Here is a 133,900-nt window from a genome sequence, read left to right as displayed (position 1 = left end):
CTTCATCGTCATGTGGTCGGGGAGGGCCTCGCTGTTGAACAGGATCTGCACCTAACGCAGGGGGAGGCTGCATCAGAGGGGGGCTGCGACACCCTCCCCTCTCCCCCCCCCCGCCCCCAGGGTCCGTGACACTATTCCCCTTCCCCCCCCAGCCCCCCGCCCCACTCACGTGCTGAAGGGGCAGCTCCAGGCGGTGGCACAGGACCCTCCGCAGGTGCCGGATCTGCGCCCGCACGGAGCATCTCACGTACTTCTGCTGCAAAGGGCAGAGCGGGGCGGGGGGGGGGGGGGCGGTGCGGGTACCCCCCAGCCCGGCGGCATCAGCGCCGATGCTTGGCGAGGCCCCAGCTCCGCTCCGCCCGCCCCGCCGGGGACCCCCGGCCCCAAGCCGAGCCCGGAGCGAGGGTCGTGGGGCCAGGGCTGGGCAGAACTTGGGGGGGTCGGGGCCCGGCGCATCGGCAGAGCGGGCACACGACCCCCCCCCCCCCCTCACCTGCAGCACGGCCTTGCTCTTGTCCTTGCTGGAGCTGCGGAGAGAAGGGAAGGGGCAGCCGGGCAGCCGCAGCGCGGGGAGGGACACGACGGGGGGTACGGGGACGCGCCTGCCGTACCCACCGCCGCTTCCCTAGGCACAGCCCGGTGCAGAGATGGGCGCTGCTCGGGGATGGGTAACCCCCCCACCCGCCCGGCATTGCCCCCACCAGCCCGCCACACGCACACGGAGCCGGGAAGGGCCGGGCGGCGCGGGGCCGGCAGCTGAGCTGCAGCCATCGATCCCCTTACAGCCCCCGAGCTGCCGCTTATTGACTTTGCTGTCAGAGCCGGCTGGCAGCTGCGCAGCGCCCGCCCCGCAGATATTAACTCCGGCAGCCGAGGCGGAGGGGGATGGGGGGGGAGACACGATACACACACACACACATGGAGCAGGGGGGCACGCAGGGCTGGGACAGCTACAGAGAGCACACCCCCCCCCCCCCAAGCCAGCCCCTGGCCAGGTCCCCAGGGCACAGGACACTGCATGGCCCTGTGCCCCCCCCACAGCCCCCTCCCCACGGTGCCAAGGGGCAGCGGCTCCTCTGGTACTCCGCGGCCCTGCCTGGGCTGCTGGGACACTCACCTCTGCTTCTCCAGGCAGAGCGAGACGTGCTCGTCGTAGCGGAAGTAGTGGGCGCGGGAATGGTCGAAGGTGCTGTAGGGGAGCCCCATGGGGTCACCCCCAACCGTGTCTGGGGAGATGCGGGGAGGGGGCAGGAGTCAGCCCACCTGCGCGCTGTCCGACCGCTCCCAGAGACAGCCACAGCAGGACACACCCCCCCAAACCCCACTCCGCCCCTGGACGATCACCCCCAGACCCCTCTGATCGTGCCCACCCTCGCTGCTGGGCTGCGTCACCCGGTCGAGTCCGCGGGACTGGTAGAACTCCCGGATCCTCTTCTCTTCACCTGCGGGAAGAGAGGGCAGCGCTGCTCAGGGACACCCCCTCACCTGCCCCAGTCCCCCCACCAGCACCCAGACATGGGGGTCCTCAGACTGCCCTTGGCCCATCTGCTGCTCTGACCACACAGCCATCGTACCACCAGAAGCCCAGACCCTCTTTTCCTGGCAGCCATCTCCGTGCGCCCTGGGGGTCTCCATCAGGCCCCCGCTGCAGGCCAGGGAGCCCTGTCCCCATCCCTGCTCACGCAGTCACATCCCTGCTCTTGCCATGATGTCCCTGCTCTTGCTGCCCCTCACGCCTTTCCCCCTTTCTGGTGCAGGGCAGGGGGTGAGGGCGCATGCTTCATGTTTGCTGTGCCCCCCCCCCACCCGTCCCTGTGCAGGGGCTCCCAGCTGACATTTCCAGAGGTGTCCCCATCGCCATCCTGAGTGACAGCAGCTAATCTCGAGCCCACCGCTGCGCCAGCGGCGCGGGGGGCTGCCCTCCCCGCTCGCTGCTTTGCATTCAGCACCAGGCACCGCCGGTTCATCGCGCCGTCACTCAGAGCCTGGCCCCAGGGACGCTGCTCGCCGAGGCGGCCCCAGCTCACACAGCTCCTGTCCCCACAGCCCAGCCCCGATGTGCTGAGCGTGGCTGGCTGACAGAGCCCGAGCACGGGGCGCTGAGCTGGTTAAACGCACCCCGATAAAGCACCGGCCCTGGGGACTCATGGCTGCTCCCCTACCCACAGGCACAGATGAGGAGGAGGTGCAGAGCTCTGGCACTGGCACAGACAGAGCTTCCTGCAGATCTCTGCACCTGAACCTCCCAAACTGTGTGGTGCCAGTGCCAGACCCCCACACTGCTCCCCACTCCCAGCAGTCCTATGGCTTTCCTGGGCACTGTCCCCACAGCCACCTCTGCAAGTGGGGGCCGTTGGTCCTGCCTTTCCCCTCACTCTCAGACCACTTTTACCTGCCAAGAATTGGCCCCCAGCCCCGCCTCCCCAGCCAGGCTCTAGCACCTGTCTCCAGCATTTTGAAGACCCCAACCCACAGACAGAGCCTCTCACACCCAGTGAGGGGATGCTTCCTGAAAATGCCTGGTTCCTCCCACTGCCCTAGGCCCTTCCCCTCAGAGCTCCCCCCCCCCTCAGCCTTCATGGGACACTGGAGCCTGGGATGCCAGAGCCAGGGATGCTCACTCTCCTGCAGGCCGGGCACCAGTTTGTAGACGATGTCCTGCATGACACGGTCCAGCTTGAGGTTGAGCAGCGGCTGCGTCTCGTGGATCTTGGTGTTGCACATGGGACAGTACTTGCTGGTCTGCAGGTACTTGACGATGCAGCTCTTGCAGACTGTGGCCAGAGGGAGGGGGTGTCGCGGGGGGGGGGCAGGGGCAGAGCCCCACACCCTCATCCCCCCACCACTGTCCAGCAGGACAGGTCCCCCTCAGATCTCTGGGCAGGAGCCATGGTCCCAGGGCAGTGCTGGACCCATGAGCAGGCCGGGGAGGCTCTGCCAGCAGGGGGGTGGGGGAGTAGCAGGAGGACCCCAGGGGCCCCTGCACCACCAGAGCCGCGCAGGCAGCTGCCGGCACTGCACAGGGACTCACACGTGTGCAGGCACTCAGTGATGGTGGTGGCGTCAATGAAGTACCCAGCACACAGGCAGCAGACGATGTGCTCGTTCAGCTCCTTCATCTTCACCTTCACCTCCTCCTGTGGAGATTCGCCACCGTCACCCGGCCCGTGACCCCTGCCCGCTGGATGACAGCACCCAGCACTGCTCGGCCCCACCTCCCCAGCCCCCCTGCAGCAGCCCCATCACACCCCACCATCAGCGGGAACCCCTCAGGCACCAGGGGAGGTCCCCAACAGACAGTGCAGCAGGGGGATCACGGGGCTGCGTGCAGCACCCACCCAGCACAGGTAGAGGGACCCCGCAGGGTGACACAGGGGATCCTATCCCTACAGGAGCAGCCCTAAAAAGCCACCCCACAGCCTGGCTCACCCATGGCCTCGCCCCACAGCCAGGTCTTGGGGCATGGAAAGGAGCTGCCACTGTGATGGGGAGGGGCATGGAGCGGGTAGGGGGATGGAGCTGGCCCCTCTGTGGCAGGGAGGGGCAGGGAGTAACGGGGCTGCCCAGCACCAGCCGTCGGCCCTGCCCTGCGTTTAACTCCCCCGTGCCCCCCTCCTCCGCCTGACCCCGCCCCCAGCCCCGTGGCCCCGCCCCTCCCCTCCCGGCCCCGCCCCTCACCTGCGCCTCGCCCCTCACACCTGCCCCCCGCCCCTCCGCGCATGCCCCGCCCCGAGCCTCGGCCCCACCCCCGCGGCGTGGGCGGTCCGGCGCATGCGCGGGGAGGTCTCACGGCGCCTGCGCGGCCCCGGCGCCCCCCGAGCGGCGGCGCGGCGCCCTCTTCCCGCCCACGCATGCGCCGGACCGGTGCCACCGCCCGCCGCCGCTCCCCCCCCCCAACCCCCCGTCCCCGCCGCCCGCCGCCGCTCGCCTCGTTCCGGAGCGGGTCCATCTTGTAGACGGCCTGGAGCTGGTTCCGCAGCCGCATGGCGATCGCCATCGGGTCCCCCTGAGGAGGCGACGCCATCTTAGAACCTCCTCCGACTCCCCGCTCACTTCCGGGTTCGGGGCGGGGCCGCCGCCGCCGCCGCCCGCGCCGTGACTACGGCTCCCGCCGCGCCCCGCGCGCCGCCGGGCATGCCGGGAACGGCCGGGCCGGCGCCGAGCGCGGCCGCCCCCTGCCGGGCGCGGCGGGGAGCGCGGCCTCGCGGCGCTGGCCCCGGTGCTGACCTTGACCCCCGTGCTGGCCCCGGCGCTGACTCCTGACCCCGGCCCGCAGGGAGACCTCGGGATCCCAGGGCCAGGCGGGGCGCTCGGCGGGAAGGGACCCCCCGCCCCGGCCGGCCTGGCCTTGACCGAGCGGCCCCCGCTGCCACCGTACCGGCACCGCGCGCGCAGGCCCCGGCCGCGGACTCCCGGTCCCGCCTGGGGGGTGTGGGTGTGTGTGTGTGTCCCGACGGTGGCCAATAGCGGGACGCGTTCTGTTGATAGACAGCCGCGCCTGCCAATCAGGGGCGGCAGCGTATGCGCGTCGTGCCGCGGGACGCCGCCAGAGGGCAGCGGAGCACCGCGGGGGAGCGGAGGGCGGGGGGGGTGGGGAGGCGGCGGGAGGCTCCGGGGACGCCTCTGTGTCCCGGGGTCCCTTTCCGCCGGGCCTCGATGTGCCGGGAGGGGGAGCTGCCTTGCGGGGGTGGGTCGCGGGTCTGCAGTCGGGGTCACGCAGGCCGTGGGCAGGGGCCGGCCGCACCCAGGCCGGCCCCGCCGTGCCCCCCACTAGCGCTGTGCCGGTCCCGAAGCCCCCCCTGGACTTGCTGTCCGGGACCCGGCGAGGAACGGGGGTGCGGGGGTGTCCGGCCCTGCTCCGGGGCGGGGGCTGGAAAGTGCCGCGGCCGGTCCCGGAATGGGAGGCCCCCCCCGAGCAGCGACCCCGGAGCTCGGGACCCACACGGACCCCGCTGGCCGCCCCCTGCCCAGAGGGGCAGGACCGCTGGCAAGCCCGGGGCACGGCCGGGCCGAGGCGGAGGAGGGTGCAGGGGGCTGGGGCGGGTGGGGGCAAGCAGGGCCCCGAGCTGCGGGACGTTGGGCAGGGGCCGTGCCGGGGCGGGGGGTGCGGTGTGAGGGGTGGGAGAGGGGAGGGGGTGCGGGGGGCTGTGCTGGGGTGTGCAGGCGTCCAGGCGAGGGCGAGGGGAGAGTGCTGGCGGGGGGCGGGGGAGGGGGGGTGGAGTGCCGGGGTGCTGGCGGGGCGGCCGGGCGGCCTCCTCGGCGCAGCCCGCCGGAGCCTGGAGCCGCGCTAATGGGGGGTGATTGGATCAGGGCTCTGGAGGGGAAGGAGCGGCCCCGCTAATGCAAAGCAGAAGCCGTTAAAGGCCGTAATGGCTCGTTATGGTTACGATTATTGCTCCAATCCCGAGCAACAAGTGCCGTCTGGGGAGACGGCGGGGGCAGCCGGCGCGGGCGAGACTGCGCGGCCCGCCCCCCACCCCCCCCCGGGACCCCGGACGGGGCGGGCACGGAGGGCGGCTGCTGCCCGCAGTGGGGAGGGGAGCGGGTGGGGGCGATGTGGCGGGACCCCCGGGCAGTATTCTCGGCCCCCCTCCCCTCCTCTCCCCGTGTCCTCATCACCCGTATTAGCCGAGTGGCCGCGCACCCGGGGGGAGGGTCCCGGGAAGTGATTAAATGCCGCCGAAAATTAAACGACGCCGTCCCACCGGCACGGCCCGGGCAAGGCACCGGCTCCGGCTCCGCGCTGGGTGCCGCGTCCGGGGCGCAGCTGGGCAGGGGCAGCGCTGACGGGGGTCCGGCCCAGCAGCTCCCGCAGGAGCAGCCCGGGGATGAGCCTCCGCTCCCGCCAGCCGACTGTGCGAGCGGGTATCGTTCCCGGCGGCACACCGACCACCCGGCTGCGGGATCGGATGCTCACAGGTGGGACCCGGTCCTGGTCTGGTCCCCCGTCATTGCACCTGCGCCCCAGCCCTCGTCACTTCAGCTTCTCCGGGTTCCCAGTCAGTCCAGTAAGGCTCAGTCGAGCTGGCTGCGCTGGTTTGGTCCCCCATGACGGACCGGAGTGGTTCAGCTTGGCCTCATGCTGTGCAGACAGCACCGGCCGAGCCCCGGGGTCCCCCCGCGGTCCCAACCCTCTTCCTTCCATCCCCTCCCCGCCTCCTGCCCTGGGCCGAGCACGGTGCGGGGCCGGGCTCCAGCGCTCTCAGCTCTGCAGCGTGGGAAAGGACCGGCCGGCAGCTGCGTGGGCCCCCTCCCCGGTGCTGACCCCCCCCGGGCAGAGGCCACCCAACCCCCGAGGTGACCGCGGCTCCCGGGCTCTCCCACCCTCTGCCGGCCGGAGCCTGCCCGCCCCCCGGCCCGTCCTCGCCGGGAGGTGAGAAATGGGGCCGGGCTCGGAGTGACCCCCGCGTCTGGGGAGGGCCCGGTCCCATTTGTACCTGCCAGGAGCAGTTCCTGGGAGGGACGGCCGGGCTGGGGGGCTGCGGGGGTCACAGCCGGGACAGGGCAGCCCTGGGGCACGGCAGCATCGCTCACTGCCAGCGCCTCACCGAGCACCGGCACCGTATCAGCACCGCGTCGAGCATCCCCCGGGAGGGGTGCGGTGTGGGGTCTGCGGGGCGGCTCCCGGCACCGCCCGGGCACGGAAACCTCGGGGCACGAGGGTCTGCGGAGGGGCTGGGGTCCCACAGCGCCGGGGCAGGGTGCCCACCCGTGCTCCCTGACGGTGCCTGGCACGCGTGAGGCCGCGCAGCTCCCTGTCCCCATACATAATTAATGCCTGGGCGGCAGCCGGCGCTTCTCCCAGCCTCAGAGAGGCTCCGGGGCCGGGCAGGCCGGTGCTTTTAGCAGAGACCTGCTCAAATATTCAGCTCCATTTCCGCTGCGGAGCTGCGCGGGGCCTGGGCGGCTCCTTCTGGTAAGCGCCTGCCGGGGGCTTTCCCGGCTGGGCACTGTGTCGGGGCCGGGGCTGAGGCCGGACGCACTCGTGACCGCAGTGGGTGCAGGGCAGCAGCGCTCCGGGTCCGTATCCCCCCCTACCCGTTCCCCAGCTGCCCAGGTCAGGCGAGGTGGGGGCCGCGGGGAGCCGGGTGGGCAGAGCAGGGTCGGGCAGGGACCCGTCGGGCAGCAGCGGGGCCACTCACGGTCCCCAGCCCGCACCCAGGGGTGCCCCTGCCGCGGCTGCCGGTTGTGCCTCTCCGCCCCGGCACGGTCCCGCCGCCCCGCAGCCAGAGACGGGACCGTGCCCCAGCTTGCCTGCGGGGGAGTCCCCACGGCCGGGGCTGCTGTGCCAACCCCGCGCCGGCCCCGCACGCCGGCCCCTGGCCCCGCGGAGGCTCCGGGGCGGGCGGGACCACGGCAACACCGGTGCCAGTGGGTACCGGGGCCAGGCAGGGCCGGGGGCGGGGGGGGGCGGCCGGGGGGCTGGGCGGTTATGGACTGAACTCCTGCCTAATGCACCTGATTGGATTTGCAGAATGCAATTACCTGCCCTCGGCCTTTGATAACGAGGTTCTGAGCGACGGCTCCTGTCAACGGCCCCGCGGCAGCCAGAGCCGCGGCCGCCGGCACCCGCAGGCAGCCCCGGCCCACCCGGACGGGCAGCACCGGCACCCGCCGGCACTCGCCGCCCCACACCAGGCAGGTTCCCCCGGGGCTGGGGGCGGGGTGCGGGCGCCCCAAGGACAACCCGGCCCGCCCGAGGAGGTCGCCGGGCCCGGGATGGAGCCGCCCCGGCCTGGCCCGGCTCGCCATGCCTGCCCGTGGGTCCCGTACACCGGCTGCACAAGCGGGGCGGAGGAGCCGAGCCAGGCGGCGGGGCCGGAGCTGCCCCTACCCGTTCCCGTGCTTGTCTGCAGCCGTAGGGGCTCAGGGGCCGGGCATGTCCCCCGCTCCTGCACGACCTCCCCCCGCTTCCCGCTTCCCCTCCACCCCCCTCCCAGCGCAACACACCCCTCCCCATCGCCCTGCTGAAGTCCCGAGGGCTTGACGGCCGCCCCAGCCTCAGCAACTGGCCATGGTGAGTGCCCCCCACTACCCCTCCCGGAGGGCTCCCCACGACCTCCCCCCAGCCAAAAGCAGCCGCAGCGCCAGGAGCTGCCGGGACCGCGGATGGGTTTGCAGGGGGCGGCTCACACCGACCCCCCGGCTCCGCTGCTCCCCAGCTCTGGGGGGTACAGCCCCGGGGCACCGGGCGGGGAGCAACCCCCTCCTCCCGGCAGCTCGGGGCCGGCGTCACCCCGCAGCGTCCCGGCCGCACCCGGCTCCTCCCTGAGGACGCCGCGCAGACGCCGACGGTCACCGTGACGTCCGGCCGGGGCGGCTCCGGCCGTCGGGGCGCCCCGGGAACCCGCGGACCGGCAGCGGGGTCGCCTCTCGCCGTGCGCGGTGCTGCCCACGCTGCCCCGGCAGCCGCGGCGGCCCCGTCCCGGGCCCGTCCCGGCAACCTCGGCGGGTCGGGGCGGGGAGCGCGCCCGCCGGCTGCCACCCGCGTCACCCCACGCACCCCGGCCGGGTGCCGGCGCCCACCCCGGGGCGGGCGGCGGGGGGCACCGGGAGTGTTTCATGCGGTTAAGAAGTGTCTGATTGAGGCAGGAGGCGCCAGCAGCTCCCCCGGGAGCCGCAAGCCAAGGACTGGAGGACCAAATGCAGGCTAAAGTAATCCAATCTGGGCTGGCTTCATCTAATTAGCCCAGAATTAACCCAGCAGCCAGAGAGGAGCTGACTGTCCCTACAGTTTGCCAGCGGGTTTGGGGGGGAAGCGGGAGGAAGAAGGGGACGTCCAGCGGTAATGAGATTACGAGGAGGGGGGGGGAGCGGGCGGGAGCGAGCGGCTTGGCAGCATCTTGCCGGTGGTAACGTGGGGCCCTTCCAGGCCTCCGCCGTTTAATTGCCGCGTGCTGCCCATCGTGCAGGGAACGGGCTGTCAGTGGCGAGGGGCGGGCAGGGACCCTTTGCAGCAACTCCGGCCCCGGCGGCAACACCTGACCCCGGCGGGAGTCCCCGCGAGGGGCCGGGACACCCGCACCGTCCTGCAACCGGCAGCCCCGAGGGCCGCAGGAGCCCGCGGGCACCGAGTAGGGGGGCTGCAACGAAGGGGAAGGGGCGCTGCAGGAGATCCCAGGGTCGCCGCAGGGACTGAGACCCCGTGGTGCCACTGACGAGACCCCAGTCGTGGAGCAGGGCAGGGGGTCAGCCCCCGAAATGCCTACCCTCCTGTCTCCTAGGTTGGCTGCACCAAGGTCCGGGGGGGGTCCCGGGGTGGCGTGAGGGGCGCGGGGCGATGAGACACAGCTCGGCTCCGGCACTCAGCCTTTGCGGGAGCCGGTGCAGCTCCGCTCCGGCAGCGCCCGGTGCCGTGGTCATCACGGGCTGAGCCTCCGGCCGCTCTGCCGCCCGGGAGCCAGGTCACGCGTGAGGACCCCCAGAACCACCCCGCAAAGCAGGAGGGGGGCATGCTCCGGGGTGCGGGGGTGCGCACCGTGGCCGAGGAATAAGAAGCGGGTCTGTACTGCTGCGCGGGGGGTGGTGTCCCCAGCCATCCTGGTGCCGCTGCGGGGCGGGGGAGTGCCCCTGCCAGGCGGGAGGCAGAGCTGGGGGCAGGGATGCTGCCTTTACACCCCCTCCCCATCTCCTGCCGCCCCGGGCTGCACAGCAGCTCCGGGTACCCCGGGGGCAGGGATGGGGGATGGCCCTGTCCCTGCTGCTGCTGGCCTAGGAGCCACTGGACAGACAGGGCCAGGGGCATGCTGAGGTGACAGTGGGGGGTCCTGGGGCCAATGGGGGCCCTGAAAGGGTGACACCCCTGCTCACACAGCTGGCGTGGCACGGTGCCACCGGGATGTCCGACTCTCCCGTGGGACAGACCATCCCCGTGAGCCCTGAGCCATCCTGGCAGGGCTGGAGGTAGTCGGGCAGGGGCTCTGCCTCTGCCAAAGGGCTTGTGAGTACTGCCAGTCATCCTCCTACCCCCCCCCGCGCCTCTCCCGGCCAGTGGTGCTGGCCCTAGCCCCCGGCTGCACAGACACCCCGTCCTTCCTGGACGAGCGCCCGGCGCTGAGGTCTCCCACCCTTAGTGGGGCTGGGGGCGAGCCCTCACCCCACGAGGCCTTGGCGGTGGGCGCCGCCCGGCAGACCCCCGTGGGCGCAGGGCGGGCCGCGGTGCAGGCAGGCGCCGCGTGAGCCCGAGCCGCCCCCGGCCCCGTCACCTGCCCCCCAATCCATCTCCCGAGACCGGCAGCATTCCAGCCCCTGGGCACCGGCAAACATCTGCCTCCTGCTCCAGGTTCAATTAACCTGCTGCCGCCGCCCTCCCCCCGCACCAGGCATTTCCTCCCCGACACCGCTCGGGGCCGGGGCAGGCACCCACGGGGCCCGGGCCAGCGCCAGTACCAAGGCCAGTACCAGCGCCAAGGCCAGCACGAGTGCCACCGCCAGTGTCAATGACATCACCAGTGCCAGTGCCAGCGCCAACTCCAGTACCAAGGCCAGTACCAGTCCCAGTGCCCACCGCTCCGCGGGGCCACAACCACCCCTCGGGCCCGGAGCGAGTCGCTCTCTCCCGGTAGGAAAGCCTCAGCCGTACCGGGCAGGTTTGTCCCGGCACCGGCCGAGCCGCCGCCAAGAGATGCCGGGAAACTCCCAAGGGCTCAGCCCGGCACGGCCCCGGTGCTGCGGGTCGGAGTGCAGCATCCCCTTCCCCTGCGGAGGCACACGGGGACCCCCACCCGCGGCACGGGGGTTCATCGGGAAGCACCCCCGGCGTGGGCAGGGGCAGCCCCGCGCTGTGGGGTTGCGGACACGGCATGAGGGGTCGGGCAGGGCAGCGTGTTTACGTGTGAGTGTGTTTGAGTGTGTGTGCAGCGTGTGCTTATATGTGTGTGCCTGTGCCCGTGTGCGTGTGCAGCTCTGCTCTAGGCTCTGCACACACACACGCGTGTGCCGGCAGCTGCATCCCGCAGCTCGTGTTTGTGCATCACCACCCCACGCAGCCCCGGGTGCCCGTGGCCCCACGCCCCGAGGAGCTGCAGGGACGGCCGGGCCAGGCCGCCCTGCAGCAGGTCCGTGTGTGCCCGGGTCCACCTGGTGCCCCCGGGGCGTGCGGTCCCCTCGGGGTGCGGCAGCTGCGGCTCCCGGTGCCGCCGTGATTTACAGGCGCAGGCCCCGGTAATGTCATTTACCCCAGACCGGTGGCGCCAGGGTGGCCGGGTGGCTGCCCTCCCCCGCCGGCCCCTGCCCCGGAGCCGTGACCCGCCGCCCTGAACCGCCGCCCGCCCGGGAACCGGGACCCCCGGCCCGTGAGCCGCAGGGACCGACCCACGGGATCGGTCCCACAGCCCCACAGCCGCACCCCACGGGCTGGACACACCGCTTGTGGCCCGACAGTCGCGATAATCGCGGGGAGGCCCGGCCAGGCCGGTGCTGCGCTCCGGTGGCCGTTACCTCCCGTCGGCGGAGCTGGGCCGGTCCGCCGGCCGGGGTCGAGCCCGCCCCGAGCAGCACAGCCGCACTCCGCACCCGAGCACTCGGTGGGGCCGCAGTCGGGCCTGCTCCTGCGAGCCAGGAACGAGCGACCCGACGGGGCCGGTCGGGGCTCTGTGCCTGCGAACGGCGGCTCGGGGGGACCGGAGTCGGTCCCCCGGGAATGGCTGGTAAATAGGAACCGCGGGGCCGCGCTACCGGGAACGGCGGGTCCGTAGGAACCGGCGTCTGGGACTCGGAATGGCGGGTCGGGGGATTCCGGATCCATCACCCGGTAACGGCGGGCTCGGTAGGAACGGGATCCGTGACCAGAGAACGGCGGGGCCGTGGAAAATGGGGTCCGTGCTACCGGGAACGGCGGGTCCCGGTGAAAAAGGGTGCATCACCCGGGAACGGCGGGTCGGCGCAACTGGGGTAGGTGTCCTGGGAACGGCGGGTTCCTGGGAACCGGGGTCCCTGCTACCGGCAACGGCGGGTCGGGGGAAAGCGGGGTTCGTTCCACTGGGAACGGCGAATGGGTCCGTGCCCCGGGACCGGCGGGTCGGGGGAACCGGAATCCGTGTCCCGGGGACGGTGGGTCCGCGCTACAGAGAAGGGCGGATCGGTCCGTGTCGCAGGAGCGGGCTCCGTACCCCCGGGAACGGCGGACGGTGTCGGGGGAACCGCGGTCCGTCTGGGAGCGGCGGGTCGGGGCGAGTCCCTGGTCCGTGTCCCACGAGCGGCGGCTACGGGGGGGTGAGAGGTCCGGTGGACGGGCTCGGTGGGACCGGGTCGGTGCACCCGGACAGCGGCGGCTTGGGAGAACGAAGCTTGCGTTCCCCGGGCGTGGCGGGCGCGGTGCGGGTCCGTGCGCCCCGGGATCAGGGATAACAGCGCCGGGACCGGGGCGCACTCTGTGCGGCCCGAACGCGCAGCCCTTGACTCCCGGGAGGACGGGGGAGGTCGGAGCTGTTTGCTACCGGGAGGACCGGGGAGTGAGGGGGGGTGTTGCCGGGGATCCGCCTCGGGCGGGCGGGCGAGCGAGCGGCGTCTCCGGCGCCTTTCCGCACTGGGAGCCCCGACGCCGGCGGGGCGCGGAGCGGCGCCGGTATCTCGGCGGCGGCGGCTCCGGTGGGCCCTTCGTTGCTGCGAGCAGGACGACGTCCCGCAGCTGCCCCGGTGGCGGGGAACCGGGCCGGAGCGCAGCGGGGCTTGGGGCCGTCCCAGATCCGGGCTGAGCGCCGTGCGCTCGGGACTCGACGGGCCCGGCCGACGGCCCCGGGGCCGCGGCGTAGCCCGTACGGGAGCCTCGGCGGGCGAGGGCCCGGTGCTGCGGCGGAGGAGGTGGTGGGGGGGAGGTGGCGGTGGGGGAGCCGGTGGCGGGGCGTGGCCCCGGGATGCGCGAGCCCCCGCCCCCGGGGGCGCGGTGCTGTCAATCACGGGGCGCGACCGCCAATCAGGGAGCGGGCGGACGGGATTTTGGCAGGTCCAGATGGAGCGGGGCAGAAAAGCGCGCGCCGCCGGGGCCCGCCGCGCACCCGCGCTCCCGCGCCGGGGCCGCCAGCAGCCGCGGGCCATGCCCCGGACCCGGCCATTGCCCCGGAGCCTGCCCCGGACGCGGCCAGTGCCCCGGCTCCAGCCCCGGACCAGGACCCGGTCCCAGCCCCGCCGGGAGCGCAGAGGGAGCCCCGAGCCCCCCGCCCCCGCTCCCGCCCCCGCGCGGGGCCGCCCGCCGCCTCCCGCCGCCGCCCCCCGCCGTCCCCCGGCCGCAGGCGGCCCGGCCATGCCCGCGCCCCGCCGGCTCTGAGCGCGGCCGGGCGATGGAGGCGGCGGCGCTGGCGCGGGAGGGCGGCGGCCAGGGCCCTCCGCCCCACGAGCCCATCAGCTTCGGCATCGACCAGATCCTCGGCGGCCCCGAGCCCGCGGGCGGCGGCGCGGGACCGGCCCGGGCAGCGGGGGAGCCCGACTACGGGCTGTACGGCGGCGGCTACGGCCCCGCCTGCTCGCTCGGCTCCTACAACCTCAACATGAGCATGAACGTGAGCGTCAACGTGACCCCCGCGCCCGCCGCGCCACCCGCCGGGGTCATCCGCGTCCCGGCACACCGGCCCGCGCCCGCCGCGCCGCCCGCCGCACCGCCGCCGGTGCCCGGGCTCTCGGGGCTCACCTTCCCCTGGATGGAGACGACGCGCCGCATCGCCAAGGATCGGCTCTCAGGTGAGCGCGGCCGACCGCCTACCGACGGCTCCCGACGGCTCCCGACGGCTCTTGTGGCTCCGGCGGCGCCGCGTGGAGCGGAGCGGGGCCGGGGCGGGCGCAGACCGGGGACGCGTCGCCCGCGGGGACCGGCCGGGGGTTGGCCAGGGGCCGTGCGCTCCGCTGCTTCCCGCAGCGCCGGCTCCTCGTCCGCCGCCGCCGCCCTCCGCCGCTCCGCCGTGCCCCAGGCAGGGCTCTCGCCGCCGCGGGAAGCGGCCGCCGTCGGGGCCCGCGGAGAGCGGCTTGGGGCTGGCGCAGCTATCGCAGCTCCTCCGCGGTCCTGCTCCGGTTGCCGGCGAGTCCGGGCAGGGGCCGGGCTGGTGTTCGGCTCTGAGCAGCGCCCAAAGCTCGGCTGAAAGCAGCGCTGTGCTTGGCCTTGGGCTCCACTCGGTGTCCGGTCCCTTCCCGGGGCACCGGGCACCAGCTCTGTCCCAGCATAACGGGTAATGGGGAGGCTGCTGGGGGCTGCAGGTTGGGGCCAGGGGCTGTGTTGGGAGCAGGGTGCAGAGACCTGCCACGGGTCTGCAGCACAAAAAACCTCCAGCATGTGGGGCTGGGCATGGAGAGCAGGTCCCCTTGTTCCGTGTGTCCCTAGGGATGAGGCAAGCGGTGAGGGGTGCCTGTGGGGTCCAGCTGTGGGGTGCCCGGGGATGAGACCCCTTCTTGTGCGGGGGCTGTGGGAGAGGTGGGGGCTGGTGCGTGATGGGGCTGAGAAGGGCGTGAGAAGTGACAATGCAGGTGTCGGGGCGGCGGTGCGGGGTCCTGGTGCTGCTGGTGGGGCTGGGGGATAGGTGCTGCTGGTGAGGGCTGGAGCGCCCAGTGCTGGGGTGCCTGTTGCTGCACCCCAGAAGGGAAGATTTGGGGTGCTGTGGTTGGGGTGCTGGGCTCCAGGGCTGCATGCCAGGCGGATGCGGGTGTCAGGGAGCCCTGGCCTGGCTCGGCTCGGCTCAGCTCCTTCCCAAGATGGCGGCGCTGCCACGTCCGCAGCGCGCGGCTCCATGCAGGGACGAGGCTGGGGGCCGCACAGGGCTGGGGGCTGCGTGATGGCCCCAGGGAAGTTGGGGCCATGTGGGGCGGGAGGCCAAGGGCTGCGGGGGCCCAGCCTGGGTGCCGGCAGAACCAGGTTTGCCTCCTGGCCCATCCCACCATCCCAGCGGTGACGAAGCATCGTCCCCATGCAGGGGCGGCGGGTGACGTCCCTGTCTCCTGCCTGGCGCCAGCGGTGGGTGGATGGGGTGGCCCCTCCCTGGCACGGGGTCTCCCAGCCACAGCCATCACTCAGCACCACCGGCCTTGGGGTGGTCTGCGGGCTGTCAGCATCTGTTCCCAGCGAGGGGCCGCCCCGCGTGGGGAGGGGGCGCGGGGGCCTCCGTCCCCCCGACTGCGCGGCTCCACCTGCGTCAACTGCGTCCGCCCCCGCCGGCGGGCAGGCTGGCCTCCTGCCCGGGCTGCCTGCCTGGGTGCTGGTGGAGGGAGGGTCCGGCCTTGTGGGGAGGGTCTGCTGGGCGCCCAGCTGTCCCTGGGGCTGCTTCAGGGTCTGCCTCATGTCCCTGTGGTATGGGGGGCCGGGGCCCCATGGCGGCCCCATGGGCTTGGCCATGTGCACGCTTGCCTGCTCAGAGCCAGCACCAGCAGGGATCACGGTGCCGTGGGGACATGGCTTGGCTGTGAGCCGCTGATCGAGCAGGAGGGGAGCGGTAGCTGGGTGCTGCACCCCACCAACCTCTCACCTTCCTCCAGACCGCTTCTCTGCCCTGACCCTCCCCATGGTTCTGGGTTGCAGCACACCGGCCTTGCCATGCTTGTGCCTCACTGCTGCCTCACTTCTCTGCTCTGGGCAGCTGGTGGCCGCCAGCCTAGACGCTACCGGCACACACAGGGAGATACTGTCCATGTCAGGGGTCTGGGCCCCTCCCCAGGGGAGCTGGGAAGCCCCAGCAGCTCTGGGTGGCCCCTCTGGAGCAGCGGCAGGGTTTGGTGTCTGCCATAGGCTGGGCTTTTGCTGCCAGGCCCCTCACTGCCCCTGCACCGGTCCTAGGACCGGGCTGCCCAGCCTCCCTGCTGGCCACATTCCCCACCCGCCAGGCTGGTGGAGTGATCGGGCCATGGCCGTGGGGGTGGATGGGCCCTCCCACCATGTCTCAAGCTGCCCCATTTCTCCCTGGGTGCTGGGAGCCAGTGGGGGTGGATCAGGGTCTCCCTTTCCTCTCTACCACATGATGCTGGCAGCACCCCCCCAGCTCCCTGTCCCCCTGACCCTGAGCATCCCCCTGGGGCTCCCGTGCCGAACCCACTCCTGCCCTGCCCCCTGCCCAGCCCCCTCCCGCGTGGCGGCAGCGGCGACGGGCCGGCTCCCCTGCCCATGGCTCCCCTGAGCCACCCTTCACCTCCCCCTCTGCCCGCAGCTGCGCTGTCGCCCTTCGCGGCAACCCGGCGCATCGGGCACCCCTACCAGAACCGCACGCCGCCCAAGCGGAAGAAGCCGCGCACCTCCTTCAGCCGGGTGCAGATCTGCGAGCTGGAGAAGCGCTTCCACCGGCAGAAGTACCTGGCCTCGGCCGAGCGCGCCACGCTGGCCAAGGCCCTCAAGATGACGGACGCCCAGGTCAAGACCTGGTTCCAGAACCGCCGCACCAAGTGGAGGTAACGGGTGGTGCAGCGCGGCCGCCACAGCCCCCGCGGCTCCAAACTGCTGCCCCTCTGCCTGCAGCTGCCGACCCCCGGCAGAGGCTGGGCTGGGGTGAGATGGCATCCCCCCCCGGCCCCGTGCCCGGCTGGGTGAGGCACAGCAGTGCCGAGGGAGGGATAGGATTGCATGGCACAGCCATACCGGCGCCGTGCGGGACCTGGGTGGACAGCGGGTGGAGGCTGCGGGGCATCGCCGCGCTGGCGCACAGCGGTGCCGGCAGCTGGCTGGCTGGTGGGCAGCGGCTGGGGAGCGTCACCGCGTGCGGGGCAGGCACGGGCAGCGGGGCAGTGCCGGATGGTCCGTGTGTGCTGGCAGGAGGCAGACGGCGGAGGAGCGCGAGGCGGAGCGGCAGCAGGCCAACCGCCTGATGCTGCACCTGCAGCAGGAAGCCTTCCAGAAGAGCCTGAGCCAGCCGCTGCCCCAGGACCCGCTCTGCATGCACAACTCCTCCCTCTACGCCCTGCAGAACCTGCAGCCCTGGGCTGAGGACAACAAGGTGACGTCCGTCTCAGGGGTGGCCTCCGTGGTATGACCTCCCGTGGACGTGCTGGGAGGCGGCGGTGGGCGGCAGGCTCTGAGCCCAGCACCCCCGGCCTGTGGTAGGGAGGGGGCTGCCGCTTTCTGGGAGTGCCCGTCCTTCGGCAGCCCCCTCCCCAGCATGGGCCAGACCCCCTCCCCAGGCCCCCCTCGTTGCCCCCCTTGGGCCCACAGCTGCTCCAGGTGGGCAGACAGACGTCGCCTGGGGTTGGACTGAAAATCTCTGTGGCCCCCTGCCTGGACCCCTGTCTGGAGTGCTGCTGCAGGCAGCCCCTTGCCCGGAATCCCCAGGGAACCCAGCCCTGGTCACCTGCACCCTGTGGAGCCTCTGCAAGTCCAGCCCTACCCTCCCTCTCCCCAGAGCCCCCTGCTCCAGGGGCAGCTCACTGGGTGGTCCCCGCTCAGGACCTGCTGCCCACCCACCAGCGGCTCTCCCTGCCAGGCCAGACCCTGGTCCCCCAGTGCAGCCTCAGCCCCTGTCCCACCCGGGGTGGGCTGAGTGGGTGCTGGGTGGACACCCCCTTTTACCCTTGCTGGTGGCCGCCATGGAGTCTGCACCACCTGCACACACTTGCCTTATCCTGGTTGGAGTTTGCCAGCTCTGGATTCCAGCTGCTTCTCTGGGCTGTATGAGGAACCTGTCCCCGTGGCCCCCGGTGCCTCAGCAGTGGGACAGACTGACAGACTGGGATCATCTGCTCTGCAGGCTGGGCTCCCTGGTGCTTCTGTTGCTGGCTCCCAGCCTTGGGCCTGGACATGCCCCCACAGCACCCTGTGACAGACTTGGGGTGCCCCTGTGTGTCGAAGAACTCCACCAGCCCCCCTGAGAAGGGCTGTCCCCCCTCCCCCAGGAACCCCTTCACTTTCTCCAGTGCTGCCCGCGGTCTGGCTGCCCCTGTGTGACACACAGCACATTCAGGGGGAAGCAGGGGGGTCTGCTGGGGGCTGAACCTCTCCTCCCTCCAGCCAAGATCTGGCCCCTCCCCTTCCCCAGTGCCCCCCTGAGTGTCCCCAGCTGTGGCTGGGGATCCCCTGACCTATGCCCCCTGGGGATTGACACCCTCAGCCCCTCTCCAGCCCATTGCCCCCATCCCCAGCTCTGCCCACGTGCTGCCCAGCCACTGGGACCCCCGAGCGAGCCAGCCCTGCCTGGGGTCGCCGCCTGACGATGGAAAAGGGGGGAGGGGGCTCATAGCAAAGACCCTGACCCTAAACTTGACCTTGACACCCCCCCTCCCGCTGCTGTCCATGGTGCTGCAGCCTCTGCACGGGGGGTCGGCGGGAGTTTGGCACTGCCTGCAACCCCCTCACTGGGATGCGGGCGGGGGCCAGCTCCTACCCCCTCCCCCCGTTGCTGCCGGGAGGAGGCGGGCGGCCGTTGCCGGTTCCCCGGCGGTGGGATTGGCTGCTGTTCCGTGACGCGGCCCCGTTTTACCGGAGGGGGGGGGAAGGAGGAGCCGGGGGGGTGGGGGGGAGGTAACCGCTGCGGCGCCGCCGCAGAAGCCGCCGGGATGAGCGCGGCCGAGAGCTGGCCCCCGTCCCGGTGCCGGTGGGGCGGGGGCGAGGGGGAGGCGGTGCTCCGTGCCCGCGCCGAGGCCGCCGGTTACCGGAGGCTGCTGCGCGCCCGCGCTGCCGAGGTGGAAGCGCTGCGCGGGGCCGTGGGCGCGTTGCACCGGCAGCTCGAGGGGCTGCGGGACCGGCGCAGCGGGGAGCTCGCCAAGTACCAGGTGCGGGGGCGGGGGGCAAGGGGGGGGGGTCACACTGGATGGGGGGAACGGGCGGATCCTAAGTGGTTTGGGAGGAGGCAGATGGCTGGGCTGTGGGGAAAAGGGGGGACCCCAGGCATCGGGTGAGGGGCCTGGAGGGCCGGAGAAGTGGGGAGGAGGGGGCGGGATGGGGGTGGGGATGGGGAGGGGGACGGGGGGACAGGGTCCGGGTGCGGCGGAGGAAGGGGGTGAGGGTGGGCTGGGGAGGAGGGTCCGAGTGGGGTTACGGGACGGAGCTGGGGAGGGGCGGGGGTCCTGATGGAACTGGGGAGGGGGGTACAAGTGGGGCAGGGTCCGGAGGTCCGGGCGGGGCAGCGGGCCGGGGATCGGGATGGGGCTGGAGGGTGGGTATCCGTGTGGGGCAGAGGTCGGGCCGGGCGGGGCAGGGGTCGGGACGGGGGTCCCGGGCGTTGCTGACGGCCCGTCCGGCAGGAGCGGGTGGCGGAGCTGGAGCGGGAGATCGGCGAGGCGGAGGCGGAGATGGCCCGGTGCCTGCGGGAGTACCCGGCGCTGCTGCGGCTGCGGATGGCGCTGGAGGCGGAGATCGCCGCGTACCGGTACGCGGGGCGGGCGGAGGAGGTGGGGGAGCGCGGACGGGGCGGGGGCGGGGGGGGGGCGCGGGGCTCAGCCCGGGGCCGTCTCTTGCAGGGAGATGCTGGAGAGCGAAGAGTTGCGCCTGGGCTGCCTGGCGCCGCCGTGACGGGACCCCGCGCTGCTGGGACCCGCCGGACCTCCGCCCGGGCTCCCAAACCCCGGACTTCATTCCTCGGTGTCCCCCGAGCTCCTGCTCGCCCGCGCCTCGGGATCTCCGCCCCTGGACACCCGGGCTATGGGACCCCCGGACCCTCTGGAACCCTCTGGACTCCTTGAGCCCTGGTCCTGTACCCCTGTGCCATGGGCCCCACCCCTCCGGACTCCTGGGACCCCCGGTTCCCCAGACCCCCACCCCGGGAGGCCCTGCCCCCCCCCAGGAGAGCAGCGCCCACGGGGCTGCACTCTCTCACCAGCCTCTCCGGAGCAGCAGTGGGGCTGGGGTACTGGCCCCAGCCCGTGTGGAAGCACCTCAATAAAGCCCCGTGGAGTTACCTGCACCTGGCCTGTCTGGGGTGGGGGGGAGATGGGGGAGTAGAGACCCGTGGATGGGCCCTGTGCTGGCAGCACCCCGCTGCTCTTTCTGCATCTGTGGCTGCAGCCCCTCACACTTGGGCTGGCACCCCACAGGGATGCTGAATGGGGTTCATCATTGGGACCTGGCCACGGACACATGGTACATGGGATTGTGCCCCAGCAGTAGCTGCATCCCCCTTCCCCAGTGCTGGTGAGTGGTCCCTGACCACCTCCCCACCCATCCAGTGTAGCCCTGTTCTGCCCAGGGGTCTTGTGTCCTGGGACATGGGGAGGGGCTGCTGCCCCCAGGGACACACCCCTTTGGTGTGGGGCAGCAAATCCCTGCTGGGTGCTGCCCCTGGGGCTGGGGACATTGCTCCACCACAGCCCCCAGAGAGGAGGCAGATCTGGTAGGGCTGTTGAGCAACAGGGAGGACCAGGGTGCCTGTGTGCCCTGGCAGGCAGTTGGGCAATGTGTGGACCCCTGCCTGGGCCAGGCCTGGGTACAGCCACTGAGCTGGGCTGTCCGGGGCTGTGCTGGAGTGTGTGTACACATCTGGTCTCAGCCATCCAGAAGGACCCCACGGGCTGAGCCTGGCAGCCCAGTGCCAGCAGGGAGCAGGGACCCCTCTGGGATCTGTGGGAGCAGAAGGGGCTTGTGACCTCCCGCGGGGCCAGGGCCAGTCTGGGCACCTTGAGCCGGATGGTGACACAGGCAGGAGCCCAGTTGGAGCCGCGGGGTCCCAGCAGCCCCCATCTCACACAATGACCAGTGGAGGTTTGTCATGGTAAAGCCAAGCCTGGCTCTTCAACAGCAGCAAAAAGCCTCTTCCAAACCGTACAAGAGAACGGGAGGGTCAGTGCTGGGTGCCTACAGCCACCACAGCCGGGGGTGCAGTGGGGAAGGGGATGAGGGGGAAGGAGCTGTCTGTGCACAGGGTCAGTGAGCTCGGAGCCGGCTCTGCTGGGCTGCATCCACGTTCTGCCAGGTGCTCCAGGGGCTCCAGGATAGGTTGGTGTAGGGGTCCTGGCAGCTGATGCGCACCCGGCTCGCACGCTCCTGCAGCTGCATCTCCTCCGCACCCTCCACGTACTTGTCAACCTACAGAACGGGGCAGGTCGTGTCCTGCCAGTCCCCAGCACCCTCCGGAGAAGGTGGGGGGACAAGGCAGGAGCTGTGCCAGGGGTTTGGGGGCGGACACACACTGGCACCTCCCCGACCCAGGCAGTGATGGTGCCTTGTGTGGGCAGCGCTGGGGTGGGAGGAGCAGAGGTGGCAGCCAAGAGTGACAATTCACTGTAGTGCAGTGGGGATGGGGGCATCACTGACCCCCTGGCAAGTTCCCATCCCCGGTGGCAGCCCTGGGCGGAGGGAAGAGCTGGGGCTGGGGCATGGTGGGCGCAGCAGGGGGAGGACGTGTGGAGGAGCTGGGTCAGGCTGGGCATGGGCACCCCCCACAGTTACCTGGGTGCCGTTGGGGAGTTCGTACTGCAGCCGGTAGAGCAGGGCGAAGTAGGACTTGGGGAGCGGCCAGAATGCCGGGGGGGCCCAGGCTAGCTGGAGCTGCTCCCCCCACTGCTGCGCAGTCAGGTCCCGTGGTGGGCCAGGTCGCACTGTGGGCATGGCAGGGCTCAGCGTGGGGCAGGGCTGCTCAGCCCTGAGGCTGAGCCCTCCCACGGGGCACCTGGCAGCCCAAGGATGCCCCCCTGGCCCCTGCTGTTGTGGGTCTGAGCTCACCGATGTCATGGATGAAGAATTCTTTGGAGAAGTTGAGGTAGGAGCTGTCTGTGAGCCCCTCCAGCTGCAGCCGCAGCGGGTGCAGCTCCTCAGCGAAGGGGCAGAAGGATGAGTCCACAAAGCTGGCTATGAACCCGCTCTCGTGCCTGGATGCCTGCACCCACTCCCCCCAGGAGCTGTTGCTGCAGGGGGGAGGCAGGTATGAGGGCTGAGCAGCCACAGTGCCAGCACAGGGTTGGGGGGGAGTGGGGTGTCCGTGGGGCACCTACCTGCGTGTGAAGCGGGCACGGAAGATGGTGGAGTGGGGGCCACTCCAGGAGCAGTGGAAGGAGCCATTGTAGGTCTCAGCCTGGCAGAAGATGTTCATCCTCTCCTTGCCTGGTGGGGCTGAAGGGTGACTGCTCAGGGGCTGCGTGGGACCAGGCGCAGTGCCCCAGCCCCGTACAGCACAGGTGAGGCTGCCCCTGCCCGCAGCATCCCCATGGGCTGGGCACCCACATGCACTGATGCACGAGCATCTCCTGTCCTCAGCCTGCCCCTGACTTCCTGCATCCCACCCCACCCCCTCCCTGGCTCCCTTGCCCAGCCGTGCCAGCCCCCTCGTGCCCGGCCCCACATACGGGTGCTGCTGACCACCACGTAGGTGGTGTCCAGCAGGACGCTGCCAGCCCAGCAGCTGTAGTTGCCCGTGGCCGGCATGTCCAAGCCGATGATGGTGAGAGTCTGTCCCTCGGCCACAAGCTCGGCCATGGGCTCGGGCTGCCCGTTCTGCGTCCAGGTCACCCGCTGCTCCGAAGTGTTGCATTTCACCGTCACGTTCTCGTTCAGTTTCCCCACCTGGACTGGAGGTGGGAAGCAGAGATGGGGGTCAGGGATGGGCTACAGCGTGAGCAGCCTGTCCCCCCACACCATGATGGGAGTGAGTGTCCCCTCATCGCCACGTACCACATCCATCCTTCTCCACCCTGCTCCTGCCCCACAAATCCATCCTCACCCTGCCCTGTCACCCCACGTTCATCCAGCTGCTCTCTCACCCCATGTCCACTCCCTCACCTCCATCTCTCTCATGCCCATCTTCTCACACCCCCACCCCACCCGAAGCACAGCCCTGACCCAGGCTCGTGTTGCCCCATATCAGAGGGAGGCAGGATGCGGACACTTCCCACTCCCTCCAGCCGCTGTGCAGGTTCTGCACCCCCACACCCCGGGGGGTCTCTCCTCCCAGGCGTCCCCTGTGCCCAGGAAGGGCAGGACTCACACTTTGGGGGGAAGGCAGTCAGAGCATCCGCAGCAGCGAGGCACAGCACGAGTCCCACCAGCACCAGCATCTGGGAGGGGAAGGGCAGCGGTAGGGGAAGGGGCAGCCCTGCGCCAGGGTGGGGAGGGGGTGGCAGCCGGACCCCGGGACCAGGGGAGCCGGTCGGGCTGGATACGGCCAGCAGGACCGGTGGGGGCAGAGCCCTCAGCCCCGGGACGGCAGCAGGGTCAGACGGGAGGGGGAGCGGGGCGGGCAGGGGGCGGGCGCGACCCCCGCACGGGGCCGGTGGCCGATGCGACACCCCCACCCTCTCCGCGGCGGCCCCGCCGGGTGCCTCCCCCCCCGCACCCCCGGGCAGGGGTCCGCAGTGCCCGCCCGGAGCTGCACCTTCCCGGGGCTCCCTGGTGCGCAGCCACTTCTGGGGGAGCGGTGCCGGTGTCCCCCGCAGCCCCCCCCCGCACCGTGCCTACCTCGCTGCCGTGCTGAGCTGCTCCAGTGGGTTCAGGGTGGGCTGGGGGCCGGCGGGCGGGCGGGTATATAGTGCGCCGCGACCCCGCGGGGCTGCCCCAAGGTGAAACCAAACCTCAGAGTTCTTAGAAGAGGAGAAAACGGCGCTGGGTGGAGCTGCGCGCCGGGACCCACCCTCAGCCCCCGACCCCCTCGGCCCCAGCCTTGCTGGGACTCACCGCGGGTACTTCCCAAGCTGGGGGGCGCTGGGGACCCACTGCCCTACCCCGGCACCGGTGGGGAAGAGGCGGGGGGGGGTGTGTGAGGATGGGTCCCGTCCCGGAAACTGCTGGGCAAAGGGACAGCACTGGGTGGCTGGGACAGTGTCAGACCCACGGGTGCTCCCAGCTCCGCAGAGTGGTCCTGAGCCTCAGGACCGGCTGAGGGATGCACGGTGCCCCCTGCCATGGGGAGAGAAGGGGCTGGAATGTGGGGAAGGGACAACCAAAGTCCAGCAGCGCCTGTCCTGGGTGTCCAGAGCAGGGCAAGTGTGGCACTTGGCCCTGGCCAGTTGGTGGTGGGTCCCCGGGGGGCCAGTGGGTCACTAAAGGGGCTTGGGGTGCTGCACCCAGACAGGCATGGGCTGCCTTGCCCCCTTTCTCCTTACCCAGGGCCATGTCCAGTGGGATGCTGTGCCGAGATGGGGACATGGGGGCAGCTGCCAGTGTCCCCTTGGCCGCCCCATGAGCACCAGCCCAGCTCTGCTGCATAGGCACCTCTGCTCAGCCTGGCACAACCCCTGCACCCACACTGGGCACTGGTCCCCAAAAGCCTGGGGAGAGGGGACAGAGCAGCCCCCTCAGCACGGGAGCAGGTGGTCCCAGGGTGGGGAGGCATGGGCTGAACCCTGCTGCTCCCACTCACGTACTTTCTGGGGTTCCTAGAAAGCGAAGGGGGAGTTCGGGCTCTGAGGCAGCCGTGGGGAGGCCCAGACCTCAACTTCCCGCCCGACCTTCGAGGTGCTGTGGTGGTGATGGGGCGGTGGAGCCTCCAGCCCCCTTCCCAGGAACAGCAGACCCCCCACACGCAGGCTGCGTGGAGGGAAGGAAGGAGGGGAGGAGGGAGTCGGTGACGGGGGGGTTGCGCGTCTGCGTGCGTGTCAGTCACTGGGATGGCTCAGCCCCATGCCAAGGGGTACATGTTGGGGCACAGCACCCACACCAGGACCCCCAGGCAGTAGCTCAGCCCTTGGCCAAAGTGCCGGGGAGCTGTGAGAGAAGTGAAGCTTGATGGGCAAGACCCCCAGGCAGGATTGGGACCCCAAGGAGGGGAGGGAGGAGCGAGTGGTACCTCGCACCAAGGGAGCACCCGTGTCCTATCCCTGCTGGGGGGGGAGGAGGAGCTGGCTGTGCATCCCGGCTGCCACCCGCCCCCGCCAGCCACAGCTTCCCCTCTGCTTCTGCAGAAGAGCCCAAGACCGCAGAGGGGAAGACCCGGTGCAAAGGCCAGGGCTGCCCATCAGTGCGTCGACGTGACCCGGGGCAGTGGTACGCTACCCACAGCCGGAGGCGGGAGGTGAGCAAGACCAGGGATGCATCATGTTCAGAAACCCCCCCGGCAGAGGGGAGGCTGGAGGGGGTGCAGAGCTGCCCCACAGGGCCATAGGGGCTGGGGGGAGGGTGCCCTGGTCAGACCCCTCTGTGGCACAAACCCCCCAGCTGCAATGACGGAGGCGAGGACAGGAGCAAAGGTCACAAAACTTTATACAGGAGAGACCCACACGTGGCCCCTCGGCCCCCGGCGCTGCTCCCCAGGCTGTGGGGGGAGCAGGACAGGCATGGCCACCAGCCCCAGCCCTGCGGCACCCCCAGGGAAATGGGGTGAAGGAGCCCAGGAGGGTGGTGGGGGCTGTCACGACTCCCTGCGCCCTGGGGCCATTGCTCCCCCAACCAGGCTCTGGCCTGGGGGAGATTTCAGGGGCTGTTCCCGGGGCCACTGGCACCACGACCGTGGCACAGAGCTGCCGCAGTGGCAGGCTCTGCCTGTGCCACCCTGGCACCAGAGCCACCCCACAGCAGCACGGCCTCCCAGGGCTCTCCTGTCCGTGGCAGAGCCCAGGCGGCCCCGAGGCAGGGCTCGTGGCTCCAGCTCACTGCAGCACACAGACGTCCCTCTCCTCATCCTCCTCGCCAGCCGCCTCTGCCAGCGGTTCTGGCGCCGCCGGCACGTCCTCCGCGGCCACCACCTTCTCCCGCAGCTCCATCAGCAGGTCGCGGCTCTCGCTGGGTGGCAGGTTGCTCAGATAGTACTGGGGTGCCAGCTCCACCAGCCTGCAGGAAGGAGGGGGTCAAGGAGGGGTACGCAGTCCCAGGGGCCTCCTGAACAGCCCCCCTTGCTGCCCCACTCAGAGACAGCTCCCCACCTGCTCAGCGCAGACCCAGGCCCGGCATCACACTCCCCACATGGCCATGTTGGTGGGCTGGTGCCAGCTCCAGAGCCACATGCAGACACAGCCCGGGCCCAACCTATCCATCCCCATCCCTCCCGGTCCCCAAGCTCCTCACATTTGGGGCTGGATCTCTGAGACCACGCGGAGGCAGTTGTCCTGTGAGATGGTGAACTCATGGTAGAGGACCCAGGGGGGCAGGTGCTGGGGGGGCTGCCGCAGCAGGTAGCAGCAGGTGGGGGGCAGGTGGGCCACGTGCTTGTGCGTCAGCATCACGTAGTTACCGGAGCCGTCGATGTCCCGGGCCACCTGGGAAGCAAAGCGGGAGGGGAGCGGGGCTGGCTTGGCGTGACCCCTGCCCCACGGTCAGGCCCCCTGCGGCCCCCCTGCCCACCTTGAGGAAGTAGCCAGAGATGAGGGCTCGCTGGATGTTGAGCACATTGGCGTTGGTGCCGAAGGCGGGGGGCGAGACGGGCAGCTCGATGCGCTGCATCACCTCCAGCAGCTCCGCCCGCACAATGCCCGCCAGCCGCAGGGCCTCCCCGCTCACCGCATGCTTGCGGCACCAGCCCTCGTCCGTGTTGTCTGCAGGGAGAGCGGGGTCAGCGCTGCGGGGACAGGGCTGGATGGGCAGAGACCATGTGCAGATGGAGGTGGGGGGGGGGCCTGGCTGGGGGCTCCCGGGCTTGGAAACCTGTCTGCTCCTGCAGGCTGCAACCCCTCAGTGCAGTGGGGACAGGGAACTGGGTGGAGAGCATGGCCCCCTGGGTGGGTCTGGGACCCCCTTGCAGCCAAGGTGCTCCCTGGATGGGGTCATGCACAACGCGGCTGCTGAATGGAGCAGGGGACAGGCGGGGAGCTGTGGGACACCCAGGGGGTGCAGCCTGCTGGCAGTTGAGCTCCCCCTCCCCTGGCACTCACGCTGCTGGAAGGCGTTGAAGATGTTGATGAGGGTGAAGTGGTCTCCGCCTGGGTGGAGCAGGGCTCGCCGGCGCACCGTCACCGCCTCCTCCAGGCGTGCCGAAGGGGGCACGAAGCAGGGGCAGACTGGGGGTGGCACAGAGGGAAGGTCACGCTGTGACCCCCAGCACCACCCCTGCCAGCACTGGCTCTCCCGGGCAGGCACCGTGCCCTGTGGCAGAGGGGGTTGTGGGGCCCACGGCATGGTACCCGTGAGCATGGCGGCGAGGCTGACCATCTCCTCCACACAGTCGAACTCGCAGGAGGCGATGAGCGCTTTGGCCAGCTGGGGGTCCAGGGGGAACTCCGACATGATGATCCCCACCTCAGACAGGTTCCCGTCGTCGTCCAGGGCAGCCAGGTAGTCCAGGTCCTCCAGCGCTTGCATCAGTGACTCAGGGGCTGGGGCAGGCCGTTAGCTGGAGGACTGGGAAGCTCTGCCTACCCTCCTCCCACACCCACAGGACCCTCCAGCCCCTCTCCAGAGGACAACCAGGGCTACAGGGACATCTGCGGCCAGCCTCCAGCTCCTCTAGCACCGCCACCCCCAATGCACCCTTCTGCTCCACCGCCCCCCTCTGCTCCAGCCCCCTGCTCCCACTGGCACTACCTGGCCGGTCGAGGAAGTCGCACTGGCCCATGTCAGCGATGTCCAGGCGCTTCAGCAGCAGGACGAGGCGGCTGAGGCTGGTCTCACTGACGTGGGGCGCGGGGCTGGGGGGCAGGCGCTGCTCGTAGAAGGCCTCCGAGTAGAGGCGCAGGCAGGTGCCTGCAGGAGAGGGGCTGTGAGCCACGGTGGAGCCCCTGGCTGGGGCAGCACACGTTGGGGGGGGACACCCGAGCAGCGGCTCTCACCCGGGGGGCTGCCTGCGGCTCGCTGCATGCGTGACTCCGCCTGGCTCCTGCTGATGGGCCGCAGCACCTGGGACTCGGCGCGGATGCGGGGGTTGTAGACCTGCGGGCCAGGTGGAGAGAAGGGACCCCCGCAGCTGAGCCCCCACCTCCTCCAAAACCCTTCCACCCATCACCGCCACCCCCTGGGGCGGGTTCCAACGCCTCGAGCCGTGTCCTGCAGCCCCCAGGTGACGCAGTAAGGCCTGTGCCACGCAAACACAGACCCCTGTGTCTCCACCCCTCTCCCCTGGCTCCCTGTCTCATCGCTGCCCGTCCTGGCACTGGCCGGCACACTCACGCTGCGCAGCTCCAGCCCGGAGTCGATGACAAAGCGCACGGTGCCCAGAGAGAAGGACGAGTCCCCCAGCCAGTGTGTGACGATCACCCGCCTTTCTCGGCCGCTCTCCTCCAGCGCCTCGTACACCTTCTGCGCTGCGCGGCCCACGCCGGGGTGCAGGGGCAGGACCAGCAGCGGGCCCAGCCCCGGGTTCAGCGCCATGGCCTCGGTCTGGATGGCCTCGCAGCACTCGGTGATCTCCTGCGGGAGGGAGGGACTCAAGTGACACGAGTGATGATCACTGATGCCCACAGTGTCCCCAGCTATGAGACAGGGTGCTGTGCCATGCCCTGTGGCTGCCTCCCGGTGCCCTGCGGTCCCTCTGCAGAGCAGCCCACCCCAACTGCAGGCCCTCACAGTTTAACCCCCCCATCCTCAGGGTTCCTGCACGCAGCTGAGAGGGACTTTAAGCTGGAGAAGGGCAAGTGGAGAGGGGATGTGGGGCAGAAATCTTTCCCAGGGAGGGTGGGGAGGCCCTGGCACAGGGTGCCCAGAGAAGCTGTGGTTGCCCCTGGATCCCTGGCAGGGTTCAAGGCCAGGCTGGATGGGGCTTTGGGCACCCTGGGCTAACGGAGGGTGTCCCTGCCCATAGCAGGGGGGTGGCACCGGGGGACTCTAAGGGCCCGGCCCACCCAAACTGGTCTGTGATTTTATCATCACCCAAACCTTCCACCCTGACCTCATGGTGTGGTGACACCCCTCAGTAGCCAAGCCACAGGCGCCCACAGCCCACCTGCTCGCTGGCCAGGAAAATCAGGACGTGGCCGGGCTCCTGCCGCCGGTGGATGTCCAGCACAGCCTGGCAGGCTGCTGCCACGTGGCCGCGGGCTGGGGGTTCTCTGTAGAGCAGCTGGGGAGGGGTCCCAGGCCCTGGCACCCACACCACAGGGGGGTCCCCGCAGAAGGCGCGGAGCCGCTCCTCAATGTCCGGTGAGGTGACCACCACCACCTTCAGCGCTGGGCGCTGATGCAGCACGTCCTTCAGCAGCCCCAGCAGCACGTCGGTGGGCACCGTCCGCTCCTGCGCCTCGTCCAGCACCACCACCCCGTACTGCCGCAGCAGCGGGTCCGACGTCATCTCCCGCAGCAGCATCTCATCCGAGCAGTACCTGCCAGGGACCGGCCCCGTGAGCACGGCGGGGTGCTGCAGGGACCCCTGGCGCCACAGACTGCTCCCATGGGCGTCCCTGCACTGAGTCCCAGGGAGCGTGATGATGCCCCCTCCCCAACGGTGGGAGCCCCCAGTGCAGCCCTGGGAGGGGGAACCAGCTAGCAGCCTGGTTCCTCGCTCCCCAAACGAGGCCAGGCTGGATTAAGAGATTACAGGGAGCTCAGTGGGATTAGAGCGCAGAGCGACGTGCAGCCCCGGCGCGGGCAGCCTGCGGGGCCCCCCCAGCCCGGCCCTGTACCTGAGGATGGTCTCAGTGGTGCAGCAGTCCTCGTGGGGGACGCAGTAGCCGACCTCGTGGCCCAGGTTCAGGTCCATCTCGTCCGCCACGCGCAGGGAGAGGCTGAGGGCGGCCAGGCTGTGGGGCTGGGTACAGGCCACCGTGCCGTGGGCGAACTGCAGGGACAGGGCGTACTCCGCGCACCACTGAGGGATCTGTGGGGATAGAGGGACAGGTAGAACCTGGGGACAGCATGGCCCCTGCTGGAAGCACTGTCACAATCCCCCTCCCCATCATGGAATGCGGCCTGCTGTGCCCTCCAGGATGGCAGAGGGACCTTCCCCACAGAAGCCCCCCCGTCCTAGGCCAGAGGTTGTGCAGCCCAGGCAGGACCTTCCCACCCCATGAAAGTTACTTCTGAGCCCCAGCCGCCTGTGACATGAGCCCCACAGCCTCACTGCCCTGCGCCCACAGCTTTCCATCTTGTTAGGGGACACAGCAGCCCCAGCTCCTGTGTTAAGGACGTGGAACAACTACCCCCTCAGCATCCCCAGGGAAAACAGGGCTGCAGGGACATTTGGTCAACATCCTTAATAATGTGCTCTAACTTTTGGCCAGCCCCGGAGCGGCTGGGCAGCTGGACCAGGTGACGGCTGCAGGTCCCTTCTGACTGCAGATACCCTGCTCTGTTCTCACCAGCCCCTTAATTCCTCCTATGACCCCTCCAGGGCAGGTCCCCACTCAGGCCCAGCATGAAACAGTGGGCACTGGCTTGATTCGCAAGATATGGACCTTGCAGCAGCCACAGGTCTGGGACAGGGGTTCCAGCACCCTCACACGGCACCAGAGGGATCACATACTGCCCCAGAAAACCCCACGGTGAGGGAAGGAGACGTGGGGGAGAAGCTGATGCCTGAGCACCTGGCCAGGCAGTGTGAGACTGTCCCAGGGCTGAGATGTCCCTTAGGCACCAGGGACCGGGAATCTGCTGTTGACCTGCTCCCAACACACCCTCCTGCCCCGTGAGCAAACGTCTGTGCCCACCCAGCACGGCGGGGTCAGAGTCCTGCCCAGAGGCTGCCTCCGGAGGGGACCCAGGAGCACACAGCTCATCCTAATGCAGCCGGGCCCTGGCGGGTTTCTTTCCCAAACCCAGGCCCGCTCCAGGACTTTGCTCCCTGAATCCAGCACGCCGTGGGGCAGGCGGTGCCACTCACGCCCAAGGGAGCTCCTGTGGGCAAGCGGCCCCGTGGCCCGAGCGCCCTGGCAGCTATCAGGGCGTTGGCAGCTGCTGCGGGGTGGCCCAGACGTGTCAGGCCCCGCAGAGGCTACAGCTGCCCCCGCAGCTTCCAGGCGATCCCTCCCCGGGTCAAAGTCTGCCTGAACACGTCCCCGGGTACTGCAGCAGGGGCTGAGACAGATCAGCTCCCTGGGGCGGGCCCCTGGCACCCCAGACCCACTACAGTCCAGCCTGACTGCCCGTGCCTGCCACCGCCCTGTGCCCAGCTCCAGGGAGGGGCCGGTTCCTCCTGCCTGCGCCTGCCCGGAGCCACTGCGTCAGCTGCTCTCAGGGCAGCGATGGCAGCACTTCCCTGCTCGTGCCGAGGCTTTGCCCGGGGCCCCAGTGCCTGCCCTGGCACATCCTGGCACACGACCGCCCGGCTTTGCACTAACCCTGCCCGGTGCCGGGCTCACCGCAGCAGCATGCTCCCAAAGCCCTGTGGCACCCATTGCCCCCTCCATCCTCAAACGCTGACATGGGGTCAGGGAGCTGCTGCCCAGACACAGACCCATCTCTGTGCCTTCTGCCCACAGCCTCCTGGACTCCCACCTCCCAACTCCACTGTGGCCCGGAGCACAGGAACGCTGTGCAGGGTCTGGCTACGCTGCTCCCCTGCCACAGAGACTGTGGCTCACTGCCATGGGAGGGGGATCCACAAGCTTATCCCCTGAAGAAGGTCTGGGCCTCGGGCCAGGACCCAGCCGCGGCCGACAGCGGTGCCACAGGTGAAATGGGATGGGATGCCTGGCTGGGGGTATAGCAGGCACAGGGAGAGACCGCTGGCAGAGTGGTCAGTGCCGCAGCCCCGTGCCAGGCTCCTGGCTGGCAGCGTGCCCCTCCCTGGCTGTGCGCAGCCCTCAGCGGGGCAGGTGGCTCCCAGCTGCCCTGGCACAGCACCCCCAACTTGCCTGGGTGCTCTTGCCGGTCCCGGGGGGCCCAGACACCAGGACGATGCCGCTGTTGCCTTCCAGGTGCTCCATGAAGCTGTACTTGGTGGTCCAGACGGGCAGCTCCCGGCGCTGCCGCAGGAGCTCATAGTAGCGGGAGGAGAAGGGCAGCCCATCGTAGGGGTTCACCTCCAGGTCGCCATTACAGCCCAGGGCCGGGTCATCCTCCTCCTCCTCCTCCTCCAGCACGGAGCCGGGGCCACTCTGCCGGGGCGGGGAGCCGGGCGCCCCGCAGCTGGCCATGGCGGGGACACCGGCGCTGCAAAGGGCAGGTGGGGAGGTGGAGTGGGACCCGCCGGGTCAAAGCAGACCTGGGGCAGCCTGGCACTGGCTCACCCTCACCCGTGACCCTGACAGCAGCCCGGCGCGGCGCCCCGTCCCGTCCCGCTGGCTGGGGGCCCGTGGGGCACAGGGGGTGCGGGCGGGAGGGGTGGTGTGGCCGGGGCGTGGGGCGCAGCGACAGGCAGCGGGCAGGGCTGGGGTACGGGGGGACCGGGGGCACTGCTGGGGGCCGGAGTAAGGGGGTTTGGGGGCACTGCTAGGGGCCAGGCTGGGGTACGGGGAGACCGGGGCACTGCTGGGGGCCGGAGCAAGGGGGTTTGGGGGCACTGCCGGGGTACGGGGAGAGCGCGGCGGGACCGAGCGGGGCGTGGGGCACGGGGCCGGGCTGTGCGCTGGGGCCGCGCCTCCCGCACAGGGCGGACGCGGGGTGAGGGGGGTGGGGGGACACGGGCTGGCGGCCCGCGGCCGGTGCCGGCAGACGGACCCGAGCGGCGTAGACGTACCGGGCCGGGGAGCACCGGGCTGGAGGCGGGGGGGGCGGGACACCGGATCGGGTCTGGTCCGACCGAGCACCTGAACGCCGGGCCCGTCCGGACCTGGGCGGGTCCGGGTCCGCCACCTCCGCCGCCCCGGTCCGGGATCCGGTTACGGGCCGTCCCGGCCGCCCGCTCACCTGCGCGCGCCGCCGCCACCACCTCGGGCCCTCCCTCGGGAGACCGTCAGGTGACCGCGGCGCCGTCACGTGGCCCTGCCCGCGGCCACCAATCAGCGCCGCGGGGGCGGCCCTGGCTCGCCGGCGCGCGGCCTGTTGCTAGGCGCGGCCCTGCCTGCGTGGCGACGGGCCGGGGTCTGCTGCCCCGGCGGGGAGCGATGCGCCCGGTGCTCCGGGGCCCGCTCCGAGGCCTCCGGCCTCCCCGCTTCGCCTTTCCCCGTAGGGCCGGCGCGTTCGTGCGGAGCGGCAGCCCGGGTCCCGGCCCCGGGAAGAGGCGGCCTGTCCCGGCGGCGCTCCCGGCCCCGGCCGCGCTCGGTGTGCGGGGCGGCGCCGTGCCCGGCAGCGCGGGCCTCGCCCGCCGCCGGCTCGGAGCTCTGTGCTGGGCCGCGGCTGCAGCCCGCGCCCGCCGGTAGCGCGGGGCGTCCCGTGCCCGGGAGCTCGCACCCGACGCGGGTCGCCCTCAGCCCGCGGCTCCCGGCGGGGACCGGCAGGTGGAGCTCCCAGACCGGCAGACGAGCCGGGGGAGGCCCGGCCCGCGCGTCCCTGGCGCGCCTTGGCACGGAGCTGCTGCCGGCACGGCCGGGGCCGCGGGCACCGGGCAGCGGGGCAGAGGCGGGTGGGGACCGTGCCCGTCTCAGCTCGGCCCAGGACTTCGGCAGCGGAAGCTGGGCGCCCCGGCTGCCGGCGGGAAGCGAAGCTCCGAGGCCGGCTGAGGTCCGCGCTCTGCCCCGCAGCTCCGAGGGACCGGCCGGGCGCGTCCGTGCTCGGGGGCCGTGACGGGGCGGCCGAGGGATGGCGGATGCTGCGGCCCTTGCCTTGCACCTGGGCCCCGGACGGCAGCTCTCCAGCATCAACGGTCCCTGCGGAGCCCCCCGGCAGCCCCCGGGTGCTGGCCCGATGTGCTCTGCAGGCGCTGCCACCCCTGCCAGGCACCTGGACCCCCAGGGAAAGGGGGAGCGGTGATGATCCTGGGTCCTCCGTGCTTGGAGATCCTCAAACCTTCCCATCCACCTCCTTGCTCCTGGGTTCCCCCAGACACCCTGCTCTGCATACCCAAACCTGTGTGACGTCTCTCACTGTGGGGGGTGTCTTGTACCCCTCCAGAAGGGTCTGTGAGGGCTGCCTAGAACAGGCAATGCCTGCAATGGGTCCAGCCCGTGGGATGGGGGAGCTGCACCTGGTGGTGACCCCAGGTGGGGGGCAGGGACCTGCAAGGGGCCCAGGTAGGGAAGGAGCCTGACGCTGCCTTGAAGGGGCCCATGGACAAGCGCCTTGAGCTGCGATGGCTGCAGCCCCCTGGTGCAGGCCAGCAGCAGGTCTTGGGGCATGGGGGTCTCAGCAGCATGGCCGTGCAGGGGGAGAGGGAACTCGTGGCCCCTGGGGCACGGGCCAGCTCTGGGTTTTGCAGCAGGCGAGGGAGGAAGGAAGCGGTTGATGATGCCGTTGCTTCACTCACTGTCCCTGTGCTGCGGGGAGCTGGGGGCTGAGCAGGGACCCTCACACCCGCACAGCCCTGCGTGTGGCTGTGCGTTGCACTGGTGTTCACACCGCTGAGCCCTTGCACCCCCAGAACGGGTGTGGGCCAGCCCCAGCTCGGGTAGCAGAGACATCATCCCAGCATTGCAGGTCTGGAGCCCCTTGGCTGGTCCAAGTGTGTGGCTCCCTACAGCTCCCTATGCCGTGGCGTGGCTGGAGCTGCGCTCCCCGTGTCTGCTGGGCTCTGCAGCAGTGCGCAGAGGGTGCTGACAGTGCTGCAGCATCACCTCGGGCCAGCAGCCCCATCGTGCCCCATGGGCAGGGCTGGTGACCCACCTGAGCCTGGACCCCTGGGTGGGTGGCGTGATGTGGTCCAGGGGGGCTCCATCCCCGCCACACCTGCCCTGGCGTGTGGGGGGTGTGGGGCGGTCTGGTAGGTCCCGGCAGCTCCTGGTTGCGCGTTGAGGAAGCGGAGGCTTGCAAAAGCCGGTGAGATACACGTGACCCGGGGCGCGTAGCAGGAGGAACCAGCAGCTGTCCCTGTGGCACCGCCGGCCATGGCCCCGTGGCTGCCCACCAAGGAGGAGAAGTATGGCGTGGGTGAGTGTGTGCTTCAGGCCCCAGCGGGTGCCATGCTCTGCTGGGCCCCCCAGCTTGTTGGAAGAGTGTGGGGTTGGTGGGACAGGGGGCTGCCAGCTGCGGTGATGCTGACAGCACCCCCCCCCATCTGCGGTGGCACTGTGGCAATGGGCTGTAGAGGTGGTGGCTGGGTGACCGTGATGGTGGCACTGTCGGTGGTGTGAGGTGGGGGCTGGATCCCTGTGATGCTGGTGCTGGGTGGGCTGGTGAGTGCAGGAATGAACAGGTGATGGCTGGACCAGGGGATGGGGGCTGAGCAGGGTGGGTGTCAGCAGGACCCACATGCCCAGAAGCTGGGCATGGCTGGTGCCTGTGGGGCTGGGGGTAGAGCACTGGGGCAGGGGCTTGGCACAGGATCCAGCCCCCCTCCCTGAGCTGTGGGTCTGGCTGTGGAAGAAGACAGCAAGGGGTGGTGAGTGGTCAGCTGGGACGGGTAGGACCTGCTTGCAGGGAGGTGCCTGGGGGCCCAGAGCCATCCCTGTAAAGTGCCCCAGGTCCCGGCCTCGGCTTTATCTCCACCCCTTGTGCTGGTGATGGCAGAGCCCTGGGAAACCCCCCCCAGCTCAGGGTCCCTGTGCTGTCCCCAGCTCTGCAGTGGCCCTTGCAGCCCCGTGCCTCTTCCCTTTTCTGTCCGGGGCCATTTCCCACACCCTCTCCTTGCACGGCTGGCAGCCCCTGAGCACGGGCTGAGCCCTGTGGGGTCCTGGGCAGCCCCTGGAGCAGGGTCTCCCTTCGGTTCCTGCTTGTGCCTGATGGGCGTTATCAGTCCTGGAAGCCTGCTGGGCTGGGGTCTGGGGGTGGAAGGGGCTGCAGGGAGCCAGCCTTGGTTGGGGCCAGGTGCTGGGCCAGGGTGGCTCAGGCTCTTTGTGGGGAGGGCAGGGTGGCATGAGGGGTCCTGAAGGGCCCTAGGGATCCTGGTGCTGTAGGGTGTTGTGGGTGAGCACGAGGGGTCCTGACGAGCCGTGTGGGTCTGGGGCATTGCGGGATGGACTGGCCCTGGCTGGGTTGGGTGGTGGGTGCAGTCAGTGTCCCCGCAGCCTCCACTGGTGCTGGCCTGTCTACAGGGGACTGTGCCTTGGCGTGGGGTACAGACAGGGGCTGTGTCCACTGGACAGAGCTGCCACTGTCCCCAGCGCCAGAAATAGCGGCAGGACTAACCGCAGCCCAGCCCGCTGAAGCCTGCACCGCAGCAGGAAGTATCTGGCCACCAGCAAGCTCTTGTGCTCCTGCTGTCCCACCACCAGCTTCCACTGCGCCCGGGGACAGCCCTGCCTGGCCCTGACCCTGACCTGGGGATCCCCTCCCTGCCCCAGCTTTGCTGCAGCCAGTGCTCCTCTGCCTCGCTCAGGGGGTCTTGTGCCATTTGTGTGGGGCTGGGGTTCTGCACCGTGTCTTAGGGCTGAGTGGTGCTTGTTGAGGTGGCTCTGCCTCCCATGGGGATGCTAGCCATGGGGCGTGCAGGGGGGCTGTGCTGGCAGGGAGGGAGCCAGGTGAGAGACCCCTGCTTACAGCCCTACTCCCTGCAGCCGTGTGGAACTTCCCAAGCACCAGCGAGCATCACCTCCCGCTGCAGATCGGGGAGACGGTGCACATCCTGCAAGCCTCCGAGGGTAAGGGGGTCCTGCGGCCCCATCAGGCCCCATGCCATCCCCTCTGGGGAGCGGCTGTCCCCCTGCTGTCTCAGCAGGGCTGCCAGCAGGTGCCCAGCCCTGCCCTGAGCAGGTGGCCGCGTCCCTGAGCGCAGCTGATGGTGTCCCCTTCCCTCCCTTTGCAGGCTGGTACCGGGGGTACTCGCTCAGGAACAGGGCTGCCCGGGTAGGTGAGGGGTGCTGGGGGTGCAGGGTGTGTGTGGGCACAGCCGGGCGCTTGCCCTGTCCCTGCTGCAGGGATGCGCTCTGTGCCCTGAAGCACGGTCAGGCTGGCACCTTCTGTGGGACCCTCAGTGGGCCCCTGGGGAGGAGCTGGGCTCCTGCTCAGCTCTGTCTGCGGGTGCTGATGGCTTTGACTCCCCCAGGGCATCTTCCCAGCCTCACTCATCCACCTGAAGGGTGCCGTGGTGGAGCGCAGGGGGTAGGTACCGGTACAGGCACAGGGAAGTGGGCCCCATCTGCCTGCCCAGCATGGGGGGGCCCATGCGGTGCCAAGGGGTCCAGGGCTCCCTGTGCCTCTCCCCAGGGTGGAGGAGAGCGTGGTGCCTGCCGAGATGCCCATGGTGCAGGAGATCACCACCACCGTGCGGGAGTGGGCCACCATCTGGAAGCAGCTCTATGTGGTGAGGGCCGGGGTGCTGGCTGGGGTGTGGGGTGACCCTGTGCTGCTGCCCACAGGCAGGGTGGGCAGAGTGGTTACCAGGGGGGGTGCTGGTGACCCTGTGCTGCTGCCCACAGGCAGGGTGGGCAGAGTGGTTACCAGGGGGGGTGCTGGTGACCCTGTGCTGCTGCCCACAGGCGGGGCAGACGGAGAGGTACCAGCAGGTGAAGCGAATGATGTACGAGCTGATGGAGCGACGCTCTCAGCTGCTCTCGGGGACGCTGCCCAAAGACGAGCTCCTGCAGCTCAAGAAGGAGGTGACTGGCAAGATCGACTATGGCAACAAGTGAGAGTGGGGATGGAGCGTGGTGGGGGGTGGGCACCTTCTCCTGGCCCAGGCACAGTGCTGAGGGACACTCAGCCCCCCTGCTGCAGTGTCCCCACCAGCCTGGCTGGCGGTCCCTGTGTCCCCATTGTCCTGGGTGTGTGTCCCATGGTGGTCGGGGACTGTGATTGTGTGGTGGGTGTGTGAGCCACCATGCCATGGGCTGTCACAAGTTCCAACTGGGGCAGTGGAGTGTCCCTGGTGCTGCCTGGCTTGTCCCCTTGCCAGAGCTCTGCTGATGGCCAGGACCCACTGGGATCCATCTTGCCCCCATGCCATGCCTGTTCCCTCAGACCCCGTGCCTGGTGGGATGGACAGACCTGCATCCCCCTGGCCCAGCTGAGCGCTGGGTCCTACCTCACCCCATCCTGGGCTCCGCAGGATCCTTTCTCTGGACCTGGTGGTGCGGGATGAGGATGAAAACATCCTGGACCCCGACAGGACCAGCGTCATCAGCCTCTTCCAGGCACACAAGAAGGCAGCGCAGACTGTCACGCAGCGCATCCAGGAGGAGATGGTGAGAGCCAGCACCAGCCCCGGCACGCTGACCCCGCAGTGCCAAGAGCCTGCTGCCCCACGCGTGGCCGTGGCCATGCCAGGGGCCTTGTCGTGGGGCTGAGCCGTGGGGCTGAGCAGCCTTGTGCCCCACAGAGCCTGCAGCAGAGCCCGCCGGGCTGCAGCACCCGCCTGGCAGCTTCGCCCTCCCACAGCCTCTACCTCTGCGTGCGCAACTTCGTCTGCAACATCGGCGAGGAGGCGCAGCTCTTCATGGCGCTGTACGACCCCGGCGAGCAGCGCATGATCAGGTGGGGCCCCGCGCTGCAGGACCAGCCCCACTGCCAGACCCCCACCACCAGCTCAGCGGGGTGCCTGTCCTGCGGTGTCCTCTGGTCTTGTCCACCCCGGACAAGGAAGCCCCCCTGCCCTTAAAAATGCTGTCCACCCCCCCGGGCTGCCCATCCTGGCTGCCAGCAAGCTCAGCAGGAGCCAACGCATCTCACGGGGAGGGGGAAGGAGGCATGTCCCTTCCTGTGGGGCTTTCTCCTCTGGAGTGGGATGGTTTTTTGGCAGCATGCAAGGGGCACAGTCACATCCCATGGGACAGCCTGTGGCTCGTCCTGCCCAGGGTGGTGTGTGCCTGACCCCGACACCACAGCCTGTCACGGGTGTGCCGTGGCGTGCTGCACCGTGCCAAACTGCCTGTGGTGGGTAGATCCTGACTGGGCCTGGGCCAGACCCTGTGTGGCCCTGGGCAGTGTGGCCCCCTGCGAGGGACCGGCGAGCTGGTGTGCTGCCCCGAGCACGCGGCTGGGGCTGCGGGTCGGGCAGGGGGTCTGTGTGGTGGGATCTGGCAGGGAGCTGAGCAGTGTCCTGCTGTGGGCTGCTCACCCCTCCCGCCTTCCCCTCACAGTGAGAACTACGTGATCCGCTGGGCCAGCACTGGTGTCCCCCAAGATATTGAGCTGCTCAACAACCTCAAGGCCATCTTCACGGTGAGTGCTGAGCCCTTGGGAGCAGCACTGCTGCTGCCCTCCTCTCCCTCCTGCAGAGCTGCCTGCAGCCATGCTCCCCCCCCTGCAGCATTTCAGATGCCTGCACCCCCTTCCAGCCCCCTGCTCCACCCCACTGCGCTCTCCTGGCTGCCCAGCCCCATGTCCCCTGTGCAGACCCCAGTCCTGGCACCTGCTGTGGGGCTGCACCTCGGCCCCACCCCCCCCACAGGGCCAGGGCTGCTGGGGCTGTTGGGGTGCCCGCACCCCTGTATCCCTGCTCCATCCCTCTCCCGCAGCCAGGAGAAGGCACGGGAAGTGCCTGCTGACCCAGCGATTTTCCCGCTGCACCAGCAGAGCTGAGCTGACCCTTAGGACGGCCCCAGCCATCATCGATATGCAGATGAGCTGGGAAAATCAATGCTAATGAGCAGCATCAGCACGTCCAAGTCCCCCAGCTCTCGCCCACCTCTGACCCCTGCCTGCTGCTGGCATCGGCCCCACGTCCCTGTGTGCCAGGTCGTGACTCTGCGCTGTGCCCCAGCCTTGCAGGAATGTTCTTGCACAGGGGTGGCACCCTTGGGACCTCATCCTCCTGGGTGCCTGGAGCTGGGCTGCCTGGCCACCCCATCAAGCACTACACCACATCAGACCTCCCCCATCCCAGGGCAGCGTGTTCCCCCTTGGTTGTGCTGCCTGGCCTGCGGGTGCCCCACGGTGCCACCATCTCTGCCAGCCCCAGCATTGTCCCCATCCCTCGAGCTTGGGGCTGCCTGGAGTGCACAGGAACCCCAGGCTTCCTGGAGCAAGGGGTTGTGTGCCTCCAGCTGAGCCCCACTGTGGGGCACAGCAGCAGGAGGACTCCCTGGAAGGCAGAGCCAGGGTGCCAGGAGCAGGGAGCCGCAGTAGCTCCTGCAGAGCTCAGGGTACACCGTGGTCACCCAGCGCTGGTAGAGACACTTTCCTGCATGGTGCTGCAGGCACCTGGCTCACGTGCAGCCCTGTCCCCCCACCCTCCCCCCCAGGACCTGGGCAGCAAAGACCTGAAGCGGGAGAGGCTTTTCCTGGTGTGCCAGATCATCCGGGTGGGACGCATGGACCTGCGGGAGACCTACAGCCGCAAGCTCAGCACGGGCCTCCGGCGGCCCTTTGGCATCTCAGGTGAGCACAGGGTGTACTGGGGGTGCCAGGAGGAGACCCCCTCCCCCACTGTCCATCCTGCCACCCACCTCCTGGCCACTGCAACCATGGGGCTCGCTGGCTGTGGGGTGCAGTGATTTGGGGCAGCAATGCCTTAGGGCTGCTCCTGCCTTAGCCCAGCAGCCCCCCGACCCCCGACCCCAACTCTTGCTTGCCATCCCCCCAAGCTCGCTGCCCAGTCTTCCCATCCCCAGCCTGACCCACAACCCCTACGGTGGTGCAGGGCCCTCCCTCCCCATGTTCACCTGGTGCTAGGGTGTGGGGAAGGATCTGGCACAGCTGCTCCAGCAGCCAGGAAAGCTGTGGCTGCCTGCAACCACCATCTGTGGGCAATGCAGAGCTTCTGGATATGGCTTAACTTTGGCCAGAATGTGCCCTAAAGCTCTGAGGCTGCTCGTGGGCCTTTCCCTGGGGGGCTGGGGCTGCTGCAGACCCCACTGGGAGCGTTTCCTGTGGGAGAGCTGAGCTGGGATACCAGGTCCAAGCCTGTGCTTGCAGCACGTCCGTGGAGCAATGTGGGTGTGGGGTTTCTCCCTGCCACGAGCTCAGTGCCACCTGGTGTGGGGTGGCTGAGGGCTCTTGGTGGGGTGTGATGACCTCCCTGTGAAGCACCAGCCGCGGCACAACAGGGTCAGCGCTGGGGGCACAGGAGAAGTGGTGGCTGCAGGATGGGACAAAACCAGCCCTGGGTGCTGGTCCCAGGAAGATTTGGCACAGGGGTCCTTGTGCTGGAGTCCCAGTGCCTGTGCAGCCTCCCCACGCTGCCACCTCTCTGCTGTCGCAGTGATGGACATCACAGACATCACCAAGGGGAAGTGCGAGAGCGACGAGGACAAGCAGTACTTCATCCCCGTGCACTTGTGAGCCTGGGGTGGGGGCAGCGGGTGGGGGGACAGCTCTCAGTGGGCCTGGCTGGCACGAGGATGGCAGCTGCGAGGGGGCAAGAGGTGCCAGGATCAAATTTTTCCATGGTGTGGCTTTGCAAAGGGGCCATGGCTCCCTGGGATGTGGTGTGGCTGGAACCTTGGTGAGGTTAGAGAAGGGCAGTGACCCATGGAGATCCTGAGGCCCTGCCAGAGCTCTGCCCCACGACCCTGTGGGGCACCCACCTGCTCAGGGTCCCCACTCAGCTGCAGGTGCCATCCTGCATGAGGAGGGTGTGCAGCCACGGCGAATCCGGGCTGCTGATGGGTTTGGGGGTGCTGGGTTCCTGGCCTTGGGGAGCAGCCGTTTGGAGTGCTCTGTGTGTGGGGAGCTCCTCTGAATCTCCCTGCTCTGCTGTCTGCAGGGCAGCTGCTGACAACGATTTTCTCCACAACATGATCAGGAAAGCAGTGGAGGGGAAGGACATCAATCACAAGGGGCAAGGTAGACACTCCACGCCCCCCCACCTCCCCCCACATCCCCCCCTGCCCTGTGTGTCCACTCTGCACTGCGGTGCCTGGTGAGGGGTGAGGTGAGACCCCTCCCTGGCCCATCTGTGTTTCCCTGACTCTGCTTCTTGTGCATGGGGACTTGGGCTACCCCCGTCCCTGTGCTTGGGCACCCTCCATGCCGCTCCTTGCAGGGTCTGGGGGTTGCACTGGCCCCTGGCTGGCCCTGGAACCCTCCTGCTGCCCTCCCCCCAGGCCCTGCATGCTGTCACCTGCTGACAAACTGCAGTGGCTGTCCAAGGGGGTGTGGATTTGATCCTGGGTACAGCCAGGGCTTGCTGTGTGAATTGTCTTGGCAGCTGGGATCGGAGCCATGCTGGGTGACGAGGAGCAACCACCCACTCAAAGGCATTGGGGGCTGAGCCCATGGAGGGGCAGCCTCTTCTGCAGGGGGAGCGTGGTGTGACTGGCAGCCTTTGCCCACCACGACCCAGCCTGAGCTGATGTGAGCTGTGGGGTGACGTCCTGTGCTCCCTCCTGGCAGGGTTCTGGGTGTCCCTGAAGATGCTGTGGGGAGACTTAAGCCAAGTGCGGAAGGACCATCCCCACCTTGTGGACCGCAGCACGGTGGTGGCACGCAAGCTGGGCTACCCTGAAGTCATCATGCCAGGCAAGTGTGTGTGTGTGGGGGAGGTTGGACCACCCCTGGATGGTCTGTGGGGGTCCCAGTGTGGGGTTATAGGGCACAGTGCTGCAGAAGGGACCCCAGCCTCACTGACGGGGCTGTTCCCCCAGGAGACGTCAGGAACGACATCTACCTGACACTGGTGCAGGGCGAGTTTGACAAGGGGAACAAGAAGACACAGAAGAACGTGGAGGTGACGGTGTGTGTCTGCGACGAGTCGGGCAGCGTGGTGCAGGTACGGCACTGGATCAGCTGAGGGTGAGGGACTGTCCCCCACATCACCCCATCCCAGGCAGCTCCACAGCATGCTGGTGTCACTGCTGGCGTGCACCAGCCAGAAGAGCCTCTGTTCAGGGCCCTGGAGCTGCCTTTTAGAATAAAGGTTTGGAAAAGGGGTGGGAAGGGAGAGAGAGAGATGGGGGCTGCTGCAGGGCAGGTGGGGAAGAGGGGCTCAGGGGCCAGGGGTGCTGGGCTGGGGTAGCAGGGGATGCAGAATTTTTTGGCCCTTGGAGTTTATTTGGTCTGTAAGAAGTGAAGTCAGGAGCTGGCTACACACCACCTCTTCTGCAGAACGTGATTTACCACGGCGCAGGGGACAAGCCGGCGAGCGAGTACCGCTCTGTGGTCTACTACCAGCAGCGGCACCAGCGGTGGATGGAGACGGTGAAGGTCTGTGTGAGCCCTGGGGTGTGGGGACTGGGGTGAGACTGGGGCTGTGTCCCCCTAAGGCTGCATCCCTCACTCCTCCCCCACAGCAGGACGGAGCTGCTGGATGGGGACCTCTGGCCAGGGTCAGCTTTTCTGGGGGCAAAGTCCCCACTGGGGAGGATGGGAGATGCTGCCAGTGTCACAGCTCAGTCCATGGATGGAGACCTGGTGTGACTGGCAGCAGGTCTCACAGCAGGGAGGTGATGTCTGCTGGTGAGCGGTGCTGGGGTGGGGGCTCTGGGTGTGCCAGTGGTCCTCCTGCACCGCTCTTGCTCTCTCTATGGGCTCATGGATATGTGCTGCCGGCCCCACACAGACCTCTGTGCCTCCAGCTCAGCCCTGTTATTTGAAAGGGAAGCACGTGGGTTTGGGTTTGAGGAGCTGATGGTTTGGTGCAGCCACTGCCTGAGCACAGGGGCGCTGGGCTGGTCAGGTTGCTCAGCCCGCATCCTCCTGCCCTCACACGGGCACACATTCCCCTTCAGATCGCTGTTCCCATCGAGGATGTCCACAAGACCCACCTGAGGTTCACCTTCCGGCACCGCTCCTCCAGCGACTGTGAGTGTCCTTGGGCTCTTCCCCTGCTGTCATTCCCAGCTGGGCTGCAGCAGAGGGGGGCTGCCTGCAGCGCCGGGGCTGCAGGAGCAGCAGGGCCCTGTGAGCTGCCCTCGTCTCACTGCATGCAGGATACATCCCGGCTGCTGTGGAACTGGGATTCGCACATGTGAGGGAGGAAGCTCTCTCCTGGCTGGGCTCTCTCACCACTGCCTGTGGTGGCAGTAGGTCTCTGAGGAGTGACTGCCTCTGGCTATGTGCTGAGGCCTGTGGCTAGGGTGATGGGCTGCTCCTGGTGCAGAGGAGCCAAAACCCACATGAGATGGGATGTGATGGTGCGGCTCGTCCCACCACTGAGGGGATCTTCCCCGGGGCTGCTGTGCAGACCTGCACCTGAAGCTGCTGCCTGCCCATCTGATCCTGTCCCATACCCTGCCTGCCCCGAGCCCCTCTTGTCCCATGGAGATGGGCACTTGTCCTGGTGGCACATGTGGGCAGCCAGTGGCTCTGCTGGCTGCCCGTCACCCTCTCTCACCCTCACCATTGCTGAAGTTCCTACATGGCTGCAGCAGCTGCTTCTCCCAGGTGCCAGGGAGGGGCTGGGGCGGGGGTCTTATTGCCTGTGGGCATGTCCTGCAGCTCCAGGAAAAGAACCATGATTTCCTTGGCCTGCTCCAGCTGCTGGGAGAGTGGGAGCCCTGTCCATGCCCACGTGGGTCTCCTCCTGAGCTGGCCTCACCTCGCCCTGTGTTTGTCTCTCCCAGCCAAAGACAAAAGCGAGCGGATTTTCTCCATGGCCTTCGTGAAGCTGATGCGACCGGACGGCACCACGCTGCGTGATGGGGAGCACGACCTGGTTCTGTACAAGGTACAGGAGGGGGCCAGGCAGGGACACCCCACCTTTGACACGGCGGGGGCTGCAGGATGGCAGCTCTCCTGGTGCATGGGGCTGGGGTCCCCGGCGCTGCTTGGAGCTGCTGCACTGGTAGCATGTACCCAAATCCCCTGGGGGTTCCAGTCCCATCCTTTCTGTCCTTGGTGGTGGGGCTCCCTGCACGTGGCATCTCCGGTCTCTGCCGCTCCCTCGGGAGTGACAAGTTCTGTTTAGGAAAAGGTAACTTAAATGTATCTGACTTGGAAGGGAACGTCCCCAGGAAGATGTTCCCTGCGCTTGCCTGATTTCACCAGCGATTTTCTGCCTAAAACTGCTCCCTTCTGAGAGAGCAGGGAGAGGGTAAATTCACTCTTTGTTTTGAGGAAGTGCAGCCAGCCCTGATGCTGGACTGGGAAAGACTCTGTGAACGTGCTGCCCCCCCCACTCTTTGCCATGGTCCCCTTCTCCTGGGCTGTGGCTGCTGTGGCTAGGGGTGCAGGAAGGGCACAGGTCAGTCCTCACTGCCAGAGTGAGCTCAGGACCATTCCTCTGTGCCTGGCAGGCCTTCAAGGTTCCTTGCTGAGGAGTGGCTCCAGCCTCCCCAGGAGGTGACCTTCCCACCAGCCCCTCAGCTGCTCTGGTGTTTCACTGGTGTTTCCCCCATCCTTCCCTGTGCTGTGTGACCATGGTTACTCGAGGCAGACCCATCCATCGCCCTTCCCAAGTCCTGCATCGCTGTGGGATGAGCAGTGCTGCTGGCACTGGGCTCCCTGGCGCAGGCAGTGACTCCCCTGGGCCAGCTCCTCCATCCCAGCGGCTCTGCAAGCCAGAGGATGTGGAGCCGTAGCGATGCAGTTGGGTGGGAGCCGCTGTTCCCTACCCCTGCGTGGCTCTGCTGGCCTCCCTGCCCTGCTGCCATGTGCAGAGCAAAGTCACCTGTGCCAGGGACCTGATGTGGGGTCGGAGCTGAGCCCATGGGGCCACCCTATCCCATGAGGCTCTGGGTATGAGCTGTGTGCTGCTTTGCAGGGCGACAGCAGGAAGCTGGAGGATGCCAGCGTGTACCTGACCCTACCTTCCACGAGGAACATGTCGGAGCCGAAGATCCTCTCCGGCACCTCCTTCCGCATGAGCGGAGGAGGCCTGGCAGGCTTGACCATGTCAGCCCGGGACAGCTTCCAAATCTCAACACTTGTCTGCTCCACAAAGCTGACCCAGAACGGTGAGTCCCGGCCTCTGGGGGAGTGGCAGTGGGCTTGTGCCCCGACACCCGCTGGACTATGCTGCTTCCAGCCCCCTGCTCGCTGGCAGCTGGCCCTGGGGCTTGTGCCTACCATGCAGGGCACCAGCAGCGTGCACAGGGAAGCAGGAAAGCCGGGGTTCCCTCCCAGCCAGCACCGCTGCAAGGCCAGCGGGTAGAAATGCTTCATTCTGCTTTTGCTGAAGCGCAGTGACGCAGCTGGGGAAACGGCAGCCCCGGCGTGGGGACCGGGGACCGCAGCCTCGCTGCTGGGGGGATGCTGCGCGTGGTGACTCACCGCTGACGCGCTGGTAGGGTCTGGGGCCGCTGTGGTTCAGCACGAGCGGGGCTTGGGGCTGCTGCTGCTCAGCTCAGCTGCTGCTCCCTTCCTGCAGCAGCGAGCTTGCATGTAGCTGAGTTTGTGCCTTGTGGTGTTGAAGTCGGGAGCTCTCTGTGCAGGCAGTCAGAGGTCTCCAGGGCCCTGGTGGCTCCTGGCTGGGCTGTGCTGGCCACGGCCAGTGCGGTGCCGAGGCCGCGATCCGCGGAGCAGTGCCGGCACGTCAGCATGTGGCTGCTGTGGGCACTCAGCTTGTCTGGGCACTCAGCTTGTCTGGGAGTGTGGGGCGAGCACCTCACTGGGTGCTGGGGAGTCACAAGGGACATGGGGGATCCTCCCCAAGTCCCAGCCCCAGCATGGTATGGCTGTGGGGGAGGATGGTGACCCACAGCCCCGCTGCCTGAGATCCCTCCTCTGAAAGGTGTGGGGGGCTCACGGGGGAGGCACAGCTCCAGTGCCGAGTCCTGCTGGTTTGGGTCTTGGTTTCTCTCCCGCAGGGCTGTAAGGAGTGCCATCGCCTGCCCAAGTGGCTGCGTGATGTGGGGCCAGCAGTGAGTGGCACTGCATCCCCTGGGATGGGGCCTGTCCATCTGGCTGCCCTGGATGACAAGGGTGGGGTGGGGAAGCCTGGGGATCTGGCAGCAGGTGAAGCTGTGCTGACCCTCCTGTTCCTCCCACCCAGTCAACCTCCTGGGGCTGCTGAAGTGGCGCTCCAAGTCCGGCCTGCTTTCCAGCAACCTCCAGAAGCTGATGAATGTGGACGGAGGGGAGGTCATCAAGGTACAGCCAGGATCTTCCCTCTTGCTGTGCTGGGGTCTTTTCCCCCACCTCCTCCCTTCCCTACTCCTGTGCTCACAGTCCCAGCCAGTCCCCAGGGCTGATCAAGAGTGGATTGAAAGGTCCTGGGGGGGTGGCAGTGTCTGCTGGATTCCCCAGGATGGCAATGGCTGGGGATGGGCACTGGAGTTCTGTGCCTTGGAAGGTCTCTCCCACACTCTGGGGTGGGTCCAGGATGATGCTGGGAGTTGATGCTCAAGCCCTCACAGTCCTCTTTTCTCCCCCAGTTCCTCCAGGACACACTGGATGCCTTGTTCTCCATCATGATGGAGAATTCAGACACGGATGTCTATGACACACTGGTCTTTGACGCGTTGGTAAGCAGGACCTGCTGAGCCTGGGTCTGGCCCCACTGACCTAGGATGGGCCATGCCAGACTGGGGTGGGTTTGAGATGGGGCTTGCTGGTGTGAGCAGACGAGCTGTGCCACAAGCCACACAGCACCTCTGGCTCCAGTGCAGCACCTCAGGTTGGTAGAGCCCGGCTGTCAATTCCAGCAAGGCTCAGAGGTGTTTCTCCTACACCGAGACAGGAGTGACCCCAGTGATGGGACTAGGGGAGGGTCTCGGTCTGGGTGGCTCTTGAGGGGCACTGGGTTTGGTTATGGTGTGAGCTGTCTCCAAGCTGTCTGTGAAGAGTCCTGCAGGGCTTTGGGGCTCATGTTGGCTTTCTGGCTCTGAGGTGTGCCTGTCCCAGCAAGCTGGGTGGGCATGCAGGGAGTTCTGGTGGCCTCCAGACATCCCGCTGCCCGCACTGAGCTGTGCCTGCTGCTCATTCCCTGCAGGTTTTCATCGTGGGGCTGGTGGCTGACAGGAAGTTCCATCATTTCAATGCTGTCCTGGAGGCCTATATCCGCCAGCACTTCAGTGCCACGCTCGCCTACAAGTGCGTCCCTGGGGACAGTGGCTGGGGGGATGCTGGGGCTTGGATGGCAGGCACAGGGAGGGATGTGACCAGAGTGCTGGGAGTGCTTGGCAGGCAGCGTGGTGTGTCTCAGCAGCAGCTCTGAAGGCTGCTTAGCTGAAGCTGGGAAGCCCCCACAAGCCCTGGCCACACGCATCCCTGTCCTGCAGGAAGCTGATCTCGGTGCTGACGCAGTACGTGGACCAGGCGAGTCGAGGGGAGCCCTGCGAGCCGCTCATGCGCACCTTCAAGGCCTTGGAGTACATCTTCAAGTTCATCGTCCGCTCCCGACGCCTCTTTGCCCAGTGAGTACCAGCAGCTGCTTCCACCGTGCTCTGCCAGGCTGCCACACCAGCACCGCTGGAGTGTCAGCCCCTGGGGATGGGGTCTGCGGGAGGGACAAAAGAGAGGTTCCCATGGGGTCCCTATAGCCATGGGAGCTGCGTTGTTGGTGACCATTGGCCTTGGGGATGTGGTGCTGGCACCCTGACCTGCCTGGTGTTGGTGCTGGCTGCTCAGGTTGGGTGCAGGCACTGATGGCTCCTGGCACGCTGTGGACGTGCTGCTGTGTCGGCTGGTCCCCAGCCAGGCGGTTCTGCTACCATCACACTTCCTCTCCCTGAGGTTTCCGGCAGTTTTCTGCGGCACGCTGTCCGCTGGTTGCTGCTGGAGGGCTTGTGGTCTGGCACGGGTGTCACTGTCCTGTCACCCTCAGGCTGGGAGAGCTGTTGTTGTGCCAGAGGCTGTGGCATGGTGGTGGCCGTGGGGTGGCTGACGATGCTTCACCTGCGTTAGCATGGAGCAAGCCTGCAGTTTGCTGCCTGTCAGGCTAATTGCTGCTGGCTCCTCTTGTGTGTGTCCCTCAGTGTGAGGGGCTGGGGATACTGGGCTTCCGTGCTGCAGCTGTGGTGGTGCCCATGAGCCCCAGCTGCGGCCAGCCACCATGGAGCCCATGCTCCTCCCTCCCCACCACACTGGTGGCATTGCTGTCTCTGTGTTGTCGGGCCACGTGCTGTGCTGTGGGGAAGTGCTGAGCTGCTTTGTGTCTGGCTGGCACAAACACGGGGCAGATGAGGCCAGTGGGACATTTGGTGACCCCCTGCCCGAGCTGCAGGTGCTGGCCCTGCCCCAGCCACTGCTGCGTGGGTATTTCCAACATGCTCCTGGAAACCTCCTACGATGGAGATAGAAAAACTTCCCAGGCAGCCTGCTGCCCAGCTGGAAAGGTTTTCTGGCATCCAGCCTTGCTCTTCGTGCTTGTTCCTGGAGAGCCTCTGCCTGTCTGGCCTGTGCTGTCTGGGGGCTTTGGGACGATGTTTCTTTGGAGAGGAAGATGTTGCAGTTGCCTTCAGCAGGGCTTGCCTTGCTATGGAGCAGCGCTCTGCTTGGCTCAGACCCTCTCAGACCCTCCCAGACCCTCCCTGCTCGGCAGTGATGATGGTGGCAGGTGTGGTGACAGTGGTTTGGGCAGCAGGGTCTGTGCTGCGGTGCCACAGTGACAGTGACACAAGTGTGGCATCGGGGGGCTCCTGCAAAGCACCCCGTGCCTCTGAGCTCTGGCGTGCCTGGCCTTGTCCCAGGCTGCTGTCACGCTCTGGTGTTCCTTGGGCTTTCAAATAACTTCCAACACAAAGTGTATATTTGGTCTTGGGGGCCCCTTGTGCTACAACAAGACAGTAGGTAGTGTGGTGTTGGCCCCTGGACCTGGGGAGGGGTACCTGGGCCAGCCCCCACTTGTTCTGCCTCAAGGGCTCATCCCCCTGCTCACACAAGCTCTGAAGGGGGCTGTAAGGCACAGAGAGGATTTTCACCAGGGCTTTTCACCAGGACAGGGGGAATGGCCTTCAGCTGCAGGAAGGCAAACGGAGGGGGGATGTGAGGCAGAAATCCTTCCTGGGAAGAGTGGGGAGGCCCTGGCATGGGCTGTCCAGAGAAGCTGTGGCTGCCGCTGGATCTCTGGCAGGGTTCAAGGCCAGGCTGGACGGGGCTTTGGGCACCCTGGGCTAGTGGAGGATGTCCATGGCCATGGTGGGGGTGGGAGTGGGGAGCTCTGGGGTCCTTTCACACTCAAACCAGTCTATGATCCTGCTGTAAGCAGCACAAGAGGCTGGGACACTTGATGGCCCCTTGTTGCTGCTGAGGATGAGGCCAGACTCGCCCCAGGACCTGGGCTCGTCTGTTCCCTGTGGACATGAGTCTCCTGTCCCGTCCTGTGTGCCAGGACAGACATCCCTCCTGGGACAGGCCGGGGTGAGCCTGGCCGTGGTGCTGGGCTGGAGCAGAAAGCTGCAAACACGGCCCCTCGGTTCCCAGAAAAAAAGAAGTTCTGTTCCTCTTTCATTCCAAGTACATGGCACCGAAAGCTGAAGCGTCCCATGGGAGAGGCGGGAAGTGAGGTCGCTCTGCACCCAGTGTCACCAGCCCGTGCCGGGAAGTAGTGGGGCTACCCCGGCCTGGGGGGCTGCGGTGGGGCAGGCGGGTGTTTTCCAGGGAGCAGACTGAGAGCCCGGGGGCTGCTGCCTGTGCCTGTGGGTTCAAGTGCCTGCAGAGGTGCCGGGCTGCGTGTCGGCGTCCCCATCGTGCTCTGTGCTTGGGGTAAGGAGCTGTGTTAGATCCTGGCATCCCCAGGGACTCAGACCCCGCTCTGCCAGCCAGCTTTGCTGCCTGCTGGTGTTCCCCATGCAGCTGACACCACAGAGCACTGTCTGTGCTGGTGCACAAACTGCTGCTGTCTCTCCTTCCTGGTCTGCCAGCCCTGCCCAGGGTCTTGTCTGTGGCCAGGCAGCTGCTCTGAGGTGTTCTGCTATTAGACTGAGGTACCTGCCTCCTCACCATGTGAAAACACAGAGCACAGCCCCAGCCTACAGAACTGGCAGAGAAAATTAATTACATGGTGCATTTGCACACAGCCCTGTGAATTAGTTTGCCTTGGAATGAAGGCATCCCTGAAGACATCCAGCGTTTCCAGTCATCCTCCCTGTATCTCAGTGATCTCAACAGTGTGGTAACACGGGCTCCTCAGATCTTCTAAATACTTTAACCGGTGCTACGATGTGTACACAGCCCATAATTGAAGGAAATGAGATTGTAATTATAATGCTGGATTTGTTTGGTTATGGGTGGTACCGCTGGAATCAGCTGAGCAGCTCCAGGAGGTCCTATCAGTATCCCAGGTTGCGGTGAGGATGAAGGGAGCAGAGCATGGCTGGCTAGAGTGTGGCTGGAGGTTCGTTGTGCCAGCCCTGGCTGCAGCTCAATGGCTGCTGAGTGGGGAAGGGGCTCCCTGATGCCTGTCTTGCCTCAGTGGGGGCACAGTGGGCTGTGGAGGGGCTGGATTGTGCTACAGGCTGTGGGAATTGTGCCCGACACGTGCACACCCAGCCCTGGTGATGTGGAGATGCTGTGCCATGTGTCCAGCTGCCCCCAGAGCTCCCCACTCACTTCCCTGTGTCAGGGACCTCTCCTGTCCCCCTCCCTGGCTGTGGTAACCCCGACTCCCCCCCCACACCCCTGAGGAGGTAGGGAGGGGGGAGCTGGGGCTTTGATGGTGCAGTGACATGTTCTCCCACTCACTGCTTCCTCCCTGCCAGTTCCTCTGGCTGCTTCTGCTTTTTGGCTGCCACTGAGGGTGGGAAAGTTTTCCTGAAAGTGCTTGTCGCCACCCCGGGGCTTGCCCTGCAAGGAGCCTGTGCTCCTACTGGCATGGGGGGCTGGGGTCACTCACTCTCCTACATCTGTCCTCTCCTGTTCCCCTTCCTGCATGGACTTTGCTGGGGTCCCTGGGGGTCCCCAAAGGCTGCTGCAGCTGCTGGGCTCTGGGCGCTGTCGGTGAGCTCAGAGTGTTGGCAGGCAGGGTGTCCCTTTCTGAGAGCCACCCTGACCCCTCCCAAGTAAATTGCATTCTGTGTGGGTTTCATCGTGGTCTGTACCAATTTATTTAGCGAGCTGGTGGCTGGATAACTTCTCCTTCTGCTTTGCTGTCGGGGCTCCTCTGACTTCCGTGTTGCACCTTGAGCTTGGTCGCCTGCCAGGGTCTGAAGCTGCAGGAACTGAGGCAGGAGTGTGCCCCACGTATTCACACCCGGGAGGCTCTGGGTGCAGGGACTGGGCTCCGCCTGACACCTTTCCCCATGAAATCAACTTTTAAAAGGGTAGACAAAGGCAGAACAAGGGGTAATGGATTGAAGCTGGAGGAGGGATGGTTTAGTTTAGATGTTAGGGGGAAGTTCTTTACAGAGAGAGTGGTGAGGGGCTGGAACAGGCTGCCCAGAGAGGTGGTGGATGCCCCGTCCCTGGAGGTGTTCAAGGCCAGGTTGGATGAGGCCCTGGGCAGCCTTGTGTAGCTCCAGGCCTGGAGGTTGGTGGCCCTGCCTGTGGCAGGGGGCTGAAACTCTATGATCCTTGGGGTCCCTTCCAACCCAGACTGTTCTATGATTCTATGAAACTCTCCAAACCAATAGGTCAGTGATAAGTTAAAAGGCAGCGGTGACCCCCATCTGCTGCAGCAATGCAACCTGGCCAGTGTCTTGCCTTCGTGGAGCTGCACACCCTGACTGCTTTGTACTGCGCTGCCTTGAGTTACAACACACCTCAATGTTCCGAAATGGGTGTTGGTGGTACACCCTACAGCAGCCAGAATAGGGTGTCGCAGCTGTGCACGCTGCCTGTAATGTAAAAACCCACAGAACTTTGTAGGGAAGAGTTTAAGGGCAGAGGTGGGCCTGAGAACCTGTCCCTGTGCTTCTTTCATCACATGTGTGTTTCTGTAAGCTCCCTGGCTCTGGTGAGAGCTTGTGCTGGGGCTGTGGCGTCGGGGGCTGCGGGGGTGGCTCAGTCTCACCCCGCAGTGGGAGGCAGGGCATGTTGTTGAGTCAGTCCTGGCTTTGCTCTGCCTTGGAGGTCGGTGGTAGGGCTGTAAACTGGGCGCTGCCTTTGTCTGGGCACTTTTGAGGTGCCTCTGGCTCCTCTCCGCTGCTGAACTGTGATCTCCCGCGCGCTCCCTTGGGCTCCTTCACCAGGTGGGAAAGGCAGGTTTGAAAGAACGCTCCAGCTGGAATTCTGCACAACACAGCAGCAAAAGCGTTACAAGAACGTGACTGGATGAAACAGCTGTGGGGCAGAAAGCGACAGGTCCTGTTTGTGTGGCTGCTGTGTGCACGGTTAGAAACCGAGCGCTGCCGAAACCCAGAGCTGTGTTGAGCGCTGTGCTGCGGGCCGGCACGGAGGGCCAGGTTGGGCTGGAAGATGTGCCCATCTCTGTGGCCGTGGGGTGACCAGTGTCTTGTGCCTCGTGTCCCCCGTCCGTCCGTGCCCCAGCAAGGCCCGACAGTTCGTCAGGCAGCGCTCTCAAACGCCTCCTTGGAGAGGCCTTCAGTGCCTAAAGTCAGATAGAAGAGTCTAGTCAAAGGGGGGGAAGAAAAAGGGGTACATAAGACTGTGTGTGTCAGTGGTGTATGGGAGCCCTCAGCATGGGTAGCTGCGTGCTGAAGCGTTGCTTCTGGCTGGTCCTGGGACCAGGGCAGCGGCCGTGCCAGGACTGGGGCTGTTCTGGGGCTTGTGGCTGAGCCAGGGTTTGCTGCTACACCCAGCTATGGACATGGTCACCAAGGAGGGTAGTGGATTGGGGTTGCAGGGGACTCATGCAGTGCCCAGGTAGGGGGAGGCACGTGGTGTGGCGGCGGTGTGGTGACTCTGGCTGTTGCAGGCTCTACGAGGGGAAGGAGACGGCGGAGTTCCAGCACTCCCTGAAGGGCTTCTTCCTCTCCCTGAACCAGCTGATGAAGTCCCCGCTGGAGGGTCCCACGCTGCTCTCCCAGGTATGGCAGGGGCTGGTGCTGCAGGGGGGGGCTCAGCTCCAGTGCGTGGTGGGACGGATGGTGCCCCAGCACAGTGCTGGCTGTGTCTGCTCAGGGGTGATGCCTGCAGTCCTATGTGAAATGCCTCGCCATCCCCAGTGAAAGCTGTGACCAGGGACCCCTGCTATAAAGGAGGTGGAAGTTCTCACCCCCTGTGCTGGGATATGGGATGTCTGCTGCAGCTGCTCCCAGTGGGCAGGTGCCTGTGGTCTGTCCTCTGTCCCCACTGGCTCGTGGTGCCAGGGCATCGCCAGTGAGGGCAGGGACAAGGCAGCTGGCTTGAGCAGACATTGCTGCTGATATTCAAGTAGTCGTGTCACACAGGGAAAATTCCCAAGCAACGGGAAAAATCCTACAGGAGCTCTGTTTCCAAAAGGGGAATGGGATGACCTTGCTAACTGTAGCCCAAAGAGGCTGACCATTGATCCTGGCTCAGTCGTGGAGCGGATGCAATCAATTCAGAGTCAGTGTAATTATTGTTAATCGGTTCAGCTCTATGAAGCATGGAGTTTAATACAAAAAAAAAAAAAGAGAGAAAAATCAAATTTCACTGTTACTTTTTGAAGTTAGGAATGTGACTGCCTAAGATAGCTGACATAATAGGCGAGACTAACAACTGTTCCACTTCCTATGGCATTCTGATTTCAAATTAGCAGTGTGTGGTTTAGTGCAGTGACTGCTTTTCATCGCCTCAGTAACGTCTCTTCTTGGTCCTAAAATAAAAAGGAATTGCAAGTGGAGAGCTGTGTGCTGGATGGGCACTTCTCCTGGGTCCCAGGGGGGATGGCTCTTGGTCCTTGGCTTTACGTGTAGAGAGGTGTTAGATGGAAACATCTAGAGGGGCACGTGGTGTGAATGATGTGGTGGGATGATGTGCCCGGCCTTGCTGCCCTGGGGTGCAGGAGGCCTGGGAGAAGGGTTTGTGGGAGGCTGCAGAAAGGTTCAACGATGTTTATCGTGATTTCAGCCAGCTAGGAGAAGGGAGTGGAGATGCCAGTCATAGTCCTGCCAGCCCAGAGAAGATGTTGTTGGAGCATCAATCACACAGTGCTGTGGCAAAGGCAGAGCCAAGTCCTGTAAAGGTGCTGGAGCCCACTGAGCGCGCCCTGAACACAGCACCGGCTGGCTGCTGCTGCAGGAACCAGCTCTGGGCTGCAGGGCCTCTGCAATGGCATGTTCATTGACACCTAGGGACCTTCAGAGTAGCCCGGGGACCTGGCTTGGGCTGGGGGTCCCTTCTGCATGCTGCTGCCCTACATGGGCAGCAGCTGCCTGGGAGGGGGTCAGAACTGAGCCAAGCTGAGCTGTCATCTCACCTGTGTTCACTGTGCCCCGAGGATGTGCCTATGTTGGTGATATCATCCAGGCACCTTTTAAAAGGATGGGCATTTGCAGCTCAGCACCGGGCACCCCGCTCCTCCAGCAGCCGGGAGTGCTGGTGGCCGGGGGTGGTGCTGGGGGGGTGTTCACAAGCAGCATAAGCCAGGGGCTGCAGCCCCAATAGTCGTGTTGTAGGAGCTCACGGGGCTTTGAAGGAGTTTTGAATGAGTTTTGATTGTTGGCAGGAGTTGAGGCACTTGACTGTAGTGGTTCCAGGCTTTTGCTGGACACGGGTGGCTTGGCAAGGGGAAGCTGCTCCCTGCTGGCTGCCCCTTCCTGAGGGGCAGCGAAGGAGAGGGGCTGAGCACAGCGCTGCTTTAACAGGAGCAGGGCTGAGTGCCGACAGCACTGGCTCCTCACCCACAGCCTGGGGGGAGGCAGGAGGGGCTGGGGGTCTCCTTCCTGCATGCGCAGTGTCTGTCTGTCCTGCCTGTGGGTGCATGACAAAGCATGTCCAGTGCAGTCAGCTCTGCTGTGCCTTTGCAGGGAGCAGCACTGAAGTACCTGCCATCCATCCTTGAAGACGTGTTTGAGATCTTCGACTCCGTTGCATTGGGGTAGGGTCCCCATTGCCCCCCTCTCCCTGGCCCTGCCCCCACTCCCATCCCGCTGTGGCCTGCTGCCCCAGAGCTGTGCAGGGATGCAGGCTGGCTTTGTCAAGGCGAGGATGGGTGAAGGGATCTGGGCTGATGCCTGGGATTTGCTTCATCCCCTTCCTAATGCAAAACCCGCTCAATTTTAGTGGTACCCTGCGCTTTGGGCAGGGCTGAACCTGGGAGCCCTCAGTCCCAGCAGGTCCGTTTCGGGAATTGAGGCAGGGTTTTTATGCTGAGTGTCACTGCACAGCTATCTGTGGATGGCACAGCCTTACTCACCATTCTTCCTCACCTGTGCCAGCGGGACCACCCTGCCCTGCCCCACTCTGCCCACATGGAGCAGCTGCCCCTTCCCAGCAGCCTGTCCTGACTGAAACATGGGGAAATTGGTGACTGACTCCCCCGCTGCTGCCAAGGGAAGGGGGCTGCAGGTGCTCAGGACTGCAGAATAAGCATTCAGCACTCATGAAACCCTCTCTCCTGGATGGCAGGGGCTTGCTGCAGGACTTCATTGGGAACCTGCCGCCCCAGCGCCTGCTGAAGCAGAAGCTGCAGTCCCTGACTGACATCGTCAACAGCACGATCTTCCAGCACTATGGTGAGATGGGGCACAGGGGGTCCTGGTGGCTCTGCCCAGGCCCAGCTCTCCTTGGCAGGGCTGTGGCACAGGACGGGGGTGATTCCCTGCTGCAGGGACCCTGGCTCTGCCCTGACAGCGCCTGTGGTGGCTCTGCAGAGGGAGGCCATTCTCTGGTACCTGTGCTGGGAGCAGCTGGTGCTATTAGATGAACCTCTGCAGCTGCCTGAAACGCTGTTGGGCTGCAGAGGGAAGCATGGCATCGCTGAAGCAACGTGTGGTCCCTGTGGTGAGGGTTGAGCAGCTCCCCTAGGCTAGCTCAGCTCCCCTGGGCTAGCTCAGCAAACCTGGAATGGCTGCTTGGGGAGGTTGACTCAGGCCTGGCCAGCTGCAAATGGGGGGAACCTCAGAGGAATGTTTTCTCCCCACTTCCCTTCCCTTCCCCTTGGCCCTGCTGTAGAGGTGCCCTCATCATGACAAACAGCAGCACGGGGTGCTAGTGGTGTTGCACAACCATCCCCTGGCAGAGGGATGGAGTAATATATAAGGGGAGGAACCCAGGCTTTTCATTCATTCAGCACTAGAGACTCCCCTGTATCTCAGCGGTGACCAGTTAAAAAGTCCCATATAGTGAGTAAAATTTTGAGTGCCTCTCAGGGAGCAGAGAGAGCACAGAGCTGCTGGTGGAAGCCAAAGCAAGAGAGGTTCTGGTGAGGCTTTTCTCTGCCTGTTTTATTTCAGCAGAGAGGGTAAGAAGCCACATAACAGGGTGCAGTGGACTCCGTGTTGGAGCCTTCCCACTGGGATTTAGTGCTCCCTCCGAGCAGGATGTTGGCAGCTCTGAGCATGTGGGTTGCAGCTCAGCCCAGGCATTGTGCTGGTCCCAACCATTCTGTTGATCCTGCTCCTGCCTGGTCCTCTCCTGTGCCAGGGTGGCAGCCCTGTTTCTCCCTGTTGCCTCAACAGAGTGCCGGGAGCTGCTGCTGCAGACGACGGTGCCCATCCTACAGGAGCTGATCCAGAGTGGGGAGGAGGAAGATGCCTGCATCGAGCTGCTTAGCAACATCCTGGAGGTGCTGTACAAGGCCCAGAAGGTAAAGCCCCTTTTCTCTGCTTTCCCTCTTCACCCATCACCTTTTGAGTTGGGCTGAGCACAAATCACTGGCCACGGTATGCTTGTGACTGACTCTGGTCTATCTGAGGTGCGAGGGGGCTGTTGGTGCCCACCATCCCTGTGGGAACCTGACCAAGATGGGGGGGTAAATCTTTTTGATGTCCACCTCAGTTGCTCTCTGGCAAGTCCCTGTCATTACCTGTAAGTGGGGAAGAGGCTTCTGAGCTCAGGGGCACACTGACTGGAACCAAAGGGGCGCAGAGCTGGCTGAGGGCAGGGGGAGGGCAGCTGGTCAGCAGTTGCCCACTTCCTTGGGCAGCATTGTGCTCCGGAACCAGGAGTGATGGCCCTAAATGTGAGCCAAAGCCCTGCAGTGTGGAGGTCCTGCCCAGCACCCCACAGCAGAGAGCTAACCGTGACCATGCCCAGGCAGTGGGGACTCCCATGTACCCCCTTACTTCTTCCCCGCAGCAGCCTCCCTGATGGTGCAGCAGGGTGCCAAAGCGAGGGGTCCCAGTAACACACCAGTCCAGCCACAGCTTGGGGCTAGGCACAGTCCTGCTGTGGGACCCCCCCAAACAGGACATGTCCCAGTGGGTGGGACAGGGCTGTCCTTGCTGGGCATCAGCCTGACTCCCCAGGGCACTGTCGGTTGCAGACAGCGGAGGAGCTGCAAAGACAGTGTGACACAGGCAAGGAACAACACAAGGACTGTGGGGACACAGAGCTGGTGAGTGCCGCTCTGGTGGGCTTTGTGGGGTGGGAAGGAGCCAGGTATTCCCTGTATTTGGGAAGGGCTTATCTGCATCTCTGCATGGGGGCAGACCCTGTACCTTCTCCTGCGCTCAGTGCGAGGGCCCGGGCTGCTGGCAGGGCTGCTGCAGCGGTGGGCTCAGCCCCTGGCAGTGTGTGACGCTGGGCCATGTCGCTGTGGTGCCTGACTGATGTACTGCGGGCTGGGCATGCCAAAGCCTGTCCCTGTGCTGCTTCAGTCCTGCCCTCTGGCCCCTGCTTTCCTGCAGCTACCATCGGGCCATGTTGCTGGGCCACCGGTAGCCCATGACTGCCTCACCCTGCACGCCCCAGTGCACCCACGGCAGGAAGTCTTGTGGTGGCCATTCCTGCAGCGTTTTGGGAAAGCACAGGGATCTGTGCCCTGTCTCTGCCCCTTTCTGTCCTTTATAGGATGGTCTGTGCTTTGGGGTCCCATTCTAGGACCCCGATGTCATACCCACGTCACAGTGACTGGTGCTGGAAGCTGAATTAGACGCATGCTACCCCGTCCTGGGTGGGCAAAGTGCCTGAGCATGTGTGGGTTGCTTAATTCCCATGGCACTGGGAAGCCCAAGCAGCAGAAGGAAAACCTTGGAAACTGTGGATGAAATGTCTTGTTTCAGATTTAACTTTTAAATCTGAAGTGTCCTTTAAGGAGAGGATAGTCAGGAGGCTCATGGGTGAGGATATTTCCCTTGTTTCAACCCCGTGTGAGCTGAAACCCACCTTTGTTTGCTGTGCCAACTGCTGTGGGGGTCACGGATGGATCCAGCTGTCCCTGGCTGTCCCCACCTGGGTGACTGTTTTTTCCAGGGTGGTGCACAGGGCACAGTCCCTGTTCACACTGGAGCACATGGCTGTGTTCCAGGTCCAGCCGGTTGCCCTGATGCTGCCAGCCCCCCCACACTGATTAAGCGAGCCGTACGTGCTGTGCTGGATCAGACAAGTCTTTTATTTCAGTGTTTCCTATAAATCCTGAATCTCTATAGAGTCAGCTCATGATTTCCCATCTCCAGAGGTGCCACGAGCTTGTCCCTCCTGGCAGCGCCCGCTGCCTGGCAGCCACCAGGACCAGAGCTGTCTGGTCCCACAGCTGAGGATGCCCAGCACAGGGCTGGGCTGGTGGCCACGGTTAGGGGTTCAGAGGTGCTGGGGCTCATCCAGCAGCCACCGTCTGCCATGACTGGAGCAGAGCCGCTTCCTCCTCACTATGTGGGCACTGCAGGGCACTGAGGGAACTTGTGCTCTCAGTCCCATCTCCCACACCCTCTGCCAGGAGTAACTGCGAACGCTTTGCAACCTGTGCTCACTTATTTTGGTGAGCCATAGTAATTGCAGTGGTGCCAACTGTGTGTGGACCCTCCCAGCCTGGCCTGCCAAGGCTGGGCATCACGTTCCAGCTCCGTGCCATGGGGACAGTCCAGTTGGCTGTGGTGATGGTGCTGCTCACCTCTGCCTTCGCTCTGGCACCACGGCGGGCGGTGCCAGGTGCTCGGCTGTGACACCTCCTGCCTTGCAGTCGAAGGTGAAGAAGCACATCCAGCTGATCCTGGAGCGGCTGCTGCACACTGTCAATCGGAGGGTGATCATCCTGGACCGGGAGAACACCCTGAGGGTGAGTACCCCCGCCTCGCGCTGCGCCGAGCGTCGGGGCCGCACCGCTTCCCATGGCTGCCTTTGGGCAACGCGGGAGATGCAGAACAGCCATCGTCACTGGTTGAGGGGTGGGTGACCAGTGCCACTGCTCTGCTGGTGCTGCAGTCTGGTCCCTAGCTGGCTGGGGGTGGATGTGCAGGTATTTAGTGCAGCAGGATGGATGCATGAAGGATGGGGAGCCGTGCCAGGAGCAGGTCTGGAGCAGAGGGGGCGTTGAAAGGAGCAGGCAGGGTGCTGATGATGCAGAGAGCCCATTTTGGAAGCAGATGAGGGGTTTTGGCTGTGTTCTCCTGAAAACCAGCAATCAGATCTGGTAAACCATCAGAGTTTTATGTGCCAAGAGCATGTGGGAGGAATACGCTGGGACACCCACCTCTCATGGGGTGGTGGGCAGGTCAGAGCTCTGCTCAGCCAGAGCTTCACACAGAGCAGCTGTACCGGCTGCAATGAGATAATCATGAAGGATGTGGAAGCAGAGCTGCGGCCAGCGTGGGTTCATGCGCACTCTGATGTGGACATGGCGGCAGACCCAGGGTGCTCGGTGAGACGTGGGCCTGACAGGGTTCTGTGGGCCACGAGGGTGGGTGAGCAGCCGGGTCTGGCCACATGTGGGGAGCCTGGAGCAAGTGTCAGAGCTGTGCAGCAGCAGGGAAGTGCCGTGCCGTGTGCTGTGCCTGGGGAGGTGTGAGCATCCAGCGTGGGGATGCATGTGCAGGTTTGTGGGTCCATTCTCTGTTCTCACTAATAAAGACAGAACTAAACCAGGGTGGTGAAGCTGGTGGGCAGGACGGCTTTGTCCTCGCTGGCCCTGCCCCTGCGCTCTAGTGGATGAGGCTGCGTCCTGGGCACTGGGATTGCTCCCGATGCCGTGTCGCTGCTTCCTGCCCGCTGACCCCTTCCCATACCCAAGGGACAGGGGAGGTGCCAGATCTCCCCTCGGGCTGCCAGCTCTGCCTGCCCTCCTTTGCCCGCTCGCCTGGCACGGACCCATGGAGACGTATCCCAAGAGCAGTCCTGAGGTGCCTTTACTGGCGAGCTGGTGGCTGGTGGCCTGCTGGCATGTGCCCGGGCACCAGTGGCCTCGTGGCTGACGGGGCCACTTCACCAGAGCTGCCCCGGCTCTGCTGCCAAAAGCTGCCCCGCCGGGGCTGCGCCGGGCGGGCACTGCGGGCTCTGGGTAGTATGAAGGAGGCAGGAGATGCACCTCAGGCAGAGGTGCAGGTGGGGCTGTGTGTGGTGGATTTTAGCCTGTTCCCAGGCCACATGGCTCAGTGCTGGGGGTGGCAAGACCAAAGTGAGCTGCTGGGCCTGCTCGGCCGGGCTGGGACAGGCAAGGGTTGTGCTGGTGCTGGTGTGTGGCCCCGGTGTGGTTGGTGCAGGGGAAGGGGAGTGATCCTTTGGCTGCGCCTCACTCCCTCTGCATGCTCCCCTTCCCTGCCATGCTCCAGAAGTGCTTCTCTGGCAGATTTCCCGGTGTTGTTCACCGGCTCCACACTGCAGTGTGTTTTGCCCCAGTGTCTGTGGCCCCTCAGCCCAGGCTGCTGCAGCTGTGGCTGCCAGGACAGCCTGAGGTTCCAGACACGGAGGCGGCCTTGGTCTGTCCTGTTGCAGAGCTTGGGAAGAGGAGACACCCCAGATTCACTATCCCGGGAGCTCCAGGCACTGAGAGGCTGCCGACTTCCTCTGCCTCCACCTCCCCAGCTCATCCCTGTCCTATGGTACCTGCAGGGAAGGGACGAGCTGCTGTAGGAGAGGTTGTGGTAGGAGAGGTGTGCCTGGGGCTTGGGTGGCTGCTGGTGTGTCTCCAATGGCTGAGTACAGGGTCCCCTCGGCACTGCTGCAGCCCCGTGAGGGCCCCAGCATTTGGGATGGGGCTTAACACCATGTCAGCCCCCACCCTTGTGAGTGTCTTGCTTGGGGTACTGTGGTGTGGGCACCAGCTGGAGAGGCTGTGGCCAGGTGCTTCCTGGAGGGGGCTGGGCAGTTTCCTCCTCCCCAAGGGCAGTGGGATTGCCAGGACTGCTCCTGCTGCCATTGGACTCTGAGGTGAGAGCCCCAGTGCCAGGTGCAGCTGGCGTGGCTGGGGCTCTGGGGAGTGCTCGCTCTGGGGCTCTGTGGCAGCAGAGGGTCATCAGGACCCGGCACACCCTGGTGTGATGGGGTAACAGTAGTGGGGAGCAGTGACTGCGCCGCGCTTGGTGTACAGTGCCACCCACTGCTGCCGCTGGCTGCTGTGATCTGGGACCCTCATTAAACTGACGCTGAGTTTCCCCTCCTCGTGGGCAGCCTTGCAGAGGCTGGAATATTTGAGCTGCTAATTTCATTCTCGCTGTAATTAGCCACCACATCCTGCAGCCAGAGAGGCCCTGCCCACCGCCCGCAAAGGGGGAAAGGGAATTTCTAAGTCCCCACAGCCGTGAGCAGCCCCCACTCCCCACACAGCCCCAGCCATGGGCAGTCTATGCAGCTCAGCCCCCGGCCTTGCTGGGAGACGCTCGCTGAAAGGAGCGCCACGGCCCCCGGGACCCCCACCCAACCTGCCCTCCCACCTGGGAGGTCTCAGGGACAGGTCTCTCTCCCAGCTGGGGTCCTACAGAGACTCCGTTTCCCACTGTCTTTGACTGGGGATACAGGAGAAACCCAACTGGTTAACCTGCAGGCAGTGACCAGGGGGATGGGAGAGGGGCCCACCCTGTGGGGCGCAGGGATGTGAGAGCCAATTTCAGCCCAGACGGGCGGGGAGAGCCCCTCAGGGACCCCAAGGCAGAGGAGGGCAAGGGGCTGCGCTCACCCGGGGGCCGGGCCAGCGCTGCAGCCTGTGCAGGCAAACGGCTCCCAGCCCCCCCCCCCCTCATCCTCATCCAGAACAGAAGTGCACAGGCGGGAGAGGATGTAACAAAAATAGCGTCTCCCTAGAATTTATTGACTTCTTGTTACATACAGCCATTGTTCCCCTCGCCGTATTTACACAGGGACTGCGAGACGTTAAGTGGAACAGTTAAAAATATAAAAGCTGGTGCTACCCAAACCCTACCGTCAGAGGGAGGGAGAGGAAGAAGGAGACGTGGGTAGGGGGGGTCAGTGCTGGGATGGTGCCCCCACACTCCTGGCCTGCCGGCCGTGGCCGGCTCAGAGGAACCAGAAGCATTTGCGCCTGGATTTCTTCGCATCCAGCTTTGCAGGCAGCTTTGTCACTGGTGATGGCTCTTGCCTGGGTGGCAGGACGGCCCCTGCCACTGCCACGGGGGAGCTCGGCATCGTGTCGCCCTCCATATGGCTCAGCACCCGCTGGAAGCGGCCCTCCTGCTGCCGGAAATCGTGCTCCACGCTGTGGGAAAGCAGGGCCAAGGGGATGGTGTTAGGGGGGCATTGCCCACCCTGGCCCCCCTCCTGCTGTGTGCCCTGGTGCCCACCTCCACCTCTCTGCCCCCCACCCCCCCCCTGCAAGTCCCTGAGGAGCTCTTGGGCTTGTCTGTGCTTTTTCTGGTGTTCCACACGTTCCCCAGAGCTTCTTCGCCCTAAATGAGGGCAAAGCAAGTCCCTCCTGGGGAGCTGATCTTGCAAGGGGCCTCCCTACATGCCCGGGACTTATTTGGGCACTGTGCTGCAGCTCCTCTGCCCTGCCCAGGCCCACAGGTGTCCTGCTTCCAGCATGGAGCACAGCGTGCCCCCCCTGTGCACATACGTCTCTGTCCCCCTGGGACTGCAGGGTCCCTCCCAGCCCAGAGTGACACGGTGTAAGACTCTGCCCAGGGATGGGAGCTGCCCAACTGCCCTAACTGGGGTGCTGGTGCAGAGTGGGGAGCCCAAGGTCTGCGGGACCCCAGTTAACACTGAGCCTTCCAGAGAGGGGCTGCGTGTCCCCTTATCCCACTGCTGCTGCCACCAGTGCTGGGCCAGGCCCCGCTGGGCTGGGAGCAGCTGTGGCATTGGGAAGGGCACAAGGGGTGTCACGCCACTCATGGTGCACAGGATTAGGGTGCCCTGGGTCTGTGTGGGTAAGGGGGGGGCTGTGCTTACCACCCCAGCCCTTGGGTTTCCTGTGAGCCCTCCAGTGTCCCTGCAGCACCCCGCAGCACAGCAGCCACGTGCCTCCTCACGCGGAAAGCGCCCTGGTCCCCTCGCACCAGCCACATCCCATCAGATCAGCGAGGTGCCACGTTCTGTGCCCAGGCCCATGCATGTGGCACACAGGGAGCGCCCCACGAGCCCCCACGCAGCACACTGACACCTCCTGTCACATCCTGTCACCTCCCCTCACCTCGCCTTGCTGGGGACACTGATTGTCCCCAGCTATGTCTAGGGTAAAGCATGAGCTGCAGCAGGCAGCCCCATAGCAGAGGCAGCATGGGATGGACCCCCACATCCCAGCACAGACACAGTAGAAGGGTTGGGGGATGCTGTAGGGGTGCACGTGGCCCCGGGATGGGAGGTGGTGGTGGGGGGGCAGGTCTGCTCCCCCCATGAGTGATCCCTGAGGGCCAGTGCTGAGACTGCTGCCCAACCCCTGGCACCCCCACACCCCTGTACCCCTGTGCCCTGTCCCACCAGAGCCTCTTCTTGTCACGCGGCAGCAGCAAAGCCCAGAGGGAGCCCCCGTGGGGAGCCTGGCAATTACAGGGAGCCACCTCCTTGAGATGTGACATCTCTCCCGGCCCCAGCGCCGCGTGGAGACAGGCTCGTCAGACCCAATTAGCACTGAAGTGCCCCCTGAGACACAGCGGGGCAGCCTGTGGTGCACAATAAGCAGAGAGCAAGAGAGATGGATGCAGCAGTGCTGCAGCGGCATGGGCATGCAGGCTGGTGGGCGCGGGGTGTGCGAGGATGCTGGAGCGAAGGGGGGACCAGAGCCAGGGCACCCCCAGCCTGGGGCTGCCCAGCGGAGAGCGTGTCGGTCCCATACGCAGGCACTCACACCAGCAGAGCAGGGCAGCAGCTAACCCACCCCCTGAGCACACGTGTGCACTGCGGAGCACAGCTCAGCGCCAGCTCTGTGTGCTGCATCCTGCTCCTCTGAGAGCTAGCGGAGTGAGCCTAATTAACAGCCAAAGGAGAACATCCCTGGCCAGTGACCCACACCTGCATGGAGGGAGACGGCAGGCTGTGTGTCCAGGGGTGCAAACGGACACCCACAAATGCCTGAAAGGCTGGGGGAAGGCTCAGGCGATGCTGCAACCCCCTGATTCCCACGGGGCTGATGTGGAGTAGGCCCCCACCATGTCCCTGCTGCACCGTGAAGGGACGAGATGCCTTTCCCAGAGCCCAAACCGGCTCTGAAAGAGACAGGGGGCAGTAGAGGAAAGGGCTCTGTGCTCTGACCCAAAGCCAGCCTGGGGGAAGCTGAGCCCAGGCCCTGTGGGTCCAGAACGCGGCGAGGGGCAGGACCCCCTGCGTGACCATCAGTCCGTCTGCAGCATCTGTGCAGAGCTGGCACAGGGATGATGAGACGCAGCCTGGTCCTGGAGCGAGTGAGCCCACCCACCAGCCACTAACGAGGCTCTGCCCCATACATTGCTTTCCAGAAGACAAATGCTCTGCCATCCAACTGGAGTAAGTGCTCCAGCTGCAGCCAGCAGCTCATGTCCAGAGGGTGCTGCTGTCAGGGAGCAGCCCGAGGGCCTGGCCAGAGGGCTCCCTGCAGAGGAAGGGGTCACCCAGCAGCCACTCCTCTCTCAGTCCTTTGGGAACCTTCACGGGGTGCTGCTGAGAGATGAGGGTGTGCTGCAGTGCAGGCCCTCTCCTCCCTGTGAGCTGTTGCCCCTGTCACCATCATCATCATCATCAAGCTGTCATGACAAAGTGGGCCTGGGCAGCTTTGGTGGGTGTGATAAGGGTGGGCCCCCTGACACCTGGAGCAGTCTGTATGTTGTGTCCCCTGATACCAAGAGACTTGCAACGCCCCCCCCCCCCCCACCTCTGCCTTGTAGCCTAATTAGAGGAATCTGAGGGGCAGAGGAGAGCAGGGAACATGCAGGGTGCTGGAGCTGGCTCTTACCTGTAGATGATGCAGGCACAATCCCGGCAGGTCCCGCAGTTGGCGATGTCCTGCCCAGTCCGGTACGAGTGTCGCCTGCAACAGAGCAGAAGTGCTGTGTGACTGGAGACCGGGCCTCAGCCTGCCCACGCTGCCTTCATCTGCCTCTGGAGTTCATCCTCCAGGAGCTGGGACTCTTCTTCCTGGGTCCCATCTCCTCTCCTCCCTGGGATTCAGCCCCTCTCCTCCCATTCGATGCCACTGAATGCCAGGCCAAGCGCAGATGTCTCGGGTGCAATCCAGGGACAGGCATGGCAGAAGCCCCAAGTCCTTCACACTGTATCTACCTCCTTTCATTGCCATCCCAGAGCTGTACCTCGTGTGGGCAGCCACCCTGGGTCACCTCGCATCTCCCCGCTCACGGTGCTGAGGAGGGAGCGTGAGGTCTGTGCGGGGGCACTGGCAGCACACAGCAGAGCCCTGACAGATGGGCACAGGAAGATGCTCCAGACTAATCACCAGCCTATGCCAAACTCGGGATTTATCTCTTTCTGAAGCATCCTCTGCCAGGGAAGGTGCCCAGGACTCAAGCTGTGGAGTGCCAAAGCTCAGCTCAACCCCAACAGTGTCGTTCTGCACCACCACCCCCATCTGCACCGAGTGTTTGTGTTGCTGGTGGTAACCACCAGCCCCAATGCATCCCCAGGCTGGCTGCATGCTGTGCAGGGTAAAGAGCTGCTCCCCCTCACTTCTTCCTGCCCAGAACTCCCTGGGACCTGGTCTGTGCTCCAGTTTCACCATGCACATTGAACGTCCCCTGTCCCCAACACTGCCAGGCAGTGGCATGTCCCAGCTCTTGCCACCCTGCAAGCAGCAGGTGTCCACTGGCTGCAGCGTCCTAGGGGCCTGCAGGGAACCTCTCACCTGGGCACAGTAACACTCAGAGCTCCCCTGAGCATGGCAGTCTCCATGTGCCATCACTGGCCTGGCTTCAGTAGCCAGCCAGGAGCCACCACCTCCCCAGGGACACAGTCCACCCAGGTGTCTCCTTGCTTAGCAGCCTGCAGCTTCTCTGATCTGAGCTCATGTGCCTTTGGTTTCCCTGCCCTCCTGAGCCCCTCCGGTGCTGGAGGCTGTTCCAAGGACCCCCAGCACCCCAGCAATGCCAGCATTGCTCTCTGCTGGTGCCCCAAGTCCGGTTGCTCTCAGAGCTGAAGGACAAGGGCCCCATGAAATGCTTTTGGTCACCCTTGTGGACATTATCTCCACATCCCCATTGCCCCTCAGGCAGAGCCCACTGTGGCTTTTCGGGGAGGGCTGGGGGGGGGGGGGGCAGCTGAGAAACCCCCCCCATGTCCCACATAGTAGTCACATTTTCCTGTTAAATCTTCCTCCTATTACTTGACCTTGATGATGATTGCTCTCAGCCCTCAGAAACTGGGTCTTTTAACGCACCAAATTATGCATTACAATTGGGATTATACTGTTAGCACATAAATTAGATCAGGATACCTTATATATAGCTCTGTGTGTGAGTGTGTGTGTGTGTATATATACACACACATAGAAGGTACATGTGTGTGTGTGAGGGTATCTAGTGTCATACAAACTGTGCCTCTCTACCGGGACGAGAGCTGGTCCAGGGACAGGTGTTTGGGGTGTGATGCTGCTGGAAGTAGATGCCTGGGCCCCGTGAGGACACACTACACCGTGAGCAGTGGCAGGGGCCGGTGTCCCTGCTCTGGTGCACGGCGGGTGCCTGGGAGCCACCGCGCATCTGCAGGATGCTGACCCATGGCAAATGAGGCCAGGCTGTTCCTCAGCATAAGGACACCAGGATAATTTTTGATGTGATTTCCCATCCCATTCCTTATGTCTCCGGGCATCTTGTTTGCTCATTTGACTGCAACAGTATATGGAGCCGAGATCTTAATTAAGCTGCCCGCAGCGAGGCTAAATCAGCTTCCCAAGCAGACGAGCTCGGTTCTGACCGCAGGAGCAAGCCTTCCCTCTCAGCAGGCACTGCTCTGCACATCCACCCTGCAGGGATGAGAGGCTCAGCACAGCCACAGCATGGCCATGGCACAGCTGCAGGCACCCCGGAGGGCAGCATGGCGGGCAGGGGTCACTCCCTGCCCTCTCCCCTCCCAGCAGATGCATAGCCCTGGGCACAGCAGACCCTCATGCAACCCTGACAGGCGAGGGGGTGAGAGGGCTGTGCTGGGGTCTGCATGGCGAGTGGTGAGAGGGCTGTGCTGGGGTCTGCATGGTGAGGGGCGAGAGGGCTGTGCTGGGGTCTGCATGGTGAGGGGCGAGAGGGCTGAGCCGTGTGTCCAGGGAAAAAGGGCTGGAGCTGAGAGCAGGCATGAGAAGCAGGGAGGCTGTTCCCAGGGCATGGGCCACAGTTGGACTGAGACTGCAATACCCTGGGGCTCTGCTCCTAGTGGGCGCGTCAGCTGCACTGGAGCTGGCCAGGGGTCCCACCTCCTCTTGCCCCCCTGGCCTGCACCCCTCTGCACCCTTTTCCCTGGGTATGGGGAGAGCACTGCAGGCACATGCAGGACAAGTGGGGACATGCAAGACATCACACCAAGATGCGGTGCCACATGTCCGCAGATGGCAGCTCTGAGTTTCTCAGAGGGAAACTCATCTGGGAGGCAGCAGCACCCAAATGTTTGGCAGGGCCCCTCCATTCTCCATCCACAGCCCCCCAGGGCCCTGGACCCGTCCGCCTGTCCTCGCCTGCTCACCCGTCCCGCTGGGCCTCCTTCTTCTCCAGGTCCTGGATGACATCCAGCAGCACCCTGATGGTTTGTTGGCTGGTCTCCAGCACCCCTTCCAGGGACTGCAGCTGGGACTGCAGGTCCCCCTGCTCCCTGGGCCCCTGGGGGCCCTCTCCCTGAGATGTCCGGGTGTCTTCGTCCCCCGCTGGTGATCCCACCGGCCCCTTGGCTGCCACCACCAGCTGCAGAAGGTCCTGGACATGGCGCAGTGTCTCTGACTGCTCGGCGGTGAGGCAGGGCTGCCCGTGCCGGGGGACCTCCGGTGCCCGCCCAGCTGGCTGCATCCCCACACAGGGGCCCTGTGGGGCTGGGGGCAGGGGCGCCCCAGGCCCCTCCAGTCCTGCCTGGCCGTGCCCAGGCTCAGCGGCATGTAGCCGGTTGCAGATGCTGCGGGGCTCCAGACGGCCAGGTGCAGCTGGTGTCTTCTCTGGTGCCACGGCGGCGTAGCCGTGCCAGCCCGGTGCTGGCGGAATGGGGGCTGGCGGGGTGCAGCAGGGCCCCCCCCAGGGAGTGCCGCAGAGCTGGTGCTGGGGTGGCGGGGGGTCCCGCAGGGGGTTGCCCTGAGCTGGCTGTCGGATGCTGTGGGTGTCCGTGGCGGGGATGGTCTGCTGGCGGTGCGGCGAGGGCTGGGGTGGCGGGTGCCCGCGGGGCAGACTCCGCTCTGAGTCGCTCCGGCTGAGCCCCCGCGGCTCGGCGGGCGGCTGGGGCTGACCACAGGGTACTGAGGCCGGGCGTGGGGTGGCTCCGCGGCCACCCCCCGTGTTCCCGCGGAGCCGGGCGCAGGCAAGGCTCAGCGGGCAGGGCTCGGGGGTGCAGCTCTGCACTGGGGAGGCGCAGCGGGCAGCGGGGCACCCGGCTGTGCCCGGGTAAGGGGGACAGGGATCCCTGGGCGGTGGCGGCGGCACGTGGCACACCGCCGCGTGTTGGGCGAGGGCGACGGCGCGGCCTCGTGCGGGCAGGCCGCCGGGCGCCCGCGGGGTCACGGCCCAGCCGGCGACGGTGGGCACGGCTCCCCCCGGGCACTGGGCGCTGCCCGTGTCCCCGGCCACGTCGCAGACGCTCTTGCTGCGGGGCTGCGGGGCCGGGAAGGGCTTCTGGAGGCTGGGGGAGGTCTGGATGGCCGTGCTCATGCACGCCTTCCTGGGCATGGGCAGCGTCAGCGAGCCCGGCTGGGCCTGGGGCCAGCTCCGCCGTGAGGCACAGAGAGCCGCCGGCTCAGGGGCGTCCCTGGGGGGCGGCGAGGCACGTGGGGTGTTGGGGCCGGGGGCGGCTGCGGGCCCCGGGGGGGGGCTGCCCGCCCGCCCCGCGCCGGCCTCCACCAGGTCCTTGAAGCGGACCTGCTGCGTGCGGTTGCGCCGGCGCTTGAGGCGGCTCTCGATGTCGGGCGAGTCGCGGTTGAGCAGCACCGAGCGCACCGTCATGGCTTTCTCCTGGCCGCCCTCGCCGGCGGGGGCCGGGCCGGAAAGGGGCTCTCGGCTGACCATGGCTCAGGGCCCCGGGGCCGCTGCCCGGGGGCTGCGGGGCGCTGCGGCGGGGCGCGGAGGGCGGAGCGCCGGCGGCCGGAGCCCTGGGCTGCACCCGTCGCCGGAGCTGCCCGGGGCAGCGGGCGGCCTCATCCCGCGCCGCCGCGGCGAGGGGATGCTGCGCGGGAGGCGGGCGAGGGGCCGCGGGGCATGCCGCCCGCCGCCCGGCCCTACAGCCCCCGGCACGCCGCCCCGACGGCCCTGCCCGCCGCCGCCGCCGCGCCTCCCCGCCGGCAGCCCATAGTCCCGCCGCCGTCCGCCCCGGCTCAGTGCCGCCCGCCGCGGGCCGCCCGGTGCCGGCCGTCGCTGCCCATGGCCGTTGGGCTCCCGGACCTGCGGGGACAGAGAGCGATCCGTCAGTCCCGGGCCCCGCGGACCGGCGCGTCCCCGGCGCTGCCCCGCGGGGCCGGTGGCCTCTGCCCCCAGCCTGCCCCCGACACGCCGGCACGGAGAGACAAGCTTTGGTCTGCCTCTTCGGCACGGAAAGAGAGGGAGAAAGAGAAACCCCCCTTAGCATCAACACGGCGCGAGTTCACGGCACAAATCAAGCAGAAGCGGCTGTTAAAAATAGCTCTGCCTCGCCGGGGCTGGTGCCCGCCATGTGCCGGGGCACCGGTGGTGGGACAGTGGGTGCGGGGGGCTGCATCCACAGGATGGGTGGGCGTGGGGTGCCCCAGCTGCATGGGGCACAGCTACAGTGGGCACGGGACCTGCCGTGTGTGTGGCAGGGCTGGAAGGGGCACGAGGGGACCTGTCCTGCACCTGACTTGGCCAGACTGGGCACAGCACCCCATCCTGCCCATGGCATCCCCTAGAAATACGTCTGGGTTGGCTGGGCTGTGTGCGTGTGGGATCACCTCCATAGGCAAGGGGCAAGACCGTGGCTCAGAGATGCTGAGCTGCTTTGGGGGTGTGAGAACCCGCCGAGAGGGAGAACAGGCAGCACAGCTGAGATGGTGACTTTGGTGACACTGAGGGATCGCTCCCAGCCCCTCATCATGGAAAAGGGCAGTTGCTGTTGTCTCTCCAGCTCCCTGTGCCTGCCTTGCTCTGCCTCTGCCCGCCTTGCTCTGCCTCTGCCCACCCTGGTCACTGGCTGCTGGCTTGGCCCATCACACTGCCCTGGCACATGACATGGCAGAGCACAGGGCACACACTGGGAGCCCTGCCCAGGATGCCCTTAAGGTGAAGAGGAGGCTGACATTTTGAGAAGGGTGGGTGAGACACAGATAGATGCTGCACTGCCCAGGGACAGCAGTGCTGCTTTGCTTGGATGTTCAGTCTCTGAAGTATTTGAGGTCTGCGAGCATCCAGAGGTACCTGTGGTGCAGGTGAGGAGCAGAGCAACACAGGCTCCCCCATGGCAGGGACTCATTCCCTCGCACCACGCCATGTCCCACATCCTGCAGTACCATGGCCCCAACCCCAGACCACATTCCACTGCTCCCCCCCCGTTCCCACACACCTTTTTGTCATGCCAGGATGGGAGCCTTGCTTGCCCCGCAGCCCTCCTCCCCTCACTGCGGATGGAGGCAGCTACCCCCCCCCCCCCAGCCACCTTGCCTTGTTACTGCTGTAAGGAAGCAGCTGACTCAGCACAGTGGCCTGGAGTCACCCTGTGCTGGTAATGAGCAAACTTCCCAAGTGCTGAGCGTGGTGGTGCCTGGTGCCTTCCCAGGCCGACAGCAAGCCCCTGACCCAGCGGAGCAGGGGGGCTCATGCAGCCCACCTGGCCCCCACCCCTGCCCCACACGCCCCAGCATCTCTGCACCCCCAGCACGGTGTTAGTCGGGATGCGGCTCCACGCGCCGCCCAGCCGCCCGGCGCTTTCCTTCCCGAGCTTGGAGCCGTGCCCAGACACCGGGAGATGTTTGTGAGGCAGGACGCGGTGGAGACACAGCGGAGGAACAGGGCACCTCGTTAGTATGGACAGCAACAGGCGGAGGAGAGAGCTGGCTCGGGGATGAAGCCAGTGCCACCGGTCCCCGTGCCCCAAGCTCACCGCAGCCTGCGCATGAGCCTGGCTGGAGCAGTTCACACCGGGCACCTGGCCTGGGGCTGTGCCCATGCCTGTGTGGACAGGGCAGAGCCTGCTGGGACAGCAAGGGGCTGTGGGCTGAGCCCTTCCCCAGGACACTGCCATGGGGTCACACCTCCCCGCGCACGCTGCAGTGATGGCTGGTGCCTAAAGCTCGGTGACCCCCACCCAGGTCCCACTTCAGCATCCCTGGCTGCGTCTGTGCCAGGGAGGGTGACATGCTGAGTGGCAGAGGGGGTGCGGCTGACACATCTCTGCACCGGTCTGGCCTTGGAGTGCAGCTCAGGACCAGTGCAGCTGGGCTGAGCGCTCATGGAGGGCAGCCTGCTCCCTGCCAGCCTGCTCCAGAGGTTTCCGTAACAAAAGCAGCATTGGGCATGGCATCCGAGGGTGCCAGGAGCTGAGCGTGGGGCAGCAGCACCCCAGGCACGGCCCAAGTGCAGATGCAGCCCCTGTGACCCCACAGCATGACCTGGCTGAGCCACCGCCGACGGCAGAGCAAGCCGGGGCCGTTCCGCTGCCTACGCAGCCACCGCGATGCTGTCAGTCAGCGGGGCCTGTGCCGAGGCACCCTCTGCCTCCCGAACCGCACTGCTGGGGAGATCAGAGACAAGCCACAAGGACAAAGAAAAGTCTATAAATTATACATGCACCAGCTCCATTTGGGAACAGCTCTGAGGATGTGGAACACCAAAAGCTGGGACCCTCCCACTCGTCTCTCTGCGTGTGCTTCATGGTGCCGTCAGGTTTAGTGCCGCGTTGGGGTGCTGCTTGCAGCGTGCCGGCATCGCCGAGTGCTGATAACGAGTCCTGCTCTAGGGTGGCATCGGGACTGTGCAGCCCAGCAGCTGTGGCACCTGGTGGCCCCCCCCCTGTACTGGGCCTGAACCCTAGGAAACCACTCTGCCGATGGACACGTCTGGAAGTGCGGCTCCGGGGACTTTTTGGATGCACAGAAAGAGCCACTGGGAAGGGGCTGTGCAGGATGCACATGGACCCAGCTTCCAGCCCCACTAGCACTTTCCCATCACCATCTCCAAGAACATTTGCTGGGAAATGGCCCTCAGTGCCCCAATCTGTGTGCCACATGCTCACCCACTCCCCGCCCCCATATTTGGCTACCCCAACCCATGCACTGTATGTCCGGCATGCAGCCACGCTCCCTACTCGCCCTCCTGTGCCCCACCAGCTTCCCCATGGGCACCCCAGTACAGGGACCTGTGCTGGTCAGGTGGGGGGAGCAGGAGTAGGGATGTCTCCCATCCTGCTGCCCTACCCCAGCACAAGGTAATGCAGGTCTGGCCAGCCCTGCAGAACCCCAGGCTGTCATGAGGGCAGCGCTGAGGCAGGTGCTGGGAAGCCAGAGCCACCCCCCCAGCTCCTAAACCCGCAGATGCCCCTTCCAGGGTCTGGTCTGCTGGGGCTCCAGGCCTGCAAAGGCTCTGTGCCCATGGGACGGGGGATGTGGGGCTCCTCCCTGGGGCACGTCAGTGGAGAGCAGCCTTGGGAGAGCACATGGGATGGGGCTGAGGCAGAGCTCTGGCATTGGGGGTACCAGGAGGGCACAGGTGGTTCGGAACCAGCCAGGGGCAGTGGCTGGGGAGCGGGCTCAGAGGTTGACTAATACCATCTGAAGGACGGCAGCGTGTACCAGTCACGCCAGTCAGCGCGGGGCCACGGACAGCACGGCTCATCAAACCAATTTGCTGTCTGTTTTGATGAGGTTCCAAGTTTGGCCGATGAAGGTAAAAGCCTCGTTGGAGCAGCCTTGGATTCCCTGTGAGGCATCTGACATTTCGCTGAAGAAAGCAGAGTAACACGGCAGCGATGTGGCACGCGTTAAACGCAGCCAGGACTGGCTAACCGGCCTGTCTCAAGATATAACCATCCAGTGATCAGCACCAATTAGCCATGCTCCGGCCCAGGTCCTGCAGAGGGGCAGCTGGGCCCTGCACAGGCACGGGCTGGCATTGACCTCATGAATTAAGGCAAGGCTGAGGGGAGGGCAAGGTGGGAAAGAAGAGACACACCGAGCCACGAAAGGAAGCGCAGAGGGGATGCAGTGCAGGAGGGGGCCCCACTGCCAGAGCTCGGGCTCCTCTCCATCCCAGCAGGCAAAGCACAGCAAAACGCAGCAGACAAAAATTAGGGGTCAGTGCAGTCAGAGTAGTGACTTTCTTAAAAAGTGGGGCCAGCCGGTGCTGGAGCAGCTTGGAGAGGATTTGCACAGAGGTGGGTCCTCTGTCTTGGCAATTTTTTAAGGTCTGAGCATTCTTCTCCTCTAGTTCCTATGGGAATTGTGGGCAGGAGACAGGAGGTCACATCAGATGAGGTGTAGATAAAACCACTATAGTGCGGTAGGTGACACGAGTACCTGGGTGGCAGGCTCTCTGGTGCAGCTGGATGCTCATTGCAATTGGCAATGGCATCTCCAACACTGAATGGGTGCAGGGGCCAAGGAAACACCAGGGATCACTTCCTATGGCCTGGCCATAGACACCACTGAACTGCAGGTGCCGATTCCCACCCACTCCCTGCAAACGTCAGATACTCCTCAGAACAATGAGGATTTGTGAGCGGTGCTGGGGCTCTGAATCCTGACTCAGCCCAGAGCCATTGACATCCCTTTGGATGGTGAGATCCAAAAGCTGGTCTTGCATTGTTGGACTGCACCTTGCTGGTGCTGTCACCTCCTGCAGCCTGTCAAGGGCTTGTGAATCTCCTCTTGGAGAGAGAGAGGGCCATCGGCCCGTGACTGCATCTCTCCTCTTTGGCCAGTACTGACTGATGGTGAATTTTGTCAGAGGGAGGCACTAAATCTTCTCTGTGTGTATCTTAAGGCTCGTCTCTCACGGGCTGCAGGGTTGACCTTAGAGGAACAGCACCCTGTTTCACACTGTCCTGTCCGGAGAGTTACCAGCATCCACCAGAGATGCTTCTGAGTGGAAGGAAAGCCTCCAGTTGCCTGCTTCCTCTTCCTCGTCCTCCTCCTGGGCAGCAAAGCCCAGCTCAGCTCTTCCTCTTGTCCCAATGGACATGGGTGTCCAGCGGGAGAGGCCCCAGCTATGGCCATGGAAGAGCAGGCCTGCAGGCACTGACCAAGGGTCCAGCTGCCCCCCATGCCTGGAGAACCCTGCTGCCCCCAGCCAGCTTTGGCCCTTTTTCCACCCATCCTCCACCTCGTCCTCCTGGAAATGTCTGTGGCAGAGGGAAAACCAGAGCAGACACATAAATCTTCTCCTCAAGACGCAGGAAGCCAGGAGATTAGATTTATGAGCAAGGAAGTTATATCCTCCTGGAACTGCAGAAGAGAACAGCTAATTATCCAGCTCCACTCGCTGGGTACAACGATTCCTCCTGGGACAAAACCTCTGCTTTTCCCCATCTCTGGAAAGGAAAGAGGTGCTACTAGTGCTGGGAAGGTGGCACTGGAGGATGAGGCATTTGTTCCCAGCAGAAGATGGGGCAGGAGCCAGGTTCACGACACATCAGTCAGCAGCTTAATCCTTCTTTGGCTCTGAGAGGACTTGAGGCATTTGTACTCGGACTGGAGCATCTGTGGGACCTGGGGATGGAGGACTAAGAGCATCTCCTTGGGCAGCGAGCAAACCCGAGATCCGGTTCCTCGCTGGGCAAGCTCCACCATGAAGCCAAGCTCCTGCCCTGCCCTCACGGTTCTCTTGGAGGCCCTTCCAGAGCCCGGCTGCTTGGAGGCTGCCTGACCTCCTCACTTCCTGCAGGCACTTAATCACAGCCAGTTTATATCTGACTTTGCTCGTGCCAACATCGTGCTTCCACTTGAGCAGCTCCTCTCCCTGCTCGGCGTTCAGCCCTCGTGCATTCACAGCGAGGACACACGCCTTGGTCTGAGGCCAGCATGGATAGCATCCTGGAGGCCAGCTCACCGTGCCCCTGATGCTCCTCACAGCCTCCCTCCACTGCTTGACCTCCCCCCTTCCTGGGAGCAGCATTCAAAGCAGGATCCTAGGCTCAGTTCAACCCCCCCAGGGCTCCACCAGAAACACCTCGTGCTCGGCAGCGCCCGCAGCACCCCAGTGAGCGTCGCCCAAGGCCTCCCCGGAGTGTCACCAACACAAGGGTCCTGTCCTGTGCTGGCTGAGGTCTGGTAGGAGCAGCAGCTCACAGGAGCCAAGCGACCTGCACACATCTCTATTTAGGTCACTGGCTGAAGTGCTCTGCAGGAAAATTAGTCACTCTGCATCCAGAGGGCCCAGGAGAAGGCTCTTGTCACCCGGCTGGAGCGGGGAGCACCCACCCCCTGCCTCCCTGCAGTGCCAGCACCTCCAGGCACCCTGCGGGCACCAGTCCAGGGCTGCCTGAGGCTCTTGGCTGCCCTCACCACGGCTCATGCCCCACGGAAGGGATCCGTCAGTTAGGGAGGAAGGAACGCCATCATCCTCCTCCCACACGCAGAGGTCACCGACTCTCACTCACGTCACTCCCCTCTCTTTCAGCTGCAGATACACTGGTGCTCTCAGATGGAGCTGTGGTGTGGACAGGAGACATGGTGAAGTACAAAGTCTTTGCACAAAGCCTTCAGAAGCCAAATTATTCCTGTGCCTCCCATGGATGCTGATAAGGCTGTCACGGCCACAGTGTCTCTGTCCTCATGCTACCCACCTGCTTTCCCACCTCTCTCTGCCAGGAGCACTGACACCACCGTTTTAAACGAGACAGGAAGGGGTAGGGTGACCTAACCTGGGGAGCACAGGCAGACCGTGGCAGGCAGAGTGGGATGAGGTCAACTGGAGTTTGTTTCACGTCCCACATCTTCCTTCAGCCGCCTCTGGAAGAGCAGGCGAGCACTCTGCAGCTGCTGGGCACTGCGGATCCGCGCCTCTCCCAGGGGCTGCAGGAGAGACCACCCTGGGACGAAGCAAACACCTTCCTTGGCTGCTTCCTTCCCTGAGAACATGGTGTGGGCAACACCATGTTCCTCTGAGTCCCGGAGCTGGCTCTGCCAGCACCTCCAACACGGGCTGTTCCCACAACAGCTGCAGGACAAGGGAAGCAGGACATGGCCCAAAGACCTTCGGTCACAGGACACAGAGCTCGTCACACAGCTCCCCGTGTCCTTGTGCTTTGCTGGGGAGGAACACCTTGCTGCTCAGCGAATGGTGCTCAGGCACCTGCCTGGAGTCACACCAGCCCAGCGAGCGGTGCAGCCGGCCGGGCTGGGGAGCCCTGACAGACTGGGACTGCGTGTGCTCCGCTGCGTGCCAGGAATCCTACTAGGAAGCCACAAGCTGTCCGCAAAGCACATTTCTGGAAAAGCCTAGAACAGCTTCGCCGCCCAGCAGCTCGCAGAGGCGACCACAATGCCCTGGCTGACCCTACGTGGGACTCCTGGGGGGCTCGGCCCCGGGTGCAGGCAGAGCCCCCCCGGCAGCCTCGTCTGCCCCCGCCAGGCAGCCCCTGTCCCGCTGGCACTGACCGGGCCGCAGCCCTGGCAGCCAGCACAGGAGGCCTCTGCGGCTGCAGCCTCCCAGCACAGATAGGGAGAATGTTGTTTCAGAATACAAATTCCTGCCTTTAAGTGGATTTCCAATGCAATCTAGCAACCACCCCCCCCACCTTTATCTTTATGCGCTTTAGACAACACTGGCTAGCAGGGGAGTTTAGGCATTAACAACTGTCTTTCTTTGCTATGTGCCTCGGTTTCCCCACCCAGCAAACAGCCAGGGTGATACAGACCATCTTTGCAAACATGCAAGAGAAACCCTGTCCAACAGCACCAATGAGGACTGAAATAGTAGTGTTACCACGGAAGGGAACGGACCCACGAATTATTTATGGCCTCTGGATGCTACCATGCTATTAAACAATTATAATAATTATAATTTGTAAAGAAGATAACCTCAGTCTAAAGGAGCCTCTGCGTTTAAATCCACTCCACTCCTCCGAGTGCACTGGAAGGACTGAGCCCTTCCTGCAGAGAGGAGATGTACCGGGAAAAGACAGCGTGTGCCAGCCTAAGCCCGGCTCTGCCTGGGAGTCACTTCCCGGCAGCTCTCCAGCCCATTTCCTCGGGCAGCAGCACCAGGGAGGCAGCACAGCTGGTAGCCCCTGGCATCCCCTGCCATCACGGCTGTCCCATGTCTCCCGTGCCCCCTGGGAGGTGACAAGACCACCGTGAGCTACAAGCTGTCAGGGATTGCTCCGCGTGTCCAGGAGCCGTCAGGCAGCCCGGCTGACGCCCGCCATCCCCGTGCGGACGCGCAATGGCAAAGCCTGGGTCCCGGCGATTACTCATTCGTGTCCACCTCGTACTCTGAACAGAAGAACGGCTCCATGGAGACCTCCAGGCTCCCCCCACACTTCTGCCAGGAGCCGCGGCTCTAACCGGGTTCTGCGTGTGCTCCCACGGGAAGAAGGACTGGAGCAGTCCCGAAAGCTGCGCTTTCCCTGTTTCTCAGAGAGCAGCTAAGGCTGAGCCCGGCTCCGGTGCTGCCTCAGCGGCTGCCGAAGGAAGCCCCACCGGCAGACACAAAGGCCTCGAACGCAGAGCACGGCGCTGGGAGCTGCCGGGAGCAACGTGGGCTGAATCCCTCCAGCGTGAGCAGCCGTACCCGCGGCCGGCATCAGCGCGGCGTGCGGTACAGAAAGTGACATCCCTGGGATCATGTGTGTGCGTGTGTCAACCGAACGCAGCCCTGGCTGATGGATGCCTCTCCTAACGAGGGGGAGCAGCGCGTCAGCCAGCCGGGCTCAGCACAACCACTTGCTCCCCCGTATCACCCGCACAGAGCTGCTGGGCAAACGGAGGTGCCACGGGCCGGGGTGGCACAGCGGGGCAGGAGGAGTGGGGCTGTGACACAGAGGCCTGACCTGGTCTGGGGTCTTCAGCCCCTCCAAGCCAGCGGCACTCAGCATGGATTTGTCTCTGCCGGCTGCATATCACGCTATGAGAGCCCTGCCATGGCAGCCCAAGGCTTGCTCAGGGCAGGGTGCCACTGGCCACCTCGCCGCGGGGTGCCCAGTGTGGGGTGCTGGCATATTATAGGGTGTGCACTGTGGGGGGCCACCGGCTCTGCGCCTCCCGCGCTTCCCCGGGCAGGTCCGACCCGGCGGTGGGGCAAGGGAGCACCGAGATCCCCGGCAGCACCGGGCAGCCGAGGCCGCTCAGCACCGGGCAGCGTGGCATTGGCTGCGGGGAGGAAAAGCGGGGGTGGTCACGGCCGCCCGGGCACCGCGGGTCCCCCCCACGCCCACCCAGCCCGGCTCCTTGCCCCGGCCACAGCACACCCCGCTGCGCCCGGCTCCCGGCCGCGGGTGCCCGTACCCCCCCGCGCCCCCGGGGCTCCCGCACCGCCGCGGGGTCCAGGGTCCGGAGCTCACCCGTACCGCTCCGCGCCTCCCAGCCCCGGGGTCCCCGCACCGCCCCGACGCCCCCGGCCACTGGTTCCCCCTTCCCCGGCCGCACGGCTGCCGCGCCGCCCGGAGTCCCGGTCCCGGCCCGGGTACCGCCGCCGCGGCGCCGCAGGGCCGATGCCCGCAGAGCCCAGCCCGGCCGCCGCCCCGCCCCGCCCCGCTCCCCTCCGCCGGTCGGGGCCCCGCTCCCCAGCCCGCCGGGTACCTGGTGCTCGGCAGCGGCGGCGCGGGTCGGGCAGCAGCGGGCGCGGGGCACGGCGGGGCGGAGCCGCGCGGGCTCGCCGGTACCGGGGCGGAGCCGGCGGGGGCAGGGCCGGGCCGGGGCGGAGCCGGTATCAGCATCGGCCCAGAGCGGCGGGCGGGCGGGCGGTGGTGGTGGTGGTGCGGGGTGCGGGGTGCGCGGTGTCTGGATGGCGCCTCGCTATGTCGTACTCCGGAGCCCCGGTACCTGCAGCCGCTCGGGCCGGGCTCCGCGATGGCTGCGCTGCCGGAGCCGCCTTCCCCAGCCCCGCGCTCCTCCCCGGCACCGCGGGTACCGGCGCTGCCCCGCGGTGTCGGGAGGGGAAGGTACCGGGGCTGCCGGGGCTCCGCGCAGCGCCCGCCCGCGGGTGCAGACGCCGTGATGGGGCGCAGCCCCGCTTCCCCCGCCATCCCCCGGCGTGGCCCTGCCGCTGGGCCCGGGAGCAGCTGGACGGCACCGTGCAGGGAAAGGCCCCTGCCCGCCGCGGGGCCGGGAACGCGGTGGCGGGCAGTGCCTCGGCGGGCACCAGGGGAAGCTGGCCGTGCACCAGGCAGGGCTGCGGGGTGGCAAGAGCCGCGCCACAGCGGCGGGCGGGGGTCCCCGAGCTGGGGAGCATCCCCTCGGAGACCCCAGAGCCTTTTTTCCAGCTGGGAGCCTGTCCTGCCCACAACCCCACCGTGTCCCTGGTGCCCCGGTCCCGCTGGGGCTGTGGCTTCAGGTGGCGGTGGGACTGGGGCTTGGCTGGGGCCGTGTATGTGAGTGACCACCCAGAGAATTTGGGGGCCGTGTGATGTGCCAGGCTGCCCCGTGGTCCGTTCTCTGGGCACACGCCTTCCCCAACAGAGCCGGCATCTGTATGTGGAGCTGCACTTGGCTGCCCAGTAACACAATTTAAATGTAAATACCGTGTCCCTTGAAGAAGGTGCAGCAGGCGGTGCGGGGGGGAGAAGGGGGGGGGTGTTCACCCAAATCCAATTCCAGCAGCCACCGGAACAGATATTTCCAGATGACTGAACTAATCTCATCACATCCCGGAGCAGACTGGCTTGCTGCAAAAAGTTTCCTCCTGCCACCTTCCTGCCTGGCCCCACGCTCCCCACGGGGCTGTGCTGGCTTGGGAGTGAAGGTGGGTGATGCCTGTCCCGGCTGGCATGTGAGCAGTGGCCCCCCCAGTGCCTCAGTGAAGGCTCGGGCTGCTCCTGCTCTGACCCGGTGAGCCCACCATGAGCTCCCTCTCCCGAGTCTGGGGTTCTGTGGCCTTGTGTGCACAGGGAGCAGGGGTGGGTTTGTGGCTGGTGCTTGGTGCTCGCTCCCTTGCAGGCCGGCAGGGCATCCATCCCCTTCTCCCGAGCTGGGAACCCACGTGTGAGCCCTGTGCAACTGTGCGGTGAGGGGAGCTCAAGCTGTGCTTGTCCGGTCTCGCAAGGTGGCTGCGGGCAGCCCGTGGCCAGGACATGTGCTGGCATTCGGCAAGGAAGCCTCAGGGCTGGAGCTTTGTTGGGATGCTCAAAGATGCTCAAAGGATGGGGTCTGGGGGTGTGTGTTATTGTAATTCTGGTCGAGCAGCACCCTTGATGTCAGCCAGGGCTGGCTGCGGGGCACACCGTGGTGCTTCTGAGGGTGGTGGGGTTGGTTTGGGCACTCCCCGGCTCTGGTGGTGGTTTGCAGGTGACAGCACCCTTGGGAGGGTGGTCGGTGCTGCGAGCAGACAGCCTTTCCATGCGCTCACTCTGCTGCTGCACTGTGGGGCCGGGCCAGGGCTGCTGTGTCTGTCTTTTCACCCCTTGGGTGAGTTGGGTGTGGGGTTACTCTGGGGCTGGATGTGCCAGGGAGTTGCCTGTAGCTCCGTCCCAAGAGCAAAGCTTCCTCTGAATGAGTCAGGACTCAGGCTTACGTGAGATGTGTCGCCCAGAGAGTGTTGTGCTGATGAGCTAAAGGGAAGGAGAAACGCTGCAGTGAGCAGCAGATGGGGGGGGCTGCACCCTGCCACATGTGCCTTGCTTCTTCACAAGCTGAAAGGGCTTCCCCCACCCCAGGCAGCTGGGGGTCCAGGGGCTGGACCCACTGGAGGAACATGTCTGGGTGTGTGGGCCCTGAGGGGCTCCCGTGTACCCTGCAGTGCCAGCCATGGGGGGCTCCCCTCAGCCCCAGCACACCCCACGGTGCTGGCCGTGGGGCCTCTGCGGTGTCTGACCAGCCCCTCTCCCCCAGAGTCACTACGTGGCCTGCATGGCTGCCATCCTGAGCCAGATGGACCCGGACCACTACAGCACCTACATCAAGGCGTTCCCGTCCCGGCCAGAGCTGATGGTGAGTGCTGCCCCACACAGCGAGATGTGGGCCCTCTGCCACCAGCACCTCCCTGCCTCTGCCCTGCAGCTCAGCTGGGGCATCCCACTGGTCCCACTGGCCTGCACCTGGCACAGGTGGTGCCTGCCCAGGACCCTGGCACAGCCCACATCCCCGCTCCATGGAGGTGGAGCCCTCGCTGCTGGGAGCAGAGGGCTGCTTTCAGCCCTGGTGCTTAAAACAGCATCGCCCCAGGAGGGCATCATGTTAGAGCCCAACTCCTGACATCTCTTCCTCCTCGACAGGACTTCCTCATGGAGACCTTCATCCTCTTCAAGGACCTGATTGGCAAGACAGTGTACCCCTCTGATTGGATGGTGATGAACATGGTGCAGAACCGGTGAGGACCTCTGGCCTGGGATGGGACCTGCAGGCAGATGTTGGGGTTGGATCTGAGAACCTGGGGGCATAAGGCATTCAGGCACAGCAACAGGGCTGTGCTGGGCAGCTGAAGGCTGGCGTAGCCCCCTCCAAATCCCCCTCAGACAGCCCTGGGTATGTGCTCGGACTGGCTCAGGGCAGCTCCAGATGCTCCCTGCTCCCTCCTGGGACAGTCTGGTCCCAGATGGGAGCTGGATGGCAGAGCTGTTCCCTGCAGCCCCATTGGTGTGCTTGTGGGACTCCTGGGGGCAGCAGGAAGCCGATGCCAGGCACCCCATCCCTCCCACCACGGGTGTCTGCACATGGCCTGGGTGCCAGGCGTGCGGGCCTGGGGTAGCTTTCGGTGGGACCGCAGAGGGTAGAAAGGACCAGCGGGGTGTGGATGGAGCAGGGGGATGGAGCAGGAGCACGCTGCAGGCCCCAGGACACTGCGAGGACTGGCACTGCTGCCACCCATTACCTCAGCATCCTGGGAGCCACCAGTCCAGCAGTGGGTGGGTGGGCAGGCAGGCAGCCCGTCTGCCCTCCGCTCAGCGCCCCATGGCCACTCGCCCCACAGGGAGTTCCTGCGTGCCATCAACCAGTTCGCCACGACTCTGACAGAGATGTTCCTGAGCAACAGCAACTTTGAGCTGCAGGTGAGCAGGCGCTGGGGCTGCTGGTGCCCTACGGGGACCTGGGTGGTAGGGGCTGGTGAGGGGACCCATCCCCCTGTGCCACCCAGCTAGACATTCATTGCCATGTTTTCACTGCAGCTTTGGAACAACTATTTCCACCTGGCTGTGGCTTTCCTCACCCAGGACTCCCTGCAGCTGGAGAACTTCTCCCAGGCCAAGCGCAACAGCATCCTGGCCAAGTGAGTCGCCCTTGCCTGGCCACTGGCTGGCAGTGCCACGGGGCTGAGGGCTGCAGCTCGGAAAAAGGCTTCACCTGCCTCAGCCTTCTGCCATGCCACGGGGTCAGGGATTTTGGGATGAGCCAGTCAGACTGTGCTTGGGCCCCTGGCTTGAATGCTGTGCCCTGTGCTGCGGAGTGATGCTAACCAACATCCACCCTGGCAGGTACGGGGACATGAGAGCCAGGATTGGAGCTGCCATTCGGGACATGTGGTACAACCTAGGTGAGCTGCAGTGTGGCCAGCAGTGAGGAGGCTTGGCCAGCCTCTGCAGGCTGGTGTCCATCAGCACTGCCCCCAAAATGGGTGCTGGGGAGTGGGATGTTGCTGGTGTGGAGCCTGATGGTGTGAACAGTGGGTACGAGCCTGCAGGCATGTGAATCTGCGGCCACAGCTGGGACATGAGAGCCCATGGGGCGTGCAGGCTGTGGGGGATGCTACGGGGTGTGCAGGCTGTGGGGGATGCTATGGGGTGTGCAGGCTGTGGGGGATGCCACGGGGTGTGCAGGCTGTGGGGGATACTACAGGGTGTGCAGGCTGTGGGGGATGCTACGGGGTGTGCAGGCTGTGGGGGAAGCCACGGGGTGTGCAGGCTGTGGGGGATGCTACGGGGTGTGCAGGCTGTGGGGGATGCCACAGGGTGTGCAGGCTGTGGGGGATGCTATGGGGTGTGCAGGCTGTGGGGGATGCCACGGGGTGTGCAGGCTGTGGGGGATGCCACGGGGTGTGCAGGCTGTGGGGGATGCTACGGGGTGTGCAGGCTGTGGGGGATGCCACAGGGTGTGCAGGCTGTGGGGGATGCTATGGGGTGTGCAGGCTGTGGGGGATGCCACGGGGTGTGCAGGCTGTGGGGGATGCTACGGGGTGTGCAGGCTGTGGGGGATGCCACGGGGTTTGCAGGCTGTGGGGGATGCTATGGGGTGTGCAGGCTGTGGGGGATGCTATGGGGTGTGCAGGCTGCGGGGGATGCTATGGGGTGTGCAGGCTGTGGGGGATGGAGCCTGCGGGATATTTGCATCTGTAGGCATGTGAGGCCCTGGGTGCACAAGCCCACAGGCTCTGTGACCAGTCCCAAGCTCACTCTCCTTGTCAGCAGCCTCCCCTCTTCCTCTCCTTTCCCTTCCCTGGCCCTGCAGGCTCCTGTCACGCCTTGTTTCCCCTGCACAGCACGGGTCATGCTGCTGGCAGCACCCTGGGGCCAGGCAGGCTGGCAGGGCCCAGCACCTCTCCCTGGCAGAGAGCAGGGAGCTGCAGGCAGTGTGTGGGTGCCCGCAGGCTCCTGCGTGGGTTGTTTATGCGCGCCAGGGCCTCCCGGACATCAGCACAGCCCCAGCTGATGGTCCCGGGGGTGTTTGCTGCGCTGTCCTGGCCACACAGCGTTACCTGCCTGCCGGCATCGCTCGGCTCTGCTGTGGCCTCCTGACACAGGGAGAGGGCAGCCTTCCCCCTCCTCTCCCGTGTGTCTGTGTGTCTGCCCATTCGCAGCCACCTGGCCCCAGGGGAGCAGGCTGCAGGAGCCCACGGACCCCACACAACCCCTCCCTTCTCCCTTGCCCTTCCCAGGCAATCGCAAGATCGAGTTCATCCCGGGCATGGTGGGCCCCATCCTGGAGATGACGCTGGTGCCGGAGCTGGAGCTGCGCAGGTCCACCATCCCCATCTTCTTCGACATGATGCTCTGCGAGTACCAGCTGACCAAGAGCTTCAGCAGGGTGAGTGCCCAGGGCCGGGGCTGAGCCACAGCAGGAGGCCAGAGCAGATGGATCCTGCTCCTTGCCCAGGCCAGGCGATGCTCAGCCTCCCCTCTCTCATCCTGGGATCTGGGACTGTGGGACCGAGAGATGAGGGACAGGGATGAGGGAGCAGGTGGGGACATGAGGAGCAGGGAGAGCCAATGGGTGATGCAGAGGATTTTGTGGGGGAGCAGGCATCACCCACTCATCTGGTCCCAGCACTGCCTGGAAACGAGCATAGTGGGAGGGGGGAGGGCTGCACACACCTCTGCATTTCCACTTCCCTCTTTGCTCTGTGTTTCTTCCATGCAAAAGGTGGTTTTGGGTTATGATTAGGTAGCATTTGTCTCCTCTAAGCCTTTCACCCTGTCCCATGGGAGGAGAGGGGCTGGGACTGCCCTCAGAGCTGTGGATGGCAGGGGTCCTGCTGGGACCCCTTGTTTGCACCCAGGTCTGCAGCTGTGTTGTGTGCCAGGGAACAGCATGGCCTGGGAGGAGGATGGACTGGGTAGCCCCAGGGAACAGGCTGCAGCAACTGATCCTGGGGGCTCTTTAGGGGCTTGAGCTGGTTCTGGCCCCTGTGGACCCTGCAGCAGCCTGGGGCCAGGCTCAGGGTGTGCCTGGCTCCTGGGCTGTGCTCATGCACCTCTCTGCAGTTTGAGGACGAGATCCTGCGCAAGCTGGACAGCGAGGTGGAGGGCGGCCGGGGCGACGAGCAGTACAAGCAGCTTTTCGAGAGCATGTGAGTGCACAGCGACCTCCCCACACCCTCCTCCCCAGGGCACGACCCTCTGCTGCACACTGTGCTCTTGTCTTGCTGAATCTCTGCCATCCAGCTCCTCTCACGCTGTGCCCTGACCCACAGCATGCTTCTTGGGGCACCGGCCCCCTTCCACACCACAGCCATGCAGCCAGATTGCCCCACCTGCCCCCAGCAATGCCCCTACCCCAAATAATGCCCCCACCCCAGGTGATGCCCCTGCTGAGCCCAGGCTCAGCTCTTGCTCTGTGGTGCCCATCACAGACTCATCTGCAGGATGGAGCTTTCAGGTCTCTCCCTCATCCCTGATGTACGTGTTGGGGTACATTACAGGACTTGCCTGGCCTTGCTGCAGACCAGGTGTTGCTTTTTGTCCTCGTTGGGTGTGCTTGGCCCTTCACACCCCTACTCCCTGCACCTCAGAGGACCTGAGCTGGGGCAGTGGTGGGAGCAGTGTGGAGCTGAGCATGCAGACACCCATGACTTCCTCTCCTCTCCAGTCTGCTCAGCCTCTGCCAGGAACACCCTGAGCTGGCTGAGCCTGGGAAGAGCTTCGTTGCGCTGGTGACTGGGCTCCTGGAGCGGCTCCTCGACTACCGGGCTGTGATGAATGATGAGAACAAAACCTACAGCATGAGCTGCACTGTCAACCTCCTGGTAGGAACCTGCCCCATGCCCCCAGCTCCCCCAGGGCTCAGCACCGTGTGTTGCCCCTCCCCAGCCTCCCCAGGAGCTGCAGTGCCCCCAGCAGAGCAGAGATAGGGTGCACATAGTGCCAGATCCAGTGTCCCCCTGGGCGGCACAGTGCAGCTCCCTGCTGCTGAGGGCAGCCCAGTGCCTGTGTGTGGGGGGTCCCCACAGTGTCATGACCCCGAGCAAGGTGTGGGGGCTGTGGCATGGGTTCCCTCCTGAGCCCACTCAGAACGGGCTGCTCTGCTCTTCCCCAGAACTTCTACAAGGAGATCGACCGCCAGGCCATGTACATCAGGTGAGCACAGCCCTGGGGAGACCAGCATCACCCCTGGGGTGGGGGGTCCCAGGGCCCCTGGCTGCCCCTGGCATCACCCCTGGGGTGAGGGGTCCCAGGGCCCCTTGCTGCCCCTGGCATCACCCCTGGGGTGGGGGGTCCCAGGGCCCCTGGCTGCCCCAGGCTCTGCTGCCCTGGCCCCAGGCACGGGATGGCAGAGTGACCAGAGGGGTTGGGCGCTGAGGGCTCTGTCCCCCACCCTGGATGCCCCCCCCGTGGGGGGGCACAGGCTAGTCGGGGTTGTGCCCCACACATGGTACCCCACTCCCAGGTACCTGTACAAGCTGAAGGACCTGCACGTCAGCTACGAGAACTACACAGAGGGAGCCTACACCCTGTTGCTGCATGCCCGGCTCCTCAAGGTGGGGCACGGGGGGGCTGTGGGGACCGTGGGGGCTGCCCTGCCAGGGTAGGGGGGGGGCTCAGCATGATGGGCTCCTGCTGCTTCTGCACAGTGGTCGGACGAGGCGAACACAGCCCCCATGCAGGGCTTGCACAGCCCCAGCCTGCACACCCAGCGCCAGCTGAAAGAGGCTCTCTACAACCAGATCATCGACTACTTTGACCAGGGCAAGGTGAGCGTGACCACGTGGCCCTGCAGCCCCCTCATCCCAGTCAGACAGTGGGAGCTGGGCTGTCCCAGGGCGAGCCTGGTTCCCTGGCCACTGCTGCCTCCTGCTCCAAGTCCCCATCCATTCTCCCCACCACTGTGGTGGGGCTGGAGCTGTCCCACCATGAGCCTAAGCTGGACAATTCGACCCCTCAGCTGCCTGGCTGCCACGGCTGTGTTGCCCCCACCCCATCCCAGTCAGCCCCCAGCCCCATTGCTGCCTGGGGCCAGCAGCTGGAAGACCCCAGCAGTGGGGCTTACCTGGGCAGGGGGCTCTGGTGCTGGAGACAGTAGGAAGCCAAGTCCTGCTGCTGCCCACCAGTGTCCAGCTGGACCACCAGCCTGCATGGGGAGAACTGTTCCCTCCTTACTGAAGAGCAGCCCTCCTAGATGGGGCTGGTCTCCTGTGGAACCAGAACCTCCCAGCCCCTCGGGCTGGTCTCCAGTGCCCCTGCTCACCCCACACCCTGGGGCCCTGGTCCTGTCTTCTGCAGATGTGGGAGGAGGCCATCCACATCTGCAAGGAGCTGGCAGAGCAGTACGAGACCGAAGTCTTCGATTACGAAATGCTGAGTGACATCCTGGTGAGAGCCCAGCCAGGCTGGGGGGTGGGGGGGGGGGCGGCTGCTGGCAGAGCCAGCGAGCTGTGGGGAGGGGCAGGGGGGGTCTTCAGGGTTCCTGTCCCATGGCGGGGCCCTGACCCACCCCTATTCCTGCCCTTCTCCCCCTGCAGCAGCGGGAAGCCAAGTTCTACGAGAAGATCCTGAAGGTGCTGCGCCCCAGCCCGGATTACTTCGCCGTGGGCTACTACGGGCAGGGCTTCCCCACCTTCCTCCGGGTAGGCGGCTCCCGGCTGCCCGGCAGCCGGCACGATGCTCCTGCCCGCGCTGGGGTCTCGGCCCCGCGCTCTGTGAATGGAGCCATCGTGTCCCTGCTCCCTTGGGACCAGGCTCCTTGTCGACCAGGCTTGGGAGGGCCAGGGTGGGTCTGGCGGTGCATGGAGGTGTCCCCAGGGATAGGGCGAGCGGGGGGGCTGGGAGGCTGGCTCGGTGTGGGGTGCAGCACAGGGTCCCTCCTGCAGGGATTTGCCAGGGGTGGAACAGGGTCTTGTTGTGTGGTACCTGTGGTGCAGAAGGGGGTCTGTGCTGAACAGCTTCGGGTACCTCCAGCACCACTGTGGGGGCCCCGCTGACCCTCTCCCTGCCGAGCCTCTCGCCATCCCTGTGGGGTGATGCTGTGGGCTGGGGTTTGCACAGCACCTCTCCCTATCCCCATGCTTGCAGACAGGCCCCTGGCACCCACCCTTGAGAGCAGGGCTGGTTTTCTGGACGAAGTTTCTCACCCCCATTCACTCCTATTACATTCCTGAGGGTTTTTTAATCCGCTCAGACAGCAGTTGGTGTGTTTGGTGGCTTCTTCCAGCCAAAGTGGTCACCTTTATTTTCCTATCCTGCTGTCACGGCCGTAGTGAGGGTGGCATCGTTTTGGCGTGTTTCAGGGGCTCTTTGCTGCCTCCTGGGGGAGGTGGGGGGGGTCTGTATCCACTGCCCACAGGTCCCAGCTGCTGCCTGCCTGGCCAAAGACTGTCTGTGCCAGCTGCCTTTCACTTTTCCTCCAGTCCCTGGGTTTGGGGACATACTTTCTCAAGAGGGGGGTTTCCTGCTCAGCTGGAGACTCAGCCCCATCGGTGCCCCCACCCCTAATGTGCCAGGGCTTGCTGTAGCCAGAGCAGGGGGCTGGGGGCTCCCTAGCCCTGCTCCACAGGAGGCTGGGACAGGCTGCCCTCTTCCTCCCCCACAGAACAAGATCTTCATTTACCGGGGCAAGGAGTATGAGCGCAGGGAAGACTTTGAGATGCAGCTGCTGAGCCCCTTCCCCAACGCTGAGAAGCTGAAGAGCACATCTCCACCTGGCCAGGACATCACTGACTCCCCAGGACAGTGTATCCTCCAGGCACAGGGGCTGGGAGGGCAGCTCATTCCCCTTGCACGGGCCCCTTGGTGCCTCCCTGCAGACCCCTGGGGCTGTCCCCATCCAGGCTCTGGGCCCCTCTCCCCTGCAGCCCCTGTCCCCCACGGCGTGTGCCTGTGGTTCCTTCACTCCCACAGACATCCAGTGTTTCACTGTGCAGCCGGTGGAGGAAGCAAAGGCCCGGTTCAAGGACCGGAGCATCCCGGAGCAGATCACCAAGTGAGTGCCCGGGTTTGGAGGGGGGGCGGTGCCTGCCCTGCTCTGCATGGGAGGGGGCACAACAGGGACCACTCCCATGCTCTGCCCCTTCCCTCCTCTGCAGTTTCTATAAAGCCAACCATGTCCAGAAGTTCAGCTACTCACGGCCCTTCAAGAAAGGCCCAAAGGATCCAGACAATGAATTTGCAGTGAGTGCTGCCTGGGGGGGCTGCCAGGACCCCGGGCTGGGAGGGATGGGGAGAGCTGGGGTGGCCCTGTGGTTAGCCAATGTCCAGAGGATGGGGAATATGGGAGAGACAGGGTGTGCCCCAGTCCTGGGATGGGGGAGGTGATGGTCCTGTGCCCATGGGAATTGGGAACCCCCTACCCCATGGGACAGCCAGGGGCATCCCAGGGCGGTGGGGAGGGGGGCAGCGGGATGACTGCCACACTCCCTGCAGACCATGTGGATCGAGCGAACGACTTTTGACACAGCCTACCCCCTGCCTGGCATCCTGCGCTGGTTTGTGGTGATCTCCACCAGCACGGTGAGGTGGGGGTGGGTGTGGGGGGAGTGGGCCCCTCCCAGGGCTTCCCTAAGCAGCATCACAACCTCTGTGTCCAGGAGGACGCATTGTCCCCAGCCCCCTCCAGGCTTCCCACGCTCACGTGGCTGAAGCCGGGGTGTAGGGAGCACATCCTGCCTGGGTCCTGGTGCCCTGGCAAGGCCTCTCTCCTGGCACAGGCCGACTCACACCGGGGCAGGCAGGGCCCTGGGTCAGCCAGCTCTGACCTGCCTGCCCTCCCTGGGCGCAGACCAACATCTCCCCCCTGGAAAACGCCATCGAGACCATGATGAAAACCAACGAGAAGATCATGAGCGAGATCAACCGGCACCAGAATGACCCCAGCCTGCCCGTCAACCCGCTCTCCATGCTGCTCAACGGCATCGTGGACCCTGCTGTCATGGGTGGCTTTGCCAAGTACGAGACGGTGAGGACACGTGGGCGCTCTGCCCGGTGTGGGCACTCCTGGGGCTGGTGATTGTGGGCACCAGCACGCATCCGGCCTGTCCCTGCCTGCCTGGAGCCCAGCCAGCCCATCAGGATTTGGGGGGGGGTGTCGTTACAGGCCTTTTTCCAGGAGTCCTACCTCCAGGAGCACCCTGAGGATGAGGCAAACATTGAGAAGCTGAAGGACCTGATTGCCTGGCAGGTATAGCCTGTGGTATCCCTCTTGGGGGGTGGGGGGGGGGCTGGAGGGGATGGCTGCCCTAGGGGGCTGAGTGCCCAGCACCCTGTCCCCAGGGCAGCCCCGTGAGCCCAGGCAGCCCTGTCCCTCCCCACTCTCCCACAGACCCCGCTGCTGGCGGAGGGGATCCGGATCCACAGGCGGAAGGTGACGGAGGACCTGCGGCCCTTCCACGAGCGCATGGAGCAGTGTTTCGTGCAGCTGCGGGCCAAGGTGGAGAGCCAGTACGGGGTGCGGGAGATGGTGAGTACCGGGGTGGTGGTAAGCACGGTGCTGGCACAGCCAGGGTGCTCCATGGCAACTGTGGGATGACACTGGAGAAGCCAGTGCGGGTCTGGAGCAGCAGGCAGCAGCTCGATGGGGCCGCAGCTGCAGCAGGAACAGGGTGAGGGACACTGTGCTGGGGGACATTGGGGTCCCTGCCTGCCCTGGGTGGGGGGGTGGCACTGCTGCAGGGTGACTGATAGTGGCACAAAAGCAGGGCCAGGTGGAGAGGGTACTGCTGGCCCCGGCTGAGCCCAGGGAAGGAGGGGAAGCTCTGCATGCTCATCCCTCCCGACTCTCTCTCAGGCTCCTTGTGCTCTTAGGTCTGCTGCGAGGACAGGAGGAGTGGACGACCCCGCTCCATGGCCTGGGGGACTGACTGGGACCGGCTGAGCCACGCTGGAGACAGGCAAGTGCTGTGGTGGGGAGCGCTGTCCCCAGGCCGCCCCCTCTGACAACCCTCAGCCCTCCTGGCTGGCCCCACACTGCTGAGCCACCCTCACTCTCCTCTACCCCAGACTCTTCTCTCGCACCTCCCCAGCCCACTGCCCTCCCAGCTTCCCTTTACGCCAAGCCACATCTCAGGGGTCCATCCTGCCCTGCCACCACCGTGGCCTTGTCCCTGTGAAGGGGCACGGAGCAGAGACCCCCTGTGCAGCCCCCAGGCTCGCTTGGATACTGCTGTGACCTGAGCCACCCATATTTGTCTTGCTGACCTGTTCCCCCTGATCATCCCCCGCTGAGCTCGGCTGGAGGGGGTGCTGGTGCCTGGCTGAAGGTGGCCACTCCTAGCCATGGTCTGGCTGGCCCCATGGCATAGCCAAGCTCCCCCTTCCCTGTCTCCTGCCTGCCCCTCACCAGCCAGACTTGCTCCACAGCACGGAGGTGACGCAGACCCCAAAGCCTTCCCTTCGCACCGCCGAGAGCGAGGAGCGCAGGACCGAGCGCAAGGAGAACCGCTCCAGCGCCTTCTTCGGGTACCGGCGGCAGGACCTGCGCCAGTCCATCTCCGAGCTGCCGGAGCCCAAGGTGATGGCACAGCCCTGGGGCCACCCTTCTCCCCAGGGACCCCCTGAGCAGGGAGGGCAGGTGCAGCACAAGGCTGGGGACTGGAGGCTTTGGGCAGGGTGTTGGGGGGAACATCGCACCCTGCCAGAGGGTCCTGTGTTCCTGGGGCTGCGGGTGCTTCCGTGCAGCCTCCCCCCCCGTGCTGAGGTGCTGAGCCTCCCACTCTGCACCCCAGGACGAGAAGCGGAGACTCTCCCGCAACATGAGCGAGAGCAACCTGTTCTCCTCTGAGGGGAAACAGCCCCCACCCAGCCGCGACTCCACCGGTGCTCAGCACAGCAATGCAGGTACTCCCTCTGCTCTGGGTGCCTTCCCATCCCACCCCCCCTCCACCCTGGCATGTCTGGGGGTCACCTCCCCCAATCCCTACAGCCACAAGCAGCAGCCAGCCCTTGTTTCCATGAGCAGGGTTGTGCCCCCACCCCAGCCGGGCTGCACCAGCACCCCACTGCAGGCACCCTCACCCCATAGCCCACCCCCATGATGGTGCTGCCATGTCCTGCAGTAGGAGGCAGGCAGGGAGCACTCGGTTCCAAAAGCACAGGCAGACCCCACGCAGCTTGCATGTCTCCCGCTGCTCCTGGAGGGGGGCTGCTGGTTGTTGATCCTGGTCCTCGTTCCAACGGGTCTTGCAAGGCTCAGTCTTGGTGCTGAGCTCAGCTCCCAGTGGGAGTCAATTCCCTTCTTCCCAATTGGGCTTGCACCCCGTGGCCCCCCAGGCTGGGTGACCTGCCCATCCCACCCCCTCTGCCTGCACAGGGCTGTCCCTGTCGCCCACGGGTTTCGGTGGCCGTGTGAAGAGCGCCAGCAAGGCCGCGCCGCTGCCCCGCAAGATCAGCCCCACCGTGTACGAGACGTTCCTCGAGCAGAGCGACTCTGCCAACGGAGGGAAGGTAGTGCCCAGCCAGCCCCTGCTTGCCCCCACCCCCCTCTCCCCCCCACCCCCAAGTAATCACCCTCTCTGTTCCCAGGCATCTGCACCACCGCCAGCGGATGGAAATAAAGGGCTGAAGTCCCCACCGCCTCCACCGCCGAAGTCCAAGCGCCTGTCCCAGCTCTGACCCGGTGCCTGCCCACAGCCGCACTGTCTGCTCATGGCCACCCCAGCCCCCGGGCACAGAAAAGCTTGGGGTGCCCCTGCTCCTGGTGGGGTGCTGTGCTGAGCCCCAGTTCATCCTCATCCTCCGAACCACACCTCACCCGCCTCCCACACAGCACCGACCCCCTCAGCGCCCTGCATGGCCCTGCCCACCCCACAGCCAGGGCAGCACAGGGCTTTGCCACCCTGTATCCAGCCGGGCCTGGCTACTGCCGCTCTCCAGGGATGGGACTTGCCTATTCCCAGCCACTGGTGTTCCCGCTGAGGCAGAGCAGTGAGCTCCAGCCTGTCTCTCCTGCACAGAGCTGTGCTGAGCTCCCACCCACGCAGCCCTCCAGCAGCAGGACCGCACCACAGCGAAGGGGGCTCTTCCCTCCCTCACCCAGCACTGACTGTGAGCTGTGCCACACACGGACCAAGCAGCTTTCCCCTGGCTCTTCCCTCTGCTCCTGCTCTCCCCAGCGGCCCATCCCATCCTGCAGCACCAGGACAAACGCTTGTGGGCCAGGCATGGGGAAGGGGTCAGGTCTGGGAGCGGGCCTGGGCCATGGTGTGCTTTGCAGCACTGGCTCTGCCCGAGCTACCTGGCCTTGCAGCCCTGCCTGTGCCAGGCTGGTGCCGCTGCCTCGGCTGGCTGCACTGGGTTCCAGCCCGTCTCCCTCTGCAGCAGGCCACAGCCAGCTAATAAAGGACTAACGCATCAGCTAGGCACCCTGCAGCCAGGCTGAGTATCCCACAGCACTGATCCCTGCCCATGTGCCGCCCAACCAGGGGCCTTTCCATGGCCACGCTGGTGCTGGGACCTGCCCCCCCCCCCCCAAAAGGAGAGGGGACTCCTTCTTGCAGCCTGGGGCCTGTGGCTGGCAAAGCACCTGGGGACCTGAAGCCACTGGGGACCAGGCTCATGCTGGGCCGTGCTGGGATGGCACAGTGACTGCAGGCACACTCCTCTGCCTCCCAAGCTGGCGCAGGGTGTTTATTGCGGGCTCGGGAGTTGTACTTACAGTCTCATGTTAAAAAGGGAGAACCTGGACCCGTAACCAAAGGGAGGGGGAGGGCAGGGGCTGCCTGCAGTAGGGAGCTGCCTTCAGTGGGTTCCTGTCTACATGGGAGGGTAGGATCAGCTCCCGAGGTTGGAGCTGAAGAAGGGACAAGAGGATGCAGCACCTTGTGCCAAACACGAAGTCTGGGACTGGATGGGCGGCACTGGTGCCTGGGGTCCCTCCACACGCCGGGCAGAGGAGCAGGGTGGGGTGGTGGAGCCACCCCCCTCTCGCTGAGCTCTGTCTTCACAGCGGGTTTGCCGAGGAGGCTGCCAGCCGCTTCCCAATGTAGATCCTGGATTGGAGAGAGCGACCGTAAGGCACCTGCACGGGAGCAGCCTACTCGGCCTCAGCAAGCCAGCAGTGAGGGGACAGGGCAGCAGCCATGGAGACCAGCTGCCAGGAGAAGCAGTGCAGGACAAAACCCAAGCATGGGCATTCCTTCGCTTCCCATGGGGACAGCCCCTGAAGGTTGGGGCAGCCAGAGACCACCCAGACACCCAGCAGCACAGGGCTCGCCCTGCCTGCACTTGAGCAGTCGGTTCTGGCCAAGGCCACCTGATAGCAGAGGACAGGCCCATCAGAAACTCACCCCAGTCCCAGGGTCAGCACGTGGCTGAGCAGCAGCGAGGGGATGAAGAGCAGCAGCAGCTCTGAACTGAAAGGTCTCTTCTTCCTCCCCACCACACCTCCCTGCAGGCTCCACAGCACCGGCTGGGGGGAGCACACAAAGGCAAACTCCCTGGGAAAAGGGCACGGTTAAAGGGAGCATGAGGGAAGAGGGCAGAGCTCACAGGGGGGTGTGGGGACAGCAGGATGGGGTGGTGACATGGACAGTGAGGGAAGGGGACAGTGGGGCACGCTGGTGGGGGACACGGGCCTTACTTTCGAGAGAGATGCCGAGGGCGGCGGGCACAGGCCCAGCTGAGGGACGCTGGCAGGTGTCGCTCCCTCCGCTCGGCTTCATCTGGCACATCCTGCTAGAAGGGGGTGTATAGGGCAGGTGAGGCCAGCAGCATGGCCGAGGTGTAGGGCAGCTGAGGCCAGCAGCGCAGCCAGCACAGCCCACGGGACGCGGCGCAGGGGGACAGCTCACTTACCTCCCGGGGGTGGGGACAGGCCGGCTGGGGCCGGCTGCAGGGAGGGAGCAGCTCGTTCTCCCCAGGCTGCTCACTCACCTGCCCAGCTCCACCGTCGCTCCAGGCTGGAGAGCCCAGCGTGAACAGGGCACTGCAAACACAAACCCCTCAGTCACCAGGCCTGCACTGCCCCTCGAACCCACAATGCCCACCTCAGCCAGGCAGGACTCCAGGTGCCTGGGGTCCTGCTTGGGACTCACCCATCACCGCTCTCTGTCTCCAGCTGGGCCTCCAGCAGCATCTGCTCCACATCAGCATGGCAAGAGGAGAACCGCGAGGGCACAGGCTCGGGCTCTGGGCATCCTGGGCCACACCACAGCTCCACCCAGGAGCCTGGGGGTGCCGTCAGCCCAGCACAAGCTAGTCCCTCGTGCTGCCCACCAGCAGACCCCGCTCCACTCAAGAAACCTCCTTGGCTCACCCCATCCTGGCACACCCTCCCCGGTGCATCCTGCACCACTGCCCAGGGACCACAGGGGCACCATGCACGGTCTCTAACACATGTACGTCCTGTACATGCCCACCTGCCCATGGCTGCTCCTTGGCAAGCCCCACTCCCCTGGGACTCCTACCCACCTCTGCCACCGCCCCTGTGGCACACGCCTGTCGAACACCCCATTGACCCAGCATCCCCCGGTGCAGACCAGCTCCCTTAGGACCCCCACGGAATCAGCCCCTCCCAGTGCATACCAGCCTGCCCAGGACCCCTGGGGTGTGTCCGCCCAACCACGACAACCCCCCCCAGCCTCCCATGAACCCAGACCCTCCCACGTGCATGTCAGCCCACCCGGGATCCCACGGGCCCAGATACCCCAGGTCACGCCAGCCCACCCGGGACCCCCTATCGACCTCCCTCCTCCCCGCCCCCTTCCCCACGGTGCCGGGACTCCCCATCGACCCAGCCCCCCGGGTGCCCGCAGTGACTCGGCCCCCCAGCCGGTGCCCACCAGTCCCCCCCCCCGGGAACCCATCGACCCCGGCGCCCCACGGACCGTCGTCGCCGGCGCACGCCATGGCCCAGCGGGTGCAGCCGCGCTCGGCCCCGCCGCGCTGCCAGTCACGTGACGCCCGCCAGCCCCCATGTAAATAAAACCACCGGGCGCTCGCGCCTTAAAAGGGCACCGGCTCCGTGCCGCGGGGACCGCAGCGACGGTACCCAGGGGGAAGCGCCGACGGCGGCCGGGCGCTGGTAGCGTTCACCTCCCCCAGCACCGCCCCGGGGGGAGCGACCGCCGGCCGCGGCTCCCCCGGCCCGGGGGGTGCCGGTCCCACCGCATCGCCCCTTTAAGAGGCGCCTACGTGCGGCGAGAGGGCGAGCGGGCGGGCGGCGGCCGCGGCGCGTGCGGAGCCGCACGGAGCCGGCCCGGCCCCGCCCACCTCCCCCCGCCTCGCGGTGGCCCCGCCCCCCGCCTCGCGCCCCAGTGCCCGCAGAGCCGAGTCGCGCCAGACGCTGCCGCCGCCGTTTATTTTCGCCGCCAGGGGGCGCCCCCCGTCCCGTCCCGGCCGCGCAGGGTACGAGCGCTTCGGGGCCTGTCCCCCCGCCGCCGCCGCCACCGCCACCGGCCGCTCAGGGGCTGCCGCCGGCCCGCGCCGCGCCGTGCTTCTCGGCGAACCGCCTGCGGGAGAAAGCGCCGTCAGGCGCGGCTCGGGGATGGCCCCGCCGCCGCCCCCCTACCCCCCCCCGCCCAGATCAGAAGCTGTCAGGGACCCCACCCCCCCCGCTTCCCGCAGGCACTCGGCCGGGAGGCTCCGTCCGCGCGTCGCCGAGTGGGGAGAGGAGCCCGCAGGGCCCCGGGGAGAGGGGCCGGGGGGGGGGGGGCCCGGGGAGAGGGGCTCGGGGAGGGGGGCACGGGTCACCAGACCTGTTTATATCAAATTCTTGGTGACTTAAGAGCTCCCAGCGTCACCCGGGACTGGCCCTTGGGCGCTAGAATCTGCCTGGCTTCAGCTTCCAGCCATGGCAACTCCCGACTTCCAACAGAGCCCCCTGCCCAGTGCCCCCCCGCAGCCCCCGGCCCAGCCTCGGCAACCGGCGGGGCCGCTCCCCAGACCGCACGCTGCTCTCAGCGCGCCCCGTTTCCGCCTCCTGCCCGCGGCAGCCGCCCCACAGCACGAACCCGGCCCGGGCTGCCGGGCCGAGGCTCCCAGTCAGGCTCTGCTGAGGCGGGGGCTCTGCCGGCCCGCCCTGTGACACCGTCCCGGCCCCTCCCTGTCCAACGCTCTGCCTGGGTGTGCTGGCAGCAGTGGGGTGCTGGCAAGCAGCTGTAAGCGTCCCCAAGCGCTGGACGTGGACACTAAGCCTCACACCTCACTTCGGGCTCAGCCACACGATGCTCCAGGCCCCGCAGGCAGGCAAGGTGCCAGACCCAGGGAAACTGAGAGGTTACACCAGAGACCCCAGGATTCCTGCGATCACCACCCTGAACTGACGGACACCCAGCCTCTGCCACAGCCCCTGGGTGCTGCTGTTCAACACCAGCGCTCGCTGGGCACCGAAACGTCAATCCTCCCCTGAAAGCAGGCACGCCTCATGGCCGGCCCTTCCAGCAGCCCTCTGCCCAATGGGGGACACATGAAAACAAAACACTTGGCAGGGCCCGAGCTGCAAACCTTTTCTGGGCTTGAGATGGCAGAGTGACAGGGATTGCCACTGTCACTCAGGACCTGCGATGGACATGTACCTGCTCACAAATCTGGGACAGAAAGGGGAACCTGCCTTTGGGGTGAAGACAGATGAGGAGCACAAATCCCGTTGGGACCCCCTCCTCTCAGAGATCACTACTCGAGGGCTAGAAGAGCCTCAGAAAAGGGACACACAAGGCCGGCAAGCAGAAGAGCAACAGATGCTGGTGGGGTATCTACAGGAATGGATTTCCACTCTGGCTCAGTGGGTGTACAGATCATGCCTGGTGGATCCAGCAAAAGCCCTCAGCCACCTCTGTGCTCATGTTAAAAGGTCAGGGGGGAGAGGGGGCATCTCTGAAGACAATCTACCATCCTCTACACCACAGTACTATTCCATGACATCACTTCTCTCAACTGAAATGATTGTTCAGAAAACCAGACCTGTTTATATTAAATTCTTGGTGACTAAGAGCTCCCAGAGTCACCCAGGACTGGCCCTTTAGAAATGGGCACTAGAATTTGCCTGGCTTCAGCTTCCAGCCATGGCAATTCCCGACTTCCAACAGCAGGGAGAAGCTGATATGGTGTCAAAATGTCACAGGACCTCAAAGGTTTGATTGATCCCTGAACCTTCACTATCTTCCCCTGACTCTTCTGTCGCTCAGTGTGACACCCAAACGTGACACCAGATGGGTTCTCCCCTTGACAGCAACACCCTACAGAGCGGAGGCCTGACCTGGCAGTCACAGGCTTCTGGACTGAGCCAAACACTCTGCTACCTCTGTCACCTTCTACAGCACCTTCTAAGGAGCCATCTGAGAAACCATCATTTCTGCTGGAAGCTTATTCCAGGGATGAATCCATTTCCTTTTCAGAACCACTACCCTGCTGCCTGCGTGACGTCTCCCTGCCTGCAGCTTGTACCCATCCGTTACTACTCTGCTTCTCTCTACCAGATTACCCAGCGTTTCAGATCCTGGTTCCTTCACCCAGAATTATACAGAGTTTGGCATCTCACCTACAGCCAGTTAAACAGACCTCACCTCCCCTCCCAACTCCCTCTGATTTTTCTGTATCTTTAAAAAAAAGACCAGGACACTGGAACTGGACACTTGTTCCAACATCTGCCTTGACAAATTCACGCCTGGAGGTCGTGGTTGCTCCCTATTATTCTCCACATATACTGAGGAAAATTAATTTGTGCTGTCCCTGTTGCCAAACAGCAACTTCCTTCTGAAACGAGCTGTCCACAGCATCAACACTGATCTCAAAGGAATCTACAGGCCCACAAGGAACTTCTGTCAGTCAAATCTGTTACACCAGAGAATCCAACAGGGTTTCCTTGCTAAACCCTATGCCTCAGCAGCTGTGTTTCCAAGCAGCTTCCATCCCACCTAGTCCCCAACACCAGAAGCCCAGTGGCATTCAGGAGACAAAGAGCACTTCCCCAGAATGACAAGGGGCTGCACGCTGGGAAGGGCAAAGCAGACAAACATCTGCCTCCTCTCTCCTTCACCTCCATTGTCCTGGCCTCTGGGAGGGCACGAGGCAAAGCGAGGGCTGGCCCTTGCTTGGGGCATATCTGGGCACCTCAGGGGACCCTGACACGGAGAGGAGCGGGTGGACTCACCTCCTCGCGTAGTCGTACAGCGCTCGTTTCCGCTCCTGCAAGGACAGATGCCGCTCCACAGGGGACTTTGCGAATTGCTTTGTAGCTGGCTGGAGGAGAAAGCACAAGAGCCATCAGGAGATGGTCAGACAGAGCCACGAGACCTTCTTAGTGGCTCTGCAAGGACCCAGCAGGCCAACTTGGTCTCCAGTTTAAAATGGGCCATTTCCCTGACGTCATGGCTAGCCCTGAACACAGGTCATCATGCTCTGGCTACACGCCATCAGACTAGAGGACACAACCACAGGTACCTTGGAGGAAGGCACAGCTACGGAGCCCTGGATGCCAGAAGCAGCTGCAGCCTGGGAGGTAGACGGAGCAGGCAGGTCAGTACTGGTCTCCCTACTTTCAGGGAGGAAGGGCACCCTCCCCTCCAGCAAGTTGGCAATGGTGGTATCCACACAGTTGGTTTGGGCTGTAGGGACAAAGAGGACCTGTTAGAGAGACAGAGCTGCTACATCAGGACCCTTGCATCCCTGCTGCTGTTGTGCTCCACAGTGCAGCAGGGACGAGGGTTCTGCTTTCAGCTGTCACAGAGACTTGCATGGAAGGTGACCCAGCGTCACTGTTAATACCCCACGTGTCACCTACCCAGGTCTATCCTGATGACCTCCAGAGGCACGTGGGGCAGCACCTCCTTGACCCGCTGAGCCATTGCCGTGATCCGCACATCTTCAGGAGCAACACCAGTCAAACTGGAAGTTGTCCTGGGCCTGGCTGCCAGGGGCTGGCTTGAGGCTGCAGGAGAGAGAACAGTGGGCACAAAGGGGTGGCCTAAACATGCAGAGACTTCGAGTTGCAACAGCTCTGCTTCCTTTGCTACGAGCTGGTGTGCTAAGAAAGCCAGACCTCCTACACATGACCATCATGTCTGTGCTGGGAAGTGGTGGCCCTCTCCCTGCCAGCTAGCTGCAACACCCAGCCTAGAGCACAGAGGCAGCCCCTGCTCCCCAGGGAGATGTCAAACACGCCTTCTCCCTCCACGCAGGAGTAACCAGGAGCAGACAGACAGAGCCCCCCTGCCCCCACATAGTCCCCCTGCATAGCATCAGGATACTACGTGGGACACCCACCTGGGGCAAAGGGGAGAAGCGATGTGTGTCTCAGCCTCTTCATGTGCTCCTTTTTATCTGCTGCAGTGAGCCGTGTGGATACCACACCCAGCTCCATGGCCAAGAGCTGCAGAAATGGAGAGAAGAATCACATATACACAACACACGTGATCCAGCATTCCCAGCTTGCAGGGGAGCCTATCGGATGTACAGGGCTCCGTGGAGCCATGGCAAGGGGAAGAGGACTGGGAACTGATTTCTCCAGGGCCTCAGTGATGCATCTGTGGTGCATGGAGCACACGAAGGAGCAGGAGTAGGCAATATCATCCTGCCAAAACAGGCTGACAGGGAGATATGAGGTCTTTGGTACAGGAACTACGAAGTACCCAGCATGTAAGGGAAAGGGGGAGAAACAATCCCTTTATCTGATTTGCAGTATTACGAAAAGGGGGTGAAAGGTTTGAACTAAATGGGGAGAGCCTTGGAAACAGGCAGAAAGGATTAATGGGTGTAGCAAACAGGCCATGGCAAAACTGAGTCATTGTACAGGGCAGTAAATACGGGCCAGAGTTCCCATCATACAAATACACCCATCCAGAAATGCCATTTGCAACTCTCCCTGCACCCCACTCTCTTCTGTGGCCATCCCAAATTGCAGTGGTCCTACACATCCCTCTCCCACAGCATCCTCCTACCTCCTGAACTCGGAGCGCAAAATCCTCACTCAGTTCTTCAGCTCGTCTGGGGACAGACGGCATCCACCTGAATGGGGACAACAGCACTGGGCTGACTGCTTCAAGGGCTGCTGGAGGAGCCAGCCCCAGCTGGGATCAGTAGTGCAACGGTGCTACCCCCGCCGCAGCGATCCCTGCTCACCCCAAATCTCTCCCCGCAAGACCAGCGTCAGACCTCAACACCAGCTGGCAGAACGAAGGGCAAGGCACGGCTGAGGAGGCAAAACTGCCTCACTGAATCTTTACTGGGGCTCAAGTGTAACATGCCAAGTATCTCCTGGTGAAGGTGCCAGGAAGGGCCAAACCTTTTACAGGAAAGCAGATCAGCAAGGCCAGGGAAAGCTACAGCAAGTCTTGTCTTTACGGAAACACCCCAACCCCTAGATTTGTCTCCAAGCCCCTTCCGCTGCCTACGGACCCTTATCATGCTGACACTACTCAGGCAGCCTGGGCTCACCTAGGTGCACATCTGACCCTCCTCTGCAGTTCACAAGGGGTTGCAGGGAAGAAACAGATGCCAGAGGAATGAGCTGCCAGCAGGGAACCACCCACGGGACCGGAGCAGCCCCGGGGTGAACTACAGCAGGGCAGCCAGTTTCAAACACACACCCAGCAAACCTGACGTAAGCGCCCTGAGAGACCCCTCTCCTTCACCAACCCAACGCAGGAACCAAGAGCTCTCACCAGTTCAGAAGCTGGTGGAAGCTGGTCCAGAAGCTGGGCCTGGCATGGACCAGAGCCATGCTGAGACACCACAACATGGGTGTGTGTCAGTGCATACCAAAAGATCTCCTACAGGCAAAAACTTCAAGCTCTCTGTCCACCCTAAACCCTGCCCCAAATGGAAGAGAGAGAGTGAGAGATATAGTACCTTACTTGATAAACTGTGAAGGGAACAAAGAAGGTCCAGACCAGCTCTGTAATCCAGGAGGAGTCAGCTACACTCTGGGGAAGAGAGCACAATGAGACTGCAGCCCACGAAACAGGAGGTAGTCAGGTCTCCACCAGGGAAGCAGGCAGACAGAACACAGCCAAGCCACGACAGCGAGTGACAGGTGGGTGGGTGGAGAGATTTGGAGGACTGGGAAAGAGGGAATGGCAAACCCAGAGCAGATTCACCTCCATTAGTCTTCGCCAGACAGCGCAAGAGAGTTGAAGTTTTCACTGTTCATCTTTTCCTCCCACTGGGACAGCAAGGTTTTCCCCTCCATATCTCCACATTCTCTACGAGACTGTGCTTTTAGAAAGGACCAAAAATGCCTTCAGACCCACTAATGCTTCCTTGGAATCATGAACAATCCTCCCTCACACTGATGGGAACAGCCCATGTAATGTCTGAGCTCCCCTGAGCTTTACCTCTTCATTTCCAAGCAGGCCACACTCTGAAGTCTTAAACAAATCTCTCTGAAGATAGATCACTAAAGGCAAGCTGCAATTTACTACCTTCCTCTCATTCCTAAAACCCAGTAAATAACCTTTTTCCTAAGGAGCCAGCAGAGAGCACTGCAACAGCCGCTCAGAAGCTCTCCATCCTTGCCAAGGGGACACAGCCCCGAGCAGCTGCACCATCCTCAGAAGCTAGTCTGACCCAGAGAAGAGCACAGGTGAGCACTCCAGGGATTCCCTCCAGCCTGCACCTTTCAATGATCCTAAAGCATGGATGCTGTTCCTAGGGGGTTTGTTCCTGGCTACTTTTACCCCACAGCAATCAAGCTTTCCACAAGTTGGTGAGAACACCATCTCAAGATCTGCAGCTCAGAGTGTAGTTCTTTCACACCTGAAAGCAGCGTGGCTCCAAGACAAGCCTCATGCCTGGCATGTTTCACAGCCTGGGGAGAGGGGCTACCAATGAGGAAAGCCCAGAAACCACAGCCAGCAAAGGTAACAAGGAGAAGCCTCATCCCTTCAATAAACAGAAATTCAAATCAAACCTCTTACAGCCATACTGACAGACAGGTTTCAGCTACGCTGCCCTGTGCCACAGAACATCACCCTCCTTCAAAGCTGAGCCAGCTGGAGCTGGAGAAAAGTCTTCCTTCACCTCAAAGGCAGGGGTTTGCTCAGGGCAGTGTCTGTTAGATAACACCCAAGTGCCTGAGGAAGCCTTTTTCTGTAAAGCACCGGTCACAACACCCAAAGTATCGCGTCTCCAGTCCTCAGAAGTTTCTGATGGTTTGAAGTCAGGTAAGAAACCCACCAGGATTTACTCAGCCAATGTCTGTCAAGAGCAATTAAGTCCCACTCGACCTCTGAAGGTAAAAATCCAAGCCAAGCAGTGCCTACAGCCAGTGCCTTCACCCAGACCTGCAGTTATGCACAGGCTGCTCTCCCCAGTGTTCACCAGGGAAAGGATGTGCAAGCAAATACACAAATGGTCACATCTCACAGAATTCCTTGGAGGAGCCAAACCCATAACAGGGTGATACAGTCATTGTAAGCAGTCCACAGCGGGGCAAATTCCTGCTTCTCTGGAGCAGCTGCTCAAAAATTTAACCTCTCTTCACTACTAGAAAACTGCATCTCGGTCCAAAACAGCACAGTGTCAGCACCCTTGTTACACACCCAGACCACATCAGACTCACAAGCAGCAGTTGTTCACTGGCAGCTATCAGTAATTCACGGGATCACAATCAATTATCTAGCTGCTTCGTTATTCCCTGACCTGAACTTCACCAGCACTGTCACCTGTGGTGCCAACAACAGCACTAAACAGCACGGGGCACAGAACTAACCCCTCACAGAATCTGCTTTTAAAGACACCTCCATGCTGATGTTTTATTACAGGCAGTGGTTTTTTGTGACCTGCTGGTAAGCGGCTTTAAATCTGCCCATCTTAAAAAGGTAGACAACAGAGAATAAAGTAGAATGTCAGACAAATACAAACCATAGAATCATAGACTGGTCTGGGTTGGAAGGGACCCCAAGGGTCACAGAGTTCCAACCACCCTGCCACAGGCAGGGCCACCAACCTCCAGGCCTGGATCTACGGAAGGCTGCCCAGGGTCCCATCCAACCTGGCCTTGAACACCTCCAGGGACGGGGCATCCACCACCTCTCTGGGCAGCCTGTTCCAGGCCCTCACCACTCTCTCTGTAACAAAACTTCCCCCTAATATCTAATCTAAACCCTCCCTCCTTTAGCTTCAATCCATTCCCCCTTGTCCTGCCATTGTCTACCCTTTAAAAAAGTTGATTCCCCTCCTGTTTCTCTGCTCCCTTCAGGGACTGGAAGGCTGCAATGAGGTCCCACGACAGCCTTTTCTCCAGGCTGAAGCAGCCCAGCTCCTCAGCCTCTCTTCGTAGGGGAGGTGCTCCAGCCCTCTAATCATCTTTGTGGCTCCTCTGAACCCTCTCCAACAGTTCTACATCTTTCTTGTATTGTGGGCCCCAGATCTGGACAAAGGACTCCAGATGGAGCCTCACAAGAGCAGAGTAGAGAGGGACAACCATCTTTTAATCAAGTAGATCCATAAAACCAACAAAACCTCAGTAAGCTGAGAACAGTTCTACTGCAATCGATTCAGCAGCACCAGTGTTATCACCATGAACTTTGTCACTTTTCTGAAGCGAATGTTGCATCACCTCTGCCTTGGGAGGCAAGAGTTCCAGAACCTGCTCCAGAGAGCCTTGCGTAACCTTCAGCACGTCGGCCACTGTCTGGGGTGATGGTAGCTACTCTTTCAAAGCACTTCAGAAACCAGGGAACTCACAAAGAGGAGATGAGACACGGTGGTGGTGCTACGGTCACGGGACCCAGACAGCACAGCGTTACGCAGCCGGGCCACTGAAACGTTTATCTAACTTGCCAGTGTAACTAAAAGAGCAGGGACTTAGCAGGAGCTCCCTGGGGAAGGCACTTAAGGAACAGCATTAGCACTGAGCAGCAAGTCCCTGGGGCGACAGGACACAAAACTGGGCTGCACTACCCACAGGCTTCAAAGCAGCAGCAGCAGAATGAACGGCATCGCTGAGACCCTCACACACAACACATGCCTCCGCAGATCCTCCTTGCCCTACGTCCCTGACTCACCACAGTGATCAAAGGCCTCTGAACTTGTAGAGCAACTGGCTGTACCACATCCAAGATTGAGAACGGCCAAGAGCTGAAAAGGAAGAATTCAGCAGTGAATGACCCCAAAGCTAAACCAAAGCCGTGACAGCCCCGCCGCAGGGAAACCCGGTCCTAGTACCTGAAGCGGAGCAAGCCGGCCCGGCCGTTGGTGGCAGCTTCTTCTGGGAACAGCAGCAGCGGTGGGTTTTCTCTGTGGGATGAATAAACCTTCAAGGAATCCACCAGCTCAGCTCGGCTTCCTGTTACTCCCAGCTCCATGAATCCCCGTGACCAGCAGATGAAGCCGGGGGCACCGTTCAAAGCAGGCTGCAAGGAAAAGCGAGAGCAAGGAATGCCACCCTGTCCTCCCCTCGTGGCCTGCTTGCCCAGTGGGCACTGGGAGACAAAGCTCCTGCTCCCATAAATGCCTCCAGGGGCTGGAAAGAACAGCCCACACACTAACAGCGCCAGTAAGAGAGAACATGTTACTGCCAGGCTTCAGTAACTGCTCTGGCCCCAGTTCCCCAGGAATCTGATTCTTCATCTGGCCTCAAATTCCCTAGGAACTTGATTCCCCATCTTCAGTTTGGACTGCACTCTGCCTGAGGCACAAACTGCCTGCTCAGCAAAGAACACAGTACTTCCCAGAGTTACTTTTCTCTGGGGAAGCAGCAAATCTATCGCTGTTCAGGATATAGACCTGATCAACTCGCTCCCAGGCGCCTTCGGAGCCTGTTGATTCAAGGAACTCCAGACACAAGGAATTTCACAAGACCATAGGGAAAGTTACACAACCACCAGCCCAGCAGAATGACCTGAGCACCACCACCCTGCCACACAGCTCCCGTCCCTCAGTGCTCCTCTGGCCACAGGCACAGAAGTAGCACTCAATGAGGGGGGGAAAAAAGCCCACACCCAAACCCGCTCCCAACACCACCTATATGAATACCCAGGAAAAGATAAGGATGCTGGGATTCACCCACTCTGTTTCAATAAAATCAACACCCACTTTAAGATTTCCCATCCTTCCTCACCCTCTTTCTTTTTGTGCTGCAGAGCACTGAGCCACAGGAAAGAAAGCTCAAGGCTTGCGCGATCCTGGGCTAACAGGAGCTGCAGAGGCTGAGGGGCTACACCTGAATTCTCAGGGAGCTCTCTGTGTGCTTCTCTTGGGAGAGGTGCTCCCAGACTCACCAAGTGCAAGGCACTCACCGTATTACATGAGGTCAGAAGGCTGATGACGTTGTGATCGAACTGCGTCACGTGGTTGGCGATGTACACCCTGACGTTGACGTCACGGAGCCGGGGATCGCTTTGCCGCACGAACAAGCCCAGCACCGAGCACATCACACGTACAATAAACCTGGCATGGGGGAAGGAGGTTTGCCTCAAGCCCTGCAGTCTGAGCCATTGCTGGCTTACCCATCCAACCAACAACACAGGGACCTGGGAACTCGGGTGACTTTGGTACAAAGTGGAAACGCTACGATATGCCTGGGAAAGGAGTCGCTGAGGGGCTGCAGCGGGGGCTGAAGGCTGCCTGCAGAGCTGTAGCTGCAGCATGAAATATCACAGGATCACAAGGTTGGAAAAGACCTTTGAAGATCATCAAGTCCAACCATTCCCATCCCATGCTAAACCAGATCCCTAAGTACCTCATCTACCCTTTTTTTGAACCCATCCAGGGATGGTGACTCAACCCCCTCCCTGGGCAGCCTGTTCCAGGCCCTGACAACTCTTTCAGTAACATTTTTTTTTCTAATATCCAATCTAAACCTGCCCTGGCACAGCTTCATGCCATTTCCCCTTGTTCTATCTTCTGTCACCTGGGAAATATGGGGAAGGCAAGCCCCTGAAGAATTTCTTAGGATACCCAGCTGATCCAACTGTTTGAGATCAGTCCTTGAGCACTCAAGAGGCAACTGCCAGCTTTGGTCTTGGCAGGCTGAGAAAGTCCTGGGGACAAAATGGCCTGAAAGCACAGCGCCCTGTAAACCTCTGTGTGTGTCACACCTCTGCAGCTATGGACCCCAAATGAGTGAGGGCAGCTGTTTCACCCTACGCTGCCCCCCAGCAGCATCTGCACACCACGTCCCCACCCCAGGCCACGGCAGGAGCTCTGCTGCCTGGGGAGAGCGGGGCTCACGCACCGTCGCAGCACGCTGTCAGGCAGGGCACAGCTGACCAGGAAGACGTGTACACCGATGAAGAGACGCAGGATGAGCAGGCAGAGCCCCACGGGTGCGTAGAGTAGCAGGGCCAGTAGCAGGAACCCGTCGGTGGGGAACCTGTGGGGCCAAAGAGCAGCAGGGTCAGCCCCAGCACAGCAAACGGGATGTCCGGGCACCCAACCGCCCTCCCCAGGGACCACCCCAGGGCCCACCCCGCGTCCCTCGCTCCGTGTAACCTTCCGGACCTCCCAAACGGGGCCCCCACCCCGCCCCGGGCCCCCACGCGGGCCTCCCGGACACGCCGTGATCCCTCGCGTGTCCTCCCCGCGGGACACCCCGACCTTCCCCACGGAGCTCCCGCAGGGTGCCCCTGCCCCCAGCAGACACCCGGGGTCTCCCCACAGGGCCGCCCCGGCCTCCTGCGCGGACCCCCTCCCCCCCCACGGGGCCTCCCCCGGGAACCCGCGGCCCACCCCCCCCGGAGCAGGGTGCAGGCCGCGCGCGCTCCCCAGGCGCCCTCCCCGCAGCTCTCACCGGTGCGAGTCGAAGAGCCGCTCGGGGCCCGGGGCCGCGGGAGTCTCCATGCCCACCGCAGCCGCTGCCTCAGGGACGCCCGACACCCGCCGCCATCTTCCCCGCGGCCGCCCGCCCCGCCCGCGCGGGGCAGCATGGGAGGTGCGGCACCTTCCCGGCCTGCACCGCGCCAAGCCCCGTTCCCCCCCCCTTCTCGCCCAAGGCCCTTGGCGGCCGCCGGCCCGCGAGGCCTCGTGAGCTGCTCTCTCCGCAGGCCCCACCTGCCCATCCCTGTTGGCAGCCGCGCTGCGGCTACGGCACAGCCCGCGGCAGGACTACAACTCCCAGCGTCCCCCGCGGCGGGCTGCCGCTTCCGTCAGGCCCTCCTCCTCGGAACTACGACTCCCAGCGCGCCCCGCGGCGGGGCCCGGCTCCCAGCGTGCCCCAGGGCCGGGCGGCGCAGCGGGGCATGGCGGCGCTGGCGCGGTGGGCGCGGGTTCCGCTGCGGCCGGGCGCGGCGCGGTGGTGCCGGGCGCTGTGCGGGACGGCCGAGCTCCCCGGGCCGCCTCCGCCTCCTCCTCCTCCGCCGCCACCACCTCCCCCACCCCCGCCACCCTCTCCCTCCTGCGGGGGCCGGGCGCTGGCGGCGGCGCTGGGCGCCGGGGCGGCGGCGCTGGTGCTGTTGTGGGCCCGGGAGGGCGAGTGCCGCCTGCCCGCGCTGCGCGCCGCCGTGCCCGCCCCGCCGCCGCCCGCCTCGCCCCGCGCTGCCTTCAACTTCATCGCCGACGTGGTGGAGAAGACGGCGCCCGCGCTGGTCTACGTGGAGATCGTGGGCAGGTACCGGCACCGCGGCCCGGAGCCGGCTGCCCTGCCGGCCCCGTCGCCGTCAGGCCCTTCCGAGAAGGGTCTGGCTCCGTGCTCCCCGCACCCCCGGGGACACCCGGACCACCTCGCCCCTCCGGCCTCGCTGCTATCCCCCCTTCCAGCCCCCCCCCCCCCCCGCACAGCGCAGCCCCCCGCCTCGCCCACCTCTCCCGCGGCTGCCCCATCTGTGTCCCAGGCAGCCTGAGCCCTGCCCGGGTTAGAGTGAAGAGTGAGGGGGGTCCCATAAGTACTGCGGGAGGGGCAGGGCCTCCTGTCCTCTCCTCTGGGACTGTGTGGCAAAGCTGCCACCGAGGCAGTGGCCCCAGGCTGCCCTGTGATGCCGGTCCTGTCTTAGGAGCACGACTTTCCATTGAACTCCAGAATGTTCTCTCCATCCTGTGTCTGCAGCCTGTCAGGCACCTCTGAACAGACAAGCGAGTGCTCCCTCCGGTGTCCTGTCAGCTGTGGGCTTGCTGAGTGCCTGCAGGGCTGCATTTTTCAGGGCATGAACAAAGGCGTGAAGTGGTGCTGGCCCTTCCCTCGGTCCCTGAGGTGTGGGGTTAGTCCCTGAGCCCCAGCAGTCTTGCCAGCTGGCGTGATGTTTGCCCTTTTCTAGCCGTCAGGAGCCCCTCTTTTACCACTGACATTTAAGCACCCCCAGGGGCATCAGCCGTCCCCCTTGAGTGTATCCTGCCAGGCACCAAGGACTTGTGTGTGCCCAGCTGGCTTCAGCAGTCCCTTCCTTCCATGCCTGTGCAGTGCTGCATTTGCACAGACTCTGCTTCTGGGCACAGGGGAATGGGAGGCCCAAGGAGGCAAAGGGCACCCAGCACCTGAGCCCTTTCAGTGTGTTGTGTGGCTGGTCCCTTGTCTCGCTCAGCATAGGCCTTCCCACAGAGGTCAGGGTGATTGATGTCCCCCACGGGACCCAGGGCTTGCCATTCTGAGTCTTCCTCTAGCTGTCTAAAGGAGGTGCACCTGTCACCTCCCACGTGGTTCTTACCTGCTCCGAGGGGAGACTCTGCATGTTCAGGCTACGTATTTGTGTGGACCACGACCCCTCCTACACGCCTCCTTGCTGCTCTTTCCCAGAGACCCTGCCCATCCATTGCAGCTCTCTGCTCATGTAAGCTTCCTGCTGTGCTTCTGTAGTCTCTGGGATTGTACCTGCGTGGCTGTGCGTGGCCACCCAATTCCTCCTGCTTGTTCCCTGCATGTGTGTGTGGGGGGGGGGTCTCAAGGTGGGGACCTTTTGTGGGGAAGCAAAGGATTCTCCCCATCATGCCCTTGCCCAGGCATCCTCCCTCTCACCAGCTCCTTGCCAGCTGCCTGGCCCCTACCTGCCCTCCCCCTGGAGTCTCTGCCACCCTTCCCTGACCTGTGCCCACCTTGCAGGCACCCCTTTTCGGGCCGCGAGGTGCCCATCTCCAACGGGTCGGGTTTCCTGGTGTCTCCGGACGGGCTGATTGTGACCAACGCGCACGTGGTGGCGAACCGGCGGCGCGTGCGGGTGAAGCTGGCCAGCGGCGAGCAGTACGATGCCGTGGTGCAGGACGTGGACCAGGTCGCAGACATTGCTACCATCAAGATCAAGCCCAAGGTGTGCGCCGCAGCTGTGGAGACCCCTCCCCCTTTTCGTTCCCTCCCATCCGCTCACCATCCTCCTCTCTTCCAGCACCCGCTGCCCACCCTGCCCCTTGGGCGCTCCTCTGAGGTGAGGCAGGGAGAGTTCGTGGTGGCCATGGGCAGCCCCTTCGCCCTGCAGAACACCATCACCTCCGGCATCGTCAGCTCTGCCCAGCGGGGCAGCCGGGAGCTGGGCCTGACCACCTCTGACATGGAGTACATCCAGACTGATGCTGCTATTGATGTAAGGGTGCACGGCGTTCCTGGCTGCCCTCTTTGGGGAGGGGGAGGATCTGGGCAGGGGCTGTGGGTGCTGCGAGGGCAGAGGAGGCTAGACACAGAGCACTGGGAGGTGAAGGGATGCTGGCTGGTGCTGGCTGCCTTTCTCAGCCTGACCCTGTTCCCTGGACTCTGCCTCCCTGCCGTGGGTCCTGCTGTGTGAGGATGTTGCTTTCATGACCTGCTCACTGCTCTCTCTCCTCTGCTGTAGTTTGGGAACTCCGGGGGCCCCCTCGTCAACTTGGTAAGTTCTCCTGCTCGCTGGCTGGGGCAGGCGTGTGCCCTTCGGTCGGTGCCCCTGGGTGGGAACACTTGTGGGTGCTGCAGCTGCCAGGAGGGAGGGACTGCATGTGCTCCGGGCTTCCTGGGAGGAGTATCAGGGGATCAGCCCAGCGTGGGAGCCCAGTGCAGCGTCAGCATTGGGGAACCTGAGCTGCTGGGGCTCTGGCAAGGCAGAGCCAAGCCCTGCCCAGGTGAGGAGCTGTGTGGGGCTGCAGCCCATGGGACCGGCCCTGCCCGGCCAGCTGGGAAGGGATGGGTGCAGGGTGGGACTCTGGGTTTGCCAGGGTAGTTCTCTCTGCAACGGGACAGCACGATGTCCTTTCTCCTCCAGGACGGGGAGGTGATCGGGGTGAACACTATGAAGGTGACATCAGGCATCTCTTTTGCCATCCCCTCAGATCGGCTGCGGAAGTTCCTGCAAAAGGAGGAGCAGCGCAAAAGTGAGTTGGGTGCCCTCCTGCTCCAGTATTGTGGGGAGGAGGCCAGGAGGAGGAGGAGGAGGGTGAAAGAGGGAAGCTCTGGCAAAGCTGGGCTCCAGCACTTATTTCTCAGAGGGAAGGCTTAGCAGGAGATTTAGTCTTTGGGGGTAAGAAGATTCTCCCTTCTGGTGTGACACCCCCAAGCCCTGTGCCATGGGAAGGCTGTGCTGCTGCTTCCCTGCCCACAGGGACCTGACAGGCTGTGAGGGAGGTGCTGGCCTGCATCTGCTGTGGGCGCAGACTTAGAAAGCATCCCAAGTAGCTTGCACCTAAATCCCCAGGGGCAGGTGAGAACGTTTGGGGTTTTCCTCCTGTCCATTGCTACTTTTCATTAGATCCCAACATATGGGAGAATGAGTGGGACTCTTTGTTGGTGTTCAAAAAGGGGAAGTATGACCTGGAAACTGGGGACAGCTTAGCCTTGTACATACTAATGAAACCACAGGCTGTGTCATGAAGGACAGGCAGGTAGCTGGGTTCCTGTAGAACATCCCTTGGTTTTGTTCCTTTGTGCCCTTGACTGTTTAGTGCAGCCTCTTGCTGTCTGGTTCTTCGTGCTGACTCCACAAAGTGATATTCCCAGTACAAACATGGCACAATACGTTTAAAGCCCCAACTGGTAAATGGAACTTAGATAAGCTATCAGTAGGGAACCCAATGACTCCCTCTGCCCCATCTCTGCCCGGAGGGGTGTGTGCTGTGTGACTTGGTGGGCTCAGGTCAGCACTACTTTGTCTTCAGCTTTGCTGTTCGACGTCCTTTCCTTCAACAGGCTCCTGGTTCAGCAACGCAGAGACCAAGCGCCGTTACATAGGGGTGATGATGCTGACTCTCACACCAAGGTACATGTCTGGAGGCTGGGGCCCAACAGGCTGGTCCTGTTTTGGGGCACATGGCTGTGTGATGGGATCTTCCAAGCTTAACTGCAAGCACCTGGTTTGGGGAGGATTGGGTTTGCAGCTCAGGAATTCGCTCTCCCATCTCTCTCTGCTCGTGTTGTGTTTAGACTCCAGGCTGTCTCAGAGGTGAATGGAAGTGTGCAAGTTTCTGCACTTGTGGCAAAATCTGCAAGCAGATAAAAAGCCCCTGCACCTACCCACAGGAGTGTGGGATGAGTCTTAGAATTGTCACCATTGGGGGGTAGAATTCGACAAAGAGCCCTTGCAGCGTGGCATGAATGAAGAGCTGCCGGACACCTTGTGTAATTAACAGTTACCTGTTAATTACATCACTGGCAGTTTGTGATGAAACAGTTGGGCAAGTCGTACTCTGGGTGGAGGGACCTACCAGCTGGATTGCACTAGATGATCTCTGGAGGTCTCATCTGACCCTTGTGAATCTGTGACTCTGGGACTGCTGTGGCACAGAAACCTCTTCTAGTGTATGGGAGGTTCAGAGTAAGAAACAGCAAGTTTGCTGACAATAGTTGATGGGGACAAGGGGTGGGCAGGTAGGAGAGCAGGCTGTGTTGGAGCACGCAGCGTGGCTGCCACCAAAAGGGTGGTGGTGCAGTCCCTGGGTCTCTGGAGAGAAGTCATACTGACCCTACACCCTCCTGGCTGTGGCTTGTGAAGGGCATCGTGGTACCACTGCATCAGCAAAGAGGGGTGGGACACAACCTGCTTGGGTCTGACAGAAAGGTCACCCGCTGCTCTGGCTTCAGCTGGTCCCCAAGATGTGGCAGTGACCAAGCTGTGCCCTGCCAAGGCTGAGCAGCCCTGGTCAGGTCTGCATGGAGCTCTGGGAGGGAACTGCTGCAGGAGCCAGGCCTGAGCACGTACCATGAGCTGCCTGGATGTAGCAGGCGAGCGTGCTGGGCGTGTGCTGGACTTGTGCTTTCAGTTTGGGAGCAGTTCTTTTCAAGGACAGAGTGCCTGCTCTGGTTCCTTGGACCTTGCAGATGCCTCTCGAGACCTCACTGACTCCTGGGGCTCAGCTGCTGTTGGGGCTGGTGGTTGCAGCCCCCTTGGTAGAAGCACTTTTTGGGGCAGCGCCTCTGTCCTTGCCAGAGCTCTCGTGGCTCTTGTGTGTTGGTTGGGTTTGCAGGCTGCCTGCATCTCTGGACACCCAGCAATTCCTGGGGCTCCTGCTTGGGATACAAAACAGAGGAACCGATCGATGCTCCTGAGACCGGGGGGTGGGCAGCGGGGTGTCCGCATCGCTGTCGTGCCCAGTAGATGGTGCTGGTACGCAGCAAAACCTGTGGGATGCGGGAGGAGAGAGGCATGAAACGTTTAGGACGTGGCTCCAGGGAGGGGGGTCCAGCTTCGGCACAGCCAGCATGGGGCTGCAAGGCTTGTTTGTGCCCAGCTGCCGGGAGGATCTCCCAGAAGGGGGTTGCTCAGCTTGGGATCGGGCAGTCACTGAACATGCTCATTTGAAAGGCCTGAAACTTGCCCAGCAGAGGAAGGAGAAGCTCTGTGTTGGGTACAAGCTCCTCAGTGTCCTGGTCCTATTGCATGGACCTTCCTGAGACACTGGGCCTTTGCTTTGCTGCTGGAATGGAACAGAGGTGTGCCAGTGGCTTTGAGCTCAGCTGAGGTGCAGCCCCTCAGTACCCTTGCCTTGGCTGCAGAGAGCCACGGGAAGAGATGGGGCCCAGGCTAGCACAGCCCTCTGCAGCCTTACAGCATGGAGTGGGGGCTGAGCAAAGGAAGGAGACACTGGTGATTTGGAGGAGCTTCTGTGTCAAACTGTGGCTGGGGTGTGTTGCTGGTCAGGGGTGCTTCTAGGCAGATGTCCAAAACGTGGTTTGGATCTTCGTGCAGCGTGGGATGGAACTTGGCTGATGTTTTAGGGTCCCAAAAAGCAGCTAGAAAAATGCACAGGAGAAAAATCTCCCTGGGTTTCAAGTCTGAAGTGGTTGGTGCAGGCCAGGAGCTTCCCAAGCCAGGCAGCTGGAGGCTTTGGGCATCTGGGAATTCTCTGATCCGCAGCGGGCGCCCAAGGTGATACAGGGTGGTGGGAAAGGTGGATCCCTCCTCACCTGACTGACCCGCAGGCTGGGTCTGGTTGGGATGGAGCCTCTTTCTTCGAGGCAGCCCCTGTGGTGCTGTGAGTTCAGTCTGTGACCAGAGCTCTCGGGCTGAGCTGTGGCTGAACAGTGCTCAGGCTGTGTCTGGTGCTGCTGTTGCTCCCCGGGGAGGAGGAGGAGGCTGGGAGGGGACGGCCGGCACCGCTGACCTGAGCTGACCGTGCCGCATGGTGTCATGCTTGGCAGCAGCACCGGGGGGAGTTTTTCCACGGTCGCCGGTGCCTGGGGATTGGCTGGGCACGGGTCTGCTGGTGGGTGGTGGTCAGTGATTTGCTGCATCACTTGCCTTTTTTTTTTTTTTCCTTTTTCCTTTTTTTTTTCTTTCTCTCTGTCCCTCTTTCCCCGTTAAACACCTTTATCTAGACCCACCAGTGCCCTGCAGATCCCTTTGCCTGTCCTGGGGTGTGCCTGGGTGGGGGCTTACCTGCCACCCAGGGTCAACAACCCGCCCCAGCTGGGTGCAGCTGGGTTTGGTGCTGTGTAACCTGAAGTCACAGCGTGGGGCTTTTACTGTGCTGGTGCAGAGACCTGCTGAAGGGCACGTGGGGTTCAGCTGTAGTGCTGGACGAGATGCAGGTGGGACTTCATAAATACACCCACCATGTCAAATCGGTTCTATCTGTAGTGCTCAGCGACAGGACAAGAGGCCACAGGCACAAACTGAAGCACATGAGGTTCCAAATGAACACAAGAAACCACTTTTTTTTACTCTGAGGAGGGTGGTCTGGCACAGGTTGCCTGGAGAGGTCAGAGAGTCTCCAACCTTGGAGATACTGCAAACCTGGTTGGATGCAGTCCTGGGCAAACTGCTCTGACTGAGCCTGCTTGAGCAGAGGGGTCAGGCTAGATGATCTGAAGAAGTCCCTTCCAACCTCAACCATGCTGTGATGTTGTGAAACCAAGGTACCTGCTGTAAGGAGAGCAAGGAGCTGGACAGGGACACTGAGAATTTCTGGGGCTGCAGCAGATCAGAGCTGATGTGCCACAGTGTTTGAGGGAAGAATTCTGTTTGCATGATGATGATGGTCCCTCCACTCTGATGAGACCAGCTGGAGCGCTGTGTCCAGGTCTGGATGCTTTCAGGAGGGCTGAGGAGCAGTTGGAGAGAGTCAAAAGAGGTGAGAGTGAGAGGTGCAGAATTTAGGCTAGGTTTAGAAAGCCTGATCTGTGGCAAGGCTAGAGGAACTAGGATCGCTTAGTCTGCAGACCAGATCTGTAGGAGAGAAGTTGCCTGGCAGAAAGAAGTAGCTTAAGTTTTGTTCTGTGTCCTGCCCACCAAAGGCAGAGAAGTGACACTGCAGCAGGGGAGGGGTAGATCTGATACCAGGAAGGATGGTCTGATGTCGGGCTGCTTGGAGAGGGTAAGGGCATCACCAGCAGCTGTGATCCAGCTGGCAACTGCTCTGGTAGCTTCCAGCTTTACCTGACCCAGGCAGGACTTTTGTCCTCTAGTTTTTGACAGGAAGATGGTGCTGTTTGGGTGCCCCCTGGGGTGTGCAGCTGGTTGCTTGTGCTTAACAGTGTGCAGGAGGAGAGGTTCCGTGCTGTGGTCTCCAAGCCTGGGCAGCCATGGTGGGGTAGGTGGAAGCCCTCCTCTGCCTCCCAGCTCCTTACCAGGGTGCTGGTTTTCACTTTGCAGCATCCTGGCTGAGCTGAAGCTGCGTGACCCCAGCTTCCCTGACGTCTCCTACGGAGTACTGATCCACAAGGTGATCATCGGCTCCCCGGCCCACCAGTAAGTGCTGCCCTGTGCCTTTGGGGGTGGTGTGGGAGAGCAGCTACGCACAGTGGGAGGTATTGAGCTCTGTGTGTGTTGCTCCAGAGCAGCAGGGCTTGAGCCCCGCAGCCATCACTGTCTTGGCATCCCATTGGCCAAGGTAGACCTGGAGGAACGCGTGGTGCAGCAGCCTGAGCCTCCTGTAGTGCCCAGCTCCCCTTCCTGCTGGGAACATGAAGCTGAGTGTCTGCTTTGCCTGCTGTGTGTCCCTGTCGTCACTCTCCCCACAGGGCAGGGATGAAGGCAGGTGATGTGGTGCTGGAGATCAACGGGCAGGCGTCGCGCCGTGCGGAGGACGTGTACGAGGCAGTCCGGACACAGCAGAGCCTGGCCTTGCTGGTGCGGCGTGGCTACGACACTTTGCTGCTGAGCGTGGTTCCTGAGGTCACGGAGTAGCGGTGCTGCCACACAGGCTGCTGTGGGCGCTGGCCGGCGGTGCTGGCCGAGAGCTGAGGACGCAGGACAGAACCGTGGCTGTGTGCTGGTTAGGGAGAGGCTGAGAGAACTTCTGAGGGGCTGGATTGGGCCAGGCTGAGGGGCCCGGTGGCCCGGTGCTTGGGTGGACTCATGGTGCAACTGTACCCCTCTGTACTCAAATAAAGCACTTTTCTAGGGCCACCCCGGTGCCATGTGCTCTCTTTCCCATGGCAGCTGCAGTTACCGGGGGAGGCTGGGCTGTGTGGGGCCCTGCCCCTCCTGTCACACTGCGCTCGAGTCCTTCCAGCTGGGAAGGAGCATGCTGTTCCTCTGGGGATCTCCTCTGTGTTACAGTGGAGGTGTCCTGCCACCCTCTGACAGCCACACAGGCTGGGATCTGGCTCCTCTGCTCATAACGTGCCTACACCCATGGAGCTGAGGCTCATGAGGCCACCTCCTCTGGGAGCGGGAGCGGCCCTGGAGCTGCTCTGGGCTGGCTTTGCCAGCGCAGCTGAGCTGGTCCTTGGCAGCCCTCGGTGCTGTGCCGGTGCCACGGAGGCACACGGCTGATTCCTGCCTCATCAGGGTGCTGCCTGGGCTGTGTTGCTCCAAGGCCTGCGCCTGTGCCTGCACCCAGGGAGCAGCTTTCTGGGCCGTGGTGAAATGGGGGGCGATGCCGGGCTCAGAGATGGCTGGGACAGCATCTTGCTGGCCCTCATCCTGGACTGTGCGTGCCTCGTTGGGGCTGCCTGTCCCTCCCCCAGCCCGGTGCCTGTCCATGCCGGAGCGCTGCTCTCCCACGCGCGCAGCCGCTCCCCGGGGACGGCTGGGGCCCTCCCTGTGCTCTGCAGCTGGTGGCAGAGAGCCCGGCCGGTCCCTTCTGGGAAGCAGCAGCTCCGGCTGTTCCTCGCCTTCCTGGAAGAGCCCCCGCTCCGCTCCGGAGGCTGCGGGAGGCAGACGGCCCTGCGCCCGTGGCAGGAATGCTCGCCCTGAGCCAGGCGCTGCCCGTGACGGCGCTCCGAGCCCGCGCCCCTGCCTGTTATTTTTAGGAGATGAAAGAGGCACAGTGCCTTTGGGGGGGGGAGGGGGGGGTGCCGTGGCTCTGAGGTGCTGCTGCCTCCCCCCCTCCTCTTCCCCGCCCCGGAGAACAGGCCTCCTTTCAAGCGGCCCTGGCCCCGCCGGAGGAATTCGCTCCCCCGGCAAAGCCCCAGCCGGCTGCGCGGAGGGGAAATAGCTGGGAGGCCGGGCGGCGTGTCTCGCATAGCTGCTCCGGCAGCGCTGACCGCAGGGCTTTCCACTGCCGGCAGCCAGGCCGGGCCCAGCCCAGCCGCCGTCTGACCGTCCCTCCCTGCCTCCTCCTCCTCCTCCTCCTCCCTGGGGCGGGCAGGAGCGGCCTGTTCCCCAGCAGCACGGAGGTGGTTGAAGCTGCCCCGGCGCTGCTGCTGCTGTCCCGCTGCGGGTGGGACTGAAGCGCCTGGCTGAGGCGGGAGAGCTGCGGGAGCTGAGCTGAGCTGTCCCCTTCCCTTTGTCCTCGGGCTCTGCTCCCTCCAGGCCAGGCAGAGCAGCCCCTTCCCCCGTAAGACGGCAGCAGTCAGCGTGGGTCGCAGCCCCATGGGGGGGGGATTTCCGCTCAGAAACATTGGCAGTGCGTGTGTTCTGGGGCAGCCATTGCTCCAGCGCATCCCTGCTGCGGCAGGCTGTCCCCGCGGGGTGCTGTGTCCATGAGGCTGCTCCAGGGCCAAGCAGCCAGGCCTGAGCCCCGGCTCCCTCCTCTTGCCTGCACAGGCTTCTCCCATCTCCCTGGAGCCACGCACTGCTGAGCGTGGTGCTGGCAGGTGAGGGGGAACTGGTGTGGGGCTGGTCCTTGCCCAGCCGGGGCTGTGTGGGCAGGGGGAGCTTCCTGCTCCACGTGGGTATCAGAGGTGGGTGCAGGGGATGGAGGGGGGTGTGTGACAGCTCCCACGCTCTGTGCTCTGAGCGGTTCCATGCCTCCTGGTTCTGCCAGGCCCCTCATCCCACCCCAGAGAAGAGCCAGCAGCCGTTGGGGAAATGGAACTGACGATTTTATTAGAGAAAATAAAATTACAACTAAGACGGGTGTGGGAGCAGCTGCCGGGCAGCTGGAGGCAGTGCTGCCAGGGCAGGGACAGCCACGCCATCCCCAGGGGACAAGAGGCTCCTTGGTGCCTTGCTGGGACCGTGCAGGGGTGCGAGTCCCTGTGTGGGTGATGGGTCCTGGGGCGGGCTGAGGGCAGAGCCCTGGAGAAGGCCACGGAGGTGAGAGGAACCCGGGCAGGATGGAGGAGCAGGAGGCAGGGTGCAGCTGGGATGGCAGGGAGTGGGAGCAGGGCAGGGGGGTACAGGACACTGCCAGACAGTACCCGTGTGCCGCAGCCTGGGGATGTGGGCGCAGAGTCTTCTGGCCAGTGGTTGGAGCGGAGGCCCCAGGCTGGGAGGTGCAGGTGTGCAGTGCCAGCTCCCCGAGGCGGGGAGCTGGTGATGGTGACAGTCCTGGGCAGGCCCCAGCAGGGCACAGTGGCGATGGTGCTGGGCGTGAGGCCTCCCCACTGGCCCCCCAGCACCTTCCTCCCACCTGTGCAGGGTGAGGGTGGGAGATGCCCCTCTCCCCAGGGGCTAGGGCCCTACGAAATCTGGTTGTTGAGCTGACCTGGGTACTGCTCAAACCGCTTGTTGGCCTCCTCGCTGAGTGCATCACCTGGGTGGGCAGAGGGCAAGGGCTCTTGGTTTCAGCACTTCACATTGCCTGCCCTCCCCCAGCACCTCTGCTCCCACTGCACCTGCCCCCAGGACTCCAGCCCGTGGCTCCCTGTGCCATTCTGCCCCAAGCCCCTCAAGCCTGCCCCCAGCCCCGCTGCTTCCCTGCTGCCCTCCTCCAGAGCCAGCCCTGTGGGACCCTCCCTGCCCCAGTGTGCCCTTGCCCCCCCCCACCCCTGCAGCCCAGGGCTCTTACCGATGTGGCAGCTGTGCACCCAGATGCGGTGCCCGTCGTACTTGCAGTTGCATTTCATGGCGTTGTTGGTGAAGTCGCTCTCTGCTACCTCAAAGTTGGGGTTGATCACAACCTGTAGGACACCGGCAGTGAGGGTGGCAGCCCCCTGCCCCACGCCTGGCAGTGCTGCAGCTTGGCCTTCCTGGCTTCAGTGGAGCTGCTACCTGCAGCACAGCCCCAGCAGGACCTGTCTCCCCAGCCGCAGTGGGATGCGTGAGAGGGCTGCAAGGAGCTGCTGCCTGCTGCTGGGGCAGGGCAGCCCTGTCGCTGTGCAGCGCTGCTCAGAGCAGGAAAACCTGGGCAGCAGCATGCCGGAGCAGTTCCTGCGCAAGCTCTGCACATCCTTGGGTGTTAGGACAGGCACTGTCCCACACCAGCACACAGAATCACCAGGCTGGAAAAGACCTTTAAGATCACGGAGTCCAACCGTTCCCATCCCATGCTAAATCATATCCTTAAGTACCTCATCTAACCTTTCTTTAAACACATCCAGGGAAGGTGACTCAGCCCCTCCCTGGGCAGCCTGTTCCAGGCCCCGACAGCTCTTTCAGTGAAGAACTTTTTCCTACCATCTATTCTAACACCCTGCCATCCCCACCATGCTCCAGCCTGCTCAGAGAACGGGGAAGAGGGCCAAATAGCTGGGGCTCACAGAGAGCTGGGGGTGCAGGGGCAGCGGGTGGGGGTGCACGTGGGGAGACTGTGAGAGGGGCCGGGGCAGCAGCACCTGCAGGATGTAGTTGCCTGGCTTGACGTCAGTGATGTCGATCCACTGGCAGTCAATGTCATGCCGGTAGAGGTCCCAGCAGCCCACAGTGATGCCCTGCTCCCCAAAGTTGGCACACTCGTACCTCTTGGCCACATCTGTGGGCAGGAAGACAGCGTGGCTTGTCCCTGTGGCAGTGCTCTGCACAGCCCCTGCATCACCCCCTCCCTGCCCCCAGCCTCGCTCCCCCACGTGCGATGGCTGTGAGGGGGAGGTGGGCAGGGATGGTGCTGTGAAGCCCCACAGCACCCACCTTCTTCACACTCTGTGTCCTCGAGGCAGAAGCTGGCCTTGTGTCCCTCTGCCACCTTGGTGCCGTTGGGTGTCAGGATGTCGTAGTGGGTGAAGATGTCCATGCTGTGGTAGTGCCTGCAAGAAGCCCACAGCACCCTGGCTGCACTGGTGCCCAGACACTGTGGAGCTCAGGGGATGCTTGGGGTGGAGGAGACCCATGGAGCAGATGGGTGGCTCGCTCTGCCCCGCAACAGCCCCCCCCAATCCCCCACCCCTGGATGCCTGACCAGCTCCTCACTGTCAGGGAGGGTCCCCATAGCCCCTATCCTGCAGCTGCAGTGCTGCAAGGCTGGGAAGAGCTCAGTCCTGCCCCAAAAGGGGCCACGGCTGCCCCCAGCCAGGCGGCGCAGGTGAGTGGGGAACTGTTGCACGGCACAACCTGCAGCCCTGTCCCTGCCTCCCCAGGACCCTCAGCCCCAGCACTGCTCATCCAGGGACAGTCCTGGGCCAAAGCAGGCAAAACTGGGCATGGGGCAGCAGAAGTTGCCTTACCCATCATCACCCCGGCAGCACCACCGCCCCCTCCCCGCCCTGACACCCCTGGCATTCCCACGCCGTGCACGCACCGGTGGCATTCGTGCCAGACCCAGGAGTGCCGTCCAGCCTTGGGGCGGAAGTCGGCGCGGCCGTTGTTGTGGATCTGGGAGGAGAAGCGGAGCAGGCGGCGGTGCCCATACGGCCAGTTGGCCAGGCGGGCTGAGCTGGAGAGGCAGTTCTCCTCGGCGGCGCAGTACAGCATGTGCAGCGGCCGGTCCTCGATGTACGCTGTCTCCTGCACCAGCGGGGCGTGCAGCAGCAGGTCGGAGGCGGCTGGGGAGCAGGCAGCTGCTCAGGGACACAGATGGCCGCCCCGCTGCTCGGCGGGTGGCAGGGACAGGGCGAGCGGCAGGGATGGAGCGGGCACCCAGCACGGGCAGGGCTGAGCCAGCCAGGGGAATGCGTGCTCTGCCCATGGGCTGGGAACATGGCTGACCCTGCAGCCCTGTCATCTTCAGACCCTGCTGCCCATAGCCCCCGCCGCCCGCAGCCCCCACCGCCCGCAGCCCCCATCGCCGCTCACTCTCGGAGCAGATGACGCCTGCGGCGAAGCGCGTGCCCGTGTTCCTGCAGTTCAGGCTGGTGCCGTGGTGCTGGCAGTGGCTCAGGGACATCTCATGGCCAGCACACTTCACCCCACTCAGCACCATCTCCGTCACGTTGCTGGCGTCCCAGTACCACGTCTCCTGGGGAGGGGGCGAGACATGCTGGGTGCCCGGTCTGGCTGCCATGGGTACCGCAGCCTGCGCATGCCAGGGCCGCAGCCAGCACCCCACCACAGCACAGCCCTGCCCACGTGCCCAGGGTCCCATCCCGCAGCACGGAGCGGCCACATCCGTTTTCTCCCACACATCCCCACAGCCATCATGGAAGAGCTGGTTCCCGGGCTCGCTGGGGTGTCACCGGGGCCCTCCCCACCGGCACCTACCGTCACCGCGTGCAGGGAGTAGCCCAGGCCGAGCTGGCGACAGGCCACCATCGCCTCCTTGGTGGTCCAGCCATCGCTGCACACCATGCCCCACTTACTGCCTCGCTTCACCTCCACGCGGCCCTCAAACGCCGTCCTCCCGCCGGCAAGGCGGATCTGCAGAGAAGCCCTGGGGCCATGAGCAAGCACCCCCCAGCCATGCTGCCTCCCACCCCATTCCTGTCCGGTCCTGTCCCCGTCCCTGTCCCTGCAGAGGAGTGGTGGTGGTGGCGGCTCGCTGCCCTGGCTAAGCTGGCACTGGCACCTACTTGTAAGCCGTGGTTAGCGAATCCCAGACCCAGCTGGCGACAGGCCACCATCGCCTCCAGCGTACCCCAGCCTTCGCCGCAGACCAGACCCCAGCGGGGCTGGTCCCCATCGCCAGCCCCCACAGCCACCTCGACCCGCCCCTCGAAGCGGCTCCTGCCCCCGCTCAGCCGAATCTGCGGAGAGAGGCAGTGGCAGCATCAGCATCAGCATCAGCAGTGATGTTGCTGCTGCCGGGGCTGTGTCCAGCCACCCTGCCACCTCCCTGTCCCACAGCAGCTGCCCCATCCCCTGGTGCCTGGATGGGCACTGGGCTGGGGGCTTTGGGACATGTAGGGAGGTGGCAGCCAGGAGCTGAGCAGAGCCAGGCACAATTTTTAGTCAGCAAGGAACTCACCAAAAATGGTGGGTTTGGGGGGGCCAAGAAATTGCTTGTGAGATTGGAAATTGTCTCACAGAAGCAGGGAAAAAGGTTCATTTTTGAAATGGCATTGTCATTTCAGAAACGACACGTATGAGAGAGTTAAGAATCACTCAAAAGCCCAAGGTGGATGAAATGAGAGCCCAGGGCAAAAGGGAACATGTAGCTCCCTTTGCTCATTCCATCATGGGGTTTTGGGTGTTTTTTTTTTTTAAAAAAAATCTCTTTTGGTTGGCCCAGAGTGATTTTTTTTTCTGGTGCTTCTGCTGGGAAGCCGGCACAGGACAGCAGCAGGGAGATCAGCAGGGAGCAGCTGCCCCACACCACCTCACACAGCGACACACCACAGGGTGCCCAGAGCCCCCATCACCTCCCTTCCACCCCTCTCCTCACAGGGGCAGCTTGGGACTCTGACCCACAAAACCCCCGAGACCCCCAGGGCAGCCCTTGCCTTAGACCAGGAGAAAATGTGTGGGGTGCAACGAGGTGCAGAGGAGGAGAGACGATGGGCCACCCTACAGCAGGTCCCCTGGGCCCTCCCCCAGACCCCTGCTCCAGGGGCTCTGATGCCAGCAGCTGCCAGGCACCGTGGCCCCATAGATGCTGGCAAGCCCCCGTGGTGCGCACCAGGTTCTCGTAGCCCATGTAGGGGATGTTGCAGCGGACAGCCGCGTCCTCCGTGTGCTTGCAGTCCTCCTGCGTGATGTTCTTGAAAGGACAGCTCCAAAGGGACTTCTCGGTGCCCAGGCACTGCACCTCGTTCATGTGGATGGGCCCCATCCCTGCCGGGGGGCACAGCAGGGCTCAGTGCCGCAGGGCTGGCAGCAGCCATCCTGTACTCACGGCTGCCATTGCTCTGAGCAGCCCAGCGTGCTCCCGGCCCCCATGAGCGGCTGTGGTCCCCTGAGGGGTGCTGGGGACAAGCCCAGCGCCACGTGCGACCCATTGCCAGGTGGCCCCAGGACAAGCTCGGCCAGGGCTGCCCCCAGCCCAGCGGAGCTTCAAACCTGGAAGAGCACCTCGCCCACTGGCTCCAGAAGGGCAATGCCTGGCCCCTCCACTCCAGCACCCTCACCTTGGCCCATGCGTGCCCCAGTGAGGGCCTCCTTGGCGCTGCCGAAGCCCAGCTCGCGGCACACCACGCTTGCCGACAGCAGGTTCCAGCGGTCGTCGCAGATCGTGCCCCACTCGCTGCTCCTGAGCACCTCGACGCGACCCTCGCCGATCTTTGCGCCACCCTTCAGCCGGATCCGTGGCTGCAGAGGAGCAGGGTCAGGGGGCAGTTGGGGACAGGAATGGCACAGTGCAGCGCTGAACGGCGTGGCGCAGCACAGCCCCGCGCAGCACCTCATGGCACGGGGTGGCACCACACAGCGTCCCAGCCATGGCTCCTGGGATGCGCAGGGACAGGACGCTGTCCCCACCTCTTGCTCCATGAGTTGGTCACCCAGGGACCCACACACCCGCTCTCAGGCGTGGCCTGGGGGGCAGAGCCCTGCAGCGGGGCAGCGGCTGGCTGTGGAACACCGTGGGACTTGTCCCCCTCCTGGAGGGGCTCACCTGGCCCTGCTGCTGCTGGCGCTGCTTCTTCCTGTGCGTGTTGCCAGTGGCAAAGAGGGGCCCAGGCACGCAGCTGACAACAGCAGGCATGCCGGCGCCGCAGGCAGCCGAGGCGTTGCCCCGGTAGAACTCGAAGGCGCACATGGAGAGGTGCACCTCTGTCCCCGTGCAGGACACGGAGTGCAGGCGGTAGTTGAGCTGCTGCCGCTCCGTGAAGAGCCTGCAAGGAGAGAGGAGCCCTGAGACACAACCGGCACAGCCAGCCAGCAGCAAAGGTGTCGATGGCCGCCCTGCCCATGGCTGCGCTTGCCGCCCGTGCCCCTTGTGCTGTCTGCTGGGGAGAGAGCGCTGCGTCTGCCGGCCGCCCACCCCTCACCAGCTGCCTGCCCCACATCCCTGGCAGCTCGGGGGCACGCACGACTCCAGTGGGACCGAGTGGGGCTCCTGGCACTCAGGCTCTCCACCGGAGCCATTTACCTCTTCTTGGACCCTACGTCCTCCCTGCGCTTTTGTTTAGGCTGAGACTTGGAAGCCAGCCTGGAAAACAGAAAACAACCGTCAAGGAGCCCAGGGCCTCGGGCCGTCACCTCCGCCAGCTGCACGATGTGCAGAGCACAACCTGCCCTGGCTTTCGCTGAAGACAGAACTGGGCACACTGGCCTCCAGGGGGGGGACTCATGCACACCCCTTTCGTGCCATGCGTGGGTGCGACAGCATCATCTGCTGCCAGCCAGCAATGTGACATAACTGCCCTCCACAGCAATGATGCAGTTTCCTGCCCGCGTCCCACCAGGAAACCCTGCGGGATGCAGCGACATCCTGTGCTGTGCTGTCACACAGCCGAAGACCAAACACCAGCAGCAGCGATTTGATCTCGCGGGCGGAAGTGAGGTTGCGCCCGTGTCCTTCTCCAGACACCAGACGACGTCGCTGCGCCACGCTCTGAGGGGAGCGGGATGCCCGGCAAGCACAGCCCTGAGCAAGCAGTGAGCGCTCTCCCCAGTGCCACAGGGCACGGTGAGACACGCTGCAGGACACACCGCCAGCCTGGGCACACGCTGAGCAGTGCAGGGAAGAGGACGCTGCCCAGGGCACAGTGCACACCTGAGGTAGGTACAGTCCCCATACACTCAGATGCTTTGCTTCACTTGGGGAAGAAGATGCTCATCAGGGCTGAGGCCCCAGGGACCACAAGGAGTGAAGCGTATGGTGCCCCAAAACCGGGCAGGGGACTGACAGCCCCCAGGGACAAAGGCAAAACCAAGCCTGGCAGCTGACACCACTGGCCAGCAGCAGGTTCGTGTCAGCCCACACAGCCCAGGAGGTAGCATGGGGCTGCCAGGAACCGGGACTCGAATGGCCAGGTGGAGGATAGCAGCACCCATTCGAACTCATGGCACATCTTGATCCTGCACCCAGTTCTGGGTCCCCAGTAGACATCAGCTGAGCAGCGTGAGCAGTGGAGGGCCACCGAGACGGTCGGGGCACTGGAGCAGAGGCCACAAGGCTGTGGGATCTCCATCCTTGGAGGTTTTCAAAAGCCAGCTGGATAAAAGCCTGGGCTGACCCACAGGGGTTGGATCAGGACTCCCTGAGGCCTCTCCCAGGCTGCATTGGTCTGCACGACTGCAGCTGTGCAGCCCCAAATTGATCAGGCATGGCTGCAGGAGCTGGAGTGGATGCCTGCTGGGGACACAGAACTGGGAGGAGTCACAACGAGCGTGAGCACTACTGGTGGTGGGACCAGGGCAAGGTCAAGTGCTAGGGGCAAAGCAACATCTCTGCGTGGCACTGGGCTCGAGTGAGACTTGCCATGGCACAGGACAGAGAGGTTGGGATCTGGCTGTTGCACCTAGCACCAAATTTGGAGGCAGGGTTCAGGGATGGAGCAAAATGGCAGCCAGACTATCCCTTGGGACAGATATGAGTGAGCAGAGGGTACAAGAGGCCCTGAGCAGATGCAGCACTTGAGACAAGACCTGCTACACTGTGCCCATCACCCTGGTGACCAGCACCACTAGCACTGCTGAGAGCAAGTGCTCTCCTCATGCCCATGCCAGCCCACCCTGCAGGGAACAGAGGGGTGTGCAGCCTTTCCAGCCCCCCACTGCTGCTTTCTGCAGAAAGCAGTCTGTTCCCACAGCCCTCCCTCCCCATCCTCCAGGAGAGACGGCTCCACTCCAAGGCCTCCTGGTGCCCATGGGGCTGCAGCATGGGATGCTGCAGCCTTCTCCGTGCCTCCCAGGGGGTCCTGCCCACAGTGGGTCTGACCCCTGTGCCAGGACTCCTGCCTGGTGCGTGGGATGGGGCTGCTCTGCCTGGGGCATGGCTGGACGGGGAGAAAGACTGTCTCTCGTGGGGGATGGGGCACCCTGGCATGCACAGGCAGCTCCCACCGGGGTGAGGTTTGTCCTGCCTGCCCAGCGCAGCCCTGGCCCTCAGTCTGCTCTGTCTGGATCCATTTGCTTCAGGATCCGTTCTGACAGCAGAGACGGGCAGGGCCAGACAGCCCAGCTCTGCCAAGGGCTCAGCAGATGGGGCACCCTGGCCCCTTACCTGCCGCCTGGCCGCGGGCTCCGGCCCTTCTTCTTGGCTGAGCGCTTCAACCGCCTGCGGGAGCGACACCGCGGCTGCCGGGTCAGGGGCACACACAGGCCACGCACGGCCCCGCGGGCAGCCTGCCCGTGCCCATGCCCCTGAGCCCCTCAGGTGCTGGAGCATCCATCCCTGGCTCGTCCACACACCTCCCCTCGGTGCAGGGACCCCTGCACTCCACTCCAGAGGGCAACATGGAGGTGCAGCACTGCCAGGGAGCATGAGTGACCCTCTCAGAGTGGCCTCTGCAGCAGTGCTTGGGGCAGGTGGGCGGACACAGCCCCCCCAGCCATAGCCATGGCCCTCCAGTTTGGTTAGCGAGTGCTGTCCCCCCAGCACTGTCCCCCCAATATTCCCCCACCACTGCCCCATGTACTTGTCACTGCCCCCACCCCACTCTGCCCCAGCGCCATGGCCCCAGCTCTGCTCCAACAGCCCAGCCCCACAGGCTCCCTGCCCACCCCACTCACTTGTAGAAGTTCCTGTTGACCTTCTTCTCCGCAGGGAAGCCCATCATGCCGCAGATGACGTGGCTGTTGTGGCTGCTCCAGCCCTCGTCGCAGATCTGTGCCCAGCCATCCTTGTAGCGCACCTCCACGATGCCCTCCGTCACCGGCAGCTGCCTCCGGGCCCCGGACACCACCGGCCGCAGGCGAACCTCCTCCACGTGGCTCTGCTCGGTCTGAAGGGCACAGGTCAGCCCAGGATTGCACTGCACCCCTCCCACCCCAGCTCCCTGCCAGCCCTTCCTAGGGATGTCCTGAGGATGCAGGTCCCCCCGCACAGGATGGAATCCCCAGTCTCAGGTAGGGAACAGGGACAGACACATCTGAGGGCCCTGGGTGGCCAGGGACTTAATCCCACCCCGTACAGCCAGTGCCCCATGTTCCCCTGGCTCCCCAGGGGCATCTCCTGGGGGCACAGCCAGGACAGCCAGCGCTGCCACCCTGTCACCTTGGGACCCTGCACCTGGAGGAAGGGTGCCCAGACTGCCCCATGCCCGTGCACCCACCTAGAGCAGGACGGCAGCAGGGGATACCGGGACACTGGACATGGCCCCAAGCCCCTTGCCTTGCAGAAGACCTGCTATCCCATGCCTAGATCTGTGCCATGTCCCCACACCCATGGGACATCCTGACCAGAGCCTTGTCCTCCACAGGCACTGTGGCTGGGAGGGACAGGGCCCAGCCGGGAAGACAAGGGCAGCCAAGAGCTGGTCTGAGAGACAGAGAGCCTGGAAGAGAGAAGGAGAGAGGAGAGGCCAAGTATGCTGGAGTAGCGTGGTGTGGAGGAGCAGGTCTGGGCCCAAGGGTCCCCAGCAGGCAGGAGAAAAGAAGAAAGCAATCTGCAGAGGTGTGAGACAGACCCCCCTGGCCTGGAGAAGCTGCAGGCTATTGGGGGAGGCAGAGGCAGTGCTCCCATGCAGGGCAGGGCTGTGCCTGCCACAGCATGGCCTGATGCAGTGCTGACTGCTCCCTACAGCCCCAGAGCTGGGCTGGGCGCATCCTGGGGATAAACAGATGCTCCTACAGCAGGTCTGGAGAGCCAGTGTGGTGAGGCAGCACGCTCCCCTCTCCATGGGGAGATGGGGACAACCTGTGTGGCACTAACAGAGTCCCCCAGTCCTACACATGGGAAGCTGCCAGAGTGTAGTAGTGAAGCTGTTGAGGGAGGACTGAGGCCAGGCTGCCCCGCAGCAGGGCTGTCCCATGGCATGGCTCGTGGCAGCCTGCTCTGCAGGATCCTGGGCAGCACCAGCTGCCCGCTCTGGCCAGCTGCTTCCTCACCTCGATGACGTTGGAGTCCTTGAAGCCTGGGATGCGCTCGTCCTTGCAGATGACACCCGCATCTTCCTCATGGCTGCAGTCACTGTTCCCCCAGCCCCGGTGTTTGCAGTCCCCAATGTTCTTCTCACTTCCCACACAATTCACGTTGTCCAGCCAGATCCGCCCTGCGAGAGACCAGGGCCAGGGGTGAGGGGGGGCCAATCCATGCAGCATCCCCCCGGAGCAGGGAAGGTGCCTGTGGAACACGTCCAAGGACCACGCCGGCGTACAGGGGGAGTGTGGATGCTGGCCTGGGGGCAGCCTGCCCTCAGCACAGAGCAGAGGCCAGCGAGATGCCCAGAGTAAAACCCTGATTGGGGGATCTGCAGATGGAGAGCTCCCACCTCCCCAGGGGGCTGCTCCACCAGACACCAAGCCCCCATGTAGTGTGCATTCCAGGGTCTGCACAGAATGTCAGCTGCAGCACAGCCCTCACCTGAAGCCCCCCTACAGCACCCAGGGGCATGTGTGCCCCGCTGCTGTAGTGCATGCCTGCAGCCACCCTCTGCCCTAGGTACATGCCCAGCTTCTTGCACACAAACACGCAGTTTCCCAGCCTGCTCTGCATGTGCATACATGTACACACCTGTGCATACATGTACATACATGTGCACCAGCACTCAGCAAACCCAGGACCTGCCTGCCCCCTCCCCCCAGCGTGCACGCAGACCGCTGTGGCACCCACACCACCTCATGGTGATGGGCTGAGGCGCAGACACAGCTGAGCTGGGCCCATCCTGTGCTGCATGAGGGGCTGTGCCCACCAACCCCTCTCTTACCTACACCTTTGCCATACTTGGCACTGTGAGCCCAGCCAGTGGCAGCCACGAAGCCAAGGTGCCGGCACAGCACGTGCGCGTTGGCCAGCGTGAAGTCGTCGTCGCAGATGGTGCCCCACTCCTCGTTGTAGAAGACCTCGACACGGCCCTCGTTGTGCTTGCGTGGGTAGCCAGCCAGGCGAAACTTCAGCTGGGGTCCAGGGGCGTGCGTGGGGCTCGGGGGGGTAGGCTGGGCACTGCCTACCCACAGCCACACGCTACTCAGCAGCACCAGCAGCTCCTGCCATGCCCACGTGCCGCAGCCTCCCATGGCAGCTTGGCTCTGCAAGTGCAGAAAGGGTCAGGATACGTGGGGTGGACAAGCTGTGCTGAAGCATCAGCTCCCCTCATCCAGCTCACACGCAGTTTGGCTCAGCACCAGCATGCCTGTGCATCTTGTCCCAGTCTGGGGCCAACTTGGTCTTGCCCCCCACCCAGTGCCTCCTGCATAGAGCCCCCCTGCACCAGCCCCACACCCCAGGGCTCTGCCCGATGCCTGTGCAGCACCTTGCACCCCTCAGTGAACAGCTGCTACTGAAATCCCACCGTGCCACTGGGTTGCATCTCCTGCACCAAAAGGCAGTGATGGCAGAGAGGCAAAGGGGTGTGCGTCACCCCCAGGACAGTCAGCCAGAAAGGAGGGGGACTGGCTGCCAGGGCAGAGTAAGCTGGAATGGCACCAGGGCGTGGGGAAACCGGGGAAAGCCTGGCTGGGCTGTCCAAGGAGCTTGATCCACCACAAGCCGAGCAAGGGCTGCTGGCCCTGAGAGGCTGCCAGCCTCTGCAGCCGCCCTTCACATTCCTCTCCGTGCCGCGGTTCTCCGTCCCTCCAATAACATCTGTGGCTCCCTGAATACCTGAGGGAGATGTGGTATTCCTGCACCAGCCCCACTGGCAAACAATGGTGAAAACACTTCTCTGTGAGCCGACTTCCTCAGCACTGTTCCCATTTATCCCATCGGGGACCACTTTAACCCCGCAGGTGCTGGAACAGCGTTTCTGCTCAGGCAGAGCCAGCCCTGCTCCAGGCTGGGCCTGCTTCTGGCAGCAAAGCTCGGATGCTCACCCAGCACCACGGCCACCAACACGACCTGCCTGCCTCCTGCCACTGCAGTGCCACATCACCCTTCCAGCCCGTCCCTTCCACGGGTGGGAAAGCACACCCCCCAAACCTGGGAGCTCCCCACCTCCCAGGACAGGCCCACCAGAAATATGCCTGCACCCTGCACCTTGCCCCAAGAACAGGCCCTGCACGCTGCACTCACGCAGACTGTGTTTGTCATCAGACAGCATTAAATGGAGTAAGGTCTTGCTTACCCACAGGTAGGGTGAGTGAGGCTCCAAAGTTTGGGCCTCTGAGGTTTGGGGCTCCACAAGGTGCAGCTACAGGGCTAGAGTGGAAGGAAAACAAAGGCAAACCCTGGGCAGGCTCCCAGCGTGGGGCTGTGCCACAGGGACCCTTCTCACAACCCCTCCCCATGGTGCCAGTGTCTGTCCCCAGACAGCACACAGCCAGCAAGCTTCCCCCTGAGCCTTCATGGCTGCTCCCCCCCAGCTTGCTGTCTACATGCCAGTTTGGTGGGATTGCAAGGGTGGGATCCTCAGGGACTGCAGTCGCTCTTTAGGTGTCCCTTTCCCTGGACTAAGGCCTGTCCTTTGCTCCTGGCCTGTTGGCACCTGGGGGGTGACAGCAGCGTCCCTGCAGCAGCTTTGGGAAGGGGGTCCTCAGAGACTGAAGGGACCAGGGAGTCCGTCCTTGGACAGCACAGCTTCTCCAGGGCTTCGCCATCTACCCATCTGCCAGTACAGGGCTGGGGGATAGTATGGCCAATACACTGCCCTGCCAGCCCCCAGGCTGGGCTTCCACAGAGGCTCTGTTAGCAGGAATCAGCATGTTCCTGCTCTGTTTGCTTTTCCCATGATGGCAGCCAGGTTCCCTCCAGCCTCTGGGAATGGCCCCTGGACCCAGGGAGAGAACGAACCAGGAGGGTTTGAACCCAGAGACAGCCCCTTTTACATGCCCACTGCACCAACAAAAGCCCCCAGAGGGGCCCAGCCCTGCTGCCTTGCCTGCCCCTTGGGCATGCACCGTGTTGGAGTTTCCACTGAGAGCAGCAAGCTCCTTGGGATGCACACCTGGTGCCCACAGGGATGCTCAGGGAGAGAGGGTGAGGGGTAACAAGGACCAACAACACAGGTCCAGGCCATTTCAAGACATCTCCATCCAGAAGCATACCAACCCCCTCAGGGCAATCACACCAGCACCTTTCTCTCCTCTGTGACAGCCTGGGGCATGGGTGACACCACAGTGCTGGTGGAGATACAACAGCAGGCAGGAATGAGCCCTGGCTCAGGGGAGCCCGTGAGGCGAGGCTGGTGGGAGCTGGCTCCCTGCACCTCAGAAACAAAGCCCAGTGGGAAGCATATTTGCGGGCAGCAGCAGGGAAACGCTTTGCTGAACCTTTTAATCAGCCTGTTATGGCAGCAGAAAGAGGAGAGCAAGCACAAAGAGCCACCCCAGCCCTGCCAGTGGTGCAGGGAAAGGGGGCTCTATGCTTGCCAGGGGCAGGCAGGGCAGGAATGCTCCATCTGGCATCTTTGGTCTGTCTGGAAGGCTGCAGGGGGATGAGTTTGCAATCCCACAGCAGTAATAAAACACTTATTCCACCCATCAGTCACCAAGGGTCCATCCCCCCTGCCCAAACAAAGCACTGTAAATCCTCAGGGCTATACTGAGGTCTCTCTTGGTGGTGACTGTAACACACCGTGGGGGACCAGGAAAGCAGCAAGCAGGGAAGGACTTCGAAGCTTCACCAGCATCCACACTGAATCTCTGCTGCTGCAGGCTGCAGGCAGGCTCAGGGGGGGCTGTTTTGCAACAGGGTCAAGGTAACACTAAAGGACAGCAGCACAATTAATGCCAATCTCTGCAGTTCCACAGGAGCAGCCCGGTCAGAAAGCTGGTGTGACCTTTTATGAGATCACAGGTTCGGTTAATGGCAGTAACTGTGTTGATATAACAGGCTGAGACTGGAAGGCATTCGATTCATCTGGCACCACCTTTTAATGAATAATTAGCACTCAACAAAATCAGTGCGCCTTCTGCTAAGTGGATTAAAACTGGTCACCTGCTGGAACTAAAATGTGGTTACAACAGGGAAGTCACCAGTCAGTGGGCTGTCTGGTGAGGATCACGTGCTTTGCAGAGCCAAACCGAGCCTGGAAGAGCAAAAAAAGTCCTCTCCTAGCACAGTCTGCAAAGACAGAAATGGGGTGAACGTGGAGAACTGTGATGGGGACAGACCTGGTCAGCGTGGTAAAACAGCATCATGTAGCCTATGCCCTTGACAAGGAAAATTTAAGCTCGTGCATTTAGGAACAAAGCAGAGATCAGAATACAGCACCTGAGAAACTGCTTGGGCTTTGTAAGGCAAAGCACCAAGTCCTCAGCAAGCCCCAGTCCCGAGTCCCAGCAGCGTGACCTCCAGGATGTGGTACGCTCAGTCTGATCAGGATCACCGAAAGCACCAGTGCCAGTGAGACCACGAGGTCTCAGCTCCAGCCCTGCAGAGATGTGGGGCAGCTCCACGTGTGCCTGCTGTCTTACAGCCCTGCCCGACCAGCACCTGGCTCTATGTCCGGCTGGGCACGGGGTGTAGCCAGAAGAGCTGATGCTGGGAGACCCTCCATGTCCTTGGGGGTGAGAGCAGTATGGCTGTGTTGAGGCCATGGCAAATGTCCCCCCAGCCCAGGGCCCCAACCCCTACAGCAGTGGCGGTGATGTCCTGCTGACAGCCTGCTCTATCACCCCCCAGCTCAGCTACCTTCGCCTCCATATTTAAAGGACCACTGTGGATTTTTCTTCCTCGCAGTCCTCCAGTTGCTTCTGAACCTGCTCAGACTTCTGCCATCCGTTTCCACACTGAGCTTTGCTGCCATGCTTGGCTCTCCTCTCCTGGGTCACAGCTTTCCTCTGCTCAGGCTCCAACATCCCCCGTCCCTACCGCGCTTCCTCTGCCCTCACAAGCTCTGCCTGTCCTCAGCTCCTGCCACTTGTACAGGCATTTCCTAGTGCAATGTCCTGCTGAGGTGTGCACAGGCCAACAGCACTTCCCACAGCC

General features: G+C 64.3%; 10 protein-coding genes across 13 annotated transcripts in view; 3 read left to right on the top strand and 7 right to left on the bottom strand.

The window, feature by feature from the left end:
* Positions 1-4,053, bottom strand: part of PCGF1 (polycomb group ring finger 1) — a 4,701-nt gene extending 648 nt beyond the window's left edge. The window contains exons 1-8 of the mRNA XM_084263438.1: positions 3,929-4,053; positions 3,032-3,137; positions 2,622-2,774; positions 1,371-1,442; positions 1,118-1,226; positions 494-527; positions 170-256; positions 1-51 (exon numbers count right to left, since the gene is read on the bottom strand). The exon at positions 1-51 is cut by the window's left edge and continues 30 nt beyond it. Coding sequence (XP_084119564.1) covers positions 1-51; positions 170-256; positions 494-527; positions 1,118-1,226; positions 1,371-1,442; positions 2,622-2,774; positions 3,032-3,137; positions 3,929-4,024 — 708 coding nt within the window. The 5' untranslated portion in view covers positions 4,025-4,053. The remainder of the gene's footprint in view (positions 52-169; positions 257-493; positions 528-1,117; positions 1,227-1,370; positions 1,443-2,621; positions 2,775-3,031; positions 3,138-3,928) is intronic.
* Positions 4,054-13,277: 9,224 nt separating this feature from the next.
* On the top strand, positions 13,278-16,934 carry TLX2 (T cell leukemia homeobox 2; the record flags this gene model as incomplete). The annotated part of the gene is made up of 3 exons (XM_084262889.1): positions 13,278-13,674; positions 16,119-16,356; positions 16,718-16,934. The coding sequence occupies 3 exons, from the start codon at positions 13,278-13,280 to the stop codon at positions 16,932-16,934; spliced, it is 852 nt and encodes a 283-aa protein (XP_084119015.1).
* A 3,818-nt stretch (positions 16,935-20,752) lies between these two features.
* Positions 20,753-23,932, bottom strand: LOC311191175 (interleukin-12 subunit beta-like; the record flags this gene model as incomplete). The annotated part of the gene is made up of 6 exons (XM_084263274.1): positions 20,753-20,914; positions 21,278-21,426; positions 21,551-21,732; positions 21,820-21,928; positions 22,171-22,392; positions 23,923-23,932. 6 exons carry the CDS (start codon positions 23,930-23,932, stop codon positions 20,753-20,755), a joined length of 834 nt encoding a protein of 277 aa, XP_084119400.1.
* Positions 23,933-25,000: 1,068 nt separating this feature from the next.
* DQX1 (DEAQ-box RNA dependent ATPase 1) lies at positions 25,001-31,752 on the bottom strand (the record flags this gene model as incomplete). The annotated part of the gene is made up of 11 exons (XM_084263616.1): positions 25,001-25,585; positions 25,820-26,010; positions 26,096-26,286; positions 26,623-26,748; positions 26,872-27,063; positions 27,272-27,430; positions 27,517-27,616; positions 27,854-28,093; positions 28,626-29,001; positions 29,302-29,495; positions 31,471-31,752. 11 exons carry the CDS (start codon positions 31,750-31,752, stop codon positions 25,405-25,407), a joined length of 2,232 nt encoding a protein of 743 aa, XP_084119742.1. The 3' UTR covers positions 25,001-25,404.
* A 2,784-nt stretch (positions 31,753-34,536) lies between these two features.
* On the top strand, positions 34,537-93,682 carry LOC311190856 (dedicator of cytokinesis protein 2-like; the record flags this gene model as incomplete). The annotated part of the gene is made up of 53 exons (XM_084262900.1): positions 34,537-34,579; positions 36,145-36,228; positions 36,393-36,433; positions 36,633-36,688; positions 36,794-36,890; positions 37,066-37,214; positions 37,635-37,770; positions 37,905-38,059; positions 38,665-38,746; positions 39,769-39,904; positions 40,728-40,803; positions 41,232-41,311; positions 41,861-41,996; positions 42,122-42,236; positions 42,572-42,670; positions 43,195-43,267; positions 44,029-44,132; positions 45,168-45,360; positions 46,398-46,495; positions 46,780-46,869; positions 47,337-47,437; positions 47,626-47,760; positions 53,160-53,271; positions 55,177-55,247; positions 55,778-55,884; positions 56,830-56,957; positions 57,636-57,707; positions 59,271-59,366; positions 81,570-81,668; positions 81,953-82,047; positions 82,648-82,726; positions 82,844-82,944; positions 83,150-83,208; positions 84,547-84,695; positions 85,373-85,458; positions 85,977-86,133; positions 86,424-86,464; positions 86,775-86,865; positions 86,959-87,078; positions 87,608-87,697; positions 87,847-87,951; positions 88,914-89,055; positions 89,222-89,303; positions 89,407-89,491; positions 89,744-89,830; positions 90,099-90,275; positions 90,414-90,497; positions 90,639-90,776; positions 91,121-91,215; positions 91,676-91,826; positions 92,041-92,152; positions 92,625-92,758; positions 92,837-93,682. 53 exons carry the CDS (start codon positions 34,537-34,539, stop codon positions 92,924-92,926), a joined length of 5,514 nt encoding a protein of 1,837 aa, XP_084119026.1. The 3' UTR covers positions 92,927-93,682.
* Positions 62,537-69,648, bottom strand: LOC311190858 (uncharacterized protein; the record flags this gene model as incomplete). Its single annotated transcript, XM_084262904.1, has 3 exons — positions 62,537-62,735; positions 65,403-65,477; positions 68,132-69,648. 3 exons carry the CDS (start codon positions 69,646-69,648, stop codon positions 62,537-62,539), a joined length of 1,791 nt encoding a protein of 596 aa, XP_084119030.1.
* A 259-nt stretch (positions 93,683-93,941) lies between the features above and the next one.
* LOC311191174 (BCL2/adenovirus E1B 19 kDa protein-interacting protein 3-like) lies at positions 93,942-96,160 on the bottom strand (the record flags this gene model as incomplete). The annotated part of the gene is made up of 6 exons (XM_084263273.1): positions 93,942-94,302; positions 94,600-94,749; positions 94,893-94,987; positions 95,108-95,237; positions 95,347-95,605; positions 96,094-96,160. 6 exons carry the CDS (start codon positions 96,158-96,160, stop codon positions 94,254-94,256), a joined length of 750 nt encoding a protein of 249 aa, XP_084119399.1. The 3' UTR covers positions 93,942-94,253.
* Positions 96,161-96,584: 424 nt separating this feature from the next.
* On the bottom strand, positions 96,585-108,092 carry AUP1 (AUP1 lipid droplet regulating VLDL assembly factor). Its single transcript, XM_084263635.1, has 12 exons — positions 107,982-108,092; positions 107,427-107,564; positions 106,489-106,639; positions 105,416-105,603; positions 105,256-105,328; positions 102,098-102,171; positions 101,188-101,254; positions 100,514-100,619; positions 100,032-100,178; positions 99,692-99,855; positions 99,402-99,490; positions 96,585-96,762 (listed from the first exon to the last, which is right to left on the bottom strand). Exons 1-12 carry the CDS (start codon positions 108,029-108,031, stop codon positions 96,714-96,716), a joined length of 1,296 nt encoding a protein of 431 aa, XP_084119761.1. The 5' UTR covers positions 108,032-108,092; the 3' UTR covers positions 96,585-96,713.
* Positions 108,093-108,429: 337 nt separating this feature from the next.
* Positions 108,430-116,913, top strand: HTRA2 (HtrA serine peptidase 2; the record flags this gene model as incomplete). Of its 2 annotated transcripts, XM_084263343.1 has the most annotated exons (8): positions 108,430-108,797; positions 110,220-110,424; positions 110,500-110,694; positions 110,941-110,973; positions 111,343-111,451; positions 112,263-112,332; positions 116,164-116,259; positions 116,532-116,913. In XM_084263343.1, 8 exons carry the CDS (start codon positions 108,430-108,432, stop codon positions 116,695-116,697), a joined length of 1,242 nt encoding a protein of 413 aa, XP_084119469.1. In that variant the 3' UTR covers positions 116,698-116,913. The 2 variants fall into 2 exon arrangements, with proteins under 2 accessions (XP_084119469.1, XP_084119468.1); XM_084263342.1 differs by having other exon boundaries at positions 110,220-110,694.
* Positions 116,914-118,768: 1,855 nt separating this feature from the next.
* Positions 118,769-130,050, bottom strand: LOXL3 (lysyl oxidase like 3; the record flags this gene model as incomplete). Of its 3 annotated transcripts, XM_084262901.1 has the most annotated exons (15): positions 118,769-119,434; positions 119,690-119,801; positions 120,456-120,592; positions 120,748-120,863; positions 121,355-121,598; positions 121,849-122,011; positions 122,562-122,735; positions 123,608-123,762; positions 124,056-124,236; positions 124,541-124,760; positions 125,018-125,077; positions 127,097-127,150; positions 127,606-127,817; positions 128,923-129,086; positions 129,741-130,050. In XM_084262901.1, the coding sequence occupies 15 exons, from the start codon at positions 130,048-130,050 to the stop codon at positions 119,361-119,363; spliced, it is 2,376 nt and encodes a 791-aa protein (XP_084119027.1). In that variant the 3' UTR covers positions 118,769-119,360. The 3 variants fall into 3 exon arrangements, with proteins under 3 accessions (XP_084119027.1, XP_084119028.1, XP_084119029.1); XM_084262902.1 differs by lacking the exon at positions 127,097-127,150; XM_084262903.1 differs by lacking the exons at positions 125,018-125,077; positions 127,097-127,150.
* Positions 130,051-133,900: the final 3,850 nt, after the last annotated feature.

The sequence above is a fragment of the Gallinula chloropus genome (genome assembly GCF_964237585.1).
Source record: "Gallinula chloropus genome assembly, chromosome: 4".
NCBI lineage: Eukaryota > Metazoa > Chordata > Aves > Gruiformes > Rallidae > Gallinula > Gallinula chloropus.
Note: the sequence above shows the minus strand (reverse complement) of the source record. Positions and strands in the feature narration are given on the sequence as shown.

Excerpts from the sequence above, each read along its gene's own strand:
- AUP1 (XM_084263635.1), bottom strand. The coding sequence starts at position 108,031 with ATGGAGACTCCCGCGGCCCCGGGCCCCGAGCGGCTCTTCGACTCGCAC. Across the intron at positions 102,172-105,255 it reads AGAGGCCTTTGATCACTGTG|AGTGTAGCTGACTCCTCCTG; the intron begins GTGAGTCAGGGA and ends TCTCTTCCCCAG. Across the intron at positions 99,491-99,691 it reads TAGCTGTGCCTTCCTCCAAG|CCAGCTACAAAGCAATTCGC; the intron begins GTACCTGTGGTT and ends TTTCTCCTCCAG.